Source organism: Bombus vancouverensis, chromosome 4 (genome assembly GCF_051014615.1).
Source record: "Bombus vancouverensis nearcticus chromosome 4, iyBomVanc1_principal, whole genome shotgun sequence".
Classification (NCBI taxonomy): Eukaryota; Metazoa; Arthropoda; class Insecta; order Hymenoptera; family Apidae; genus Bombus; species Bombus vancouverensis.
In genome coordinates this window covers 16428218-16550591 of record NC_134914.1, presented here as the reverse complement: position 1 = coordinate 16550591, position 122374 = coordinate 16428218, and the positions used below count along the sequence as shown (strand labels likewise).

General features: G+C 31.9%; 14 protein-coding genes and 2 long non-coding RNA genes across 28 annotated transcripts; 9 read left to right on the top strand and 7 right to left on the bottom strand.

The window, feature by feature from the left end:
- Positions 1 to 813: 813 nt before the first annotated feature.
- On the top strand, positions 814 to 6727 carry LOC117166555 (uncharacterized). Its single transcript, XM_033350602.2, has 2 exons — positions 814 to 963; positions 2513 to 6727. The coding sequence occupies exons 1-2, from the start codon at positions 952 to 954 to the stop codon at positions 2921 to 2923; spliced, it is 423 nt and encodes a 140-aa protein (XP_033206493.1). The 5' UTR covers positions 814 to 951; the 3' UTR covers positions 2924 to 6727.
- A 257-nt stretch (positions 6728 to 6984) lies between these two features.
- On the bottom strand, positions 6985 to 28751 carry kar (monocarboxylate transporter 10-like protein kar). Of its 8 annotated transcripts, XR_004466258.2 has the most exons (10): positions 24748 to 24879; positions 19076 to 19564; positions 15025 to 15176; positions 14176 to 14449; positions 13649 to 13784; positions 13084 to 13249; positions 12281 to 12527; positions 11810 to 11950; positions 11622 to 11703; positions 9472 to 9612 (listed from the first exon to the last, which is right to left on the bottom strand). XR_004466258.2 is itself a non-coding variant. In XM_076618031.1 (9 exons), the coding sequence occupies exons 2-9, from the start codon at positions 19518 to 19520 to the stop codon at positions 9341 to 9343; spliced, it is 1833 nt and encodes a 610-aa protein (XP_076474146.1). In that variant the 5' UTR covers positions 19521 to 19564; positions 28685 to 28751; the 3' UTR covers positions 6985 to 9340. The 8 variants fall into 8 exon arrangements, 7 of the variants coding, with proteins under 7 accessions (XP_076474146.1, XP_033206461.2, XP_033206463.2 ...); XM_076618031.1 differs by lacking the exons at positions 11622 to 11703; positions 24748 to 24879 and adding an exon at positions 28685 to 28751 and having other exon boundaries at positions 6985 to 9612; XM_033350570.2 differs by lacking the exons at positions 11622 to 11703; positions 24748 to 24879 and adding an exon at positions 28378 to 28581 and having other exon boundaries at positions 6985 to 9612.
- Positions 28752 to 28978: 227 nt separating this feature from the next.
- Positions 28979 to 32018, top strand: Ufl1 (UFM1 specific ligase 1). The gene is made up of 5 exons (XM_033350567.2): positions 28979 to 29122; positions 29387 to 29964; positions 30050 to 30196; positions 30284 to 31642; positions 31736 to 32018. The coding sequence occupies exons 1-5, from the start codon at positions 29043 to 29045 to the stop codon at positions 31876 to 31878; spliced, it is 2307 nt and encodes a 768-aa protein (XP_033206458.2). The 5' UTR covers positions 28979 to 29042; the 3' UTR covers positions 31879 to 32018.
- A 34-nt stretch (positions 32019 to 32052) lies between these two features.
- On the bottom strand, positions 32053 to 33542 carry LOC117166545 (transmembrane protein 170A). Of its 2 annotated transcripts, none has more exons than XM_033350576.2 (4): positions 33330 to 33542; positions 32908 to 33091; positions 32708 to 32813; positions 32053 to 32506 (listed from the first exon to the last, which is right to left on the bottom strand). In XM_033350576.2, the coding sequence occupies exons 2-4, from the start codon at positions 33005 to 33007 to the stop codon at positions 32311 to 32313; spliced, it is 402 nt and encodes a 133-aa protein (XP_033206467.1). In that variant the 5' UTR covers positions 33008 to 33091; positions 33330 to 33542; the 3' UTR covers positions 32053 to 32310. The 2 variants fall into 2 exon arrangements, with proteins under 2 accessions (XP_033206467.1, XP_033206466.1); XM_033350575.2 differs by having other exon boundaries at positions 32908 to 33012.
- A 298-nt stretch (positions 33543 to 33840) lies between these two features.
- Positions 33841 to 34453, top strand: LOC143302603 (uncharacterized). Its single transcript, XR_013058228.1, has 2 exons — positions 33841 to 34069; positions 34271 to 34453. It is a non-coding gene; the product is annotated as an uncharacterized LOC143302603 (long non-coding RNA).
- A 1834-nt stretch (positions 34454 to 36287) lies between these two features.
- ImpL2 (Ecdysone-inducible gene L2) lies at positions 36288 to 42200 on the top strand. Of its 3 annotated transcripts, none has more exons than XM_033350501.2 (7): positions 36288 to 36377; positions 39657 to 39857; positions 40121 to 40182; positions 40251 to 40335; positions 40433 to 40622; positions 41032 to 41345; positions 41466 to 42200. In XM_033350501.2, exons 1-7 carry the CDS (start codon positions 36375 to 36377, stop codon positions 41496 to 41498), a joined length of 888 nt encoding a protein of 295 aa, XP_033206392.1. In that variant the 5' UTR covers positions 36288 to 36374; the 3' UTR covers positions 41499 to 42200. The 3 variants fall into 3 exon arrangements, with proteins under 3 accessions (XP_033206392.1, XP_033206393.1, XP_076474152.1); XM_033350502.2 differs by lacking the exon at positions 36288 to 36377 and adding an exon at positions 37155 to 37316; XM_076618037.1 differs by lacking the exon at positions 36288 to 36377 and adding an exon at positions 38786 to 38870.
- A 134-nt stretch (positions 42201 to 42334) lies between these two features.
- Rpe (ribulose-phosphate 3-epimerase) lies at positions 42335 to 43386 on the top strand. Its single transcript, XM_033350503.2, has 4 exons — positions 42335 to 42646; positions 42761 to 42868; positions 42949 to 43170; positions 43248 to 43386. Exons 1-4 carry the CDS (start codon positions 42410 to 42412, stop codon positions 43362 to 43364), a joined length of 684 nt encoding a protein of 227 aa, XP_033206394.1. The 5' UTR covers positions 42335 to 42409; the 3' UTR covers positions 43365 to 43386.
- Positions 43158 to 44666, bottom strand: LOC117166506 (28S rRNA (uridine-N(3))-methyltransferase). The gene has a single exon (XM_033350498.2). It carries the CDS (start codon positions 44664 to 44666, stop codon positions 43530 to 43532), a length of 1137 nt encoding a protein of 378 aa, XP_033206389.1. The 3' UTR covers positions 43158 to 43529.
- On the bottom strand, positions 44595 to 48338 carry Ppox (protoporphyrinogen oxidase). Of its 2 annotated transcripts, XM_076618035.1 has the most exons (3): positions 47208 to 48338; positions 46746 to 47030; positions 44595 to 45552 (listed from the first exon to the last, which is right to left on the bottom strand). In XM_076618035.1, the coding sequence occupies exons 1-3, from the start codon at positions 48336 to 48338 to the stop codon at positions 45541 to 45543; spliced, it is 1428 nt and encodes a 475-aa protein (XP_076474150.1). In that variant the 3' UTR covers positions 44595 to 45540. The 2 variants fall into 2 exon arrangements, with proteins under 2 accessions (XP_076474150.1, XP_033206385.1); XM_033350494.2 differs by having other exon boundaries at positions 44595 to 47030.
- Positions 44758 to 46292, top strand: Taf13 (TATA-box binding protein associated factor 13). Its single transcript, XM_033350505.2, has 3 exons — positions 44758 to 44898; positions 45109 to 45346; positions 45451 to 46292. The coding sequence occupies exons 1-3, from the start codon at positions 44872 to 44874 to the stop codon at positions 45567 to 45569; spliced, it is 384 nt and encodes a 127-aa protein (XP_033206396.1). The 5' UTR covers positions 44758 to 44871; the 3' UTR covers positions 45570 to 46292.
- Positions 48339 to 48677: 339 nt separating the features above from the next.
- On the top strand, positions 48678 to 51665 carry Ipp (inositol polyphosphate 1-phosphatase). Its single transcript, XM_033350499.2, has 6 exons — positions 48678 to 48769; positions 49198 to 49251; positions 49349 to 49594; positions 49766 to 50036; positions 50431 to 50599; positions 50672 to 51665. Exons 1-6 carry the CDS (start codon positions 48728 to 48730, stop codon positions 51114 to 51116), a joined length of 1227 nt encoding a protein of 408 aa, XP_033206390.2. The 5' UTR covers positions 48678 to 48727; the 3' UTR covers positions 51117 to 51665.
- A 118-nt stretch (positions 51666 to 51783) lies between these two features.
- On the top strand, positions 51784 to 53643 carry LOC117166512 (uncharacterized). Its single transcript, XR_013058229.1, has 3 exons — positions 51784 to 52236; positions 52643 to 52786; positions 53077 to 53643. It is a non-coding gene; the product is annotated as an uncharacterized LOC117166512 (long non-coding RNA).
- Positions 53644 to 53964: 321 nt separating this feature from the next.
- Positions 53965 to 101614, bottom strand: LOC117166505 (RYamide receptor). Of its 2 annotated transcripts, none has more exons than XM_033350495.2 (7): positions 100776 to 101614; positions 74899 to 75302; positions 70315 to 70565; positions 69151 to 69310; positions 56006 to 56074; positions 55224 to 55467; positions 53965 to 54731 (listed from the first exon to the last, which is right to left on the bottom strand). In XM_033350495.2, the coding sequence occupies exons 2-7, from the start codon at positions 75271 to 75273 to the stop codon at positions 54532 to 54534; spliced, it is 1299 nt and encodes a 432-aa protein (XP_033206386.1). In that variant the 5' UTR covers positions 75274 to 75302; positions 100776 to 101614; the 3' UTR covers positions 53965 to 54531. The 2 variants fall into 2 exon arrangements, with proteins under 2 accessions (XP_033206386.1, XP_076474151.1); XM_076618036.1 differs by lacking the exon at positions 100776 to 101614 and adding an exon at positions 90625 to 90735.
- LOC117166508 (pancreatic triacylglycerol lipase-like) lies at positions 60209 to 63626 on the top strand. The gene is made up of 8 exons (XM_033350500.2): positions 60209 to 60362; positions 60894 to 60981; positions 61243 to 61288; positions 61446 to 61594; positions 61677 to 61919; positions 61996 to 62196; positions 62908 to 63040; positions 63392 to 63626. Exons 2-8 carry the CDS (start codon positions 60927 to 60929, stop codon positions 63456 to 63458), a joined length of 894 nt encoding a protein of 297 aa, XP_033206391.1. The 5' UTR covers positions 60209 to 60362; positions 60894 to 60926; the 3' UTR covers positions 63459 to 63626.
- An 8406-nt stretch (positions 101615 to 110020) lies between the features above and the next one.
- Positions 110021 to 112943, bottom strand: LOC117166730 (uncharacterized). The gene is made up of 2 exons (XM_033350968.2): positions 111474 to 112943; positions 110021 to 111158 (listed from the first exon to the last, which is right to left on the bottom strand). The coding sequence occupies exons 1-2, from the start codon at positions 112927 to 112929 to the stop codon at positions 110311 to 110313; spliced, it is 2304 nt and encodes a 767-aa protein (XP_033206859.2). The 5' UTR covers positions 112930 to 112943; the 3' UTR covers positions 110021 to 110310.
- A 2173-nt stretch (positions 112944 to 115116) lies between these two features.
- Positions 115117 to 118035, bottom strand: LOC117166681 (protein spaetzle-like). Its single transcript, XM_033350882.2, has 5 exons — positions 117979 to 118035; positions 116391 to 116552; positions 116098 to 116163; positions 115937 to 116040; positions 115117 to 115558 (listed from the first exon to the last, which is right to left on the bottom strand). Exons 1-5 carry the CDS (start codon positions 118033 to 118035, stop codon positions 115327 to 115329), a joined length of 621 nt encoding a protein of 206 aa, XP_033206773.1. The 3' UTR covers positions 115117 to 115326.
- Positions 118036 to 122374: the final 4339 nt, after the last annotated feature.

Here is a 122374-nt window from a genome sequence, read left to right as displayed (position 1 = left end):
CGCTGAGATACTCACGCTTCGTACCGAAACTTCGTACAGAATAGCGATAACCGTTTTACAAATAACAGTGTGTTCTGTGAATATAATAGTTCTATGATGGGAGAGGAACGTTGGTTTCCAAAGATTTACACAGTGTCCCGTGAGAATATTTGAACGCTTTCCACAGAATGTTTTTGAGTATGACTAAAAGAAGTATTTGCATACTATTATTTATCATGACGCTTGCATACTAATTAGTTAGGTTCAAGTATATTAAATTTCATATCATTTAGTAGTACTTTCATATTACTTCATTATATTGTAATAGATTTGAAACTCCGCTCTATAAGTATGCTTACAACGTTATCATTAAAACTATGCATACGAGGATTAATTTTAATCTATTTGATTTACTTTGCATTTTTTCTTTTTTTTTTTTATTAACTCTGCATTTTGAGTTTAAACGCGTAGAGATAGTAAAATACCTTCTTTTTTCTTTTAGTTTGTGTACAGAGTAAAAATAAAATGAAACGGAATATAAAGGAATAAGATAAAAATTAGGGGAGATTTAAGTAGAATTAAAGAGATTCTAATCTATTTTCCAAGAATATTCCAGAATCATAACTTTCTAATAACATGTTAATATCGTCATTGTTTAAAACACATATCTGTCACCCATCGTCGACTAAGTAAATTCGTTGAAATCTACAAGAAATTGGCAAAAAGCATCGCAAGAAAGTCATGTAGCCATCGTGATACTTCTTACGAATGAATGACCATTCATGACACGTAATATAGGTCTGGCGTATAGTTACGAAACGGTGAGCAATAACCAATGAAATCGTTTCGTATTCACGGTGCTTGGACGCCATCTCATAAACGTGTGGTCGCATATAAAGACGGATGAAAGACACGGGCAAAAGCCAGTCAAAATTTTCCAAGTGGAGTTAACAGTGTTTTTGGCCAGCAATAATGTGGAGAACGGTAACGAGACAATGGATTTATTATGCACGCGAGGAACGATTAACCATTAATCGTACTTTGATCTCATTGAACGTTCGAGCCGATCGCGTATTTACACTTCGCGTCATTAATCCTTTACAACAACGCGGTGACTTGACATTTGCATATCGATTAACCATATACGTATTTTTGAAGTTCTTTTTTATAATTTATAGCTTTGTCATTGTGCCATCTATTCGTCGACAGTGATTAATAATTTCGGAATTATTACTTTTATTGGGATGGAAAAGCGTAGGAAATCGTAATCTGTTGTCATGTGAATACAGAAACAATCAAGTTGTAAAGGAAATTAATTGAACGAAGCGATTTTTATGAGGTGGTAAAGTAACACTTTTGTAATATTTTTTATAATTCAGCTAAATATTTCTCTTTTCTTTTGAAAGAATAAAATCAATATAACAGTGGGTTTATTTCGATCCAAAGAAATAGAAGAGTACGATCGTTTAGGTTTTCCCTGACGAATTTTCTAATTCGATTATATTGATCGAAATCGAGTATAAATAATATAAAAAAATTAATAAATTTTATACTTTCGATAGAACGTACGTAATTCTGATAAGAAGAGAGTAATCTTCTGAATATTTTTATAATTCTCAGAACACACCGGTTTTTACGCTGTAACATTAAATCTCTGCCTTAACAGCAATACAAAAGTTTTTACGGACAAGATGATCTTTATTTATGAGCAAACTGAAATATGCTGTTTTATATACGCATACATAAATCAATAGTACTCTTCGATTCGAAAACTGAATGTATGAATACATAAATTTATAAAACCTATAAATTGAAATATAAAATATGAACTCGGTGGAACTCGATAAAAACGTCTTATTAAGATCATTCAGAAAAGAGGACCTAATTAATTTACATTACACTGTTCGTTAAAAAAATAATAGTTTAAAACTTTAACGAGTCGTAACGATTATTGAAAGGAATGGAAAGTGCAAAGTAAAACTAAAATTAATTTTTTCAATAAGCAACGAATATCTATTATACTAATATAAAAAAATATCACAATAAATCACACACTTCCATTCTCGCTTTTATAGTTACGAACAAACTAATCGAAACCGTTGAATCGAATAATAAATTCGTGTCACATTTTATATTCGCTAAACAAATCCAGATACATATACCTTAACATTTCACAAAAAAAAGCTCTAACATTCTGCAAAATGTTATGAAAATACATACATCAGCGAAAGAAGGACAAACTTATTGCTCGATGCAATATTTTCGTAAACATTAAAACACCCGCGCAGGCCAGGAAAAACTATCTACCGACTCTGCAACCTTTTATTTCTCCTAATCATGGAACACTGGAGGCACCCCAATCAATTTAGACAATCACGATCGAACGAAACCATCGTTCCAAACTCGTTTGGTGATAACAATGGCCGTCTGCCAGTAACGTTTCCTTCGTTCCGTATTTCAGAACGCGGCCACCGAAAGGACAGCAGGAAAAGCACGCGACAGCTAAGCCATTAATTGCTTTTCCATTTTCCAGCTGACCCTCGTGCTTCTCTGTATCGGACTAGCAACGTCAGATTTATCGCCATATAAACCAAGGGGATGGCGTCCTAATGGTCAACGCTTTAATCCCACCAACAATCGATTGCATGCGTATTACGGGCCCCCTGGATTACCAGCCTATGAACCTCCGTACTCGACAAGCCACCCCCCAATTTTCACCACCACCACCACCACTACCACCACCGTACCGCCGACAACAACCACGACGACGATGAAAACCACAACGACCCCGCGAACCAGAGAGCCAACGACGCCCTCTACCATTCCGGAGGAAGATTTCGATACGAATCCAGCTCTGGCCATCGCTAATTCCTTCGCCTTTAATCGACCTGTTTACATCTACAATACATTCCCCTTCTTACCTGGGCACGTATTGGTCAAATGAATGATTACGTAGCATCGTTTGTAACTTATCAGTAGATTGTTCTACGATAACGAGAATGACGAATGTACGAGTTGTTGATTCGCTGTATAGTACAATAGAGTAACACTGTTGAGAAGCGTACATTTGTCCGGCAATAGATTTGAAATGGAAAATTATTGTTAATAATTAGTTACTCGATCATTCAACAATGAAAGTATTCGTTTTCCACCATTTAAAGAGGCAACGAACAATTTTTCGGAACTCTGACGTTGTTATTAAAAATAGCGTGACTTTGTAGTTTTTTATTGGACGATTATGACGCTACTGTCCTAATAAGTGGCTCACTTTTAAAATCGATTTCTGCGGATATCTCAATTTGCAATTTGACTCCTCTGACGAACCGATCGCAAGATCACAACAAGAACACATTCGAGGAATTATTATCTTATATGTATACATTAATATTCCGCTTGCTTTTTTCATATCAAATGATTAGATAGTTGTGAAACATCGTAGGTAATAATAAAATTAAAACAAGGTGTAGATCGTAGACTATGGGAAGTGTTGTTCCTAATGGTTAGAGATAAGAATATTGTTTTGGGCGATCGTAGTAGTAAACGTAGGTTGGTGCATATAAACTATTATTCCTTTTTTATACTGGATTTTAAGTTAAATGGGATGTAAGCTTTTTTTATTCGGTAAAGTAAACCGTGTTTTTAATTAAAGTGATTTATTATATTTTGTTTTAATCAACCGACAATTACATCGTTTCCTTATCCTTCTTCATAGACTCTGTTCATTTAGGAACAGTTTGCGTAAGATAATAAAAAAAAAAATACCAAAATGTTAACTACACAAGGTACGGATGACTGGAATATTAAATTTTGATTTTCATAATTCTTCTGACATCTATAATGTCTATCGCAATGCAACAAGATTAATTTCTACTTATTTACTATGCGAGTTGTTCAGTCTGACGCAAACGTCTACTAGAGAGAATTAATCAGAATATAGTTCTACTTTCGCTAATCAATTCTATATACACATCCTTGAATGATTGTAAAACTAAGCACGTATTAAAAATCCTTGAATAATCTCTAATAAAAAAAAAAACGAAATGTAAGGTGAAACAAGGACAAAAGAAAGCTACAAAAAATGAATATCTCTTTCCTGAAGCTACTACGCTCATAATCAAACAATTTTTGTTCTAATGGAACTTCCAGACTATCACTAACGTGTATTATTCAAACTAAGCTATTATGCTTCACGTTTTTATGCTTTCTCTGGCGAAGATAGAAAAGAAAACAGAGTGAAGTAAAAAGGAATAAAAAGAATTGTAGAATATCAAAGGGAATAAATAGTAAAGAGAAGAACGACAGAGATTAACATGAATAAATTATGAAGATCTTTGATCCCTACTTAGTAAATGCATGATTAAGGCTATCTATAATACAGATTTTACCTTAAACACGGTATATTTGGTATCGAGATCGATGGCAAAATGAGAATTTGAGCGATAGAATCGTGAAATATTACTTTAGTTTTGAACTTTAATTTTTAGTTCAAAGAAGGAACACAAGATGCGTCTTTCGTCTACTAATATCGTTAAAATATTGGATTTGTTTCTTTCATCCTATTATCATAATTATCCAATAATACAGAATTGATGATAGTAGTAAAATAATAAATAAATAACAAGTTGCCAATATATTTACATCTAAAAAAATGTTGTTTTATTCGTTCGTCTTATCATTAACGATTAGGTATTGGTTCCTAAATTTCAGATTAAATTACAAAATTGTAACCAATTACAATACCTTTTTTTTATAAATTGACGAAGTTCTGGCTACGGAGGATTAAATGAACTTTTGGAAACTCGATCCTTTCTTTTTTCATACCATCTTTCTTATCTTTTTTTATATGCACCAACTTAAAGTTTTCTTTTCCTGAGTTTTGTATAGTCATCAACCATAAACAATAGACACATAACGTATAACTTGTATGATACTTTGAAATCACAATGAATCCAAAGAAGATCGTGGAATTGAATATTCTTAATTCTCTAAACTCTCCGATATTCATATAACTAAAGAGAAAAAAATGATAAGCTCACAATAATGGTCGATTTAAATAAAACCATTAATATGTCACCACAATGTACATCACTTTCTGATTCAGGTCGAAATTGTATCTAGCGTACAATGCGAGCGGATTTAGAGCGTGCTGATTTATCGTTGTTCCAAATATACCTCGAAAGCGCCAGTGTTCTGAATTGTGGTTTATCCGAAGAAATAGTCGCGCGTGTAATTTCGAATTTAATGTATCTGGCTGACGGCGTGTCTGAAAAAGATCGATACAAATAGAAATTAGCTAGGAAGAAAAGGGAATAAACTGTATGTCGATATCCTATGCAGAAAACCCTGTCCCTTTCGCACTTGCTCTATACAAAAGGAAATTGAAAGGTATGAACGCGAGATAAAAGGATCAACAGCGATTAAACTGTAGTTGCAGTAAACTTTCACTTCGCCTAATGCGTCACGCTCCCTGTAAATTTAGCCAATTAAATTGGGAATTTAGACGACTCGAATCCGTGGCACGAATAACGATTCGTTTCACGTTGCATCGACGATAACAGCAACGCCGAATAAAAACAGCAACGATGCGTTGAAAACAGAGAGAATCGACGTCGTGTCGTTTAAACAGAACGTAGGAAGCTTTGAATGCAAATTAAATGGCATCGCGGTACAGATTTTAATTTCAATACTAATTCCCCCGGAGATTTTCATTGGGAAAATATTTCTGTTTTATTTTGTGGCATCCAACAGTACAAAGAGTAGGTAAAGTTAATTGATTATATCTGATTAATATATAATTAAAGTGTTTTTACCTTCAGTATCTTTGATATCGTATTATTATTTTTTTTTCTTTTTTACCTAATACCATGGACTATATTTATCGATTATTTTGAAATTGGAAGCAATAAAAATTGTTTTCTCTATTGGAAAAATTCTCGAGTATGCATAATAGGCAATAATAAGCAAAAATAACGAAGGAAGCTTCGAAAGGATCAGAAACATCGAGAGAGAGGGCCGGGATGAATAAAAAGAAAGTGAATGGAAATGAGAGGTCGTGAAATCTGGGAAAGATTAAGAAAAGATGAAAAAAATGAAGGAAAGTAAGGGAATCAAGGTAAAAATAGACCAAAAGACACGAAAGAGTATCTGTAAAAGGTAAAAAGGATTAAAGAAAGTTAAGAAACGTATATAGAAAATTGCGGAATATTAAAAGAAACTGAGGGAACTTAAATATAAGCAAAAAATACTACGGAGGATTTGAAACGGCTGAAGGAAAGAAGATAGCAGGAGACTAAATAAGATTGTAAAAACCTGATAAAACTGTACGAAGCTAAAAGAGGTATTGGAAAGAACAACAAATACCAAAGAGAAACAAAACATGGGAAAATGTGATACTCTTTATGTGACAGAAATAAAATTTGTTTTATTGCAACGGAAATCTTTGCCAATAATTTTAGACAGATTTTTTTCAAATTCGAACAAATATATTATTACTATATACTAGATACTACTCGAATAGTATACTATTGTTATCCGAAACTACATGATTTAATCGAAATATAAGTAATTTAACTCAAAGTTAAAAGGATTAAAAAAGTCAACACGAAATTGAAAAATGTTAACGAAGACTTTACTTTGACGTTCATTTTAAGAGCTAGTCTGTAAAAATGAAACACCTAATCGATAATTCGTGGAACGTTTCAATTCATCGTTCTTAATTAATAAATTAAATATCACTTATTAAAAAATATATCAATATCTTTTATTTCAAATCTCCTACAAAATGTTTCATAAATGAATTTTCCTTGGAATTCTTTTAAAAAATACGACAGAACGAAAAAACAGAAAAATCGTATAAAAACATTAAAAAAAAATTAAATAAGTTTGAATTGATTAACAAAAATTAAGCAATAAGAATGATTAAAGTCTTTGATATATCTTTCACCCGTTTTTCGTTAAATCTTTATCAGTCTGACATAGAACCACGTCACACCTAAAAATCGAAAATGCATCCTGAAGGAGTAACCACCTAATACATTTCCAGGAAAACAGACCGGCATGCGGCAGTTACATTTATTCTTACGCGAAAGAATACAATGATCTGACAGTTTTCTGAAAAGACGGAAATAGCACATCGTATATCCTCCTAGCAAGGAGTATATATAAAATGTAGCAGAATCGACGTACTGTACACTATTCTCTTCCTACACGCTATAACATTTTGCTGTATATTTGAAGAAACAACATCCTTCGTGAAAACGAAATCTCTTCATGGTAAGAAAAGAAAAAGAATTGTAGATAAACGTAAAAGATACAGCAAATTAACTCGTTAATCGTGGAACACGAGTTAACGCTTCAGATTGTCCATTTCTTTAAATATTAATCTCTTAATAATTTCTTTATTTAGACATCTCCCACTTTTTTACCTATCGATCTGTGTTTATCAAAAATAAATTACGTCATATTGAAATTTACGATTCTCTAATTGTTATTAATCTTAACGATTATGGAATTTTCCTATCGTTAAAAATAATTACGATTAAGTAAATCAATCGTTGGAAATTAAGCAATAATCCGCTTAATAAATTAAATGATATTTCACAGAGGTTCGATTATTCCAAACTAGTATCTTTATAACATTCTTATTTCTTTATTTCTGTCATTTATTCTTGCGCGATTTCACAATATTCTAACTATTTTATGTACAACATTTCGAGAAAAATAACATTCTTGCTCTGTCAACACTAGGAAAATAGAGTATTCTGTATCGTTAATTATGTTATGGCCGGCAAACTACTACGTATCAAAAGGAAATCTACAAACTAAATGGAACCTTTCAGATTACATTTAGTTGTAATTGTTGAACAGAGGGAGAATGAGCCTATTTTTCAAGTATACGCCAAGAATAACTATTAGATTACAAAACATGTAAGATTCTCTAACATTGACCGATTCATTAATTGCCTAAGTCATTAATCATAATCATAAAGTCATGTTTCATAAGGAAAAATTTACTACGCACGGTATTAAAATCTTTTCTCGGATACGATACAAAGAAATGGCAAAATTTTCAATTGATATAAAATCGTAATCGTGGTAACATTTAAAAACACCTTTACTTAGAGACTATTAAAACTGTCGTCTTTTCGTGTAACAATGATATTTCTATACTTTTCATAACAACATTTGTCACCGACACTTATTAACGACAAATAAAACGAAATTTCTTTTCAAGGAAATCTATTCGTCTTACGACGAAAAAGGAAAATATTAAGAACTGTAGATGAAGCAAAGATAGTATCATGCGAAGAAACATGATACACAGTAGTTTTATCGATCGTTAATAAAGTCAAATTTTAAAATAAAAAGAAATTGCCAAATTCCTAGTGTAGAATAAGATAATGATCATTAACTTGAAACGTCAGCATATCGTAATTGGCAGGTAAAAGTAAACGTTGAACGTTTTGATTCTTTCTAGATCAATCGATCCTAAAAACATTTCTATCGATAGACCAGTTTAAACTTCTATCTCTGTGTCTTTTGTGTAGGTCTATTTGCATGAGCCACGTAACATAGGAATAAAAAAAGAAACAGAATCTAATAAATTTACGCAGCACACGCGATCTGATTTCGAATACGTGATAGAGTACGTTGATCTAAAAATACCGAGGCAACTATCTTATTTCGTTCGATTCGATTCAAAAACGCGATTCTTATTTCTTCTTACTCTGTCGTCCGAAAAATATTGACTTGATCGGTATTGCTTGTTGAGCAGAGATTACAAACTCCACAGAGAACGAGTTAAAAAAAAAATAAACCTCGTCTCTAGTTGAATTTCCTGTTCTATTCGACGTGAATATGCTAAAAATTCTAACTCCTATGATTCTTCAATCGCTACAAAAACTAGAAACATTCGTTGCTCGTATTCACCGAGAAACACCGATGATATGACATTTAAACGTTAACAAAGCGTCAAAGATTATTATTCACAATGATTTTCGTATCTATCGATCGTCGCTGCTTCGCGAATATACTCAACCCTTTATTTTCTTTATTGTCTGTGTTATAAAGTGCAAATTTTATATTCCAAATAATCTTGATCAAGAAAAGACGTAACATCAAGTTTAGCTGTATCTTAGAAAATGTAAGATTATTTGAAGCAAGTTATGCACATGAAATCTCGCAATTTATTTTTTCATCTCAATATTAAAACTACGAATCGTTAACCGTCGAATAATTATTAAAAGAACTATGAAAAGACAATTTATCGAAAGAAAACGATAATGATAAAAGAATCGTAATGCGAGAATATCACGATGAAATCGACGCGAAGAATCTCGAAACAGCGACGTTTATCTGCAAGCTAACACGTTATAAGAATCGACGATTGCAGCATCCTTTGGAAGCGACCGGAAGCTGGCCGATTCTCACGGTGGAGCAATGGCATACTCTCTGAGCGTTCGTAACGACCGAGATATCCGATCTCGTGATCCTGGCACACTGTGTCCTCGTGAAATCCGTAACACTCCGACGAACGATGGCTGTGGACGCCTGAACGCGTCATCTTCCAGCTTGACTGCTCGTGTTTGAGAGTTGTCACGAGATACGGGGATAGAAAGCGGATGCCCGAGCTGCCTGTGGATCGTAAGTGAGAAATTGTTGCAAACATAAAAGAAATTAACGGTTGAATGCGATCGACAATTCGGAGCAAGTTTGCGGAAGTATTTACAAAAGAAAGAATGCTAATTGAAGTATGGCGAAGTGAGGAGTTGCGGGTGTGCAAGATGTTAATTGATAATAAAGGTAAGTACGTTCACTTTGATGCTAATTAAAAAATGCGAATGATTTTTTAACGAAGACTTAAGGGACATTCATAGAAGGCATGGCAGAACGCATGGTACAAATAATGGAAGGAAGTTCGGTTTCTTTCATTTGGAACCTCATTTTCAAGCAAATGATACTTCTCGAATCGATGTACTCCACAAAGCGGCAACTTTTAAACGAAAAAATTGTATTTTGTATTTTTTACTTATTTTTAATCGTAGAATGTACACTGTGTACTCGTACCACGTATCCTGCCATATTTTTATACAGTAATAACGAAAAATAGAAGTAAGCGGAGAAATGCTTGTTTGAAGAATCGATTCTATTCGTCGGAACAATGAAAATAGATTGGCGCGTAAAAAAATTTTGTTTTTTCATTGCCAATAGCTCTTCCTTTTTAAATTTATAAAATGTACAAAATATAGAAGGGAAAATGAGAACAGAGAAAATTTGGTGAGATTGAAGAGCTAGGATATAGAAAATAAAACCACAAATAAAAGGATCTATTTCCGATGTTTAAATCATCATTCAAGGATAATACTTATTTGTTAGTTATACGAGATACAGCGAAAAAAATATAACAATAAATTCTATAGACGCCGGAAATTTGTGAGCGATAAATAAATATGAAGTAAAAATGATTGAACTATGATGTTAAATCTGTAAATAGAAGCAAATATGAAACCTTTTTCATGGTTTTGATGTATAGTATCGATTGTAAAAAAAAGAGAATATCGCTACTTTTTATTAACACGTTCCATATAGAAAGCACAACGTTCGGGTCAGTGGAACCAGTGTCTGACCCAAACTGGTTATTACTACTGCAGACGTTCTACTCATCTGTGTCAGTGTTTCTCAAACGGACGATGTTCTCGTAATATACAATTTATATAATTATCATTTTTCAACCATTATACGACAATAATATATATGATATAGCGTATTTATCATATAAACGAAAATTAAATTTTAAATGGAATTTTTATTCTCAGCTTAATACCCGAACAAAAGTTTCTTACACATAGAAGTGTGGTTTTCTTACGATAAAATTAACTACACTTCCCAAGAAGTGTAATTGACTCCAATTTCGCTTTTAATACGTGGAGATAAGATATTCGCGGAAAAGTAGAAGGATTACCTCTATGAGAAAGTAAACACTGACTATGAATAGCGCATAATGGATGACAGAGTTGTTGTCATATCGCAACGAGCCGACACGTAATTAAACTGTCAACGCAGGGTGCAATAAGTAATTAATTGTTGCAAGGCTGCATTACCATGATTAATTCGAATTACCGCATTAGCCCTCGTTACATATACGTAGATAAATAAACAAAAAGCAAGAACATGTGTTGCATAAAATGCATTCATTATCGATGCTAAAATACCAAAAGATTCCATCCACAAAAAGGAGATTAGAAATGCAGAAAAATGTTGAAGAATATTATTTGCTTTTCATATACGTTTCGCAAAGAAGATTCTGTTAAAGAAAGAATAGTTCGATAATAGCTTTTCTTCGTTTGTAGCATTTGTCAGAAACTCTTAAATCTTAGCAACAATTTCAAGCATCGTCCATTGATCGCTGTGACGCCCCAAATTTTGTTAAATCCATTGGTGCAGAAATGTGACATGCAAAAAGGATCAGTGCGATTTTATGATTTATGTATTATGTTACACAAGCATGCAATGAATTTTCGCAAAGGATGCAGTATCAGTAAATAGAGATTAAAGTAAAGAAAATGGCATGAAGTAAATAGAGAGCAACAAAGTCTGAGCAAAATGTGCAGACATAATTTCTCGAAATATTGAATTTATTTTACCAAGTGCTTTGTCCCCCTCGACAGCAGACGTGATTCGTATTTTATATTATCCGAAAAGCTTTCCGTGGAAAGTTTCAATCGTCTTGATGAAAACAGTTACAAACCGACACGCACGTGTTTCGATACCACATGGAGAAACAAACTCTGTTAGTTAGATGTGAATAATGCACAAATACCTGTTTACCGACCATTTTGACAAGTGGTTTTATCCCCTGTGTTTCCGTTAATGGTGGTCTGCTCTTCGTCTTTCACGAATTTTATCAGGAACATCGTGAGTGCCCCTACTATTGGTGGAATACCCGCTAAGAAAAAGGGTATGTCATAGCTACCTACGTAAACCAAAGAATAAAAAGCAAATTAGATATATTTTTTAGTAAATAAGTAAAAGAATTTTTTAAACATTTATATTACAAAATTTAACATCTCGACAATTATTTTGTGAAATATTTATTCTATTGTCAAGCCTTCGTTATATTTTTAAAGTCGACTTAAATTACTTTCTATACAAAAATCTCAAAAATAGAAATCAAATCGATTTCAGATTGAAATATTAATTTGGAATTTCGTTAACAAAACGAACTCTAAATCACTAGTTCGAAATTCCGACAAAGTAACAGATAGTATGAAATCTTAATTAATTATGTGACGTAATTAATTACCGGTATGATCATACAGAAGACCAGCAATGGGCGGTCCCACAGTCAAAGGTATAGAACACATGCCTAATAGGAATCCAATGGCTTGTGTCGCTTCTTCTCGACCGCATATATCAAATGCAATAGGACCCAAAAGGGATATGAAGCAGCCATCGAATAATCCCATGGCCAAAGAGATAATTAGTAAAACCATGTACGAATTCGTAACGGGGAGAAGCATCGTAAGAACACCGATACTAAGGAACGATATCTAAAATCATTCGAAACAAATGAAAAACATTAAAGTAAATAAAACGAATGAAGCTTTTTAATTCCCGAATCGATAAAAACTTCAAGTAAAACTTCTTCACATGAAAAGATACTCGATAGTTTAATATTCTGAAAAACATTAGGTGTGTATATATATATATATATATATATATATATATATATATATATATTTGTACTTGTACACATGCATTTAAAAACTGACACAACTTGAACAAATCTTTTCAAGAAAAGGGAAAAATATTTGAAACCTTACAAAGACATTATTTAGATTCTTTAGAATTACATGAAAAATCATTTAGACAGATACTAAATAATTTCCCATTTTTAGTCCTTTAAATCCCTCTTTGACTGTTTTCATGTTCTTTTAACTGAATTGTTTCAATTCCACACACCTTTATGTTCAAATACATGTGCGATATATTATACATATATGTAATAATTCATTTATGTATGTATATATATATATATTTTCATTTATAAAAATTTTTCTCCAGAAACCATTTGTTCAAGTAATTGAAAAGGAGTGAACGATTTACCTGTTGCAACAATATTCTGTTCACCTTGGGCAAATCAGCGATATATCCGAAGACAAGTCGGCCTATACCTGAAGTAATACCGATGCACATAATCGGCAGCTTTTTATCCGAGCCCTTAAACACCGTCTCGACAAATTTCCCAATGTGAACATATGGGACGAAATATCTGAAAGGAACGTTCTCATTGATCAGGCTACTCGTGTCACTTAATACTTGTCACTTTATACGCTTTCGCCGTGGTCGTTTCTTTCGACGATGGCTTGAATTACAAGCCACATGTAACTTGACTGTCGCCAGGAAACAAGTTTCCTTTCGCAAACGCGTTCGTTAACCAACTTGTCGTCGGTTTTCCGCGCCGGCTGCAATTTAACTGACAACCTCGATCGTCTCAATGTTAACGAGTGGTCGCGTATCAATAATCAAAGCTAATGGTTTAACAACGAGGAAAAGAACGAAGCCGCCGACAAAAGACACGCGAGCTAAGCCGATCAAGGATCGCTGCTTGCGTTACGGCGAAAGTGTTCGTACATATTCAAATAATTCCTCGTTGATCTAATATACTAACCCGAACAAAGCGAGAGGGATCGAAGTAGCCCATACCACGTATCGTTTTCTCTTCCAAATCGAGACGTTCACAACTTGCTTCAGACAGTTTTTGAAGCCCGATTTGGAATTTAGTTGATCCCGCGGCACCGAGGTAACTGGAAGAATCGTGATATGGAAGAGTTACGATGATCTTCGATTTTCGATTAATTTAGCTACGCCACTTTTGAAATCGAGGGAAACTGAAATTTTGTTATCATTTTCCTTGCGCCATCGTTGTTCTCCTTCGATTTAGTATATCTACTCGCTATTTCGTAATAGCCTCTATGATAAAACATTGCTTGAGAGATTGAAAGAACGCGTGGAAGAACTTCAAACATTTCAACGTATCTCAAAGAATGAAAAATTTTAGACAGGACATCTTAACTAAGAATGGCAGAATCGATAAGAAAATTTCCATTCCGAAGACGTTAAAAGTATAACGCAAGTGTAATACAAGTATGAAATACGAAGACGAAAATATAAAGAATGGCAGGAATTAAGACTTACGTGGAATCGGTTTGAAGAGAATAGCGCAAGCCATGACAATCGCAGTGAGCATAGCTAAAAATCTTAACGTCCCTTCCAAACCGAAAAGGAGAAGTATGACTTCGATTAAGTATGGCATAAGCGTGGTAAATACAGAGCTTCCAGCCGTGACGATACCATTGACCACACCCAAGTATCTTTTAAAATAATGGCCCAAGATCGCTAGACTCGGTGTATAGGCAAGACTAGCACCAAGTCCGTACATCACTCCATAAGTCAAATATAGTAATGTCACCTGAAGCACAGCGATTCTAAAAATAACTCGAGTCGATTATGACAACGAGAAGAAGAGGATGTAACACGGTGGATAACGTATCTTCGTGCAAATTGTTTTACGGTGTTATCTTTTTATTCTTATCGTGATCAGCTTTTTCAATTAAATATAGTTAATGACTCATTTCGTCTAAATGACTCGTTTAGATGAATTGTATATGCGTTGATGGAATACAAATTTCGATCATTCAGTATGGTGCAAGAAAAATCGGTTAGCTGTTTGAAACGTAAAGTTTGGTATAAATCATTCAAACGATACGTGTGATAATTTTATAAATATAACGAAAATGATGAACGTGAGTGTAATTTATAATTAACAAATAGATAATTTAGGATTGAATAATAATGACAACAAAGGAGAAGAGCAAAATGTAAGAATCGGTTGTAAACACCTGTCAAACTGAAATTTTACACTATGCGTTCTATATTGATACTGATTCTCGAAATAAAAATGAAATTAACGCGATCGATGTAGGGAAGTTATTTCGTTAAATGATTACACGGAAATGAAATGAAAAAAAGAAAGAAATAATTTACCTTGCTAGAAAATATCGAGGATAGAAGCATACCGCTGGACGCAATAGCACCGCCCAAAAATGTGGTCATCTGAATCCCAATTTTATCGGTGAGAATGCCAGAAATTGGCGATAAAAAGAACGTGGTACCAATGGTTAACGACCCTACCAAAGCTGGAACAAAGGCACGACCGCTTTCCACAATTTCTGACAATTTTTGACAATTTCGACAATTTATCTGCGACAATATGTCTAATCTACTGCGGGCATATGCGTAAAAATGTTTGAACGTCCGATGAAACTTCCATTACTCAAACTATATGATAGAAATTCCATTTCAACGCAATTTTTTAGGATAACGAATTTTTCTATTTATTTTTTAGACGTATATTTTTTAAAAACAATACAGAAACTTAGATTTCATATACTCCTTATTTTTAAATTAATACTTGTTTGAAGTTATTTTTTCTGCATGGAATAGTGTACATATGTATTACGCTATGTATTGTAATTCTGTTTGTAGAGAATAGTATGAAAAGGAAACAGAATACAAAACGTTACCAAAAAGGCGTTGTATGTATAATAGAATATTCAGATAGCAGAATGTCCCGATATTCGTAGAGTATTGGAACGATGGAAATTCTGATAACAGAAGTTCTATCACGCTATCAATATACAACGAAACGTTTACTTTGATCTTGATATCGGTTAGTAACTTCAAGCTCCAGTAACTCGCCACTAAATTCTATAAAGTACAACAGAACGTATTAAACGTTAATGAAACATTACAATTGCTAAAAGAAAATGTTTTTCTCAGATTAGGCAAATCATTTCCCAAAAATTACAAAACTTAATTCATAGTTGCCAGTGAGTCGTATATAACATGGTGATAAGCCGGCAACCATCCTAAACCGAAAGCTCAAGATTACAATAAATAAAAAATAATATAATCGATCGTGATAACAAATGATTCGTTTAAAAAGAAAATATCAAAAAGTACGTAAAGTTTGTCGAAATTTAGGATATGTCAAAGTACATATGCTTAATTAGATCGAAACGAAAATATATATATTCACAAGAATATCGACTAAATGAACGCAAATAAGTATGATATTAATAATAATAAACAAGAACGACCATTTATCCACGATCTTAGATGTCGTTTAAAGTTCGTATTGTTTAGTAAAGACCTAGTTCTACTTTAAAGAGTAACTACCCCCAGATTAATATTATTTGACCCTCGTTACTATTAATACCCATGTAATTGTCGATTAATTCAGATCCAGGTTGTCCAGTGCATTGACTCCGCGGATGATTAGCCTGATCGATCGGTTTAATTGATACGCTACCCGAATTAATTATTCCATGCTTCACTTAACGACGATTAAATCTTAGGAAGCATCAGTACTTTTGAAATGTCGGATTTAGGCCACGAACCAATTAACGGTTCAATTACGCCGTGTATCCTTCGTATTCTTATTAGAATGTTCATTGATTGTTGCTTGACTTCAATTATTTATAAATTCATGCTATAAATGCATATTAGGTTCATAAAGTAAACGAGAGGGATGTAGCGGTGCTTCTTTCGTTTTATAACCAAGGTAATTTGAGTAAACCGACAGAGATCGACGAAAGATCCAGTACTGTAAATACTCAACTAATATTTGTAGTAATAAGCATTTACATTAAATATTAAATTTTTAAGCGTGAAACCTACACCTTTGTTTTTCTTCTAATAAACAGAATTTCAATACTATAGCTTTTTATTGCTGCAAATCCTTCCATTTGTGAAAAAAAAATAAAAAGAACAGTAAAAAGTTAACAACTTGTGAAAGTTGACAAGAAAAATTCAAAATTTATTAATTCCATAAACAGTTATTGAAATAAACTTAATACTGCAGTACAGTGTAGTATAGTATAGTATGTTTATTTGTATTTCAGGCTCACAGCCTATTACAAACGAGATTATTGAAATCTACTTCATATATCGTACCTATATATGTATAAACATTTGCATACATCGACACACATTCATACATATACCAAAGATACGTATTAGGTCGTCCGAAAAGTTTCTTTCGTTTTATAAGAAAATAATGGACGCACAACGTTTTCCGTCTTATATTATTTTACCGAATTACGTATGATCCATTTTGTTCTATCAAAATAAAGATAACAACGTTCGACAGATTAGGTTTCATGTTTGTATAAAGATGCATCGTTGTAAAAGACGTGTCTGTAAAAGAAAGACACTTTTCGGGCAACCTAATACATACATACTGCGATATATTAGCTTAATTTTCATTATGATTCAACTAACATTAATTTTCCTATTTTTATGATCTCTTGCACAAAGTTGATAATAATATGCTAATAATAGATTAACCCTCGTAAAGGGTTATAACCTAATAACTGAATCAGACGCGACGCGAGTAAGATAGTTACTGAAAAATATTATTGGAAAAATATATTATCAACTTATAGTATTATGATAATCGCTTGCAGTTCACTGATCCGCGAATGAAACTATTAGAAATGGTGATATCAATATAAAAATTGGTAAATAATAAAAATGGTAAGATAACGCGCAGTTCATTGACTGCACTGAGCGAGTGATTGGGACAATGATTGACCGCAGTGGATATAAAAGAACACGATTTTCTGTTTTTTTTTTCACAACTCTAATCTTAACTTCTTTTCCTTTTATCGAATAATATAAAGTAAAAAAGAAAACGATTCACGGTACAATAACATTTACAAATGTTACAGTCTATGCTATATACTCAATTTCATTTGAATCAGTGTCTTTACACTTTATGATACTCGTTAATAAAAATAATAGTTTTCAATATGAATCAATTTACATCTTTTAATTAGTAGACTGAACATAGTCTAGTTTTTCAATAAAACATGATCTAATCATCATTTAACTAATCACTGAAGAAGTCAAAACCTGGAATATTGATCTCTGAAGGATTTCACGTTATTTATCTTATATTACAAGTGCTCAAAAATTATTACTACGTCAGTTATTTTATGTCACTGTTCGTTGCTTTGTGACTAATGCACCGAAACGAAGGAAAAATGCATTTACACGAGCATATGCAGTGCACTTATTGATAAAGATATCCCATTATTAGAAATCATCAATCACAAATAAAAAAGAGATAATTTTATCGAAAATATCTTGTACTATACTCAAGGTAAGAAGATAAAGAGATAAAAGCTTATTATCTTAACATTTTTTAAAAATTGTCTACGTTAATGATTGCTTAAACGACTTCTCATGCATATTCGTAATATATATATATATATAGAAAATGTTTACAATTTATCCATTTTTTATTTATTATAAACATCCTTATTCGCAATGTCATGCTTCCAGTAATAACCATAAAGTAAAAGCACTATCGATACTAAACTATCAATACAAAACTAAGTTTTTATTTGTAATTAATAAACGACATACGATCACTGTAAAACTAATTTTTTCTTCGAACTAATGAACGATATTGTCAGTCTTCGATCGCGTATATCAAAAAGATAACGCAAAAGGATGACGCGAACCAGAAGACACTGAATATATGAATGTCCTTATTTATGCAACCGCGTATACTCACATATTCCTATTTATCTTCTCCTCGACCACAGTCGACATATGTATGTTATACGTACACGGTATATTCTTCCCTACAGATCATGTATTCTGCTGCCTTCCACACAAATTTCAATATTCTACGTAATCTAAATCTTTAACGATAAATAGGCTGTGGATTTTTATATATCGGAAATTTAAAGATGTAAAAACACGATAGTATAGTCGTCGTAATAGAGTGCATGATCAGCGAGTGAAATAAATTTCTGTTTAAGTTCTATTTCTTTAACGATATTCATAAAAATATGTATTTGCATAAATGCTCACGGTCTAATGATAAATAATATATTAGAACTACCACAAGTTACATCGTCCCGATCATTTACATTCTATTCAACTAAATTCTCCTATCGCTTACCATATCTATCATATTCTCGCTAGTGATAAACAGTCAGTGATGAACAATCAGAGAACTTACCTGCCTTCGAAGATGCTCCTGTTTCTCCAGACTCTAACAGTCTCCTCTGTAACTCGAGGTAGATCGACGAGTACGTGTTTATGACGCTGAATAGAACACCGTTGATGATGAAACTGCCTATCATGACCATCCACGCTCGCAGACCACCATCCGGTGGAACGATCACGTTACGGTCATCAGCATCCTTCCTCGAGGCGTTCATCGACGCTCGATCATCCTCGTCCTTATCCGTCCTGTTCGATTTCGCGATCGACACGTCGATCTTCACCGATGAGTTCTTACCGTCGGTTTCCAAAAGAGGGTTGCCTTCGGTGCTCGAATTCGAGGCCTCCTCCGGTCGTTGCGAATCCTCGTTCAGAGAACTTCGTTCGAGGACCTCGTTATTGATATTAGAAACGTTCGTCGAATCCGTCCTCTTCGACTCTGTATTCTCCGCGATCGTCATTGTTCAGCTTCTTGTACGCTTCTTCCGATGGATATCGATGATTTCTAGGAAAATAAAGAAAAAGAAAGGTTAAAACTACTTTATGAAGAAGAATGAACGAACGGAGGGATTAATTCGTGGCGTTCTTAGTTAGTAAGGCGATTATAAAGTTAAATAAGAATAAGATGATGGAAAAATAATTTGACATAGATTAGAAAAAAGAATAGGGCATCGCTGTTGGTCGTGGACATCTGGAGAAATTTTTGTTACGGCATTAAAATTGTTAAAAATATAGAAGTATTTCTGGGAAAATGAATTTTCACTTCTATTAAGATAGAAGCAGGGTTGTATTCATTATTGATTCATTTTTATTATGCCAAATTAATTATAATCATCTATAGTATTATACTATAGATTGGTAGTTTTATTATTAAACATATTTCGTGCAACATAAAGAAAATATTTATTAAAATCTAAATATTTGACATTATAAAAATAATATATATACTTTTGTCTCGCAGGTTATCATAAATACAGATATCTAGATAAGTAAGATAGAGTTGTACTTAAGAAATACTTAAACAATTTGCAAATTTTTCTTTACGATGCTTCTGTGACACGGACTTTTGTAGATAATTTCAGAAAAACCATTGACAAAGGAATTCAGATAAATGCTTTTTGCAATCAATTTATGTACGAAAGTAACAACTATAAAATATTACTTTCTGCACAAATTCTTGTATACCTTGATATTTCTGTAATTCATTACAAACGTACTCTTGTTGTCGTTGAATTACCATCTCCACTACGAAAAGTCACGTCAAAAATACGTCCTGGTATAAACGAAACATGAAATTTAATTTTAAACGTTATATTTAGATCTCGCATAATTAAAAAATGTCGTTGTAACGTTGCTTACATAATTCATACACCTTTCGATTCGTATTATATAAAAACCTACAATCAAAAAATCTTCTCAGATTGAGAATGAATTCAATTTTATCGTTTATTAGAATTAACTTGAAAATTTAGTCTATTTAGTAGCAAATACTGGAAGACATAATAATCTTTTGTCTGATTGGTGAGAGTGTTTATGCAAAATATTGTATATAAATAAATATTGCTTTGTCTGATAAAAATTATTACACACGTACTTCGGTAATGCATTAGGCAATGTACATTAGGCAAAATAGAACGGATATTTTAAATTGAAGAAAATTCAGAAATCTTAAAAGAAAGTTAGCGTAATTAGATTTTCTGGGGATATATTTGACTTTAGTTTTCAGTAAAAATGATTTTCAAAAATTATTCAAACTAAATTCGTTATATTATTTATAACTTCGTCTGCGAGTAACACTAATTATTGATGGATTTACTTAAACTAAATCATCAAAATCGAAGAAAAGAATAATATGGAAAGCAAAGAAAAAATTAAAATAATTATACCTTAAAACGGTGTACACATAGTATTAAACAATTCGCACGCTTTATCACGTGTTGATAAATGTGCATCAAGCTTGAACGTATGCATACGTGTATTTAATACGACGATAACAGTCTATATATCAAAACCAATGGCGTAAGTAGCGATGGACTAAATCGCGAAATATATATTTTACGTTATTGAAACATTAAAAAATAATAAAGAATATTCTGACGAAAGGATTCAAAGTAATAACTAAACATTTAAAATAATCCATAGAAATTTCATAATTGTTTTACGTGAATCATTATGTGTTATAGGTAAAAGATTTTTATCTTACGGACTCTTCCGTCCTCAAATAATGTGCAACTTGATACCAAGAAATATATCTATCACCGATATGGAATTTCATCTACCGACAAAGTTTAAATATTACTAGTTTGATTTTGATTTAATCCTATCGTTATCAATAGTGTGATACACGTGTTAAATTATTATAAATTATAGTTTTTGACAAAGTATTCCACTTTATCGAATCTATATATTCCTTTTATTCGCGTAAATATATAAAAAAAAGTTTATAACAAGGGAGAAAGAAACGTGATAAAAAAGATATAAAAATGAGTTGTCGAGAAGAGGCGATCTACAATGTGAAGGTAGAAAGTCGCAGTTTCCATTCCGCGTTACGCCAAGGTTTAATAAAACATGATCACTCCAATCCGTGTGAATACGATTTGTCTTGATGTGCGTCTTTCTTATACAATAAAAACTGCTACCAAGTACAAGGGACAACATGTTGAAAACGTTACAAATTTCGAACGACGCACACCATACCAAGACGAGACACATGTAATCGTAGTAACAAAGTGTTAAACTACTTTCTAAGAACATTAAACGGTCGGGAGTTGCTTGGTATTTGTATTCTAATTTATAATGATCAAAAGTGGCGCGTATATGTGTGCCTGTTTAATTCTAAACGTAGAAGGCGTACACCATTATGGCCGTGTTTAAAGAGAGACGAAAATTTGTTTTGCTAAAAAAATGTTAACTTTCGAAAAGAGAAATATCGTCTGTTGCTACAATTGGAGTCACTTTTTACCAGAGACTTTTTCTTTCACGGCTAAGAACGTTCGCTGAAACTGTGGTACGAACGCTAGATAAAAGATAATCCTATAATTACTATTCCGTGAACGTTAATTAATCATCGAATTTACACTGACAAAGGATAACATTAAAATCACTTGCGATAACAAAGAGAGAGGAAAGGGTCAAACAGCACGAACCAATTAAAATTAAACGGTCGATTCTAGTTGAAGAGAAGCCTCGAAGCAACGATAATACAATAGAGTTGTTGGTCGGAAGGGAAAAGTAACGATTGCATACAAAGAAACGGGTGAACCTTCCGCCAAGTTCTTCGAAGAAGATGGCGAGTTCAGTTTGCTTAGTGTATAAAACATAATTACGAATTTCCGACACGGCATAATGCGACCTGAAGAACGAACCACGTCCTCGTTTATGCTACCAGTGCACTTTGTTACTCAAAATTAGTAAATTCGAGAAGATTACTCTACGCGTTCACTCGAACTTGAAAAATAAATCTATATAGCGGAGAAACTTCTGTGTACATTTTAGCGCATGTACAAGCGCGTGACAAGCAGCGTTTTATAAACAACAAAACATCAAATTCTTTTCGTTGTTTGTTACCGAAGCAGAAACTTTCTTCCAACGTTCGTCTCAAACTTTACTTTTTAAACTATTTAAATGCAAAAAGAAACTTACTTTACCGATTCTGTAGAATTTAATGAAAACTTTAATATATAGTTTGTATGTTTATAACAGAATAATTTTTAATATAATAAATAGAGCTTTAAGAAGAAGTGAAATTCTTTTCTTACTAAAAAATATTCGTTATATTCGTTTTGCTTCGGTGATTCTAATATGACTAAAAGATACATAAAAAAAAATATTCCCACGGATGCTTTAAATAATCAAAGTAATTTTCTTCATAATTAAGTTCATAAATTAAATTGCGTTATTCATCGTGTATATAAAAAGGATGAAATTAAAATGTCATCTTATTGAAGTAGTAAAAATTTTAATTAAAAATTTTTTTATTTTTTACCACGGGTAATATTCGCAAAAATTATAACATTAAATGTTTCGTATCATTTGTACAAATTTACATATGACAACTGCTATTTCTTAAAATGCCCAACTGTTTTATCAATAATGTACATACATGAACTCCTTGCTGAAAACCATCAAATCTGCTTCTTTTGACCTTGACGCTAATCTGCATTCGAATTGAGTGGATCAAGCATGTAAAGTATGTATATCATACTTCGACTCCCATGTCAATTATTCGCCGATTAACCTCCTCACACATTCCACACAGAACATAATTGGTAACAAATACTATTTGTATAAAAAGAATAGACCTAAACCAATGATTTTTACTAATCTGAGTAGTATATATATACATAAGAAATGAGAGTAGAAATCGCAACAGAAAGATAATGTAAAAACAAATAATTTTTGTTAAAATAGTATTAAAATAGAATTTAGAATAAGATTGGAGAAAAAATAATAGTTATAATTAAAAATGACAAACTTTTTCTACATTTGTTAGAGTTCACTTTTATGCTGACATCTACTAAACCAATTACCATAAATTGTAATAAACGAAATAAATGGAATTATCTCAATGAAATTAAAAAAACTAAGTAAAATTGATTACTAAATGAAAATTAATTACATTTTACACTACGTAGTTAGGACAGTCAATTGAGGAAAGCTGGGCGACTTGAAGCCTCCGTTAATCAACTCCATAATGAGCTCCATTTAACTATCCAAAAAATTCGTCTTAACTGAACATGTTACAAGTACCAAATTATAAATAATCACATTAATGCGCGAAGACAATCAGATATGCAAGTTGTCTAATTCGATACTCGATCAACAAAGGAAAATTCTCTCTTAAATAACTAATTACAACAAACACAAAATAACACGAATAAAAATTTACTGACGAATAAACTAACTTCCCTGCCGTCAGCTAATCTTCCTACAATATTGAATTTCGAAAAACGAGCAACTAAAACGCAAATTGTAACATCCATCAATTAAGATGACCATAAAGAACTTATTTTGCACAACATTGAAACGATGGAAAATTATTAAAATGAGAAAACGTTATTAGTATACTTGTAAAACTACTATACTACCATTTTACTAATACTATACTAGTATTTTAACGTTATCGATATGACATGTACATGCGTGGCATTCTCGATAAGCAAAAATGTGCATACACGGAAATAAAGAAAGGAAATACGAGGAAAGAAAAAGAAAGAAGAGCGACGAGTTTTCAAATTCTGAATCAACAAAGCACGACGCACGACACCGAATGTTGCACAGGATCACACACGTTGCCTCTGGTCGTCTTCCCAATCTCTTCGCTTCTAATTTCTGTCAACACTACGATTCTGATGGGTCGCATGGACTAAGACCACAACACGACGCAACCGCGATGCAATGAATCATCGCCGAAAAGTGCCTCCTCCATCGAGCTTGAATTCACGATTGACGGACGTGTGTCAGTCCCTATTTTGTTCCTCGTAAATCGGAACGTAGCACGATTGGAAAGTAACACAGAGCGAGCGACTGAGAATAGAAAAGGCCAGTGGAGGCTAGATGGTAGCCGGAAAGAACGACAAGAGAGACAAGAGAACAAACGGGCAAAAGAGCATAGGAAAGAAAAATACACGGGCCAGTTAACTAGATAGAAAACGGAGGGAATTCGAAAGCAGCGTCGATTGAGTTTACCAAATTTTTCGTTTGCTCAGTGGGCTTCCGGCGAAGATAACGCGTGAGCGCGCGTCTCGTCGCGTCGATCGTCTTCTTTGTCGACGACCACTCTCTCTCCACGATCCAACCAACGACAGAGCCGAGCATAAACTGAAGTAACCAGCGTTATTCGTCGACCGTACGAGTGGTCGAAAGTTCCGTGTTAAGAAGAGAGGACTAACGCGCTAGTAACTAGCGAGCGAACGCGAAAACGATGAACGAAGACATGTATCTCAACTGCGCGTAGACTTGATAATTTCACATGTCGATATAACGTGTATTACCAAATGATTCTATATAGTTCCCTAAACGCGTCCACCTCGATACTTCTTCCGGTCTAAACGGGATACCAGGGGAATATGTATGACTGATCGAGATCCACGGCCTCGTTCGATGCCTAGTCAATGGAATTGAATAGCTACGCGATATGGTAATAGTTTTAGGCACTACTGAGTGTTTAAGAGACAATGAATCGAACCCTAGAAATTCTAGAAATATATAATTTAATAAAATATATGAAATTGTGTTTCTGTAGGAAAGAAATCTATCTGGCTTCAATCGATCGAATGGGAAATTAAATATTTTTAAAACACGAAAAATTGTGTAGAAAGAAAATTGAAAGATCGAAACATTGTAGTTAATATTGGATATTAAGGTATCTGTAGGACGGGAAACAAGGAAAGATATTTCTAACTTGTGTTTTGTGAAAATTGTGATTCACAAAATAAGTAACGATTATTACAAGTACTATTTTAAAGATAACTATAAAATTTTGCTTATACATGATGATAAAATAAAATATATTGCGCTGAATAAATCAGGGACTATTTTCTAGAAAACTAAAAAAGATAAACTGGATTTATAAGCAGATGATGCATCCTTCTGAAAGTACAAACATTAAACTGTAAAGACTAATTGTATAATAAGGAGACACTTAAATTTTTCTTTATGCGTGCCCAAAGTTTCACATGTTTTACAATCTTTCATTTTATTTGTAACCAAATGTAAAGAAATTTTGTTACAACATTCTAAAGCAGTGAACTTTCTCATACAGCAACAACGAGACTGCGAATAGATAGAATAGATAGAACTATGTATGTATACATAAAGTCATAGCTCAACATGGTTCGATATTGCATCATAAAACTAGAACGTCTCTGTCTCTCCAATTTTGAATCAAGCAATTTATTTTATGCACCTATTATATGTATTATCTAATAATAAAATAAATCTGACTAAACAATTTGTACAATTATTTTCATAGAAATAATTGAATAAAAAAATTATTTGTTTCTGTTACTGTATCGTAAATATTTTTATCTTCGAAATAATTGCATTTTTTGCTCAGTAACTAAAAAGAAATATATGATTTAAATCTTTATAAATTCTTAAATTATCCAAAGTTATAAATATTTGGAAACCACCGAAAGACCTTTTCTGCAAATATAAAAATACTGTTATACATCAGCAAGAACTAGGGATTATTCACTTTATATGATATCATGAAGAAATATATACCAATATAAAAAGATCGTATCTCCAATCTTGCCACAACCATAGAATTTTCTGAAAGTGTTCTTTCACGTATTATGCGATTATCTCAGGAAATATTAAACTATAGTTTACAATACAAAAAATGACTAACAATAATTTACATTTTGTAACAGACACCGTAAAAACAAAATGTTTACATAAAATTCAATAATTATCCAGTTTGAAACAAAGTTTAGCTTACAACTTTTTTTAACTTCCACTATAATTCGATAAATATTCCAAATTACAAGAATCTAAACGAAAAGCAGCTGGCATAAATATGCAAGAAGCGAAATTTAAAAGCTGATTAAAAGTACGATTAGTATCTTTGAATTTTCAAAGCAAGCACAAGTAGTGATGCATCTCGTACAATTTTTAAACATAATGAGGCAAAGTTTAAAAATATGAATGGACTATGTACTTTACTTTACACCTTTAATTAATAATATATTTATTATTAAGAAGCTGTGAAACATCTTACTTTTACCTGTACCTTATTTTTATTTCTACTCTGTAGCATTTTAGCGTTTAAATTTTATTCCGGTAATTTTCGAGTCATGAAAAAATTCAATCCTACAATTTGCAAATAAAGTTCATGCAGCATTTTGATCCAATCATGCAATTTATTTCTTAAACACATAAATAATAATTTATCTAAAAATAAGAAAACTGTACTATAATTTTATGCATCATTTTTTTAATTTAACGCTTAGTAAAATATTCCTGTAGTGCTGATGTAGCTTTTTTCTTTAAAAATGCAGAATATATCTTCAAAAATGCAAAACTAATATATTTAAAAATTATTGTATACCTGATTTTCATTCATCTCATTTTCATCAGCTTCATAATTATAATTATAACATACATAACAGTTCATAATTATAACACAAAATTCACTGCAAATTTATAATACAATAATCTAATTAATAATTCTAAACAGATAATATAACATTGTTATACATATATACATTTTAGATTCCTGTAAATAACTATAACAAAAAAAACTTTAGTGGCCTCAATAAGTAAGTAAAAAGGAATTCACAATGAATACATAATGTATGATTCATAAAGGGTAAGACAATTATCAATGAAAGAAAAACCCAAGTTTAATTCATAACATGAGTTTACTGAATAGTGAAAAGTTATAATCCTACTTAGTGTATAATATCTTAAATATGAAATTTGTAATTTCATAATTTCATTAAATATTTTTACTTAATGATAATAACAACCTTATATGTGACAATATACGATAATATAAATCTATAAAAAAACACTATACTAATATCAACATGATTTAAATATGATTTTATTGTTACTTATAACTAGGATAACAAAATAAGTCTTATAAAAGTATTTATATTATTTCTACACTAATGCTTATAGAAGTCTTATGTATAACTATAAAATAACTATAATCTAACTTTAATTACTTTCACTTATATACTATTATATCAATTTAGTAGATAAAATGTATGCGTATATAAAAATTACTCATTTTGTGACATTGTTGCATTATAAAAAATATTGCAATAATACAATAATTTTTAACGCTGAGAGCTCAAGAAAAATAAGTAGTTGTGAATATATTATATGTGATTAATGACCTAAATCCTCTGTGATTTTATATTACGGTTTCTTATATTAACTTTAATTATGAAATATAATAAAATATAACATCACAAAAAGATCAATATAAAGATGATAGTTAAATCAAAGGCATAATTGATTCACTATTTTTGTTACATGTGACAAGTAATAACAAAAAAGCACATTTATTGAGGCCACACTGTTCAGTCATACATGTAATTATTTTTGAATACAATTTATTGTTTTATAATTTCACTATAACGTTATACAACAAATTACTGATAAATAAAGTTTCAAACAATTATATGAACAATTCATTCACTAACCACACACCTTCAGGAATTTTGTAATAGAAAGTTATTAATACTTCCAATTAATTTCAATGATTGCACATTATTAATCACACAATATGTTTGAGACAAGTGATATTACATGAACAAAACAGAATAGGAAATTTAATCGATAAAATGACATGCACCGTCTAACCTTATATTTCGTCACAGTTTCGTATTACTATCTCATAGTATGGTCTCTAACAAAATAGTCTTTAGAATAAATTTTTTGTTGTAAAAAATTTCATTCTATTTAACTTAAATATTTTTGAACCTGATCCGGAAGTAGCAATATATTCAAATACACGTGCATATCCAAAACTTAAAAATTGTCCTAAAGACATCCTCCACGAAAAATCCCTGATATTGTCTAGACATAAAGAGATTCTACTCTATATTTTTATTAGACAGCATTAAATGTCAAATTATTTCTTATAAATACGTTAATAAATTTTCTTTACCTTATACAAAATTTGCATTACAGAAAATACACAAGAATTTTTATTTGAATATGCTAATACACTAGTTTTACTTTCCATATTTACATTTGATACTTAATACTTTCAAATTTTTTGAATCGATTCTTCAAACACATTTTTTTTCTATTCATGATAGTAGATAGTAGCAATAATTTATAACAAAAATTTCAAATTTTTGAAATTAATTTAACTTACGCTGTACTTCTCTCAATTTACACTAGATGTCACAATAAAATATGAAATTGACATACATTAGTACTTCTATCAATTGTATGATCAACGTTAAAGGGTGTCAAGTGTTTAATTGTACAACCTGGCAATTTAATTACAAGTATTTAAAATGAGTACTGTAGACTGGGATGAAGTTAAAAGACTAGCAGCTGATTTTCAGAAAGCTCAACTAAGTTCTACGCTACAAAAGTATGATTTATTTTTATGAAACATGGATATCTCTATTTTTTCACTACTCATACATTATTAGCAATATTTACTACAGAGTAATTTTAAACAGCTGTAGGATGCAATTGAATTGAATTTCTGATATAACTCAGAAATATAGTAAACTTTCATACATCTAATTCTATCTAATCTATTTCAAGAAATTGATTAGAACTAATATATTTATTTTATCGTATTTTTTATTTTGTATATATCTCTCTATAATACTTTTAATATTCTACATAGATTATCAGAACGTAATTGTGTGGAAATTGTAACGAAGCTAATAGAGAGTAAATTATTAGAAGTAATATTCACCAACGATGGTAAAGAATATGTTACACCTCAACATCTTGGCAAAGAAATTAAAGATGAATTGTACGTTCATGGTGGAAGAATCAACATGGTTGATTTATCACAAATCCTCAATGTTAATTTGTCTCAAGTATCCAAAGTAGCAAATGATTTAGAAAAACATAACAAAGGATTAAAGATAATACTTGGGCAGCTTATTGATAAAACTTATATAAAGAAGATTGCAGAAGAAATCAATGACAGATTAATCCAACATGGGATTATCAATGTGTCAGAATTGACAATAGATTATGACTTACCAGCTGATTTCTTACAATCAGTAATTGAAAAAGAATTAGGAAGAAACATATATGGTAAGCAAGACCCCCAAGATTCTAAAGTCTTTTATACGGAAAGTTTTATAGCTAGAAATAAAGCAAAAATAAGAGGAGCCTTATGTGCAATCACAAAGCCTACACCGCTATCAGGAATCTTAGGACAGTGTTCTGTTTCAGAAAGAATATTTTTTTGTGAGTACATGTAATATAAGTGAAATATAAGTGAAATATACTAATGTATGATATAATTTAATATCTCTATATTTCTAATTTATAGCAATCCTAGATAACTTACAGGAAATGAAACAAATTCCTGGTGTAGTAGCAGGAAAACAAGGAACAAATAGTGTATATATACCAACTATATATTCTAAAAGTCAAAATGAATGGTTAAATAATTTTTATAAACAAAATGGTTATTTAGGTTTGTATTATATTTTGTTATGAAATAATGTTGATAAAATAATAGCGAGTATAAAATATAATGTTTTATACAAATATGATTTTTCAGAATATGATGCACTTACTCGTTTTGGGATATCAGATCCACCAAATTTTGTAAAGCGCCATTTTCCAAATGAAGATTTAGTCTTCTTAGATTCTGTTGCGGTAGGTGCAAATATTAGAGATCAAATAGATGCAAATATTGAAGAAGCTATTGCAACTGGATCTTTTGTTGATATAAGTCCTCTTTTACCATCTGTATTTTCTGATAAAGATATGGAAATGCTTCTTAAAATCGCGAAAAATAAAATAAATATGTATAATACGTACGTATTTGCGAAAACTGTAGTAATGTCTGATGCATTCTTACAATCTTTAAGTAAGTCTCTTGAGCCAATGGCAGATGCAAAGGCTAGAGAAGCATTAGTTAGTGGACAATGGTTCCAAACGATAGCAGAGAATAGGATTAAATCTAAATCAGCGGACTTAATATTTGAAAATAAAGGAAATAAAAAAGAAGAACGTCGGAAGAAAGCTACAACCGGCAAAGCGGGTGGTGGTATGCAAGGGCGAGAAACAAAAACAAAATCTACTAAAAGAAAGTATCTACAAGGAAAAAATCGCGATCCTGAATCCGACGATGAAAATATAGAAGTCCCATCGACTAAAACTGGACTTAAAATAGTATCTTTGGAAGATATTAAAAATGAAATTGCAAAAGATGATAATTTAGTAATAATTGATGACCTGGTAGATGAATTAGCATCATGCTTAGAACAAAAAGTAAACAATTATGCTATATCTATTGCAGAACAGTTAGCACAAAACAATAAAACTACAAATTTAAGTGAAATTGAAGAACGTTTAAATGTTCTAGTAACAAACATTAAAATATTTGACAAAGGTATTAAGCATATAGATAAAGCGGATCAAGCTGCTTTAACAAAGTACTTACTAAAATCTCTTGGTACTGATTTTGTCAACGAGATATTTAAATTAGCTGCGCAGCAAAGTATGCTCCGATTCCCTGACAATATTACCACTGAAACAAGGCAAAAACTGCTACTTGATTTGCCAGAGGATGTGAATGAACCCTTAACTAATATACACAAATCTATTGCTGGAAATTCCATAGATGATTTTTTGAATTTTATAGATGCAGCAATGGCGATTTGTTGTTTAGTGCTAAAAAAATATGATAAAAGGAAAGAAAGACCATTTATCTTGGGCCACAAAGAAGCCTTATTAGAAAAGCTTAATGCAACACAAGATCCTGCATTAGCACTACATTTAGTCACAAGTATATTATTTATTGCAGCAACACAAAGTGTATTACATATGTCTGGAAGACATGTATCAACAGTTCTTTCATTTCTTCAAAAACAATTGCAACTTTCAACGATGGAAATATTATTTAAATACCATGGTATTAAATATTCAATGACTTTTATCAATTTATCTTTAACATTTACACCATTAATGTATATTTATTTGTGCAATACTTATATTTATATTACAGATATGGTGCTGAAAAATTTAACTTCTTTAGATGAAGAAGTAAAACTTAATACTCAGAAGGAATTAGAAGCTGGGTTGGTAGAAATTAAAAATATTGCAAATAATTATAAACAACATTTAAAAAGTGATAAACTACAAGAATAGAGAATAAATACACATAATTGTATGTAAATATGAATATTATTAATTTGTATAAAAATGTATTCAAGAGTTTTATACTATGTATTGCACTGAATTGCAACAAATTGTAAAAAAAATATAAAATAATTGGAATTTTATTAAAACGATTGTTCATTTTTATATAAGTAATAAATAATATTCTTTAATATTTTACTTTGAAAATCTTATAATTATTTTAAACCTAGTTTTTAATACATCTGTACAATATTATACAATTATATATGTACAAATTTTATTACTCTATTATCTATTGCTAATACTATATAATTACTATTACTAATACTAATAGAATACTATTCATTTGTTTTCAAATCTTAAAACTCCTTATTATATGTTATCCAACATTCCTGAATAACAATGTCTTGTGCACCATTCATTTACAAACTTTGATTCACATTATAAAGTTGCTAATATCCTCGTAAATCCAACACATCCTGCTACAACAGTCTGACCAATACCCCAAAATAATGCATATAACGGTGGCAGTGGATATCGAGATGCTCTGTATACAAAAGCAACGGCAGCAGAACTAAGAACTCCTGATGTTAATGGCAATAATACACCCATTATTATAATCAGCAATGGGAAGAATCTTTAAATGAAAATTTACTAAGTTATTTTATATTCTAAATGCATTATACATATAAAAAAAATTTAACATTTTTTTATAGTTGGCACTTAGTATCTGATTTGTTAACTAATATGGTTTCTGATATAAATATCAGTATAATATATTATCCATTACATTATAAATTTCTTATTACTCGAACATAATTAATAAATGTATACCTACTTTCCATATTTATGTTGTCTTAATGTAGCAAAACAAATAGCACCAGCTATAGTGTGAACAAAAACGGAAGAAAATAGAGCCCATAAGAATATTTGATACCACATTTCTGCAAAAGTTATAAAGACCAAAAACGATATTTGAATTTAGAAGAAATTTAAAATATTTAGAAAAACTAATTATTTTTATGAATATTTACATACCAGCAAATGAAGTTAAAGGTGTATAAAAAACATTGCCAGTGTTAATATTTCTTAAATTAACTGGTGGTCGCAAAACAGAACTATCTGTTTGTGCTTCCATTGTAACTGTTTTAGAAATATTTTAAGATATACTTTTTATATCAGCATTAAGAAAAGTTATAACTTCAGTAATATGCATTTGTAACTATAATTGAACACATTTTTATGAAAGAACATTTTATACATAATGACAATCAAATCAACATCTAAGAAAAATATTCTTAAACTCCGCAATGGTGTAAAATACTCCGTATGATGTAAGTAAATTTTTTAAATTTTATTTTATACTTTTAAATACATTAAAATTCAAGATTCCTTCTTAAAAAATTGTATAATTTACTATGAAATAGAAACAAAATATCGAGAAATCTATTTTAACTTACATCTTCATCATAAATTGTTTTTGTGCATTATACGTCACATCAATACATACATTTCCATGTTGTTAAGTTACTTTTGCATTTAATAGCAAATGTTATACGCGTTTAATGTCATTTCTCGCGTAATCTATTTTAACATTTTTTTAATAATTGTCAGCATAATAACAGTTTGAACTTATTATATCTTACAAAGAAAGGCAAACACAAAGTATATAGAACTATCAGCGCACTCTTTTGAATTTATGTGAAACCAATATCATAAAATCAATATCATAGATCAACAAAAATTAAGTAAGAAATTCTAGAGATGGAACTACTTTTTATATAATATGCAAATTATGACGATTTTAAATATAACAATTAATTCGTTTCCTTGTAGAATCCTTCTCACCATAGAATCTAAAATGTTTATGATGCGTCTACACGATACATTAAACTACCATGGACATGGGAACATTCCTATTCTTATTATCATTCTTATTCCACGTTCCTATGTCCATGCAAACTACAAATGACAAATACTCCTCAGTAGGATCGCTAGGGAATTTAAAATTAATATATGTAAACAAAATTTGGCAGCGTTAGTTAAGTTAAAAAATAACAAAAGTAACAAAAGTTTCAAGTAATAATAGGATAATAAACTGAACATGACCAATAGCTCAGTATCTTCAGCATCTTTTTATGAACCTCCCTTTCAATATAAAGAAGAAGACGTTACGTTACTTTATCAAAACATAAGAATGGTTAGAGGTTATATTTATGAATAAAAATAAAATTTTGTATATAGAAATTGTTTTATCGTATTTCTTATCATACCTTTCGTAGAATAAGATAAATGTTTATTATTTAGTTTCATAGAAAATATAACTAGGAATATTTTTCTTTAAACAAACTGCAATGTGTTACAATATGGTATATAGTAATTCTTTCTTTTTAATTTGCAGGTTTTGCAAGATGTATTGAAAGGAATAAATGAAGTTGATACAAATTTGAAAAATATAGAAGAAGATATCGTTAGTACGGCTAAATTACTAAACGCAATTGAAATGGAATCAACGTCAAATGAAAAGTAATTTGTTATTCCAATGTTAAATAATGTAAAAATAAATAAATCAACATAATTACAATTTCTATGCATCTATAACACATATATGAAATATCCAAACCTATTTTTTTCTCCTAAAAATTTAATTGCAATAATTTTTTTATGAATATTTAAATATCTTATATATATGACTAATTAAAATTATTTCTCTTAAAATAGCACAACGCAATAGTTCGATGATACTATCATTTCTTTTTGGTCATCCTTGACGACAAAATATCCATTGATTGTAATTCGCGATTTCAGATTATCGCAGTAGGTAATCAAATTGATCAAACGTGAACTAATGAAAATAATGGCCGGAAATTGAAATATATATGATCAATTGAGAAAGATATGATACATATTATAAAATAAATCTTTTCCAATGCAAATTATAATCTTATTTTATTTTTTAATTTTCTGCGATTAAATTAATTATACTTTCTTCAGTAAAAGAAATTATATTTTTTTACCGTTCCTTATCTTCTATTCTTCTATTTATTTTAAGTTAAAGTAGTGCTATGCGTTTCTTTTCATATTATAAGAGGATAATATTTTCATACACATTTCATACTTAAGTTTAAATTAATACATAATTTCGTAGGATGTATAGAATATAAGAAGTATAAATATAAATACAAATAAATAAATATATATATATATATAACATTTATGATAATTTTTTATTTTTCAGCTTCAAGTAATTTATTCTATATATTTATGTATATTTACATTTTTCCTGCAATATATAATAGATAGATATAACATATTAAGAAGCAAACGAAATTCTACTAAATGTACACTTATGTAAACAAAGATTGTATACATATTTCTATACATATTTGTGTACATATTTAAATTTTTCGTAATAGCTTAATCTCAAAAATTTTCAATTCCAATCTTCTTTTAAATTGTTTAAATTACGTACTAAATTACATGTGTATATAAACATGATATAACACCACGCCATAAGAAATGTTTTAACTAACCCCCCTCCTATTCATCAGATGCCGACATGCTATCTGTTCGAAGAATTCGGTTTACGAAGAACCGAAGGATACAAAGTGATACATTTTTACCATTAGGTTTCATATAGGTAAATATATATAACACATAAAAATAAAATCACTGGTTACATACTGAAATCATATAATCTTATAAAATTAAAAATAAATTTATAAACTTATAAATGGGAAAATAAATGAGAAAATAAAGATTTTCGAAGCTAATTATTAACAAAAACAAACACATTAAATAAAAATTAACTTATTCTTTTATGTAAATAAGTAAATCCATTAGCAAAAGTTCAGAAGTCGCTTAACGACTTGGAAAAGAAGCAGATGATTTAGAGCTTACAATCCATCGCTAATAAGTCATTGGCGTGGACAATTCAATAAGATCAATTCGTTTTACGATATTCTATCAATTAATCAGAGACCCATACAATTATTCGTCATAGCTCATTCACAGTAGTTCACGTGTTTTAACATTAACTCTACATCCCGACAAATTGAAGGGTACCCGTACAAAAGTTTCGATAGTCTTTCGTACCGTTTGGATCCGACCGAGAAGAAGCTAGTTGGGGGTAATTATGAACGCCTCGTTCTTGGTACGATCAGTTTCAATAAAAGTAATTATCGCAGTGGCTGTTTCGAAGTAAAAATCGATGATGAGCATAGATGAGGGTGGAAGTAAATTGTACGACTATTACCTACGCGTGCACAAACGAGACGCGCGGGTAATGAATTCAATTGTTTGACATGTTGGTACCCTCCCTACTCTTCGCTGTCTCGTCCAATCAGGTATAAGCGAGGGCGTCCATTGCCATATTCGAAATATATAAATGTGTCAATATCTGTTCGACTACGCTCAGTCAGTATTTTTATTCGTCGCTGCCAAACTGTCGATTAAATAGTAAACCTTGAATCGTTTTCGAACTTCAAGAGAAAGTTAACGAAATAATGGTAAGTTTAACTTTTCTAACGTGGATCCTCGATTGGTTAGTTTTATAGCCACCTTTTTACCCTCTTTTACGCTGTTTCGCGCCGTTACACGAGTGATAGACTACTATAAAAGTAGAAATTATCGACTAGTTTCTTGGACCGTCAGTGAACCGTAGTTAACGTTAACACTTTTTGTCAGATTATAATAATTGATCTTCACCAGTTCCTTTGTACGTTGCTTATTCTTTTGAAAAGGAAAGAAAAATTCTTTGGTGAAATCTGATAATCATTTAGGCTTATTCTTTCATTTCTTTCGATTTTTCGTTTAAGAACATGACTTGAATGAACACGATATACCTTGAAGAGAGGACAAAAGAATGCAACAGAGTGAAAGGGAATTCTCTTTGCCTTCCGTTTCTTCTTTTTTTACTTTTTGGACAAGAATATAATATATTTTTACAAACATATAGAAAAAGAAAAAAGAAAAACGAAATGAACTAGAAGAAAAGAATTTCTTTCTTTTTCATTTGATTTTATTTTATTTTCTTTTTTTCTAAGTATGTAACATACTCTTATGCATATAATTAAAAAAAAAAGAAAAAAAGAAACAGACAGGAACAAAATAGGAGAAAAGGACGAAAGTTTTTATTCATTTCGTGATTGGTGTTTCACACTGCATATTTCCTTATCGCAGTTTACGGGCTAGCTAATATCATATCTAGATTACGATACGTTAAAGGGCTCCGCGGAAAGAGGGCGCGAGATAGGGAAGATGCGAAGATTGTATAAGAAGTTGCATCATTCGGTTCGAAACCTCCTCCCGTGATGTGCGCTCCTAGAAAGCATCTCCGGCGCGAGTATCTTTATAAAAAGTTCTATCTCATAGCAGTACCAGATTCGATATTCCTACGGACTTTATCTACCTGTGACAATTATCCGTCGTGATTCATAAGTTCCAAGGTAAGAAAAAGGAAAGAAATTTTTTAAACAGAATACACATATATATATCGATTTGAAAATTTCCGAGTTTAAACCACGTGTAAATAGATTCTATGTGAAAAAGTGAGAAGTACGAGATACATGTAGATAAACTTTATATAAATAGGACAGATAACTGTAATTCTTATAGAAAGGAAGATTTCTGATTAAAATATAGATTTTACAGTTTATATTTCTCAGTCCCTTGAAAGTAGATAACACATGGAGAACTGAATTCTATTTTTAGTTACATATATCTTAATAAGCAAATTTTCGAACAATTTTCCCAATTTTTAATAGAACAGTCTATTTTATCCTTTTTTCCGCATCAAATTATTTGACACTTTTCGATTAATTTCATCATGACGTTCTCGAGGAAATTTAAAGATGTCTAAATACTGGCTGATGATAACATCATCTACCTGTGGTCATATCAGTTTTTGATTACACTTCAACAACGTTACCTATATATATATATATATATATCGTAATTTTCGACCGCAGAATTACACTAACGCAAAGTAACTAATTGCTTTCATCATACAATCGAGTCTGAACTAAATATAAATTCAACTTACAATTTTCGATTATTATCAACTTTTTTCACAATTTCAAATTACTTTAACATACATTTAACATGTTTCAAAAACATAAAACATTGAAATGTTCAATTATTCATATTTTAAGATATATTCTTTTCTTTGCTCCAACATAATCACGTTTAATTAACGTGTATTCATTAAATATTTCGAACAACATTGTTTATATAATATTCGTAACATTTTCTGCCTAAGTAACTAATTATTGTCTAGATAAGTTAAATAGTCCTTCCCATAATCGGTTAAATATAATGTATATGGATCTGGTGCCCATTGAAACATCGAAGAAATTAAGTACCGATCCTCATTACGAAACTATAAAACCGTCGTAAACCTCGGAAGTTTTAGCCACTTTTAACTGTTCTCGGGACACGCTGCATGCAAGTGTTTCCAGTAAAAGAAGAAGGAGAAAAAATAAAATAAAAAAGAGAGACACACACGCTCACGCACACACCACGTCGCACCGTATCGTCTCCAGATTCTCCCTTATTTTTTTGCACCGCATGTGTGTTCATTAACGCTCGCGCGAATTCATTTCCAAACATCTTGTCTTGTTAACAGCCGAGTTACTTAATCTTCTTTAAACGGTACGCGTGACCTTCCTTCTTCCTCTCACAAAGACTCTCTGACTGAGTGACTGAGAGGAAGAAAAAGGGGAGAAACGCGGGACGAGAACACCAAAGATAAAATGATGCGGTAGCATCTAAATTTTGTTCGTGAACTTCGTGAGAACAACGTTCCGCCGAGGGAACGCCTGAAAGTCACGGTAAACGACGCGGCCAGCACGTACACGCCTCTAAAATCCTAACCGAACGTGTCGAAGTGGAGGAACCGTGAGAGATACAGATTTAAGTCGAAGCGAGAGATGTCATTCGGAAACCGTGCATTCCTCGTGCGACACGTTGTCAGTCTACCGTCAAAAGGATACGCGGCCAAGGTATCGAGCGTCTTGTCTTGTCTATATCACGATAATAAAATACGGTAGATAAGGAAATCTCTTTAATTTGGTGATTTCGATGCTCACATTAACAAGCAGGCCATGCGACTGATCCGAGCGAACGGTTCCTCCGGCTGTATCATAAATTTTATGTTAGTTTCAACACGAGATTGTTTCAAAATTGTCGCCACGTGATCCATCATTATCTGTAGATCGTAATTTCGTCCACTATTAGAGATATCTATTCGTACGACTACAATAGCAAGGACATCGAATGAGTTGAGAAAGAACGTTATGGAAGAGAAAGTGTGTTAAAACGATGAAGGATTAATCATAATATCATTAACTCGTTTTCAGCGAAATTATTAAACGAAACTAGCTAGTATTAATACGGTGCTATAAAGAGGAAAGCAGGAAAAAAGAAAGAATGGAATGTGTATTCTGGTTGTTATCGGAGATATTTAATTATCGTCGCGTCCTCAAGAGTTTAATTTCATTGTTGCCAATTGTGTTTATTCGTATCCTCGAAGGAAGGTCGAATGAATCGATATTATAAATCGCGCACCTAACCCGGCAATTAAATCCGCATTGTTATATTCAATCGGTCCAATTTCTGCGAAAGGAGCATGACGTTAGTGTTCATTCTGATTCAATCATTGCACAATGTCCTTTCACATTCATCAAATTAGTTTCTTTCATGTAACATCGTTAGCCGGTAACATTGCCGATCGTAATTGCCAATGATATATCGACTTTGCCTTTCACGGCCTCATTTTATGCTTTCAGATGCGATCTTGTTCAATACTGATTAATCTCGTTTGCGTTATCACCGTATCGTATACGGTTTCGGGACACCCTTTTTCATTCCTGCCGCGGCATGCCGTTGAACGAGCTGCCGAACGTAGAAGCATAAACAGGCAAATGATAGAGCACAATTCCAATTTCCTAACACCATTGTCGGAATATGGGACACGAACTGAATCGAAGGTAACGTAAACATAATTCATTAATTAAATAAACTTTCACGAATTTAGGAAATGGGCCAAACCTAGGCAAAAAAAAAAATTTGCAATAAGTACGATCACTGGACGCTGAATGTAATGAATATAAGATGGCATTTAAATCGTTGTTCTCTAAAAATTTAACTTTGAAAATATATTTGCGAAAAATGGGACTTTTTGTCCTAGGGATTAGGAAAATCTCAGTACAAATAAATTCCAAAAGATAACATTCAACGTTTCGATTTTCAGCCTGTAGAGCCATGGACTAAAATCACACAGAATCCAGTAAACGGCATCGAAACCATTGTGGGGTAAATATCACACATCGAAGAGAATAGATGCGTAAACCGATAATACTGTATTTCTTCTGTTATTACAGAAGCAAAGTGGAATTGGAATGCAAAGCTAGCGGCAGTCCTCCACCAGAAATTCTCTGGTTTACAGGAAGCGGTAGTAACGAACAAGTAAGTAGTTCAAGTAGTCGATCAAACACGATTCTTATATCATACGATCAAGAGGAAAGAAGAGAATATTAATTTCCGATATTGTCCTTTGTGATAGCTGATCGAATATGTGAAAACCAGTACGCATTCTTTGTACGATCCATCCGAAGAGTGGAAAGGAGTGGCCAGAATTAATTCGAAACTCGTGATAGAATGCGTTACTCCGGATGATGCTGGATTGATCTACTGTGCGTCGGTTTCTGCGAGAGAGGTGAAGATCTCCACTCCTACGGTGCTGCTGGTTAACAGTAAGTGGAATACAATTAACAATTAACTGTCAATCATCTGGAACTACATTAACATGAAGCTTTGACCAACTGTCACGCAAGCCTCTTATCTTTCATAATACATTCGTATATTTCACTAATGAGTGATTCATGAAACTCTTCGCTCTTTCTCTTCACTCTTTCCCATGCATTATTTCGCCAATTGAATTCGACATCAGATAGTTTATCATTTTTTATATGATTATAATAATAAAACTATTTGATTTTCGTCAAGTGCCAACATCGATTTACTCGCATCAACTAATTTTCCAGATTTCTAATTATAAATTGTGATTCTTTCATAAGAAGACTCAGCTGTAACATTCCAACACTGACGAAATCTCGAACAGTTCGAGACATAAAAATTTCTCATTCAACGATTTCTTTACAGACGAAGGTGGTGCCAGTAACTGCAGTTCTGAAAGCGACCCAGTAATTACTCTTTACTCGCCTACTCTGGTAGCCACTATTGGAGCAACAGTTGTGTTGCCTTGCAGAGCAAGTGGAAAACCAACACCACAAATCACTTGGGTGGATAACTACAACATACCTCTAACTCTGTCAACTAACTTGCGACACAGAGTATTGGACAACGGTGACCTAATAATAGAAGAACTTTTATGGGAAGACATGGGTGGCTACACTTGCCAAGCCAAGTCTAAAAATCGTCAACAAGTCATCAGCACGTTCCTCTATCCTTTGCGTGTAAGTTTCTATAATTTTACCTAAATTTGATGATTTAGTATTTGGTTCGATTGATCACATAGAAAAAGTACTCTAAATTTATTTAAAGTAATTTAAATATATTTCGACTTTATTTTTCAGCCCGAAAAGGAAGTGGCTCGAACAGTCAACTAAACAATTATTGAAAAACGAACCCAATCAATCCGATCTCCGGCTATCATTGTATTGTATGACATGCCACAGTCTTCTCGCGCTAAATTTCGGTGTTCGTTAGCGTTCAAATGGTATTGTTTTTTCAGTATAAGCACTATATATAAGATTATACATATTACGGTACTGAAGACATGACAATGCGTTTAAGAATCAACAACGCTACATTTAGTTAATATTAATTAAAATGCAGTCACTATTTTACTTAAAGTTTTATAATAGATTTTAAGGTGCCAAAGAGTTTTTGTATTTGATTATGATAATGACGTTAGCAATTTTAAAGTAGCGATCTTTTTTAAGCTATTGCAATATTTAATTATTGTTTATACTGCGACGACGTTTCGTATTTAAACGAATTATTTATTTATTATATATGTACATTGGAAGTCGAGTCAATAGGCAAGCATAACGAAAGATACTTTGGTTAAAGCGAAGATTAATTGCTAAATTCTAGAAAACTCGATGGAAAGGAAACGATGGCCGATCATTTGACATCGATTCTTATTTCGCTTACTGCATACTTATTAGTATTAATTAGTAATTTTTACTTGTTTTTATTATTTTAGTCACTTATTCGTATGAAATTATCATAATCTATTGTCTATTGTGAACTGCTATATTTTTATGTATAAATAAGTGTATTTCATTTCGTACAATGTTTATAAATTTGTGTTATATTTATTTTTCCCCACCTGACTTTCCTCGATTGAGTTAGATTTTTAAATGTATGTTCAATTCGTTACATTTCTTAACTAATACAACGAATCGGAGAAGAAAAAAATGACCTTGTATGAAAGATCATTAGTCCAGTTGATAATGCTATATTGTTATAACTGAAGACACGTGTCACTTGTTCGTAGCAATCTAATTAAAAAATGGCAAAAAACTTGACTGCAAAGATTGGACCTTCGATTCTAAACGCCGATTTGTCACAACTTTCAGAAGAATCACAAAAATTAATTAATAGTGGTGCTGATTATTTACATTTAGATGTTATGGATGGACACTTTGTACCTAACCTTAGTTTTGGTCACCCATTAGTAAAGTGTCTTCGAAATAAAGTAACAGATGCTTTTTTTGAAACGCATATGATGGTTTCTAATCCCAATCTGGTATATTTTACCTTGCTTTTTCTTTAATTTAAATTTTCAGTTGTATATCATTTCTATTTACATTTTATTTGAAGAAATGTTATCTATAAATTGAACACTTTTCCTTTACCTTAGTGGATAGAGCCAATGGCTGATGCTGGTGTCAACCAATATACATTTCATGTTGAAGCAGTAAACGATGTTCCACTAGTTTGCAGAAAAGTAAGAGAAACAGGAATGAAAGTATGTACCTCATATTTTCAATGAAATTAAACCTGCTTGGTTAAAAATTATACTAAATACGTTATTTCTTTAAATGAAAGGTTGGGGTAGCACTTAAACCACAGACTCCAGTAAATGTAGTCGAGGATTATGTTGAATTAGCAGATATGGTATTAATTATGACTGTAGAACCAGGTTTTGGTGGTCAAAAGTTTATGGAACCAATGATGAAAAAGGTATCATGGCTTAGGAAAAATTATCCTACATTGGATATAGAAGTTGATGGAGGTGTTGGACCAGAAACTATTGGTGCATGTGCAAAGGTATGTATTTAAATTTAGTAGATATATATTTTAACATATATTATAACAAAAAGAACATTATATATATTCTTTTTTAGGCTGGTGCAAACATGATCGTTTCTGGAACAGCTGTCATAGGTTCTTCTGATCAAGCCAAAGTTATCAAAACTCTAAGAGACACAGTAAATTGTGCATTGCAAAATAACTGTAAATAAGAAGGAAAGGAAAGTATCTTTTCTACATATAAGATTGATATGTTGTACTTATATGTTACAAATTTTGCAAATATAAAATTCTGTTTAGAATTTTTTACCAAAATAAGAAGGCAAATTATTATTTTCTATTTTGGTGTCATTACAGTCACTTATATTCACTGATAGTTATATATTTGTAAAACTGTCAAACTGGGGATTTGGCAACAAAGAGACTTTAGGAAATATTTTTGTTCTTAATTCTGCTAAAGTGATTAGAATAGCTTCTTCTGTCCTAATAGTTCTTGATCCTTGTTGAGGACAAGTATTTAAATATTGATCAAACACCAAAGAAGCATCATCCACATTCAAATTAGGGTCACTGTCTACTGCTGCTTCCAATCCACACAATCCTCCAAATATTATTAAAGCATGATGGTATTTGATACTTTTTGATTCCACATCATCAATAGAATTTCCTTTATCTGAAGTACCAATGGTCAAATCATATCCATTCTTATAAGGACATTGAGTTAACACCTCTGTAAGATTATTAGCTAATCTCACAGTATATCCCCAATATATTCCAGTATCTGATCTGGGAACATCAGGTGGAACAATGAAGCCTTTTATTTTTTTCGGATTTGGTTGGTCTTTGGGTATCTTCACTGTAACCCTTAATCCATCCGTTAATACTTTATCCACAGAAACATCATTTAATAATCCCACATTCACATGAGAACCTTTGCCAGGTTTAACTGGCTTATTTGTAACTACTCCTTCTCTATACAAAGATATATCTTGCTGACGTAAGTGGTGTGGAGCATCCAAAGGATTTAATACTCCAGCATACTGCAAATCTTTATGAATTGGAAAGAAATACTTCCTTAAATATTGTGGACATTCAAGATACTGCAATATTCTAGCTAATTGCAAACATCCAACTCGTCTTTCACCTAAGAATTCGTCATTTCTTATTTTCTTCTTTTCACTTTCAGTTATCTCTCCTTTATCGTCAAAAACGACGATTTCGTTTATTTTATAAATACATGCGGCACGTGCTATTTGTCCTGCCAAATATGTTCGTAATTCTGGTGACTGAGCATTATCTAAAATTGAACCAGGAACTGCGATACTCAAAGTCGAAATGTCTTTTTTTTCGAAATGACTTTCAACAAGTTTAGCTACTTCGTTCTGTAATTCTTTTTTAGTTTCTCCTTTCTTAAGCTTTTTTGCTAACCTCTCTTCCTTCCATTTCTTTCGCTGTTCTTTGTGTAAACGATTGGTTTCTTTCCAAGTTTTCGGTGTAGAAATTACTGGTGGCATAATTTTTTAATTTTTTCAAACACTTCCTTTAAACTTTAAGATATTTATCATTTACCACAATTATCTTGCAGAAAATTTCACAGATTAATAAAACCGTTGAACATTTGGTGTGAACGTGACAGGCAGTGTTTTTGTTTGTACATATCTTTTCATTGAGTAAGAGAATTCTCGAACTTTTGTTAAATTCGTACGATTACATCAAATTATGGCCACGGAAGAAAGTTTCGAACAGGTTCTTATGAAATTTGATTTTATAAAATTTTGTCTTATGATAGTTAATTTAATAAAGTGAGATATTTAATATTTCTTCTAAGGCAAAATGTCTAACCTTAATTATGTTTATTTCAAACATGTTTAAAATTAGTTTAATAAGTATGTGTCTTTGAAATTAATAAACAAGATTATTCATGAAAATTATATAAAAAAAATTGTGTTTTCACAGTTCGAAGATGAAGAGGCAGAAATTCCGATTGGCGGGACTTTACCCGGTGGTAGGAAACGATTATTTTCGAAAGAATTACGGTGTATGATGTATGGTTTTGGTGATGATCAAAATCCTTATACAGAAAGTGTAGATTTGTTAGAAGATCTTGTTATTGAATTTATTACCGAAATGACACATAGAGCTATGGAAATTGGTCGTACCGGTCGTGTGCAAGTAGAGGATATCGTATTTTTAGGTAGTAATAAGATATGTATATTGATTTCTGCATAATGTTTTATAAATTATTATCTTTCCATAAATTTTAAATTGGCTTGTTAAATTGAAAATTTTCTTTTACAGTTAGGAAAGACCCAAGGAAATATGCAAGAGTTAAAGATCTCCTAACAATGAATGAAGAATTAAAGAAAGCTAGAAAAGCATTCGATGAAGTTAAATATGCAGGTACTGTTAGTCAGTAAATTTAATTTGTCAATATCAAAGCATATAACAAAATACTTTTATTCTGCCTGAATTTATTATTTTATTAGAGAATCATATATATATATTTATATTCATATATTTTTTTTATAAAAAGCTCTTTTGTATAAACAGTTATTTTTATGATTTTGAGAAAGCTCAGATAGAGTTTGAACATAAATGATCTAAGTACTGCATTATAGTAGTTGCACAGTTTTTACAAGAACGGAATGCTACATGCTTGTGTGCTGCATTTTTATGATACTTCATGCTTGCTTATCTACATAATTGGAAGATTATAGTATACTTAAGATTGCTTAAATGTTTTTGTTACATAAAAAAAAATATGCATAAACATATATATTTGGGGGTTTATGTAAGTATTAGGTCATCCAAAAAGTTTCTTTCGCTTTATAAGGAAATAATGGATACACAACATTTTCTGTTTTGTATTATTGTATCGAATTACGTATGATCCATTTTGTTCTATCAAAATAAAGATCACAACATTTGACAGATTAGGTTTTATGTTTGTATAAAGATGCACCGTTGTAAAAGACATATCTGTAAAGGAAAGACACTTTCCGGACAACCTAATAGTAATACTTAGATCTATTATAAAATACGATAATTATCATATGAGTGCTATTTCTTTTTTTATGTAGTGTTAGTAGTATTGTATATGTAAAATAGAGTATAAAACAAAAATCTATATCTGTACTAAATGTTCTATATTTTATTTCATGCACAATATATATATATTTTACACTTTTATAATAAAAAATATTTTATACCTATGTTTTATTTTAATAGCTATAAAATCTTTTCACAGCTCTAGTATAATAAAATGCTGGTTTGGAATAATTATTTTATGTCCTATTTACTTTTTATACTTTCATTCATTCTTCAATTTTTATATTATGATATCTCTCTTAATTTTTGTATTATTTCTATTTTATTGTGTAAATTGCTCTGTTTATTTTCATTAAGCAGCATGAACAATGCATGTTTTTAGTTCAAGTTAAATTACAGTTTAGTTTTTAAAAAATTATTTTGGCTTAATTTCTTGCATGTATATATATTGTTTCATTCTTAAAACAAAGAAAATTGATTAATTAAATTTCACAAAGCTATATCATACACTGATTGATACTAGAAACAGCTTCTTTTGCTGACAGAATAACATGAGAGACTCCTACACCGTGATATGAAGAGCCACACAATGCTAAAGGTATTTTATGCGTGGAGATGTAATCGTGGATGCGAGTTAAGCGTTGTGCGTGACCTATTATATATTGTGGAATACAATCTTTCAGAATGGAAACATTACATGCCTTGGGATCTTCATTAATGCATAAAAGTTTGTTTGCATATTTAACTGCTACCGTTTTTAAATGTTCTTCAGATGAGCATCTACCAAAGTATTTTTCAAACCATGCCCCACCCATCATTACTGTCAGTACCTGGATTTGAAAACAAAAATTGTATATATTGAATAAGAAATGTTTCTAGTCCATTATATATTTGTGAAAGATTATTTAAAAGTCAAAAATCATTTTATGTCACCGCAAAGTTACTTTACAAAAACTTATTGTAAAAAGCATTAAGCTGGTGTAATAAATATTTATATTTATACATACTGTCATTTTGGAATTTTGAGGAAGGGCACATGAATCAAATATTATACCCAAAATTGGAATTTCTTCTTTTGGTGGAATGAGAACCCCAAAGGCATTTATTGGTAAAACATTTTCAGAAAACTGGAGATTAACTACAGCTATCGTTACTGTAGGTATACTATATAATTCTTTAGATAGTTCTGGGTGTTGTTTTTGAATTAAATTAGCTAAACTTTTAGCAGGTAAACTTGATATGATATGAGAATATTTTTCAACTTTTCCATTTACAATTAATTCTACACAATCTTCGTTAAATATTATTTGTTCACAGTTATGTTTCATTTTTATATTCACTCCACGTTTAGTAATATTTTCAGCCAGTGTTTGAGGCAATTGTTCAAAACCTCCTTCTAGTCCCCATGTACTCCATAATTCTCTTTTAGCTTTCTGTACTAAAAGTGAAGATATGTTATTTGATTTTACTATTTTTTGAGTCTCATTTGTGTTTTCCAATGTAACTTCTTTTTTTTCTTTTTTATTTAATATATCTGAAAATTTTTTCTGTACAAGACCCATAAATACAGAACCATATTTTTGTTCTGTTTCAAATATATTTGTCATAAAAGATTTTGCACTTAATTGATGTATGTCACCACCACAAATTCCACATAATATCGGTGCAACCATCTTTTCAGATACATCTTTGCCAAATCTCCTTTCTACGAAATTATATATGCTTTCGTCATCTTTAAGAACTTTTGCTGCTTTAAAATCATTCCACAGAAGCCTAGTTAAAGAATGATTTAACAGCGTATTTTTTGTTATAATTCCTTTTAGGGAATTAGGTAAACAATGCAATACATTGTCTGCATAAATATATCGGTTTTTAGCAGCAGGATGTTCAGCTTTAATTGGAATGACTTTAGATGATAATTTCAATTCTTCTATTAATTTCAATAAATCATGTGAGTTAGCTCTAATAACTCGTGGACCTGTTTCAAAGATTGTTCCATCAGGTTGTTTTACAGAACGTATCCAACCACCTACACGATTTGAAACTTCTAATATAACTGGTGGAGCCAGTTTTGGATTTTCAAGAGCATAATATGCAGCTGATAAACCTGATATACCACCACCTAGTATAGCTGTCATGTTCAATTACATAAATATTCAAATGTTTAATAAATATTAAATCTATTTTGGATAAAATATGTACACAAATTAATATATTCGTATTATCCTGTTTAAAATAAATTAAATAATACTTATGTTTCTCCTTTTCTGCTATTAAAATGAATTATTCTTTGTTAAATTCTATAGCAATTTTACATTATATGTACTACACTAATTCAGACTTCTTTTCATTAAGTCAATAATTTAAAAAGAAACTTTTAAAAAATCAAATAATTGAGTAATTACAAATGCACTGTCAATGTTATTGTTTCACAAGCTAATTATATTAGTGCATTTCATGCTTAGGAAAGGTTATATACATTGTTTGAATCATTGTATGTCATGTATGCACATGAAATAAAAATTCAATGTGTAAGAGTGACACTTTCTATTTGGAAATAAACACCAATGTAAACAAATTTCTTAATTTTGTATTTTTATTGAATTGTACATTATTGTTTTATATCTATTTCTTTAATTGCTCGAATGATTATAAGCAATAAGATAACCAAATATTTTAGAAATATCGATTTAACATTAGTTAAAAATTTAATCAAATAATATGGTAACAAATTTATCTATCATCATATAATAATTGTCATATAATCATTTTTATTAAACACGTTTAATTATATCTTTAACTATCTTATTTTGATGAGACTGTACTGAGTTGATTAGGATAAAAATGGAAATTTCCGCTTGCGTCATTGAAATTATAATGCATGAATGACTATTTTAATATTCAGATATTCTGAGCTTGAATTGCAAACGCATTTATATTACTTGTTACGTTTTCATGCTACATCTGCTGTATCAATAATCTGCGATTATATAATAGAATTTGCACGGGTTCCCGCCAAACGATTCTTTAACAGATTCGGTGCAAGAAAACGTATGTATTTCATGTTTTGAAAAATATTGTCTATAAATTTTTAATACTTAGTGCTTATTTAAAAATTCAACTTTTTAACAAATCATTAATTTTATAGTTATTAAAATTTGGAAAATCATTAACTGTTGCAATGAAAGACGGAAGCAGATTGTTGTCTATTCTTCTGAAAGCTTCAGAAAAAGCAGCAAATATTGCAAGAGCTTGCAGGCATAATGACGCTCTATTTAAATTACTTGTACAAGAAAAATCAGAGGAAGAAAAGAATCCACGCTTCTTCCAAGATTTCAAAACCTTAGCAGATGTTCTTATTCAAGAAACGATCAAACATGACATAGGATTAGAGGTAAATTGCTAGTATATATTTAGTTCATTGTTTTGTTCATAAACACCCACATATAAACGATGACTGAAAACATATGTATAATTGGTTCAGAACAACTATATCAATATATTATATTAGATATATCTTCCCAAAAAGAAGAATATAAAACAAAGGTTATTTATAGAAAATTAGTTTCCAGAACTGGCTAAGGTAGTGCAAGGAGAGGAAACTAATACATTCAGCAATGCCATGGGTGAATCTATAGTGGTTGAAGTATGTCCGACTGTTGAAGAAACCACTAAACTATTAGCCAAAGTGATGGGTAGTGATATTGCAACTGCTGAATTATTAGCCACTGAAGTTCATAAGGATGTCCAATTCTTAGATATTCCAATGGTAGTAGAACTACCTTTTGATTTTGATATTGATATTTATGATCTTGGTATATGGATAGATCCAATTGGTAAGAAACATAACAGTATAATTTAAATGCTCTAAAATAAAGATTTACTATATATGTAACAGATATAAAATAATATTAATACTGCTATTTTTATTAAAACGATGTCTGGGAAATTTATATGGTAAATATCTTCATTTTCATATAATTTATTCTTTATTGTTTTAAGTACTAGTATTATCCAAAGTAGCTTCAAATTTTGCATATTTTTCTGTATCTACTATATATTTCTCTTTTTATTCTATTTTTTGTTATGTATATTTTCATTCTACTTTATTATAATACATACTAATGGTATTCTGTCATGTTGTATGAGTATGTTAAATCCTCTATTTTTTTTATTTTTTTTTTAGTTTAATAAAGCATGCCCGAGGGGCAATTCATGGAACTTTTGTAGATTCAACTGCTGATTATATAAATGGGAGTGAAAAGATAGATGAAGTCACTGGCGTACATATGAGTGGTTTACGATGTGTCACTGTCTTGATTGGAGTATTCTTGAAAAGCACAGGCATACCAATTGTGGGAGTAATTAATCAGCCTTTTTATACAAATGTGGATTTACGGTAAATGGATCAAAATTTAATTTATACTTGTACAATATCAATAGTCAATGAGTTTCACACTTCATTTCATAGATGGAAAGGCAATTGCTACTGGGGATTTATGGAAAAAGATGTTGGGACATGTTCTATAGTGAAAGAAACTACCAACAAAAAAATAATTGTCCTGAGTAGAGTTGAGGATGAAAATGTGAAATCTAAACTCTTAGGCGCTGGTTTCACTTTAGTGGAAGCAGCTGGGGCTGGTTATAAAATATTAAGCGTTGCCCTTGGACAAGTCGATGCTTATATTTTATCTAAAGGATCTACATACAAGTGGGATACTTGTGGCCCACAAGCTCTTCTACGTTCTTTACATGGTGGTATTATTGAATTTCAAAGTTTTATAAGTAATCCTGATTCTGACTATATGGATGTAAAATATTTACCGATGTCTACCAATTTGTCAAATAGCAATGGTTTGATAGCGTACCGAAACTTTGAAACTTTGCAAACATTAAAGTCGATTTTATGCAAATAATGGTATTATGTTATGTACTTATTTTATTTATTGAGTGCTAATGGTACGTATTACATATATATATTTGAAAGTACTTTAGAAAGGATTTAATTCATGCTGCATTTATTAAATGCAATTTTATTTATTTAATATTAATTTTATTTTTTTAACTTTTTAATTATTCGGTAACAAATGTTTATTGTATTCGATATATATTTTATTATTAATTTAATTTAATTTAATTTTTAATAGTACTTCTACAAATCAATCATGCCTCTATGGTGTGTATGTAGGCTAACTCTAATAGAAGTTCTGTTTTTGATTTTATGCAAATATATATTTTAGTTTAAATTTAATAAATACAATTTTAAGCAAAAATTTTAGAAATTGGAATTTGCATCGAGTATATGGAATATTTTTAAATCTATCTGATTTTTTTGCATACTAAGTATTTATCGTTTTTAAATATGACTAATGTTGTTATTTAAAATCATAAATGTTAAATTATATAAAATGTTAAAGAATGTTATATAATATCACAACTAAACAATAAAAATGGTTTATGTTTCACTTACGATTTTTTATCCTGCATTCTATTACGTTGTTATATTCCAGCTTTCACATATTTCTTCAAATATAACACTAAGCACTCACGATTAAATATATGTATAACGCACTTAAAAAATTAATTCATAGTACATATTTTATACAACGTATACAATATGACAATATTCATATACTCATTCGCGTTTATCGGAAATTTCAATATTTTAAACGTTTAAACGCATTTTACTTGCTTCGATAGTTTCAGTATATATTTATCCGTAACTAACTTCACACAAATCGGTCAAAATTCGTTATGAATTTTTATAATAGGCACTGTTACGTAATTATTAATAAAAAAATTACGATCTATAGCTTGAATTTTTCAATTTCACGAGTTATTAAAGAAATACGTATTTTTTTCAATTACATTGTGTCTAATGAATCAAAATTTTTTTCAAATTTGCAATTCACACTCGAAGATTTGAAAATTTTCACGCCCTCTGCAATTTGCTACGGCGGATGCAGGAATTATATGTATCTTGTGTTTAGATGCATGACGGTCGTATGCACAGGTCTGGAAACTCCTGTGGGGAGGGTAAGATTTTTAAATTGGCCGCTGTCATAACGTCTCAATGTATTTGTTAGGATTTTGCATTTAACACCATCCTACGCTGAAAACTACTTTTTATGGGTAACTCTTACTTTTCATAATTTTGTACAATTTATTTTGAAGTAAATAGATATACGAAGATTCCCGTTTTTCATTATAATTACGATTATAATATATTCGTTTTAATTATAATTATGCTGTATTGTTGCGATATCAACGTACTACGTTGCGCTTTAAATTAAAACTTCTTTCTGTTAAAAAAAAGCATCGTTCCAAGTCGACTTCTTTTGTTCTTTCGCGGGATTCTTAGGCAAGCCGTCGCAGCCACGCTGCAGTTTACTAACCGAGCGTATATGCATGGATTTACCGACATAATCCAATAATATCGTAGGTTGCAGACACAAGATCGCGCTGCGTAATAAGTCTGGAAATTCTCATGGTACTCCGTATGAAAGCCCAGCGACTGTGGCCGTAATCTGCAACATTGCAGAATGCACAACTGCAGTGGAATAGCCTACAATTATAGAAAATCAAGGTAATCTTTTCAGTTATCCACAAATGCTTCAAAATAGCTTCAGTCTTCATGGTAGAATGCGCGGCGGTCGAATTAGCCGTAGGATTTATCAACACAGCCTTCACCAAATTATATCTGATTTATGCAGATTCGCAGAACATTTTACAGAGTCTAAAAATCTACTCCCTTAAAGCCGCGATAAATCAACACAATTTAAACATGAAAAATATATGTCTCGTCATACACAAGGATTGAAGATAACGAAATATAGAAGGCAGCGGTTGAAAGTACAAATAACCAATTTCTTCCAGTCTCTCGATCAGATTGTTGGCAAGCCTCCAAACGAATGGTAATATGGGTCGACAGAGGAAGAGCAGGCCAAGAAGAACTTGACATTCAGCCTGTTCAGACTTGATCTGATTCAGGATACAGCTTGCAAGTTTTGCAACTGCGAGCACAACTATCAAGATCTGGATCCTGTATTATGGCAATATTCCTAACACTCAAATTACTACACTCCACCAGCAAGCTGCTAAAGAGTTCAAGAATTAAAGAACTGAAGATCATTGACAACTTAATAAACAAGCCATCTCTTAAGAAACAACATAAAGGAACAGAGGTACAAATGAAAGAATGATTAGAAGTTAAGAGACTGAAATTATATACATAACTTTTGTTTTTTTTTTCTCAAATATCTCTTTTCTTTATTTTTATATAGTTTATATATATATGTATATATCCTTTTTCTTATACTACCGGTTGTATATAAGCATATATAAAAATGTACATATAATCATACCTAGAATAAGAACTAATGTTTAAGCAATGTAACAATGTGCAATATTTAAATAAAAATAGCGCATAGATAGTATACAGATTTAAAAGGCTTAAAAAAAATTCTAAGGAAGTAGAAAAGGAAAAACGAAGAAAATGTTTCACATATTTGTAATATGTTAGAAATCTCTTTTTGTTTAACAGTTTTTGTTTACAATATGGTACAACTCTGAATCTAAATTAGTGAACCTTCATCAATGTTATATTGCTATTTACACGAATAGATAGACAAAATATGTTAAATTGTATTTTAGTTTTCGAATTCTACTTAATATTTTATTCAATTTTTAATATATCACTATTTCATCAATCGAACAAACCTAATTTTGTTGCAAAAGGGACGATATATTGTAACTAAATAAAACATAAATATATATATGTATAGAACTCTCATCTACCTATATTATTTTTCTTTTACATACTTTGTATAAAAAAGCTTAGAATTATAGGTGGCAACCATCGTGACTTCTTAAGAATTGGGGAGAAAGTATTCGCCAGGTATTGGCCTGAGCAGTTTAATTGGGAAAGCACCCGTCCGGCAAGTGTTCGATCGAATTCGGGTCTAGCAACATGATTGGCCGAATATTTTTTGGTCTACGAATATTAAGTACGAAAAGGACAAAACCTATGATAGTATCTTAATTGAAAATATTCTTCTCTTAAATCCACCCAAACCCACGTTACGCTCATTTTATGATTTCTCGCAAATCGTCATTATATTTATAGTCACAAATTTCTCTGCAGAACTTATTCAATTTTTTCGTTGAAGTTCTTCCAATATTTCTTATATTCTTATACATTATTCTTATACATATTACGTACTTCTTTCCTTATAAACATTTGCATCATTTAAGTATTCTTGTATTGTACTTTCTATTTCCATATTTATTTATTTAACACGGAATCACATGTAATTTGATTAAAAAGTCCTTTTACAGTTGTTCTTCTGTGTGGGATTCAAGATAAACGAGTTGTCGTTGTAGTGGTTGATTCACTGGTCGAAACGAGTCATTCCGGATGCTGGCGCTTCGTACGGGTGCAGTGTGGTTTCCGTTTGTTTTGCGGCGGACACTGATGTAGGTTGTGCATGTGTTCATACGTCGCAAAACGGAATGGCCCGAATCATTAATACCTGCAATTCAAAAAACCATATTTTTAGTATAGTTAAATACATTGGTCTCCCTACATTAGTGGCAAAAATCGTAGAATTCGAAGTTTCGTATTTCTTAAATAAACTCGAAACCAGCAAAATGATAACTTAAACTCTCCCTAATTTTACATCGAATTCATTATATTTCACATCGAAAGGAATCTCTGGTGTCAACATTAAAAAATTGTCAATTTGATATGGAATGAACCGTGAATATTAGAAGCCTAATATTGATTACTTACACATTACATACTAAAGAGTATTTTATTCCTAACGTTTTATATTAATTAAGACAGCTAAGGAATTATTTAAAATTTTCATCGAATCTTTAAAGCGTAAACTAATTAAATGCACTTATTAAAAATGTATCTTACTTAGATAAAGTCGTTAGTTGAATGCTGCACTTCCATAAAATTTATACTATTCGAAATATTCTATCCGACCTTTTGTAAAGTTTGATATTACGATATGCACCTGTTAAGGGAATGCCCATCGTACTAGCATTATAGTTATCACGTTGTCTCTCTCTACGAAGCATTCGATGTGCACCAGGCAAATGTCCGATCGCAGTTACGAAACCAGTTCGAAATCTCGCGTTCATCCAGCAATAAATTACTGGATTGTAACAGGAGTGTGACATGGCTAGCCAATGGAGAACCATCCATACGAACGGAAGTCCAGCCCAACTTTCCAGAGTCTCGTTATTATCCATTAGTAGCTAAAAATTTGATAATACCGTTTTACTTAAATATATTTTCTTAATAGAATTTAATTATCTCGCTTAAGTATGAATCTATAGTGTATATCACGTTACTACAGTAGAAACTCCGTTTATATGAACCTGTCGGGGGATAAGTTGGTTCATATAACCAAGTCGTTCATATAACAGGAATCCACATATTTCTCTCCGCTACCTATGATTTTTCGTTCAATTAAGAGGGGTCCACGTTCATATAAGAGGAATCCACGGAACATTTTCTCTTAAGTATGTAATAATGTTGCAAATTTGTAGCCACTGCGGAGCGTGAGAGTATGTCACGTAACGCGTGCCTCTACTATTTACATCTTACTGCTAGACGTTCATATAAGTGGATCGACACTCGGTAGTAGTTTAAATAATAATAAGAGCTGAGCTAAAAAGTTCAGTTAATAAACGGAATAAATGGAATTCATATAAACGCAGTTCCAGTATATACTGCTGTAGAAAAAAATTTACCGGTTCAGTTATTAAGGTTTATTGGATCTTTGTCACTTACGTTTAATATATTGAGTGGAAGCCAACAAATAGTGAACACTATTACGACCGTTACCATCATTTTAATCATCTAAAACAAATGTAAAATATACAATTATGATTATTTTCTTATAACAGAAAATAGAAAAGTTTCTGCTCAAACGAAGAGTATGAAACGAAATAGTACTTGAGTAATATAAAATTTATTATTTTTTTCGATAGACGTTCATTTAAGAAAAATATTTTTTATAAAGATCTATGGTAAACATATCGTTTAAAAATTTCATTAAACGATAGGAACTTAGGGAACGATTAAAATAGAAGGTTTACAGAGATAGAAGTGTTAACGCACTTGTTACACAGTAGTCTTTTTTGTGAATTTTATGATATTTTTTGTGTTAATAGGCAGTGGATATATTAGTTAAATTATGAGAGAAACACGTAGCTAGCCAGAATTTAATCAGGACACACTCGTAAATCACACGCGACAATTATTTTTTCTTAGGTTAGAAGTATCGTTAATTTTTATGGTCTGTCCAGTGCTGGTTTATTTTATTTATGTGCTGTAGCCAGTAAATACAAATGGCGTTATACATTATTATAAACAACATCGTTTTCTCTATCATGATCGCAACTGTGAATTACGATTCAATTTATTTTGATTTCTTTTACAGCCCACTTATTTTGGAAATTGAAAATGGACCTTCATTTTCCAGCCTTATAGATGATTAAGAAACTTAATGAAATAAGAAATAATAAAAGAGAAAGGAAAAGACAAGAACTGAAGAGAATTTTATATCAGTAAAATATTTATAGATTTACCATTTGACAGGAAATCAAATTATTTTATAGAAAGGTTTATTATTCTAGTACATCTATATTGCAAATCGCAAAGTTATGAAAAATGTTTTTTTTTGTATGTATAGTCGTAAAATCTGAGAAGTTTATGTTGTTCTTTTTTTTAGTATCATCGAGTATATGTATGTATCATATAAAACTCAATGTCAGCTGATATATATATATATAGTTTTTATTTTCCAGCGAATTCCAATAATGTGATTCTTTCCTACGTTACAGACGTTCAAAATCGCTGTCACTATTTTTCCACCTAGAAACGGAATTATGAAACGAGATATTATGTTCTTTTCTCTTGTTCATTTCTATAGATAAAATTCTTAAGAAGCAGGCATTTTCTTCATCTCGCTGATAAGTATGTATCTTGCACTCTTACTCAATTTTGGTCGTTGTGTTTTTATAACAAATATTTATGAATTTGGCAGGTGTATATTATGGTTTCTGGATTTTCGAAAGATCCGTTCTATATTTTTACTTTTGCCTCTTTTTTTTTCGTTTTTTTTTCATTTTCATATCTACATATACCACCATAAGTATGTCCATAGGTATTTCTTTTTTCGGTACATTTAGCTTTATAAATACGAAAATAAGCGTATAAGGTAAACTGACAAGAATAACGGGGTTTCACTTCCTGATTCAAATATAATATTTATTCAATATTTTTGTTCTGTTACGTAATAAGTTACTGTTTAGACACGAGTTAAATTACGCATATAACTAAGTATATAATCTTCCCATTATAAAAGCATCATCATTTTTCGAACATCCCTGGTTACTAAGTGGTAATATCGTTATTTGAATATTCGTTGTTGGCTACTGTATTTCGTATGAATAAAAACGTAAGTGTTAATCGTATTGTAAACATACTTCAAACTAATATCAATTCTATCACTGATAATTTTATATTGTCCCCAAACAAGAAGAAATCTTATAGATTGTATTTAGTACAAATTCTATAGAAAAATATGATTCATTGAAAAATGACCCAAAACAGGGTTGAAGAACATAATAATTTGTCAAAGAATTTAGCAACAATACATACTGAAAATCTCAAATGTTTCAGTTGTCAAGCTGGGAATGTACTATTTTTCTGATTTTTCCTGCCCTTCATTTCCATCTTCGTTCTTTTTCTGTTTATCTCATTGACATTCCAATCTTTGCTGCCCGCTTTTCAGATAAGGTCTTTGCTTTTCTCGATAAATACGAGCGTTTCTGTTATCGCGTTTATTGCTGATATTTCGCGCAATCCTGCACGTCGCTTTTCATATTCTAACGTGACGATCTACAAAAAAATCTGAGTAAAGGTTACTCTTGTAAGAAGATTAGTGACGTAAGTGTATTTAGATTTACCCAACTCGTTTGCTTTTACAGATTTATCATCACAGTCCTCTGTTAAGTTGTATTGAAAATCTTCTTCCTGTTTCGCTTAATACAGGTAAAATTGTATTTTATTTCATCTAATTTAATATTGCAAGTCAGCGAATCGTATTTTCGATTCTATGTATTTGTTTTATTGAAACTTCTTGAAATGAAATGAATTTTATTGATCTTGAGGATTTTCTCAAGCAAGATAACTGAAACGTATGAAATATTCGTGTTAAGCGTATGATACAAAGCATTATGTACTCCATTTGTGAAATATCACACTTTTTACTGCACATGTTGTTTCTATAACAGCGGTGATGATTTAATAGTTATTTATAATTTGCAGTACTGTATTTTATTAAAGGTATCCAGGTTTCTACGATGGTCTGTAAAGATCTTGATAAAGTTAGAAAAAAGTGTGCTTCTACGGATGAATGGAATTCGATGGCGCAATGCTTAGACAGTTTTGATGCAAATTTCACAAGCAAATTTGACAATCGAAACAACGAGCATAATAACTAGTTGCATAAATGTTACCCTTGAAAGATATGGCATCATTCCAAGACAAAGATTTATGTTTAGAATATTTCATTGCAAATGCCGCAGCGTTTAACAAACTGGACTGTGTTACGTGTAAGCTAATGAGGTTTCTTTCAATGTGCTTTGTTATTCGATTTCACGAAGGAAACTTAGATGAACAGTTTCTTTTTCCTTTTGAGGAAAAAATCTACTCAAGGAATAATTGTTCCATATCGATCTTCGTGCGCTTGTTTCCAAACGATACCTCGAGATCCGCTACGATTTCAATAAACCGAGTTTACCGGGACTCTAAAGAACATTGCTACCGTTCCCTCAGTGAAAAGCACGATTCATGAATTTTATAGGAAGAAGTATTACGACTCTCTATGTTTGAAACACACGAAATGTATTCTCGCTATATATTAGTCGATGCTCAAGAGGCGGCTGCCATCGAAGAAAGACAATGAGAAAAAAGAAACAGAAACGGAAAATCTAAGCTGATTTAATTTTAACTCCAGAAAAGGAATTTACATTGCACGACAGAGAAAATACTGTAATTTAATTTATTTAAATAGTTCTAGAAAGATGTGACTAATTTTGCTCGGAATTTAAAAGCTTTTATTATGTAACAGTAGATATCCTACATTTTCATTTTACCACATAGTTGTCCAAACTTTCGAGCGTATTTCACATTCAATTTGATTTTTTAAGGAAAGCAAATTTTAGGTATTCGAAGAAAGATTCGAATAGTAATTTTTCCATCTTGACACTGTTACTGGTGAGATGTATAGGCTGTATAGCGTAGCAAAATTTCCATAAATTCATCCCTGTTCTTCGACTCTTAACGGTCGACCTGTAAATCGTGTGTCAACTAGGATATTTTCATTTTGCGTCGAATTTACGGGTTTTTCAAAGATGTTGTACTAAAACGACTCGCTTGTTTATTCTGCAATTTTTGATAGATAATAAAGATAGATTTCGTATTAGAAATTTTATAACGTTGTAACGCTACCATATAAGCTTTACGTCGCTTGATATGCTATTCATTTTATGCGATTCCGTGTCATAAATTTTCAACTTACATTATTTGATAGCTTGATATTTATAAGCAGACTGTGGATATTAGCGCAGTCATGCGATATTTAAAGATGAAGAAATTTTCAAAATACAAATTGTTTAATTTAAATGAAAAGTAATATGAAGTATCGAATGTAGAGTACAGGTAAGACAAATTTCTGATTTGATTTCCTATTTTTAATCATATTCATAAAAATATAAAACTATACATTTTCGTAGATTATTTATAAATTTAACAATAAATATACAATCTCTTTTCATGCGATTTTGTCGAATACTTACGACAGTATATAACTTATTTATTGTTTTCTGTTTTTTTTTGACATTTAAAATTTTAATTATTTGCTCAACCATAATTTTTGTTAATTATATGCGTAACTACAATTGTTGTTAATTATAGGTGTGATTGCAAGTATCGTTGGTTATGTTAAGAGCAACATTTTTCAACTATCAACAGTGGAAACAAAACTAATGAATTTAGATAACGTGTAGGTATATAGAGAGGAAAATTGTTGAAGTCGCCATAGTTTGTTTCTGAAGCGGAGGAATTATCGACGTTTCTGGTAAGCGAGGGGAACCATTCAAACTGTCAAACCATAATTCTGTGTGATAGACATATCTTCTTGATTTTATCATAGATACGAAAAAATATTAATAAAATCGATATATTTGATATCGAAAGAAGTTAGCATCATTTTAATATCATATAAATTCTGTTATAGCCTTAAGTTTTGTCTTAAGCCGCTTCCACTGCATTAAGGGTTTTCTTAATCCCTTAACCTACGATTTACGTTCGAGAATTTTGGGCCGAAAACGTAAACAAGCTATTATATATTATATTATATATTATATTTGGCCCGATCATCGTACTACGGGCTATGCCTGAAGTTGTAGGTTAAGGGGTTAACACTCAAACTATCTAGTATATAGCATAAAACTATATAGTATATAAGAGCAAGATTAAAAAATTGTTAGATTTCATTTTTTCATGTTTTGTACAAGTGATCATATAGAATATAACTCATGATCGTACATGGTATGACTTACTAACAAAATAATTTCAATTTTTTCAAATTAATTTTCAACTTCATAAGCGGCCAAAAACATCCGGGGATTCGTTCTACACGATGACGAAACTTTCTTCTTACATTTTCTTCGTTTTACTCAACATTTTGATAGCAGGCGAGTATTATAAGGATTTTAATTTAAGTCAGAAATGGAGAGGCAATATTCAGAATAAGGAGAGAATTTTTCGTTGCATTATTAACTTTAAGAATATTATCTCCAATCGTTGAAAACATTTCTCATCTTATTATTAAGAGTACATACGTGAATATCTTCATATTTTCTTTTTTAAATGAGAACAGCTGTAGAATAAATTATAAATTCGTTATTCATAAAAGTAGCAATACACATTTGTGACTGTTTGTTGTTTTTTCACAGGTGCTGATGACAATATTAGTACAATTTTCATACGTTTATTCAAAAGGTAATCATTTATGTGCATGCAAAATCAATTAATTCCGACTTGTGTATTTTATAATTATAATTTATTATTTAAATATAATACCGTTTCTTTATTTACCGTAATTTGCCCGTTTGTTTATTTTTCTTGACTTTCAATTCAAAAGATTTTTTTATTTCAGGGATGGCTCTTATCTTGATGCAAATATATTAAATAGAACTGAATTGGTAACAATGGGAAAGCATCTACGAAGAAATAAGAACACGGTATTCTTCATACATGGCTTTACAGAGAGTATAAATAGCAACGATGTGGTTATTGTAACGAATAGTATGTTAGGATTTGAAATTTCGCAATACCGTAAAAGATAAATTTCAATGGAAAATTAATTTCCCTTTGCAAATTATTGCAGCGTATTTACAGGCCACGAATGATAATGTCCTTGCAGTCGATTATCAACAAATTGCTGGACTCCCGTACGTAACTGGTGTGACAATGATCGAGGCAGTCGCAAAAGTTGTTGGCGGAGCTTTGAATATTTTAGCGAGTTCTGGTATGAATTCGAAAACGTTACATGTAATTGGACATTCACTGGGTGCTCAGATAGCAGGAGTTCTTCCAGAAAACATAAACTTTAGACTTACCAGGATAACAGGTGTCGTTTAGGAAGCTAAGGAGATTAAGTTTTGAGATTAATAGGACAGTGTAAGAAATTTGTATTTTGTTTACAGGCTTGGATCCCGCCGGTCCCTTATTCTACGTTTTAAATCATCGATTGACCTCTGAGGATGCTGACTTTGTAGATATTATCCACACTGACGCGGGCGTTTACGGAATAGCATTGAATAGTGGTCACGTGGATTTCTATCCGAACGGTGGTCACAGGCCACAACCAGGTTGCTCCTTAATCAACATACCTCTGTCGGCACCAGGTTTGGATTTTTTTATTCTGAAATATTTTATTTAAAAAATGACAATTTTGGTGACAAGTATAATACGCGAATACTCGCATACGTCCTGAGGCAAAGATACACGAAAGAGCGTGGTCTATAGTTTAATTATTAGATTCTATCCGTTGATCATCGATTGTTTACACATCAGAATTAAAAAGAGATCAGACTTACGAAGATAACAAGATTTCAGTTCGAAGTTGTTTGTAGATTAAAGGAAAAATACATTTGGAAGGATCTATGTTCAACGAATTTAAATTCAAAGTGATACAAGTTAAGAAAAAACATTATGATCAGAAAACTATGTATTGTATTACGTGCTTTTTAATACTGTACATTCGAAACATCAAACGATTAATATTCGATATTAATTTTTATACAAAATTTCTGGTTCATTCTTTCATAAAAGTAGGTTATACAACAATAGCCAAACATACGATATAATAGTTTCGTTAATATCTTTCGAGTAATTAACGATCGTTATCGGAATTTCTGTCTCAGCAAATGTTCAGGTATTCGCAGGTATTTTCGAGAAACCCACGAAGATTATACACAATATCTACATTAAGAATGCTCTCGGACGTTTATTTACCGAGAGAAAGTAGAAAATGATATTTTATATACAGATAAAAGGAAAGGTTTCTTCTTCTTTCCGTAACCAACATTCAACTCTTCCCATTCATTGCATTACAGATTTCTGCAGTCACCAGAGGTCCTACATATTCTATTCAGAATCAGTTAAAAATCATAAGGCTTTCATTGGTAAATGTCAAGGGGACTGTAACAGCGATCTCGTGCCAATGGGTTTTATTACGCCAAGTAATACGTTAGTATCATTTTCTGTAATTTATTTTTAATTCGTTACTTGATTGTTTTTTCTACTATTTTTAATCTATTAAGCTAGTGATGAAGGTTAATCGAACATTTCACTCCTAAATCTTCAAACTTCCAGACCTTTAAATTTTCTTTTATTTTGGTGTAAACATTCAACCAAACATTCAAATTTCTATGCTTTTTAAAGCCTCACATTTTCAAAATATCAGATTGTTAACTTTTAACGTGCAAATTTTTAAATTATCATTTCATCACGAAGAAGAGAAGCAAGTCTCTTTGGCTGTTCCTTCTTACATTTGTATTATTTTTTCTATTCTCTAATTAATTATTCTTCTTCTTTTAGGAGGGGTGTATATTCTTTGACAACAAATGCGGAGAGTCCTTTCGGTCTAGGTATGAAAGGAGTGTAGTTAAAAGGTTCCCATATATGAGGCGATTTAATTTAAATAAAAGTCATACGTTTTATTCGTGCGTTATGCAACCAATAAACAGTTAATTAATCTGGAAAATATATTTGGAAATATGTAAATATATAATATATATGATATCGATTTGAAAATAAATTTTTCATTATAATATTTGTCTCGTATTAACTCCTACCTAACATGAACATTATCGTATGCATGTGTTCGTGACTTTTACTCGATGCGCTACGCTTGTCACCCGCCGAATTGATATTGGCTGGCTGATTGTAGGCTGATTATAGGCTGATTATAGGCTGATTATAGGCTGATAGCCCCGAAACTATCCTAAGTAAACTATCCAAGTATCCAAACTAAATTAACTAAGTATCCAAACTAAATGGTCTATCCACAGAAAAACGTACAAAACGTGAAAAACTACGAAATGAAAACTAGAAACTACGTCGCGAAGCTTCGAAATATTCGTGGCTCGGCCGTTCGAGAAAAGAAGCAGAAACCCGAAAAGCTCGCTTCTCGAGGTGGTTCTTGAATAAAATATAAGCGTTGGTGATCAACGAATTTGATCTTCTCGGTATGAAATAAAGCGATTCTGATCTCTCTCCGGAACAATCAGAGATGCGTGTTGTTCGAAAGGGATTCTATATTCTTTGTGAAACATTCAGAGATATGTTTTGTTCGAAAGACAGAGCGATTCTGTCTTGTTGGACTCGATCGAGAGTTCGGGCAAAGTCTAGGCGGAAGGTGGAAAATGTGCATGCTGATTAGTTGGTTACCGAATGCAAAAGAATTAAAAGTAACCTTCTACTAGAATTAATCATGTTCAAGGCTTAATTAATCATGTTCGGCTATTGATAAGACGATAGGCATGAAAAATGAGAAGCATTGTTACCATTGCTGAAAAAAATTCGTCTAAATGGCAATATTTCCTTAAAAGTAGCCTCTTATCTTCGAAAATTTGCGTCATAGAATTATTTAAAAAACTTGTTATATTTTTTCCTTCGGACGGAATATGTTATGAACATAAAGAGAAAAGTTCTTTCCGAAAAATAGTTTTTGAAAATTTGTTAAATAGGCTAACTATCAGCTTGCAAGTTTTGTCGTTACGCAGTTACTTGTAATTTATACTAAGTTCAACGATTAATTCTCTGATATGAAAGAATCGATATGAAGTTCGTGTCTTCGGTACATTGATAACAATACACACTTTGCAAAGGAAATCATTTGTCACTTTAGACATACACCGTATTTTTATTATGTTTAGTCATTCTTTCATGGTCGTACGATACATGTTCGTATTAGAAATAGTTTAGAATCCCAATGATAAGTGTGCAACATCGTTCGGCGCATATTCTGCTTTTAACTCTTTACACTCGAGAGGCGACTCTCAGTCACCACGGCGTTCCGTGCTGCAACTCCAGTGGCGAGCAAGAGGCAACAGTCCCTGTTTATGTTAGATTTCAACATCTTCAATTGATGAGAGTGCATTATCAGTTCGTAAATTAATTCCTTAGTTCTTTGTGTTCTTTGTTAGGAAGTGTAAAGTGTTTGACTTTAAAATGGAGATAAAATATTTAATCTCATATCCCTTCGAAACTATGGTTCTGACAACGTCTCCAACGTTAGTTCGGATTTGACGATCGTTGCAAAAGTATTATAGTTTAGAAATCCTGAAAATATGGTTTTCGGAAGTGAAATTCGCTTAAATGAAGATGAACTTGATTTTAAGCTATTGAAAGATGAGATCAATTATATTCAAGAATGCATCCTGGTAAATGTTATGTAAATTATCATAAAAAAATACAGAAATTAATATTACAAAACCATATTTTCAAAGATGTAAATATAGATAAATTATTATAATATAATGTTTTTGTAAGTTAATTTTTATATAAAGTCGTAACATATACATATATACACTAAATCATCCGGAGTAGCTGCTACACCCGACCGAAAAAGTCCTCGAGTGTGTCACATCGGGGACACAAGAAATCACGAAATCGATAGATCGCCGGTGATCTCCCCGCGTCGCAGTTCGAACGTTTCACGAATAAGGTGAAGAAATTGAACTTTATATATGACAATAGAATTTATTATGCAAATGTAACAGAGTGACGGTTCAAAGTGTTACGAGAGATTGGGTCAAAATGTTTTAACAGACTGGGGCGAGCGTTTATTTTGGAGGGTTTTTATACTGAGGTTTTAGTCCCTCTGCAGGGGTTGTCGTCCGGTGTATTTCAGAAGCACCTATTCCGTTACTATTTGGTTATTGTTTCGATGGCTGCGGTATGCAGGATGTCTAGCCTATCCTATTACTGTTTTTGAGCGGGTGGTCTTCCTGAGCGTGTGACAAGTGCAAAGGGTTAATAGAATCTATGTGCTCTATTAGTAAGAATTGATATCTCAAACTTGAATATTAGTAAATGGTTGACGATAACAATGTAGGTAGATGTAATATTGAATGTTAATGTTATTAAAAAATATATAATATTTAAAATATGGCTTTGGAAAGGTAGTCTTCTTTAGATTATTCATTTCTTATAACATTTCTTTTTAAATAGAATCACAACGAAGGTGTGATTCAATCGTCAAATATTCATTCACAAAATGGGAGAAAGGGTAATAAACTAAGGATTTGTATTTGTATAAAAATATTAAATATTAAAGAAAAAAATATGTAGTATCATGGACAGATTGCCTAAGAAATATCGGGTGAACCATAAACAATGTTGCGAGAAAGTGCCGACAGATCCGTCAATGTGTCATCGATCTTTCAGTCGAATAATTACGCAAAAAAAAGGTCTACGTGACCATGGCCACGGACGGTTGCGGAACACGTATGTGGTGAGGCTATGAGAAAAAACAAGGGGATGTTTAACACAACACCCGTATTCGGGTGTCAGCAAAGTTTCTTAAGCAAAGTATGGGTCAGGCCGTCTAACCCATATTCGGGTGTCGCTTATTTGACTACTTGCGAAGGATCGTCGTAGGTATTTGAAAAGATATTCCATAATAATAAAACTGTTGAATTGTTATAAAATAAAAATACGAAAATGGTTTATTAAAAAAATTATTTAGAATGTAAAACTTTAACGCATTCTATACATAGCTGAGGTTGGTCGGGACAATTTGGACAGTAAGTTGTTTTCTTCAAATTCTTTTCTGCCTTTGTTCGGTCCATTCAACGTCTTTTATTTGCATAACATAGTTAGCATGCGCGTCTAATGCTTCTTCCGGAATCGTTTTTCCGAACGGCGATATTACGCTGACTCCGTCGAAGACAAGGATTTTTTGTATTTTCAGACAACCCTAATAATTTTGCAACTAATAATTGTCTAAATATTCTAATATTTATATTTTTTCTTGTTTCAATTTTGTAAACCGTCAAAGCGTTTACAACAGAAATTCCCAGAAAGGATTAAATGCCAAGTTTTCCGTACCATTTGACTCCTTTTCTAATTGTGGTGGCATAAGAAACCATTTGGTCGGAATAATCTGTACCACACTTTTCTTCTTTATATTCAACAACAGCTAATAGTTTTAATGTTGCGTACGAATGAAACGAAAGATCATTCTTGAGACCACCGCTTGAGCGACTCGCATTACTAAAATATCGATGGGAGCAGAGAACGCTTGGTACTGTTGTACGCGTGGCCTGACGGAGATTTCTTTGAAAACACGCGTGGCAGTCAATGTGTTAAGGGAGAAAGACGAATTAACGGTGAGTAGTTAGTTGATCAGTCAGAGTCGTCGTCAGAGAGTGTTGTCAGAAGAGAGCGTTGAAACCGTGGTGACAAGAGTTGTAAATTAACTATTTAGTTATCTTAGTTATAACACATTAGTGTATTTAGTTCACGTTAAATAACCATCGTTCCCTGTTTAATCCATTCTAAACAAATAAAAAAATTCTACAAATATTTTACGTATCATTGAGAGTTTAGAACAGTCTTTACTTTTGCAGAGTTTGTTTACTTGTGTCACATTATTATAAATATTTTGATCATTCGTTTGCATTACTTTTAGTGGATTATGGAACGTTATGATAATTATCGAGTATTGTTTAACTTCTATGGCATTAAACTCCGTTACTGTGACATTGTGTGATAATTGCAGCGGTATAAACATCTCTATCTCTAATATACTTATTTTTAAATGAAATTGTATGCTTTCAAATTGCTTTGTTTTCCTCGTAATATCGTTTCACTTGAACAATTAAAGGAACTTATGCAATAGAACGGTTATAACTCATATAATCAACAGTTATTAACCAAGCTATTGACAAACATAGATTATTTTAGTGATATATCGTTAATCGTCCAGCATTAATTGCAGAGACGCAGATTAATATACGAACGCACTTCGCTACAAGTAGAGAGTTGAGCTGTTTTAATAAAATTTTAGTTATTAGTTTCGTAATAATAGAGAATAATTAATTAATTATTACTATTAATTAACCCTTTGGATTTCTTTGTCGAGTGTGAGTCGATATCAATTTTGTTTACAGCTACGGCTATGTCAAGTTACATTCGATATTTTTTAATTTCCAATTTAAATATGTATTATATTTCACAACGTTTGTTTTAACTTAGATAAACAATGTATATGTTCGTGATCCTTTCTTATAACTCGAAATATCAAAGTCTGGATACGTTCAAGTAAGTACATACATATAAAAAATCCAAAATACACTGTTGTTCTACGCAGATCATACGATGCTGTTTAGATGTATTTTTTTGTTTGTTAGCAGTCGTTTGACACAGTCGTTTGATGCAGAGTGATTTTGCTAGCACTTCATTGCCTTTACGCAATCAATGTTAATTAAAACTGTCTCATCATATAGACGATAAATTGCACGTGTTGTACTTTGGCTGATTTTGTTAGAGCGAGCAACCTTCTCACAAATATAATTAGCAAATATAATTAGCCTCGCTTTGTTTCATGACTCGATTAAAATCGAGTTCGATAAAACTACCTTGTGCTATCGAAATTGTTCAAACGAATCTCGTTATACTTGACCAATCTTTATTTGCTACTTCGACGAATGATTTCTATAATGAGAATATATATAGTTTTCATATATCAAGTCATATCATACGTATAAGGAAAAATAAATTTGAATAAAAGAAAGAAGGTTCTTTTGCAAAGCAAGAGACACGATCGAAATATAGAAAATTGTTAGTATTCTTTAGATATAAAAGAATAACAATAAATATCTACTCTTCAGACGTTTTAACCGAAGAGGACAGAAATATTTTTCTGACGCATTTATAAAATTTAATAATAATTTATTTAATAGCAAATAATTTAACAAAAATAATCTACTCAATGGAAAAAGAAAAAAACAACCATTTTTTCTTTCGTCTAGAACACGTGCTACCTAATATCTCTTGTTTGTTTTGGCAATTATTATTTATCCTGAAGCTTTGAAACGTTTGCACGAGCCAAGTATAGAAGCACAATATCACGGAGAGGTCAGAATACGTGGATTAGTCTACGTGTTCCCCCTGCGTGCTTCTTTTTATGTCTAAGTAGACAATCAAACATTCTGAGAGGAGATTCTAAAGGAAGAAAGAAAAAGGGAAGAAAAAAGGTATGTTAATTGAAAGCGTCGTAAGCAATAACCTCCCTGTTATATCACAGAGAAATTTGTCTAATGCGATGCGATGCTTTTTTAATACTTTACCTTCCTTTTTGATCGTGCCATTCTCTGGTCTCTGACATTTTCGGCTTCTCCTGGAGGTCTCTTTCCCCATACCATAACAGCGATGCTGGTGTATGTAAACACCAGAACTGTTATCGGTATCACGTACTGAAGAACCAATAACGCTATTGAGTAATAATACCTGTAGCACACAAACACGGGCTTGAATAAAAAGCCGATTCAACAATGTTATTAGAAGCCATTATGCTTCCATAAATTCGACTGGTTAGACATTAATGGTTCTCTGAGGAGATTTTAAAAGCAACTGAAGCAGCTACTCTTGTTTCCGGCTCCCCACTTTTTTCCGTGTTGTGAAACTTTCGATGAAAGTTTATCCGATTAAAGGGGAAAAATATGGAATTCTAAAGAAAAAATTAACACGAAGGGATGTATTTAAAAGAGAGTCTAGGTATTTCATTTCTTCAAATTCAACACATTTCGTGCTACGTGAATTATCGATAGATTAAGGATATTTATTTAAATTTATATTTCTTATTATTAAGAGATAAATATTTGAAAAATATTATATCCAACTACGCAGAAAAATAAAGAAGGCAAAACGTATATGTTTCGCTCAGAAATACGAGGTACATGTTCAGATATCTTTAAGTAACCGATATAATTCTCGAATTTACAAACAAACAGTACTTAAAATGTCACCCACATCGATAAAGAATTGTTACAATGACGATTAAAGTGAAACACATATATCTCGCTTCTTTTATCTTTTTAGTTTTCTCTTTTATTCTTTCGTTGAGTAAATAAAGACACTCTTATTTCTAAATTAAAACTTTCACTTATTCTTTGTCAATAGTTAAATGCCTCGAGATAATTTACTGCTCCAATTTTGAAGTTCTGGTGGATACTTTAACCTTGACTGTTATGTAAATATATTTTTCATAACTCGTAGTAAACCTGAGTTATTTATGTTCAAGCTTAATTTTGTCCTAGCAATAGTCAAACTACTCAACTTTATTTTTCTAATAAATATTTAACTTTGTCATTGACGTAGATACGTAATTAGTGTCTAACCTGACGTTTGTTTTTAAGGTCCAAATGATTATTAGCGTTGGAATTGATGAATTTGACTTCCATATAGTTCAAGTATATAGGTAAATAGATATGGATGAATATGGGGATAATTACTTGTTCTCCATCGACGGCCAAACTTCCGCGCAAATGTATTGATTGCATCTTTCATATTTCTTCGACGGTTGAGATAGCTTTGAAACAATAGCGATAGGAAGAGATATTATCATAGCAAGCATCCAAACAGTTAGAATCAGAAATTGAGCTTGACGTTTGCTCAATCTGGGTTTCAGAGGCCACATAATGGCAATATAGCGATCTATACTAATCGCAACAAGTGTGTATGCGCTCACCAATACTGATACCGCCTGAAAATAAATATTTCTGTATTAACGAATCATCTCTTTGCCATTACTACTTCGGAATTTAAACTTTAGGTAAGACATTCTTTAGGTAAAATATTCACATAATATTTACATAATTTCTAAATTGTGCAAGAAGAAGACAGTTAATCCTCACTTGAGAATTTTCACATTCTTTCTCGAGATTAATCGAAAATATCTTTTTTCTGTCGTTTTATTTGTATTTCACATCTTGGATCTACAGTTTAACGCTAGAACCACCGACGATTAAAGTATAAAATTTATATTGATAGAAGATACAATTTATATTATTATTTACCTTAATAGAAGCTATAAGAAAGGTATATAAATTAAAAAAAAAAACAAGTTTTTGTCTATACATCATCAAACATTTTTTGTTAGCTCCAAAGCTCAATCCTTCGTCATACGGTTGTAACATACAGTTATAAAATTATTCATTTACTTAAAACCTACGAATTTGTCATTTTGGCCACTGGTATTTTCAGTGTGAAAAGAAGGATTTCTGTCGAGGACCGTTCCACGTTCCACGTTACTTTCATAAGTTACTAATTAATTAAACAATAAATAATGTTCTCCTTTCAGTAAGATCAATCTCAAATTTCAATGTATCGTATCATCTTTACGAAACCGTCCGAGAAAATGAATATTCCCATCGCACGTGATCAATAAAAAGCAGCTTTTATCAAAACAAAATGAAATTCTATACGTGGATGGAGTTGCGATGCTACAGATCTCAGTACATCTCGAATTTGATTTTCGAAAGCGCGTGAAAGGACAGGTCTATCAGAAGGTAACAACTTGTTACTAACGAGCTATCCCTTTGTCATTTAGTGGCAGCTTTGTCTGCGAAGCGATGTTACGATCCGCTGATTCGCGAAATCAATGGTTATAGACAAGTTTCGAGGCTCTATTTTCAGCAAAGGAAATTTCTGTCAGTGTTACCTGAATGTAGTTACACGAATATTCTCGAGTATGTTGAGTATAAGGTTACACACTGTTCACTAGTCGCCCGCGACCACCGAATTCATTGGGTTATATGAGCCCATTCGCACTTGGACGCCGAGTTTAGTCATGGTTTTTGGTTGACCTGGCGACCTGGTCCTAATGATCCTAATATTCCAAGGGAACTGGAATTACGGATGAGATTTTATGCGTATTATAGCTGAATACGAAATGATACGCGTAATCGAATACGATCGAGTTGATTGAAACCAACAAACGTACGTTGGTCGATTACATATACATAGCTTTTCATGAAACTGGTTTAATCTTTAATTAAACTTTATTTATGGTTTATCGAGTCTCTTAATTTATGAATTTCTTGGGAACTCATTATTGGAATTATGGAAATAATTTTCACGGAGGTTTAGTATTGTCGTATAATGAGGTGAAATTTCATAAAAGTTTCAAGAGGGTAAGAATACACATAGGAAATATTACATCGTTAGGATAATTTGTGATGAGAGTTGAGAAAAATTTAATGCCGATGTATTATGCATTCACAATTTTGCCGGAGAAGCTATTTTCGGAAAGTTTTCTTTGGTAATGTATCTTTTAAAAATTCTTTAGTAACGAATTCCTTTGAGGGATTTTTAGGGTTCCCTATAATACTCAATTTATTGTTTAAATTAAATCGTTTAAATTTTAATTAAACTGTTTTGTAAGGATTACGATAAACAATTATGTAAACACCAAGTGACTGAGGTAAATAAAATTTCATTTCGATCAAAGTCCGAAATTTTTGTCTAAAGATTGTATGTGTTTTCGACCAATCGCGGGGAGACGCAACCGCGAGGAAACACGTCAACGGGAGTCGTAAATTCTCGTTACTATTATAATAATCGACGCCGCGAATAAATCGATCCCCTGATTTCCGTTGAGATAATAGGTGTGGTTGAAGTGGTATAACGCTGCGATTAACAGGGTTATAAACCATATAATTTCAACAAATTGATACAATGAACTTACGCCGTTGCGTATGATATATGTCGTAGACGATGATTTGGCGTATGAAGATGCGATAGAGCAAGGCCCTTACAGTTGAGTTTCTTGTTGTAGTTGAACTAGCAATAGAGGAGACTGATGTTCCGCTCTTATATAATTACAGAGGAAAGCTCGGTGTGGGTGTGTTTTCTTGAACGAAGAAAGCGGATTCGTTGCTCAAATTTTTCGTTAGTAAGGTGAGGGTAACGATATGTGATGCCTATTGGTTCTAGTCATGTTAATGAGTGGTGAGAGGGGAAGGAAACCTCCTACCAACCTTGCCAGGGGGTGTCATTGTTTACAGGAAAAATCGGATTTTCCGTTAGATAAATATCCACTTTTTCCGTTAGGTCACTACCCGCTGTCTCCGTAATTTTTAAGAACGTCTAATAAACCTAAGGACAATGAAGGACGTCGCACGGATCATCTTGCGCGACGTAACATTGTACCCAATCGATTTGTAAGAACAATATCTGTACGAACTTAAGGCACAGAAATTTATAATAAAAATCCTACGAACATACAACAAAATTTATTCTCTCTCGTCGAATGTCTTCTTCCAGATTGGTTTTTACGGTGTTACCGAGCTCCTAGAATATTTAAGTAAACTCTACTCAAACAAGTGATAGATACGAGCAACAGGCGATCGTTAGCCTCCCTAGATCAATATTTTCAAGTGACCTTTTGACAAACAAAGTGGACTCTGACAATAAAATGGCTATACACCCCCGTTTGTAAATATCAGACAACGATATTTTTAAGGAAATTTAGAGAAGTTTGGTTTGAATCAAGTTCATGAAGTCATTCATGAGAAATGCATGGAACAAAAGAACAACGAAACGTTTATTTATCGATCCTGAAGAAAGAAGAATATTCATTGTATTATTTGTAACTGATGAAACATACGTGTTCTTCGTATTTCGAGATTCTAAATGGAATAATAACTCTAGAGTTTTGTATAAATTCCTAGCGATTTTTTCTCTTTTTTCCTCGGTTTCTGTAAGTGTTCCACTACTTGTGCACGGAGCTGGTATATATTTAGTAACCTGTCTGAATAATAGAACGTTCGCGCAAGAGTATATTCGAACAGTGGAACAGTTTCAAGAGGAAAAAGAATGAAAATGGGAAAAATATAGTAAATTGGTTAATAGTCTACCAGTTCTCTCGATCGAAAGAATTTTTTCATACGAGCAGTTTATTAAAATCGGCGCGGAATTCGCGTGTGATTAATGAGAAATCGATATTAAACGGTTAGGTCGGCACTGATATGCGAACAGGTCCGGTCATTTCTCCATAGTTACACGAAGCTTGTCGACTAATAAATTGTTCCTCTCGATGGTTGAACATCGCGTCTCCGAATGGTGAATAACGACACTTGTTAATGTCGACATCGTAACTGGAACTGGATTTCCATGTCCACGCGTGTGGCTACTCTGACTTGGACAACCGAATAAATGCTTTTGCTTAATTCGATCAAAATCAACGGATCGTTTCGCTGTTCGTCGATTTCGATTTTTCACGTAAAAGCATCAGTTAATTTGATGTAACGGTGAAAATAACGTGGTTAATATGATAGATATATTATCAATTCGCGAGGATCATTGAATATAGAAGAATCAGATTTAGGGATTGTGCCATTATTAGGGATATTCATTTCGTTAACAGTTGACTGAAGGTTTATTATTCGCTGATTGAACTGGAGAATATTGTTTCTCTACTATAATAAGCTTGAAATGTCTTTCAATATCATTGTATTTTTAAAACAGTAGTAAATAATAACAATAATAAATGTAAATTATTATGCAAAGTTTGTTGACCAGTGTTATTAGAGGACAATTGCAATGGAATCACTGATTTGTATTTATCGATGATTAACTGAAAATTCGAGGAACCTTTCACAATGTGGATTACTTAGTTTTACGTCAGCAAAGCAATATTCCTTTAAAAATGTTATAAGAAATATCTCAATGTCTTACATTCGCTTTTCACTAAAGATTCATTCTCTCGGTGTGAAGATTTATTTCGAATAGAACACGAAGTGGAAGGTTCATCGGCGAAGCTTTTGCACATCTTCCATAGTTTTCAAGATGATATCGAAAAGCTAGAACTTCGAAATAAAGTTTTTCTTAAGCTTCAGCAACCGAAAGGAATATGACACTTCTATTTTTATTTTATTCTTGAAAATTCGGGCACGTTATATCATTAAAGATCTGTTGGATCTTTTTTTCTACTTTAGTACCACCGTCCGCAATAATCCATCCTGCAGGACGATTTTACGATCTTTTCTCACCGATTCATACCTTAGGTACAAAAACAGAAAGACTATCAAGCGCACCTGCAAGTAAATTACGGTGAGACAAACTTCTGGGCCGAATGGCCAATATTGTAGTATCAGGGTACTGATGGAGCTAGTTGGTACACAGAAGAGTGCCATCAGAATATCCCCGAAAGCAAGGTTCACGATGAAGAAGTTCGTAACAGTTTTCATTCGGGGACTGCTGTGTACTACGTAGCAGACCAGACCGTTTCCAGTTAACGCGACCACAAAAACGGTGCTATACAGGAAGCAGATAATGCTACGAAACCATTTTGTTGAAAATATGCTCTGCGATTCGGAGAAATAGTTGCAATCCTCCGGATTCGTTACGTTCCACGCCTCGAAGTCTTGAAGTCTCTCTAGCGAACGATTTACTTGTAAGTCCGTATTCATCGTGACCCGTTTATGTGGAACATTCCGACCTGGAAAAAGATTATTCGGCAAGTTAGGTAACGATTTCGGCACAGGGTAGATTTAAATAAATGATTTCATTCGATTGTCTGTTCGTTGATGCGAAAATTTTCGAATTGCGTATCTACAATGTTGGAAATAAACAACGCTGATGTGTTTATCGTTAACGAGTGGACTGTGAATATTCATGGAAATTCACGTTTTTATAAATATAATTGAGAAAAGGGAAAAAAGGTAAAGGATTTTTTCATCTATCAAATATTACCACAGATACTAGGAATGTGTTATATATTTTTATACAGAGTGGTTGATAACTGGTGATACAAGCAGAAAGGGGGTGATTCTACGCGAAAAAAGAAGTCGAAAATATAGAATAAAAATCTACAGTGAGATTCGTTCTAACGAGACGTGATAAAATGCACGCGTACCGAGCAAAAATTCAAAGTCGATTTTCTCGAAAACAAAGCCTCGAACGAAAAATTTTTATTCTATATTTTCCACTTCTTTTTTCGCTTAGAATCACCTCCTTTCCGCTTGTACCACCAGTTACCAACCACCCTGTATATTACACGTTCATGCATTTTGTACCTTGAAATTTCCCATAAGTGTATATAAATATCCGCAGTTTAGTTACATATGGTTATCAAATATTGTAGCCAATCGTTACAGTGTTCTTTAATCCTTTGCATCATTTTCGACACAATTTAGATATTTGTCCGAGTTAAATATTCGAAAATTAAATTGAATTGTGCCTAGTAAACTTGTATCTATATCGTATGACATCTGTTGCTTTCGCACAAATTACAAATTCTCTCGATTACGATGCCTTTATTTCATCGCGTTCGTTGTTTATAATCGTCTCTACGTTTAATCATTCCAAAATATATAAATCGACCAAGAGTTGACAATTAATTCAAGAATAAACGTTGGAAAATTATTCAGATATTACGAATGAATTAACTGACTACTTTTCCAACAATTTACTCGATAAAACCAATATCGATAGGGAGGAAACTGTGCAACCAGTTAAAACTTGCCACACGACATGAATTTCTAGCTGCGTCGCATTTCGAAATTTAAATGGCGTAACTCAAGGTATTGAGGTTGTTGCAGTCGATATACCACAAAACCAATGTGAATGTGGTTGATGGGATTTCTAGTTTACGAGGCATATTATAGAAACGTTAACTAATGGCACAGTTTCTACCGAATATCTTTCGCGGAAAACTATTTGGTTAATTTGTCTAGTTTCTACTAGCCTATTCCACGAAATATCAGAAACTTCACCGTTGCAGATTAATTAAAGTTAACTTCCGAACAAGCCAGAGCAACGTGGAAATTATTTCGTTCGTTTGTTTGCTTCTATAGAAGCTGACACAGATCATTATTCTTGCTATTTGGTAGATAATGTAGCAAAAAATTTAAGGGATGTTTTCACGAGTCGAAACAAAATGAAAATTTATCCATCATTCTCTGGAAAGAAGGAATATTCTTACTCTTTCTCGATTTAACCCTGTTATATATGGGCAATCGATGGATTAAGAAAAAGAAAACGAATTCATCGAATACTCTTCTGAATTTATCTATTATCGGAGAAAAAATTCGATATATCTGAAAAAATCGCCATTTTTACTGAAAAAATTACGTTCATTTATAAACTATTTTATTGCCAAATATATATATGTTACAGTTTGCATAATTATTATGTTAAATACAATATAACAATATAAAGACTTATATCATGCATTCAGCAATTGCATTAACATCTGGCATTAAAAATTTTATTAATACCACAACGAATGGTAACTAAACTAGAAACAAAATGAGAAATGAACAAACAAAACTCCGATAACGCTACATGTTGTAGGTACTTTCATAGCTTTGACATCAAAGGGTTTGACATATCAAAGGACAGAAGTTTAAATGTTAGTTAAATTGGGCCGCAGAGTACCTTTATTTTCTGTTTCTCCATGACGAACAGAACAACCTACACGCTCTTCCGTGATTGTAAATGGAACACGACTATTTTCTATTATTTTACTACTTTTTCTAGTCAAAGCCAATCGGCTTTTCTTTTTAGGTATTTGTTGCGTGAACACCAGAAAGCTTATCTCTTTCACGCCTGCTTACCTTTTTATCGAAACGTGAAAAATTCAATGCAGCATTCTACTCGATGAAGAAGACTTTATCGGTGGAAAATCTCATTTACCAGTGAATTAGGTATTCAATTATATTGCAGAAAAAAATGGTCAGATTCTGTTTCTGTTTAACCGAGGTTTTAGTTAATTGAGCGAAACTCGAGCCAACGCTCGTTTTGTGGACGAGTAATTCATTGTAATAATTAAAATACGAAATATCAGGAATTAACGAATCCGATTCGAATGTGATTTCATCTTTTTCGTTAATACCGGAATTTCATTCGCGTGTAACGTGTAGATTTAACCATCTGTTCCATGTCTCCGGTCCCGTTTCGTTCGTCAAATAAAATTCTGCAAAGAAATGCAACTGTTTGTTAGTCAAACATGTAATTCCGTGTATTTTGAATTAATCAAGCAGAAAGAGAGAGAGAGAAGAAGAAGAAGAAGAAGAAGAAGAGAGAGAGAGGGAGAGAGAGAAACAAAGGCTTGGATATCACATTGAACCGAAAACGCCATCGAAGATTGAAAAAATATTTACTTTATAAAACGTACATAATTGTTCGAAAATAGAAAGTACCCGCATTTTTTATTATTTTTAAAAAAGTATTGAGAGAGATTTAAAAACCACCACGAATATTACAGATTTGCATTTTGAAAAGGTTAAAAATGCAACAATAGCGAAGTCATCGTGTGAATTGTTTTCTGTGTGGATATATTTTAATTTGCACAAAATTTATAAGGGAGGGTCAAAAGACAACCGATAATCAAAATATTATTGAATGTATTATCCGCAAAAAAAGTTAAAAACTAGAGAGTAATTAAAATATCAAATGCATCGTTTATTGTTTGAAAATAACACGCGTAAAGTTATAGTAATTATTAGATTATTTCATTATGGATGTTGCTTCAGGATAAACATTATTAATAATATTCGAATTTATTTTGAAATGAAAATTTTTAATTAAATTAAGTTATAATTAAATTTATTAATAAATTATAATTAAAGTAATTACTTGATAATTATTATTAAATACGTAATTTATCAAAAATTTGTAGCTATATAAATTTATGGAGAACTCATGTTTTTGCTACTTCTGTACAGTTTAGTCAACTTTCAATCAGCGAAAGCAATTCTTTTCATCGTGTTCTTAATAATAAAAAAGAAAGTATTCGTATTTATGATAAATGAAGATGTTTAAAGAATACATAAGCTAGATGGGTCAAGTAATTTCTCATGAACTGTGATTTGCAATCGAAACATTACGAATAAAAGCAACCGTAATTGAAGTGATTTTCATACTTTCTTCCTATTCCCATTCTTATTGGGTAAAAAACACTCATTTGTCAAGTTGTCAGCTCTCGACACGCATTTTGTGCCGAATAAAAATGTGAAGAATCATCTATTTACAAATATGACAGGTGCTAAAAGCTAAAATGAGAAGGAAAAGTGAAAACTTTATGCGTGAAGGCGTAAGCCGAAAGCCATTACGAAGTTAAAAAAATCAATTGATGGAAGAGTGAAAAATAAAGGATTACCAGTATTACGAATGTTGGAGTTCTATAGTTTGATCCGTAAGATTTATTTTCCTTCGTTAGATGCGACTATCGCTGGAAACTGGATTTTCAGATATTAAAAAAATGAAAACAATAAAAAATTACGGTTTTAAAGTACATGCACCCGTCGCATTGAAGGATTAAGATTTAATATTTTGTAGAGAAATATTTTTGGTTAAAAACAGAGACCTCCTAGTTTAGAAGTATTTAATCATGTATTCAAATATAAATATATTTTTTTCGCATTTTCTGAAATAAAGATGTCTAAATAATCTATTGTATATCAAGACTACAAGGGGAAAATAAATTACATTTTCTATTTTCTTACAGGACAATAGTTTGAAAATTCAGTACATTGTCAATTAATCTCGTTACAAAAAATATGCTTTTATTTAATTTTGAGGCAAAACATGTATTTTTCCACTCTCTTCTAATTTAAAAAATATTGCTTGTCATGATATTAAAATTAAAATAGCGAAACTCGTTAAAATATTGAAGATATTAAAATATTGTTTACTTTATGCTTTTTTCCGTTTTTAGTTATTTTAGAGTAGAATATTCATTTTTGGTCTGAATATTAAAATATTCCTTTTGATAAAACGACATTAAAATAAAAAATCAACAAGGATGTACTGATATCTTCTTTTAGGATTTTCATATCAAAATAGATTTAGAGTAAGAATTTTTTCATATTTTGCTAAGACGTGTACTTATCAAGTTCTTCCTTTTTGGATTAAAAAACCAATCCATTTATCATGATTGTATCTTGTCTCTAAAAATGTCGAGTTGATATAGTATTCCCTGACACCCTCTGTATACTATACGAAGTTGAATAATCACATTTGTATGCAAATTTGTCGTAAACGCGATAAATATTACAAAATCGTCGCCGTATGTGTCATACTATCTCATATCGTTTTACATGTTATATACGTACAATTTAACAAAATGTTATTTCTAAATAACATGTTTTCAGTCCTATCGTAGATTACGTTTCCACATTATACACCTTCGGTTCGTAATAATACCAGGCATGTACTTTTTCCTCGTTTTCTAAACCTTCTACAAGTTACATTCGTGTTTATTCAGGTGTACATTCTTTTTGCATATTCGGTGAAAAACGATATCTTTTGGTAAGAAGTTCTGTCGTTCCAGAAATTTTAGCATAATCGATCGCATACGCGCACTGTGTATCAATTTATAACCAGTTAACATCACTTACGATTTCTAAAATTACTCTTAAAATTATATTAAGACGAACGATATAACACACGACAGTAATTTGTCAAAATATTTACAGAAGAATGTAACGTGATCGATATATCAACTATGGCAGCTGAAGGTTAATTTTATCGAATAAATGTTATCTTGTTTCGGATTATTCACCTGATGCATTTCGCCACTCTATAAATTCTACCGGGCTCTGTGCGAAGAGATAATACCAGTTAATCTTGCGTTTGATGTGCAAATTTTCGTTTCATTGGTGTTGGGTCAGTATGTATCTTTCATAAGCCAGTAATCTATGAGTCGAAACACAGATAGAAATACGATCAATCGTATCAACATTTATCCAAAATCTAAATTTCCATCTTTGGTTAACCATTTATCTTGTAATATCGAGTCAAGTTTCGAATATTTCTACCTTGAATTAAGTCAAGGTTTGAATATTTTAAAAAAGATACGCTGTTACAGATTGCAATAATCAATTGTTTACTCGAGCACTTCTTAAAAAGAAGGTAAGGCAAGGTGTTGAAGGTGCTTCACGTAAAATCGAAATTTCCATTTCTCGTTAAAGGGGCTAAGTTTGAAGGAATAGCTATGAAAAATTAACGAAGCAAAAATTAGTCAATGCCCTGGATAGTTGGATCAAACTCGTCGATGGCTATATTCGATAGGTCAGAGGATTTTTTCCTGAGAGATCCGGAAATGGAAACGATGACACATTTTCATGCGATATTTACGTTTTTGTGCTGTACCACCTACCGAAGGTATTTTCAGGGACTGCTTGATTTGTTTTACACCAGAATGATTGAATATGGTAAATCGCCACCTAAAAATGTAAAAGTATAAAAGTATAGTACATTCTTTATGTTGACACTCGATTTATTCGAAATTCTACATATATACGATTTTTATTTTTCCCATAGACTCGTTCATTATTTATTACTCTCTTATTCGTTTGTCTTCCTACTTATTCTTCGCAGTTCTACGTCTTTTATATCGTCACACATATCTGTTTCTTGTTATCTTATTTTACCATTATATTTCATCTTGGGATTAATGCATTATATTCGAAAACATTGAAATATAATTAATACAAATGGTGCAATAAATTATTTACTTACTTGCTTACTCACTTTTTCTCTTGGGATTATAGAATTCATGATACAACTATCACGATATCAATTGTCAATTAAATTTAAAGCGAAATTTATTTATATCGAAATGAAATTTTTTATCAAATGAGAATTAAATTTAGTCCAACGTTTAACTTCTTAAACATCCGTAGTGCAGTGATAATTGTTGCAATGAGCAACCTGTATATGACAGAATGTAAAACTACCCCTGAATTTCATGAGCTTGTTACGAATGAATCGATGAACGTTACGTGTTCACCGTCGCAATTTTAGGATAAAATATCGCTCCATAAACATGGTAGATAACGATGAACGTGCTAAATGCATGTATCTCAAGGCGTCAAGGATCAAAGGTCAAACGTTCTACGTACATACACCGAAGATATACGATACTAGGAGGTAGGGCCGTTTCAATTTCAATCTGTCTTGTTGACGGTATACTTTTTATTAAAATGTATGTAGTTTGCAAATATTGAGCATTTGTTGATTCTTAAGCTTGTACGCATACTTACGCTATGTTCAGATAAATTGACTGGGGAGTCAATTACAACTTTCTCCTGAGAATTTTTCTTCTATCGTTTTATCACACGAGGGCACCATCTAACGATCTACACGGTGACTTACATTCAAGTTAAAACCGGTAAGAATAATCGCTTTCTTTCATAACATTCTGAAATATTCTGAACGTTACAATCCCGAATCAGTGTAATATCGTGGATGAAACGCTTTAAAGTCAGCATTACGAATTCGTTCGATCAAATTAATTTTTGACATTAGATTATTATGGCTTTTTGCTTTATTCTAGGATTTTTCAATATTTTTACACGTCAATCGAATTTATTATAACCGCGCCACTAGCGCTGGTGTTTTTATTCCTACGTGAAAGTTCATTCTCCGTGAAAACCGACAAAATTTGGCTTGCAAAATAACTTTTAAATTTTTTACTCTATTTTTCCATCCCGTGCGTAATATAAATTTACATCTTAAACGAGCAATTTTTACTTCTAACTCTATATATTTTCAAGTATCGTTTCGTAACAATAAATAAAGAAATGATATTATCTGATAAACAATATTATATAAAAATATTACACCTGTATATTCTCTTTGATATTAATTTCGATTTTATCGGACTTAATTCGGAGTATAAAATGAGCGTACCACTTACTTGCGTGCATATTATTTTGTAAATTTCATTATGACACTCACTTTAACTACTGCGAATTTTTGCATATATTAGGTTGCCTGGAAAGTTCGTTCCGATTTTTAAGGAATTTGGTCGACACGAAAGATCGTATTGAAAAGTTTTTTGTTAAAAATCCTTCCGAAGGAAAAGGTTCTGGAGGAATGGAATATTTAAGTTGCGCGAAGGATGGAGAGTGGTTGCGGAACAAAGTGGTACATATATAATTCAGTAAATGTATATCGAATCGAAATGTAAATCGGAACGAACTTTTCGGGCGAACCAATACTATTTCCGATATATGTATCAGCAATTTTCTGAATTTTTGACTTGTCCATTTCTATGCTTATGGTTAAGATTGAAAATATTCTATTCGATAGCTTAATATCAGTATCAAGCATCCTTTTTCTAACGTGTGCAAATTTTATGAATCTAAATAAAGTAGTTGTATTTTTATCATAAATTATTAATTCTCCAATGAAATGAAATCAGTAAAAATTCAATTATATTTTATATTTATTATTGCAAACTTCTTTTTATTATTAATGTTACTCATTTATTATTATCATCTATATGTACATACTTATATACGGAAATATTTGATATCTTCTCGAAAAATTTATTGCATTTTCTTATACCTAGATTAAAAATCAATTATCGTTTATCAATCGCTATAGTTACGTAACGTATGTTCCTTGTATGTAAAAAATACTTTTTGTTACTTGTATGTACACAATAAATCACTAAATATCAACATTTGACCCGAATGATTTAATTGGAAAATCCAGCAGACATTTCTGATCTCGATACGCGCAATATATCGTTTATCATCGAAACACGGGTATTAGCGTGTAAAAAGATCGAATTTTTCCTTATATCGTAAGAAATATCACAGCGTGGAAAAGACAGATCTGTGAACAAATCTTGAATCGACCTCCTTCGAATCCATCACTGTCTAAGCTTAAAACTTGCCTATAACGACAAGCAGATAAGACGAAAGCAACATTTCACTAAATCTTCTTTTTGTAGCAATGCCAAATTTTTCCCTCTGACTTTTTTCACGTGATCTTCAAAACGATCATAGATTTTTCTTCATTGTATTCTCATCGTGGAAAAATATTCGTTTAAACTTCTCCAGTTAGTCAATTTACCTTCTGCTTGATATAATTTCATGCAGTCGATTTTGATTTCGTCGGGACGAGGCAGGTTCGATTAGCATTCATGGAAACTTATTTAGCAAATATTTGTACAACCGATGAGTTGGAAAGTATCATCATTCGTACTGTACCGGCGAACAAATTCCATCGAGAATCGACTAATGGGACCATCCTTTATCGCTTTAACTGCATTTGCGCTGAATTTGTATCATACAATTGCGTCAGTTTAAATTATATGAATTTCTTTTTACTTCCCATTTATATGGTATTTTTGGAGCGATATTTCTACTGTAATAGATATGTAATAGATTCTACTTAGTCTTTTTATGAAGTCTGAAAAGTTGATTTTTTTTTAATTTTTTTTTTATTTATTTAATTATATAGAGCATAAGATTAGTTTAAATATAATATAAAGAGTATTCTATAGTATAATGTAATCTCTGCAGTATGAAGAATATTCTCGATAGGTTTCATCAGAAAATTCCGAAAACTAATGAAGTTATAATTAAAATTGCAAGTGTACATGCAAAGTTTCTTGATAAAGTGAATGAAATCTTTGAAATGAAAGCTAAATCTGCAAACTTTAAACGCATTCCTCTCGAAACTTTCTTTTCCATTTTCAGGATTTTCGATAATCTGCAAGTTTTTAATATTGTTTTACGAAATTCAGTAAAAAGATTTCTCTTTCTTTTCGCGAGAAGAAAATTTCGAAATGGTAAGTTTTTAAGAGAATTATTTTTATACCAGCCATAAATTTTCAATAATAATAAGCCAGAATTTAAATATAGATAACGCTTCGTTTCCAAATGCAGTGGATAAATTAAATATATCGAATCTTTTTATTTCCACGCTAAAAATGAATAGAAATTTAAACGTCTCTATATTCAGTATTCTTTTCATTCTGTCAGAAAGAAGGGCAAACGAGAGTCTGAAACAATACTTATTTCGTCAAAAATAAACCATGCGAGAACATCATATAAGATATTTTATCGTAGATACATACATAGTTCAACGGTAAAATACACTTTGATAAATCAATGGAAAGAGTTCCAGTGATACACATCTACAGTATGTCGAACGCGAAAGTACATTTCGATGGAGCAGTCATATCGATTTCCTGATAGACGTTTGAACATGCTTTTAGAATCATCTGTTTGCGTTTAGACATTTCAATAATAGTTCTGCGTCAAAGATTTTCAGCCGAATAACGTGAATGACAAGCTAAAGGTTCATTCAGCGATATTCGCCGTAATAATTGGCATAATTGTAAATGTCCAATAATAGGAACATCTTTCTATCATTTTATCATTATTATCCAAAATATTTGGTAACAACATGGCAACAATGGATACTTTTCCCTCGTTGTCTTATAATATAAACGATTTCTTATTAATTTATTGTGTTCGTATTAATTTAATTAGTTTATTGTGTGCAGTATTAATTTATGAATAAATACTACTTCCTTAATTAATTTAAGAATTTTGTTATTTAATCCTATGTAAATCCTGCGAAACTTTGAAAGCAACGAAATCCAGGCAGTGGTTGTCTGACATAGTTACATGTAAGCTCATTATCCTTCGATGATAGAAATTTTGTAGGAAAAAGTTGTTAAGGGGGAAAAAGAATTCGTAAGCTGTTGCTAAACTCGTGGAGAAGCGAAATTTCTACTTCGCATTACGTATAATATTCCAATAAAACGTATGCTTTCTTGGTAAAGTTTGCCTCTTATATTCCCTTGTTAATCGTACGGATGTGTAACGTAAGGTGTACAAAAGAAAAGTTTTGCACTACTCGTTATTTTTTATTTCTCATGAATACTCGTCAATTATAACTTTTGATATTACGGAAAGACAAAAAAGGATACAACTACTTAACGCATTCATAATTTTCTAGAATATAAAGATAAATATAATCAACTAAAGCGATATATCTTTCATTTTATATAGGAAATATCAAGTGAATGTAATTTCCTAAGGTGAAAGAAAGATCGTATTTGTACGAAGAAAGAGAAGTTTCCGCCGTCAAGAAATATCCTCGCAAACTTTATTAATCCCTCTTCGAAAATGATAGAACGTTTCAATGGGATTTATTATAGGCCGATATGGATACCGCAAATTCGAACTTGCTCGCTATCGGATCAAAATTACAATTTCATCGTCCACCGGAAATAATGTTAAGTGAGAGTTTAATTCCAATTTCGACTGATCTAACTCAACGTATTCGTAGTTACGGGAATACTTTTGTAACTTTTCCACTACGGATATAGAACGATCTCTTTTTCCCTGGTATTTGAAACGCAAATTCTCGAGGATTACATGTTCGCAATTTGAAAACCGATCTCGTTCAAAGAAACTACCTCGCCAATTTCCTACTGCGTTATAAAAGTGTACACTTAACTCAACTATAAGGTTGATTGTTTCACTTAGATGTTATCAAGTTTCACTTTTCCATGACATGTATGAAAATGCGAGGGGAATCTTTTCACGTTTAAGTATAATTTCTTTACAATTTAATTACGCTTTTGGAAAATTTACAAACGATTATTATCAGCTCATTTTTATCAGTTACTAATTTTTTATATTAAATAATTATTGCGTAATTATTTTACCAGACAACGTCTGAGAATTATATAAGAATAATTCCAATGACTTTTATTAATATAAAAGGCAAGAAATAGTATTAATTTTTATAAGTATGTGAATAATTATACTATTTTAGATAAGAGAAACTAATCTCCACTGTGTCTATAACGTTGTTCCAATTTTAGACAAAGTCGTTCTAGTTACCACAAGTGATTCAAATTCTTTCTCAGATTGTGCTCAAGTAGATTTATTCTATTGTTTCAAAGGAATTATCTGTCGTCTGACATGACATTCCATTAAATGGAACTAAAAATGAGATGAAGTGGGACAAAAGTTCTTTCTACCTGCAACGTCTTCTAGTCAAATGACGTTTTAAAATTAATGCAGAGAAACCGTACGATTAAAGTACTTTCTTACTGAAATTATATTTTTGCGTTTCTATTAGATACATTCTTGTTCGTCCTTTGCTCTTTTTCTTGTTCCTTTTTAAATATTGTAAACTTTTCAATATTTCGATATCTGCTCAATTACGTAATTACTTTAACAAGCACATTATCATAACTATTCATTTTTGGAACAAGTGGGTTTGTATAATTTTTTTACTGAACCATATCATTTCGTTTCTTTCTTAAAAATTATTATTACCTTTAAACTTATTTCAATGGATATAAGAATTAGGTTACACGTTCGTAAATCAAATATCAATTATTCTTCGTAAAATTGATCGTGTCAGTAAAGAATTTTTAACATTTTTATACACAATGCTTTTCCCTTTTGTTCATGTATATCGATCCGGGGTAGCGTGTTATTGAATTCCAGAGGAAACGATCGGTTAAGATGACTCGAGGTGCGCGAATTACATTCGTTGCGGTGGAACTTTCCACATAAATTCAATTTTCATTCGGAACTAGCGCCTATTAGTCCGGTCGAGAAAATGGTACGTACACCGGTGTGGTCGTATTAAATCGTTGAGTGGATTTACATCTACTTATTGTATTTTACCAGTTCACCGTTCTTGAATTTCTGAAATTCCAATGAAATGTAATTTTCCGACCTGTTTACCGCGAGAAACATGAAATTAGTGAGAAAAGAGAGACATCAAATTGTTAGAAAATTTTCAGTTTCTAATTATCTAAAAATTTTCTTTTCTATCTAAAAATTATTCTTCTAGGAACGAATTGTAAATTTTTGACAGGAAAGTATTATTTTATTAATTATTAATAATGAAAGTAGATTCTGTTCAGATGTTTTCGAGAAACAAAGGCATAATAAATTAGATTTTAGGTCCAGCTGTACCGAAAATAAATATATTTATCGTTTAGCTGTTATTATCGACTTAATTCTAATTAGAAGTAACGTTGCTGCCGTAATTATTTTATTCCGGAATTTATGCGTTTCGATAAAAAGGTCAGAGAGTAGAGAAACAAAACGGTAATCGGAATGTCGCAAAAAATTTCTATGTAAAACAAAGATCTTTCTGGTAAGAGATTAAAATGTCTATAATAAATATAGATGATAAAATATTACGATGTCACAAAAATAACGACAAAGGGTGTTTCTGTTATATTGGCAATTAATAAAATGTAAAGGATAGCGATACAATAGTAGAGAATGTATTAATCATTTTTTAAGGTACACGTATCATCAAATGGAATAAAAGAGATAATACTTTGAAATACATATCGTGTTTTCTATTCATGTAAAGCATTGTACAATGAAGTAGCTAAAGAAAAGCTGAATTCAAATAACGGTACACGTATAACTGGGCGACAGTGACAGCTCTGCTAACCACCCTCGACGCTTTAATCCCACGTGCTACGAAATTCGGATATTTTTGTGCCGTTTCTATAGAACGATACTGAAATCCATGGTAGTTTAAACAGCCGACAGATCTACATAGTTAATGAGACGCAGGCAGGGGCTGTTCTTCCTAACACTTTTGTCCTTTTCATTCCCCACATGTCGGACGAAATATCGCCTCACATAATTCCCACAGTTTTCCTGTATTTCCAGCCAGAAAGAAGGGATTCGTCATTTTCGACACGTGTAAAGTTTTCTTTCCATGCTGGCTCTTTCTATTGATTTCTAGTACATTAGTAAGTTTGGTAACATTAGTAACATTAGTAACATTGGTTCGTTTAGTTATTTTGATAAACATTACTATTATTGGTGAATTAGGATAGATGGTTTTATTTAAGAAATTGCGAAGAAGTATATAAAGGAAAAACAAATAGATTTACACAAAAATGTTTCATGGCCTTTCTTTATACATTGTGCTTTTGTATTCGACGTTAGCTAATGATTGAATAGATATTATAATCCTGAGATTATTAAAAGTTTACAGTATGTTATTAAATTTTTTGTGTTTATTCATTAAAGACAAGTCGAAAAGATATTAAAACTCTATTTAACCAAACTACCACTAACTAATGATATTTTATTTTTGTATATCTGAAATCATATTTTATATTACAATTTATGTAGTATAACATTATAGCATTATGTATTAAATTAATAAAATAAATTAAAAACTGGGAAATTGATAGGAACTTATTTCTAAATATTTACTTGTTTTCTTGTAACTTCAATGATAAAACATTCATTTGAAATACTGAACTTTAATCTGTAAACCGTACACGAGTGCTCAACAAGCTGCATTCTACTTGAACAACGTTAGCACGAATGAACAGGCATTATAAATTTATCAAGAAAATGTAAGCTTTAACTTAACCTCTCTTCCTTTTTATTTTATGGAACGCCAGCAACAAACTGTTACAATATATTTAATCTTCAAATTCTTGGCCGAAGCTCTGGCACGAGAACGAAGACGATTTATCTTCGCGTTAAACGTGAATTTTTCAGCATATTGTACTCGACATTATTTTAGACTCGATTTTTTTTTTTTTTAGTAACGATCGCTAAAATATCCTTCCAGAAAACAAAAGCTTCGCGGACGAGTCCATGACTCGCTGACACGATCTTGAAAAATTTCCGCATTCTCCACGTTGAAGCGTATTTCTTGCTCGTCGTGTTTATACATTCTCTTCGAAACTCGGGCGAACTGGTAACTTTCCGATACTTTTGGCAGCTATGGACCAACATTCGCGAGAAGTCGACCAGATACTTTGTTTCTATATCTTTGGCTCGGAACAAGAATGCTTTGTGCATTAAGCGCCGTGCTTTTACCATTCAACGAGACGTAGTTCAAAGGATTCCTGAACTAGAGAAATCAGCAACTATGCATGTATCGGTTTCATTAGTATATTGGTCAGAATGGAATGTTTATTAGCTTGCACATTATCACAAGTTTTACAAGCAGCTGGAATATATTACGATAAGTGGTAGAATTAACTATGAAGCGAAACAAACGGAATAATGCTAGACATTATAGCAAATTATATATCAGTGACTAGAAAATTGCAAATTTAACTTATTATTATACTTATTATTATTTTCGGTTTGTTTTAAATATTCAAGGAACTTAAAAATTACAATGAATGCTAAATTTATGTATCGTTTTATTTCCAAGAATAAAATAACAGTTTGACTGGAAATATCTATAATGCGATTCGAAAAAATAGTTTTGCATAAATTGTTTCTCTTATCGTAAATTCAGCAATCGTATGATAACTCCGTCGATTTTGTAACTGCGATTCGAGTAATTTCACATTTTTGATTTACGTTTTCGTCTTTTTTCCCAAGAGCGTATAATCGTACCAGTTACAGGTAAAGATCCATCGATCGTTAATGTGTCGTACTCATGTCGGCTGCCTCACCACGATGATAATTCGCACGATCCTTCAGAAGAATCGAAGAGGTGACGAGAAGGATGCGGTTAGCTATATCGTTCCGAGGAATTCGATGCGAGCCTGACGCGAACACGCTGGAAACGATCTCGATAGGAGCACTAGTTCAAGAATCCGCCAGGGGAAATACGGTGCATAGACGGGAAGTTACAATCGATGTGGTACGGAAGTCGAAACGCCTTCCGTCTGCTTGCTGTGTACGCGCCTTGAACCGAGGAGTCACAAGCACAAACCGTGGCACTGTCAAGACCAGATCTTCACATGCGCCGTGCGAATATCTATGGCGCACAGTGAACGGTATAGTATAATAGTTCAAGTTAAAATTAAAGCGGAGAACTGTTCAAAATCTTAGACAAGACACGATGCGATATTAGTGAACGATATTCTTGTAGCTTCTTTGCTCGAGGTAGCTACCATATCAGTTTTTGTATAATTTCGGTCTATTGTAGCGTAAAATTTCGTTATATAACAGTTTCGCCTAACGTTAGAAGTTTAAAATTAAGTTGCGGTTATTTTAGTAGAACACCGTTGATCGTAAATTGCGTTTGGATTTTACCGAGTGGTTCCGGCATCTGGGATACTGTTCCGCACAAGCGACGTGATACCACTGGCTTCTCCGTAATCATTTTGTGAGAGGAACTCAGACAGCCGTTCGTTCCATCCTCTGGTCACGTACTGAAGGGTGTGAATTGCCTCTTACTGTCTTCTCTATCCTTAATATATGTGTGAAGTAGAATGTTACAGAATCGTCCAGCATCTGATGTCTCGTCCCATATATATAGCAGGTTATTATCGGTTGGTCTGTAACGATTTTACGACACGAATACGTAGTCGACCGTTCATACTTTCTGGCCACGTCCTGGAGCATATAAATTTTATCGGAAAAAGTATCAGCATTTGTTGCTTGATTTTCAGAAAAACGGTACGAGCTCGTAACTTAACGTTTGCGATGAAACCGAACACTGTTGAGATCTAACATTCGATACAGGGGCAAGTTCTCGGTCTAAACCCTCGCCATAAACTCTTAGGTGTTGCGATGGATCAAGACGTTGTGTGTGTTTTCGTTCGGATTGATTTCGGCGGGGTCGAACGTCGAATCACCGTATTATTTTATTTATCAGGTGCTATTCCTAGCTCGTGCCTATACTTATTGCAACTTCCACCTTAAATACGAGTAGGAAGATGTAGGGTTATCGTAGATCACTATAAAGCGTGGGTATGACACAAGATCGCTATAGTTGTAGGATAGCGTAATTATTGTATCGTCAGGACAAGCGTAAGAATTAATATTTTGTTTCGGAACGATTGTAAAACGTGCGTGATTATTTGTACCATCACGAAACTAGAACACATTGAAAATACATTGTCATATAAATGTGCTCCATATAAATTTCACATTGTCATATAAAGTTGCTTCAACTGTCTTCGTCTGCCGATTAGAGGCTTCCCTCTATTCAGTGCTTGGAAGTTTCCAAAGTCTCGTCTTGGTCAGTCTACTTTAGTGAGTGATTTTCACTTGTACTTCTCGCACTTACCGCCTCTACCAAAATCTAAGGTAAATCCGACTCCGAACTACAACTTCTGAATTCCGAAGTAGAATAAAGAAAAAATAATGGTTACTAGCGTACATATATTATCTGTCTAAGCGTATGTAGTAGTTAGAAATGGCAAGATATTTTTCAACAAGAGCTTTGCTTCAACTCGTATTGAAATTCGCAGTTAGAGATGGAAAGGTTATTTTTAACAATGTTAACAATTTCACTTTATTCAGTTAAAATTTGCAATCAGAGGAAAGTAGACAAGTTTTGACAAAATTTTCATTTCACTTAGTCACACGATTTTATTCTAACATAATCTTTATTCGTTTGCAGAAATTTATACATAGAGACGACAAAGTATTTTTAATAAGAATTTTGGTTAATTTACTTGCAACGAAATTTATAATTAGAAATGGCAAGGGAAGTTTCGAAATAATTTTACTTCGTTTACTGAACTGAAATTTTGCGACTGGATGATATGTAACTATCAGCAATAGCTTTGTCCGACGTTTCAAAGCCGACGTGTTATGATATGTGATAGTGTGACATTTTCGATGAGTAATTTCACAACAACAGTTAATGACAGATAGACTGCAGAATTTCCAGAATTTTGTTACGAAATTAAACAAACCTTTAATTTTCTTCTGTTGTAAAAAGGTATAAAATAATGTAATATTTTTCAAATAATTCTTAATACAAGTGAATTAAAAGACTAAAATCTCCCAGAACAGAGAACACTTGTCTAACTAGTTTATTAACGAATGGCTAGATCTACTTAAACATACTGCAACGTAGACCAGAATTTACAGAAGCTATTTACCTACATAACTTTGTACGAATTTAATCTACGATGAAAGTTGCAAGTATCCTTAACGATGGGAATTATTAATAATGAAAAGCAAGATGTAATCCTCTTTTGGTATACATACAAGGAAAGTTCTATGGATGTAATATGTTTTAGCGTCATTACGTCATACATTACGTAGATACATTTTAAAAACTGATAACATGATACATTACATGCCACATACATATACTTACACATAATATTTTGTATATTATTTGCATCAAATAATAAATGCAAAATATTTCAGTAATTACCATTTTTTTTTTATAAAAGTGTACAATCGCCTGTGTATTTCACATTTAATTCATAAAATACAATTTTTCATTCTATTTCATTTAAAAATCATTAGATTATAAAATGTACTGAGTTTCTAGCGAGATCGATTACTCGTCTGTACAGTATCTGAGATAGAATTTTTAGGTTTTAAACGTCTCACAATATATCGACGAGCTGAAACGGGAGATTAATGCACTTTTCAAACGCTGGACATAATGTTTTACACTTTATAACACTGATAACTAAATTTTATCGTGGATGAAAAATAACTGTATGCTGATTTTGCATCACGAAGTGTCATTTGTCACATCACCTTTGCGTCACACCTAAGTTCTACATTCTTTCCCTAGTTTTTCTAAATTTTCACCGATCATTATACTTTGCATAAAAAACAGTATCTTTAACAATGATCGACAGAAAGTAAAGAAGTAGTCTTTAATAGATACACTTCGTGCAGCCACGCTACTTCCATATAGACACTTTCAAATCTAAGAAAGAACGCAGCTTCTTTCATACTAGCGGCGGCACCTCAGAGCTTTTCATTCTATTACGGCAAGTCTCTTCATCCTACGTTCGTTCATTTACATTCCATGTTCATATAATAAAAAATTTCAATACAAGCTACGATGCCGTTCTTTGCCTCACTTTCCGTTAGGATTTTACTCAGAATCATTGCGTGAGACGAAATTATCCTCGTCATACTTATAGTAGGTGGAAACGATATAGCATGATCATAAATTAAAGCATTAAGAAAAGACATGCATTGATGTAACTTTATCCAACACTTGACATGATTCGTAGAGACAATTTACAAATTAATATTCTGTTTATAACCGTCAATTAAATTTATATAATATTAAGTCTCTTTTTGTTTAATAACTATTGATTTTTATGAAAAATATAGGTCAGAGAATCATAGCATATGTAATACGTAAGACAGTCTAGCATTATAATTCATGAAACAGTGTTCTGTGTTTATCGTTATAAAAATTTATTTTTTGAAGTTAAGGAAACGTATCGCGGTAAAGAATAAAGCTAGCACTTAATTAATTATGAAACTGAAGGGATGATACTTATGAGGTCTGAAGTACGTGACTAAATTCAAATTTTCCGAATTTCCCGTCTTACACCACTATGATTTTCATAGTGATAGTTCGAGTGACTTCTTGCTGCTTTTAGTTAATGGAAATTTAGTTAATGCAAATTAATGGAACCCGCCCTAAGTTCAGGGACAATGCTGAACGCAACACGTGATCGATTCCACGCGTGTTCAGGTAGTTCGTGAATTTTACACGCCGCATTATCCGTGCACCTACTGCATAAACCTCGGCAACGTGACAGGCATTAACGCGTAACCATAACACTCGAGATATCGCGTGCCGCTAAATTACACCGGGGATGGCTAACCAGGATAAACGATCGATATTTGCTAATGCTTCTCATAGTGTAACATTATTCTTGACGCAATCTGAGCTACCCTGGTGATAGTAGATATTTTCGAAGAGCGTGTAAACTGCTCGAAGATCACGGGGAACCGTCTTATCTAAATGAATATGCAACATCCTCGATCTATCACGCGTGTTCTGACTAGTAAGTATACTACTTTGGTAACATGCACGTTTCTTTGCCAATAGATGTGCGTGTGTACGTGTATGTGTGTATGAAACGTGTTTGCTGCCAATTAAGTTTCAATACCTAGGTTTTCTTGCATAATAATTTATTAATTAATAAAGTAAGTGAATTGACGAGTGGTAAATTGATATAAAAAAAGGTCTGTGGCTTACAGTTTACCATTCGTCAATTCACTTACTTTATTAATTAGTAAATTATTGTGCAAGAAAACCTAGATGTATGTATAAATAAATATATGGATGATAAATAGATGAATATGCGTGAAACTCGATTGCTGTGGATCCAAGTTTCATTACATATCTAGGTCCTTTTGCGCTGTAATTTATAATTATAATATTATTATATTATAATTTATAATATTCGTGAATCTATAAGTGGCAAGTCGTAAAATTCACTTGTAACATTTTCTTCGTTTCATTATGAAATTTTTACAGAAGAAAGGCATTTCAAACGCTGATAATAAAAACAAGTTTTATTTATGTTCTTTTCCAAGAAAACAAAAGAACACCCTGGCATCTTTAATTTCAGCAAAATATTCATCGTGTCATAGATCTGTTGCGAGCATATCTGTAATTATATCGCAAAAATATCGCACTTAATTAAGTCGTGAAATTGTGGACTTCATGATAACCGACTTCATGATAACTTTCTGTTATCAGCATCTGAATTGATATTAATAATTTGTAGTTTGTAAATTGTACTTCACTAACGATATTAATTCAGTCGTGCAAGAGGACTCTAAAATATTGTGTAATATCAAATACTCTCGAATACTTGAATACAAACTTTGTTTGAAACATGCGAGAAAAGGAGCAAAATTTCACTCATCAATACGGAGAAAAAGTAAAGAAAAATCAGTAAATTATCACTATATATACTAGCTATAGCAGCGCACGTTTGTATTTCTTTGAGGATTCTGACTCGGATTCGTGACGTGCGTAATGAGTGTGTTGAACTTTATGAGGTATGAGAGTAGCGTGGTATATAATAGGATGTAATGGAGAGACTATGATGGAGAGAATTGATCTTTTTCAGAATTTGAGGGATGGATCTTAAGGTATATAGATTACTTGTCTGACCATATATAGAATTCTATATACGACCACATATAACAGCGTGTGGTTTGAGGAGAATGGCGTGTTGATGAGGATAGAGGATGATAGAGAGCGTTAATTCCTTTTTTTCAGAGCTCGAGAGATGGAGCTTGAGAAATATAAATTGGAAGATGTGTCGCATGTGCTGGAGTTGATTTAAAGGGTTTCGAGGAAAGATATTTTCCTAATAAATCTACGATTCATTTTTTATGCTTTTTCTCGGTTTTATAGTACATTCCTCTAGTGGATTTTTATCTTTTTTGCATGTGAATTACCTTGTTAAATGTAGTATAGGAAAGTTGAGTGTGCAGAAGTTGAGTACAAGTATCCTTCAGATATGCATGTGTCGTAACTTAAATACTGAAGATATTATTTTAATTATATAATTATACCTCCTACGTTGACAGAGAAATGTTCCATATGTGTATTTTGAAACCTCGCATAGAATTCAGTGAACTGAATTCACGTAATTTCTCCGTCCTCATACCTTTAAATTCTAAACTAAAATTCTTTACACACAAGCTGTATTATTTTTATTACATACATCTAAAAAAGGATCAATTGCATGATTTAATATTCTTATGAAACCATTTTAATTATTTACAAAATTTTTAATTATTTTCTTTTCGATACTAATTCATTAATCAATGATTGTAACAATTAAAAATATTCAAAATTCCACGTTGAAAACGTATTATTTTTTAGGAACATTGTTGATTACTTGGTATATGGCGAAGATGCGCGTGTCCGTACGCCACTTATCAAAGCAAGTCCAAAATAAACACACGCGATTTAAATCAATCGATCAGAACCGGTGTACATTCGTTATATACGTATGTACAAAGCAATCACCGTAGATATTTCATGTCCTAGCACGCGATATACCGTGCAGGAATTTTAACACAGTTACAATGAAAATAACTGTTTAAGCTACATTTGTCGAAATACGCGATTTTAGTATTTTGTCCTTTCAAGTGTTTAATAAATGTATCGATTCTGATTTCTGAAATATTTCAGGATTTCAAAAAGGACAATGACTTTTTTAAGCGAATAAATATTTTATTTACTAAAGATTTTTTGATATTTTATTTAAGAACGAAAACATTAAAATTATATATATTTTGCATACCTGTATATGTAGAATTTTGAATCTTCCTTTTCCTCTTATATTAATTAAAAAAATAATTTTAATCGTACTTTTTGTTGTCAGCAAGGAGAACGTAATTTGGAACGTAATATATGAAGACGTAATTAAAAGAAATAAAATGAAATTCTTTAAAAAAAATTCGTCTATCACGACACAAGCACGGAAAAAATTTGTTTACAAAAGTAGAACATCCTTAGAAAATGTCAGCTAAAATGGAATTTTACAAAACTTTTATTCTTAATTCTCTTGCAAAATTTTCGCATAAAATTCGCGTGCTTTTTTGTCACAACACACACGTGTGCGTGTAGCTTGACTTTTCGAAATTAGTTAGCCAAAAATAAATTTTCATTATTTTTTGCAAATTTTTCCCCATTCACATTTAAAACTGAGATATTCAACCTCGCAGACATTTTTTTCTTCCATTTTAACACTCATCGTCTTCGCGTATAATTTCTAGGAAAAATTTCTCTTTAGAAATAGTCCACAAATATTCCACTAAATTTTAGCGTTCATCTCATTCATGTCTTCTACAAGAACCTACAATTTTACAGAATTCATTTCCGCCTCATAAAATAAACCCATTTAAGACACTTTTATTGCGTAATTTGTTACGATCAATAATTAATGAGCAATCTTGCGGAAAAATTATTATTTGTTTTTACATTATCAGAATCGTACATCTAATTCTTTGTTTTATCACGGCTAATCGCTTACGCATTCACGATCGAAAAAACCGGATATCTCGGCAATACGTGAACACAAAGAACCACGAAATTACTTCGGTGCTTTCTAAAGATTGACTGATTTTATAATGAAGAAAAAAGAGAAAGTGAGAGAGAGAGAGAGGGAGAGAGAGAACAGTCTATAGAAAGATTAATGTACAATTTTATTTTATTTTGAGACTTATAGCTGCGTGTCGTTTACAGCTACGAACACAGGATCTGGCTAAAAATTATTTCAGATAAGATTAAGATTTGCTAATCATATACGTGATTTATTATCTATCGTGATAGTAACGTTTCTTTCTTCTCAATAAAAGAGAATTATTAGGTTGTCTAAAAGTTCCCTTCGTTTCAATGATGATAACAGATGAACAACAATTTCTGTTTTAGATTATTTTATTGAATTAGGTATGATTCATTGCGTTCTATTTCTATTATTATGTTCGTGCATAATTCAATAAACTAATATAAAACAAAGAACATTGTGCGTCTATTATTTGCTTATAAAACGAAAGAAACTTTTCGGACAACCTAATACAAAATATTTGTCTCCATCTTTAAAATATTAAAAAGTAAATTTGTACTATAGATATATATAACTGTTAAATGCCACGTATTATCTCGAGGGCGCTTTTATAATAATAGAATAAGTCTTATCTTCGTTTCAGAAGCATTTATCTCAAGTAATCCGTAAGGTTGGATTTAATGGCAAAAGAGATTTAACTTCTGTTGAATGTTTCATTGCGGATGAAATATAAAAATGACGTGAATAGGATTAAACTGGACGTGTCGTTCGTTTTTTTGGTTGTTGTTTTATATAAATAAGGAATTTTATTCGATCATCTTCTTCCTCTTCCTCTTTTTCTTTCTGAGTATTATGACAGTTCAACATTGCGTTTGTGCAACGCTATTTGCAACTTTTTTCGCTTGGCTTATGTAACTGTTTTGTTTTATGTTACAACATTTTGTTTATCATATTAAATTATTACGAAAGGGAATTTTAAGGAATAGCTTAGTGTTCGTAACTACATTTTCCATCTAGATATTACAATCTTAGTTATGCTAAACTATTTCTTTGGAACCATACAAATTTTGTTTATGTCTATGATACGCGTAGTTGGCTGGTATCCTGACAAAACAATATTTTAAATCTTAAATTTTAATTTAACTTATCTTAAAGCTTATCTATCTATCTATCTCTAAACTTAATCTTAATTCTTTATCTTAAATCTTAATAACTCTATCTTAATTCCTATGTATATGTATGTCTTGTTTACGTTTTGTTTATCACAATGATGTATTTATGTCAGATTTAATCCATTTTCATCTTCTACAAGATTCCTTAAGCCAAATATCTTTACATAGAAATCAAATTATAATGTTACGAAATTTATCATTTTCAAACTTACTTTTATCAACCATTAGAAAGTCAATCAAATGTAAGGACGAAAATGTAAAAAATGAAATTCAAATTATAATGAAATCGATTCCATAAGTGAAAAATCAAAAGTATACAGTTCTCCTTGAAGGTTGATTTAGTTATATATTTAACTTCTATAAGCATGAACTTGAGTATCCAAGAATAAATCGTGATCTATGTTGCAACGCGATAAGAAAACATTTAAAGCGTAAAATTTCCTCTAGTATTCGTATAAAATCTATCCAGTGGTCATTCAATTCACAGGCAGAAAAAAATAATCCGGTTTTACGAATATCATAAAGAAAATGATTTCAACGATAATGCTAAGAATCCTACAGTCCCGATATCGTTAACAGATCTTCCGAGCTGAAACAACGATCTCGCGAATTGTTCGTTAAATGCACGCCAATAAAACAGTTACGAGCTTCCCTTTTGTGCCATTTTCAGTACGGAAAATTTTTAGAATACGATCACTGCGATTGTGTACGTTAAAGGACGATAAAAGAATGGAGAAAAGTATGAAAAAGGAGAATTAGCTGTCGTCACTTTTGTAGATTTCTCTCGTATAATCCTACTTTTCGTTCTTTAGGCGTACCTTCATTTTTTCCATTTAGCTACTTTCATGTTCGATTTATAAAGCGACTGGTTCTGGAATGAGTAATCGGTAATGAAGTGGACTTTTCAGATGATCCGGTCCGAGTTCGGAAAATGACGAAGCCAGATCCCTTTTGAGGATGAAGATTATATGAATTTGAAGATAAAAAAGTTAAGTGAATTAGTACGAAACATTTTTATATAAAATAATTATTTCGACTTAAATGTATCTCTGTTGGAATAGGAAGGAATATTTCGTTATTCGTGGCACGTGAAAAATATTTTTACGTCTTCTGTAATAAGCGAAACTTCTCTTGGAAAATATTTCTCGGCATTCCATTATAATTTTTATACGAATGTTGTATCATTTAATTCTTTTCAGAACAAATTTTATATTTCTTTTTCTCCAATTGAAGAGATTCCAGAAGTTTATAATTAATAATAACGGCCCTTTCGTCACGTATTTTGAATTCCGAATTTCCTGTTCCGAACTTTATAAAGTTCCAACGTAATTTACATTTACATATCCATAAATTGGATTTCTATGTAGCTTTAATATTTGAATTTCTCGTAATATTAAATATTTCGTTAAATATAAAATACCTGATTTCATTATTTGATACAATTATTTTCATAAAACTGTAATATAAAGAATACGTTGATGTATCGAAATTGAGATTTATTCCTAAGGTATTTTGCATACATGCAGATTAAAAAAAAATGTAGATATGGTTCACGAGATTGTTGAATTTTCTTGAGGGCATGAATGCGTGCTCGATGTATTTAAATGAGCACGACTGCGACAGCGTGGTTCTATCTTATGTGCGGTAATTATGACACTGTGCCTTCACTTAATTCAATTTTAATATAAAATTGCACCATGGTTCGCAGCACTTCTTCGAGTAATACAATTTAATCTTGATTACGTTCATTTAATGGAAGAACTGACAAATACGAGATAAATACCGACGATGAATTTATACGAAATGATGTTAGAAAATCCATTTTGTTATCAGAATTATCAGCACTTGATAATTTAACGCAGGATGTTTTTATTTTGTTAGAAAGAATAGAATTTTCGTAAATTTGAATATTTCTTAGTATGTTCTTCTGTACTTGCGGCTTAATTATCATTATATTGCGAATAAATTGAAGATTGTAAATAAATCAAATTAATATTAAAAAAAAGAAATATCATGTTTTTATATATACATATATAATTTGATATTTTTTTATTGAATTGAATTGAATTGAAAATAATGAAAATGTAATATCTCGTATGATTATTCTTTGAAGTTGGTGAATTTATTACCAGATGGTTTGATTCAGTGTTACTCGAGCAAAATTTTGTACACCTCTGTGCATCTCAACGCAAAGGACAGTAAAAGTTTGCAGGAGAGATGACGAGATGGGGAAAAAGTTGTCGAGTTATCCTACCTTGCTACGACGATGAACTTACACGACCCCCGTCCACAAGCATATCATTTCCTAATCGATCTGTCGCTTGTCATTTCCTCATCTTCCGGTTAAAGTTTCATAGTGTCACGTAAAAACTCTTCAAAAAACTTTCGATCGATTTCCACCATGCATCAGTTCCTCATTCTTCCATATAAGTTTTCGTTTTTATCACCATTTCTTTTTATCTTTGTACGTAAGACAACGTATAGCACTATTTTACGAAACTTTTGAAATCGTCGTTTTAAAGTCCATTTTTCGGACTAGTATCGAAGAATTTCAATAATCTTCCATTTATTAGAGCTTCTATTTTATATTATTCTCATTTACACAAACAACTTGAGCGGTCAGTTTTTATTTTATTTTATTACTCAATTTTATTACTCAACAAATATTCATTCGTCACAATTACTTGCAAATCACAGTCTAAACGTTTCGGATACATTTCCTTCGTTAACACCATCCATTTAAGCGTCATCGAGGTACGATCATCACCTCCCCTTAACTGTTTCATATTAATAAGAAATCAACGATTTGCAATTAGAATTCACCCACGCATTGTTCGAGACAATTTTCCATTTATATTTTGCGTAACGGTTGTCATCGATCCTCGATCATCGCGCCAGTCCTGTCCGTTCCATCTTACATCACTGATTAATTTCACGCCGACATCTACCAACTACATGAGAAAAGGAAAAAAGGAAGAGAAGATAGAAAAGAAAAATATATTGACAGCTTGTTGGACCACCGAAGAATAATATCCGAAATACGTGGAGAAAATTGTTTTTTCTAAGGTAAGGGTGATGCGAAATAAAGTTTCATCAAGCGCGGCCGCAGGCAGACTGCGAACTTTGCACAAAGGACCAGACGGCGGCTAGAAAACGCGCACCCTTACTGCGCACCCCTATCGTAAACACGATATTCCATATACATTTTCTCGCGATAATATTTATTCGACCTATTGTAACATGTTGAGAATAGTTAATTTTCAAATGCATGTAATTTGGATTTCTCTATAAAATTGTATAGATTGGTACGGATCGGTTAAAATTTCACTGCTATCTTATATATTTTATTCAGTTCTCTGGTTTTCGTACAAATCAAATATTACATTTTGCAACGCTTTTCGTTAGTTAATTATTTTTTCTTTTTAAGATCGCTTATTGTTTAACTATTTTAGTTATTATTAAACGGCGGATTTTTATGTATTGATGGAAAACTCGAAGGTACAAAACTGCACACAATGCGTACAATATGCAAAAATATATAAATATTCAAAGCAGAATACACTTGGTAATTCTTTTCACACGGTACCTTTCTACGCAATTCATTTTTATATGGTCATTTTGTTACACGGTTTATTCGCGTTTTAAACGCGCGTTATTAATTGCTACACGGTTTATTTAACATGTTTTAGTTACGATTATGCGTTTTTTCAAAAACACGTTTTACCATTTTACTGTAAATGGTACCGATCTCGGACGCTCTACACGATTTCAAGGGGAACTTGTATGATTTGTTACAAAGTATTAAAAGAAATGACAAAAGATACGTCATTTCAACTGATACAAAACGATCAGACGAAGGGTGTTTCGTACGACGAGAACAATTTTTTTCCAGTAATAAGAAAACGTATTCGTTGTAATATAATAAAGTTTGACGATGAATAAACTGTCGACTTAAAAAACAAATATTCTTCTGGTTTTCTTTAACTATTTACTCAACAAAATATTGTTATCAAACACAGTTCTATATTTTAAATTGCTTTTCATAGAAAATATTTATATAATATTGGTAGATTAGTAGTATTTGATAGATGACAAATTTGTATTTAGGATCTATATCTCTAGTTATGTTCATATAAATATAAAAATATATAAAAATCCGCAATATACTTATTATATTATGCCATAACTGGTAGCTGTTTATGAATTATCCCGGATTTCTTCTAAGAAAATGATTTTACGTGAAAAAATAAGTACAAGTAATAAATAGTAAGTAGAATAGATAAGCGTTAAACGATGTCAGTCTTGCGTGACGTCCTATGACATTTTCGTGGTCAGACAACCGGCTGAACATACTGTATATCGTGTGCCAACGTCAAGCCATTATTATGAGCGAGATATTGATGAATATTGAGCGAAACACTGAATAGCTTATGAACACGACTCTGGCTACAGATTTGATCACGCGAGATTCCACTTTCGAAAAGACTCGGGCAGAAGATCAGTGCGATCGTTATTCTTAGGATGACCGTTCTAGAGATGTTACGGTCAGGGTTAACATCCAAATGGAATAAACTAGACACTGGATTTCTGCTTGTTTCCTACATGCGATTTCTCATTTGTTCGATCCGGAAAGGAAAAAGGAACCCTGAATGGTTCGAATAAGACAATTAGTCTTGTCGAGGAATTTCAGGGGAGCCGTTCCATTTGTTAGCGAACAAAAAGAATACAAAGAAATGTTATCAGTGTACAGAAAATTAAATCTGATCATTTTTTCGATTGTCATTATTTTACCCTTTTGATAATTTGACAAATTTCTCGATAAGGTTTTCGGATCTTTCGGTGACTATAAGTTGATAGATCGAAATTTCAAATATGATTTTAAATTAGTTGATGTTATTTCTCATGTTTGACTTTAAAAAGTTTGAAAATCAACTGTTAAAAATCATAATTAACCTAACGATGATAAATTCGTATTTATAAGTAAGAAACGAAAAGAGTAAAATTAATATAAAGATTTGTTCTTTAATAAAAGTGAAATTAATGGAGTAACTCTTAGTTATTATCGAATGACATCATTTACGAATATCTACGAAGCATTACTTATTCATAATACATATCTACATCGACATAAAAAGGCATGTCATATAAGAAAATGATCTTCATTCCACCCCATACTGATAATCAAACATCTCACGTAGAATATTATACTCCTCGGCTAAAAAATTTTATCACGTTCGCTGTAATATTTTTCAGGTTCATCATCGAGCTGCTTTTATGTTGGAATTTGAATAATTTTTTAAGACGTCCCAAACACCTATCGACGAAAATGTATTAAAACTCACAGTGCCTTACGTCACAATGTAAAGAATTCTATAAACATGCAGAAGCTGATGCAGAAGCTTTGTATACTTCGTTGGCAAAAGCTCCTTTGTTCAAACACAAAACGGTTTGATTGACAAAGTTGTTTGTTATAAGAAAGAACCAGTTTAATTTGGTTCAAATGATAGAGATAGCGTTCTGATGAGCCACGTGAACGAATCTACGAGCTTCTGTACGATCTATTAGGAACGTCGAATAATGCTAATGGTTTACACGGCATGCATGAGGACTATCATTTGCCACGTGTACAGACCTGGACGTTATATTTAGAGGTTCACTTCGAAGGTGATAGATGCTTGGTGGTGTTACTGATAAAGTTTTTATATTTTCTCGATGTTTTCACCCTTTCAAGAATATTATTCATGTTTAATACCCGAATGCTTATTCACCCAGTGTATTGGAATATTGCGTTTGGTGCCGTCTAATCTTGCCGAAGGTCCACCCATTAGCACGAGAAAGAATGATTGGAACTGATTTATATGGATACTGTTTTATAGTATTTGTTAGATTAAAAGAGAGAAAGAAAGAGAGAGAGAGAGAGACTGTCCTGAACTTGACTTAACAATCACAATATATCTGGTATAAGATATATATGTCAAAATATAGCACTTGTATCTTGATTGATCTGACTAATTGTTAAACTGTACCTGATTTGTTGTTAATGCTAAACTCTAAGCGTTGATGAGTGACTGACTTGACTGACAATGAGTTAAGCTAAATTATAATTAAACTGTGAATGGAAGTGAAGAAGTTGGTCGCTGGTGGACGAAGATTTGGTAAGAAGATAGAAAATTCCGTCAGACAAGCAATTAGCAATTCGAAGTACTAAGAATTGTTTTGCGCGATATCGAGAATGGAGGAATACTTTGTTTTGAATTTGCCACGTCACAGTTTGGTATTTCTGTATCAAATTGGTCTCATTGAATTCATTTAAGTTCTATTAATTTCGATTTCCTGTTTTACGAGATCTTTCGCAGTACCAATTAATGAACAGTTATTAAACGAGATAAAATATAGAATAATATTGAAACTGGTAGGAAAAATTTAAATCTCTAAAATCCTCCTAATACGCGAAATTCTCAAAGAATCGATGCATCAAGTATATAATTGTTAAATACACCATATGTCGCTGTTATTTAAGTTTTGTAGTTCTCTAATTATTATATTAAAATTGCTTCTTAATTAGCCATACATATTTCATGCTTCATTCACGTTGAAGCTACACTTGAAGCTCCTTTTAAAGATCAAAGGAGAGTTTTACTAAATGGCCAATTTATGTAATAACTTTGTACATGTTAAAATCTAATAATTTAATTCAAAAGTCTCGAGAGACCAGATTTCATTACTTGAATTTCTTTGAAGCTTTAAAGTATAAATTAAAATGTTACACCTTTTGTAGACAAAATGTGGACACAAAGATGTGGACGTAGATTTTGTAAAAGGCTACAATTTGCATTTAAAACATTACACAGAATACTGACTGCCCCTTCAATCTACTTTTACATTACTGGAATTTTTGCTTTAAGAACCTGCTTCGGTTTTTGCATAAATTCATTTACGTGTAAATTGTGTTCCAAGCGGGCGATTATAAGGAGCAGACACGTGATATTAATGTGGATTGACTTTGATAAATAATGTTCCTTTATCATCTTTCAGATTTCTGTCTATTTACGATTAATCGATTATTTCTAATAAAACTGTAAATTTTATGTAAAATTTTGTTGTTCAGTAGCTTTTTCAATTGCCATTGATATATTTTGAAATAAATTTTAAGAAATATTTTGAGAAAATGGTAATATCGATTATTGGAATCCTCGATAAAAGCAATATTTGATATTTTTAACTGATGACTTATTATAGTAATTGCAACTGTAAAAAGTCAAATAAAAAGAATATTTCTTAAATGATGATATAAGACAATTACATGTAATTTAAGTATGGATGTAGAAAAAAACTGCTATTTATATAACAGAATTTCAATCTGGACGAGTACTACTCTTAATATTTGACATGAACAACTCAAATACAACGATGAAAAAGAAACATTCAAAATTTATCAATAAAAGATACGTTTTGCAACAAGACAATGTTAGTTTTACGTATCACTGAAGTCCATTTTGGTTCACCTATCCTATCCATCTGTACTAATACAGTTCAATTATCGTTTACTTCAATCTTTACGAAACTTCGCAAAATTTTACGAAAGAACATTATCGCTTGATCTTTATAAAATGAAAGAAAACAAGGAATTGAGTTCATTAAAGTCTTGCGAAAGTTAAAAAATTTGAGATATTGATTATTCATTACCATAAAAAGATAGAAAACTTTCGTCTATAAATTGTCATAATAGTAGTAGTTTTGTATAACATAATAATAGTTTTATATGAAGGTATTGTCTGTTAAATTTTTCAAACGTACGAAACGGTATAAAAATTTATATAATATGAAATTTCATAATCATACGCAGGAAAATGATAATAGTATAATACAACGTCAACTCGACAAAGCAAGAGCTAAAATGGATACTAATCAGCTTCAGACATAGACGGAGCAACATTAGAAAATTGACGTTTGTCTCTTTAATGGTATCCTATTGAAAATTATTCATCCTAGAACAGAACCCAAAGATCTGGTTAGGAGTATCATAATGTTCGTGATATCAGTCAAAATTGTCAGAGGTATCAATGCTTTGATGAATAAAGCGTCGCCAAAGAGAATACCAGAATCGATGACAAAGGTGGTAAACTGGCAAGCTTTACCGTTGGTACATTGAACCTCTATATTCAAGTATTAAGATTGATTCCGGTGTGATTTGTAGCTGTATGGAGGTAATGTTACATATGTTATAAAACGATGGTTTATCCAGTAGAATATTACGTTTAGAAAACGTTTATATGTAAACTAATAATAATTTTGTAATATACTAGAAAATGATATGGAATTTAAATATGATAAATAATTTTCTACTTGTATGGAATTAGATGCTAATTAGCACATTGTTAGTAATATATTAAGATTGTATTTAATAAAAGATATTTTTTCGAGATTTTCTGTTGTTTTCTGTGCATTCTAGTAATGTTTGTGATTTAAAATAAGACTTAATAAAGTATATAATGTAATTTTTAATTTAAATTAATATATTCAGAGTATATTCCTTTAAATTAATTTAACTTAATTTCAATTATTGGCAAAGAGCGAAAGGTTAAGAAAGGCTGAGTAAAAGATGTAGCACGTTGAAATTCGAAGCTTTATCCGTGCAAAATCATTTGATCCTTCGAGAGAATGGCACGCGATGAAGACAAACGTTTGGCTTTCTCGTGGAATACATTATCTATGAAATTCTTGGCCCTGAGCGAATATTCTGAGATCTATGCCTTCCAAGATTTACCACTTCAAATCTGACGTCGTGTCGGTTTGAAGGTGATACGGCTAACACTCTTACAAGTATTCGCGTCAATGGAAGCAGAAACGAAGACGTATCCACGGCGTTAATAATTCAAAATTGTTTTCAGCCTCGACTCGCTCCTTTCACTGATGTTCTGGATTAAATTAGCCACGTTCTCTGGAGTATAACCTAGTTTCTAAGTCACGAGACTTATGATGGGTAGAATTTTAATTGATTCTCTCGAGTCACTTTTGTATGATAGAAACAATATAAAACTAAGTTACTTATTGCATATTTTCTGCTACGAGAAATATAGGAAAATAGGTGAAGTAGAGACAAAGAGTTAACAAAAGCTGCGTGAAAAGTAAGATTACGTAAACGAATTAATAAAATAAAATTTGACGAACGTGATTAATTAATGACATTAAACTTAATATTTGTCTTCAGTACATAATAATCTAATCTTCAGTATATAACAGAAAGGCATTTCCAGCTTCCTTTTCTCACAGAATATTTGTCTATTGTTTTATTTATTTCTTCTTTAACTAATTATACAGGGTGGTTGGTAACTGGTGGTACAGCGGAAAGGGGGCGATTCTACGCGAAAAAAGAAGTCTCAAAAAATACAAAATTACTGTATCAAAGGATCGATTAAATTTCTTAGAATTCGATATGACTCTATAGACTTCACTTCAATATAGGTACGAGATCGTCAAGTCACAGAGCGGGATATCGACGTCTGATATATCCTTTCAACAAAACAATCATATTCTTGGGAAGATTCCAATGTGAGTATATATTTTCTGCAAAAAATTACAAATTTGACTCTATAATGATTATTAAAGTCCATGTAACAATTTTCGTTTCTTCAAATTATGTAAATAGTTTTTGAAAATGCATTAACATAATGGTTGAAAGGGAGCTGAATAATTAAAGTCTCGTTTCACGCTAATGAGAATTACGAACTAGACGCAAGGCGTAGAGGACTTTATAGAAACTGTTTTTGAAAACTTCAAAATGATATAAGTAAGGAATTTCACGCGAACAAATCACGATAATGAAGCAAACATATTTTGTTAGGTATGTTCTAAAGACGTGTTCTGAAACCTCTCTAAATAATACTATGTCGCTTCGTATTAGTTTGAAACATTTTAATTACCGTGAATGACATGTGTCGTTAATATCGTTAAATATGAAGGCAAGTTAAAAGAGAATTTCCATTGCAAATTTTAAGAGTGAAATTATTCAGTGAGTTCAACAATGTTCAACGTGATTATAGCGAAACAATAATCTGTTCATTTCAAGTTATATTCTCCAAGTATCTCTAAATTAATAGGATATGTGTAAAATCAACAAATATAGAGGTCGAACATTGACATGACAAAAATTTCGATAGAATTTATCAATTGTTATTAATCGCTAAAAAATTCAATTTACGTAATATTGATGGAAAGCATGCCGGAAATTTGGAACACCAATCTCTTTTATCGATCTGTAAAATTAGTAACAAGGTTGAATATTTTTCAAAACAGTAGCAGATGCGGATACACTTTATTTGAAACAAAAATATTCAGATAATTTATTACTTTGATTTTTCAAGATAATTTTAGAACAGTAACTTTGTCTTATGTAATAACACGAAGGTCACGTTCTTGCAAACTAATCGTTTATACTGGCGAAGTAATAAAATAATTTAAAGAAGTATTATTTTCTCATTTAAATGCATTAATGCATAATTATTTCAGAATAATTGCGAGCCAAATAAGATACCATGTTATGTAATCGTTCTTAAGATGAGTATTTGCAAAAATTAGCATCGAGCACCCATTATATGTGCAGATAAAAGTTGTAAAAATTGATGACCTGGACAACGTATTTCAGGGGCATCGAAATCGTCGAGGATGTAGGAGGTATTCGACAGATTGATTATTTTTTATTTAAATAATATCCAAACCTGAACCACATCTAAAATGTAAGTGTTTCAAAAATTAAGACTCGTGCGTAACAAATTTACTTATATACACATATTCAACTTATTTACATACATAAATACAGTCTTTTGGAAAACTCATTCGAGCATTCCCTTATCTTTTGTTTGCTTGCTGAACCATTGTTTACCTTTAAAAATGCATCGCGAGGTTTGAATGTGGCCTCCGTTTTGAGTTGTCTCTAAATTTCCCTCAAATTTATATTATAGAAATATCACGTATTTTTTAAAGAAACTGATCCATCAATCAAACACTCGTTAATTTTATAATTATTTATCGCAAAGTTTTACCGGTAGTTTTCAATGCAAATGACGAACATATCATAATAGTACTGTGTAATGCACGCTATAAATGAATTTGAAAATAAAGTTCAGGTTTTTTAATTAAACTATTCGCCCACAAAGAAGAAAAAGTGCATTTTAGCAGAGTATTGAAATAGAAAAATTGATGAAAACTGAATTCGTATCGTTTCTGAGCTTAAAAAAATTATCCAAAAATAAAAAGTATTCGTCGAATTGAAATTTTCGTCAAATTAATACTATAATCTTCGACTTCGTCATATTGTAGTAACTAGATCTAAATTCATTAATCGATCCCCTGTATGCATCTGTGAATACTTACCTTTACTTTTTGCCCTTACTACGTAGCATCAAAATTACGTGATGAATGTATAATGTACTTAGTATCGTGGAAATATTATAGAGGCATGGGGATGTTATTATATAGAAATAAATATACTACTGATGCTTAATTCTTCTGTATTATATTAGAACTTTCTTTGAACAAGTACAAGTTCCGTGTTTACAATATATCGATAAATTATAAATTCAACTTGTTATTAGAGAAATTTCTTCCCAACACATTACATATAAATTAAAACTTATTATTTATATATTTGAACCTTATTTCTCATATATTTCTCCATTTTATTTAATATTTTAGGCTAAATTATAATAATCAGAAATAATTGTTTTATGGACTATTCAACTTCCAAAAAAAATATTCCGAGAGTATATCTGCCTTTATCGGTTTATCTCTTAAAGTTTCGGTAAAGAAATTAATCCTCCGACCTTTCCTGCACCTAACACACTAGCGCCACCTTTCAAGTTCAACAAGCCATTTAGGTTCAACGCACCACCTGAACTTAGTTTTCCAACCACGCCGAGAGCTCCTTGAACAGCCTGCAAGTCCAAAGCACTAATGCCAAGTTTCTTTGCACCTTTCGCACTCAAAAGGCTCTGAACATCTACGCCTCCTTTCATGGATTGAAGGAGCACTGGAACCGTTTTCGTGACGCGTTCTATGTCTATAGCACTTACGCTAGTGGCGGACCACTTGTTTAAAGTACTAAGGTTAACGCCTGATTTTTGCAATTCAAGGATTAAAGGAATTACTGCTTGAAGCGGTTTTATGTCCGAGACAGTTTTGCTTTTTAGTAAACCGGAAAGAGCTTCAGATACTTTGGTTATCTTTTCTGACTTTGCGAGAACCTCTTCTATGGCGCTTTGCAATTCTAGAATTACTTTGCCACTCGCTTCTAAATCTAAAAGACCACTAGTGTCTTTTCCTTCATTCACTAACTTAACGATCAAAAGGATCTTTTCTTTGATTTTTTCCAACGACGCAATATCCTTGCTACCCTCTTTCAAATCTAATAGGCTGCTAGTATCTTTGCCTTCTTCAATCCATTTCAGTAATACACGGATTTTCTCCTTGATTTCCTCCAAACTTGAAATTTTCTTTTCTCCTTTCTTTATTTTCAATACAGCCTTGAGGTTACCACCCTCTTCTAAGGATGTAGCAATGTTGCTAACCTGCTCTTTGATATCTGCCCAGTTTATACTAATGCTGCCTTCCACCACTACTTTACCATCTTTCCACTTTTCTGTAAAATAAATTTATTGGTTTATGGATTAAAGGAATCTTTTTGTTTTATGGTTTCTAGTATTTACAGATCTATATTCGTATACGGGATAATTCTACGTGAAAAAAAAAGAAAAAAATTTACTATAACATTTTTCCATCTGAGGCTCCGTTTTCAAGAAAATCGACTTTAAAGATTTGACAAGTGTACTTTAACCTGACTACTTCCGTACTGAACAAGAGTAAATAATTCATAGGGGTTTAATTTCGCTAAATTCTCTAAATTTTATAGTGTAGTAAATTTCTGTATATCCGTTTGATAATTTATTAATCCTACCTGATTCTCCACTGCTCTTCCAGCTGCCATCGTTCTTCGAGCTTTCGTTGCTCTTCCAACTTTCGCTGTTTTTCGAGCTTTCGTCTTTCTTTCCGCTTTCACTGTTTTTCCAGCCCTCGTTGCTCTCCGAGCTTCCGCCGTTCTTCCAATTTTTGCCGCTTTCCGAGTTTCCACCGTTCTTCCAATTTTTGCCGCTTTCCGAGCTTCCATCGTTCTTCCAATTTTCGCCGCTTTCCGAACTTCCACCGTTCTTCCAATTTTTGTCGCTTTCCGAGCTTCCGTCGTTCTTCCAATTTTTGCCGCTTTCGGAGCTTCCACCGTTCTTCGAATTTTCGCCGCTGCCCGAGTTTCCACCTTTATTCCATTTTCCGCCGCTTTCCGAGTTCCCACCGTTCTTCCAATTTTTGCCGCTTTCCGAGTTTCCACCGTTCTTCCAATTTTTGCCGCTTTCCGAGCTTCCATCGTTCTTCCAATTTTTGCCGCTTTCCGAGCTTCCATCGTTCTTCCAATTTTTGCCGCTTTCCGAGCTTCCATCGTTCTTCCAATTTTCGCCGCTTTCCGAACTTCCACCGTTCTTCCAATCTTTGCCGCTTTCGGAGCTTCCGTCGTTCTTCCAATTTTTGCCACTTTCGGAATTTCCACCGTTATTCCATTTTTTGCCGTTTTCCGAGCTTCCATTGTTCTTCCATTTTTCTCCGCTTTCCGAACTTCCACCGTTCTTCCAATCTTTGCCGCTTTCGGAGCTTCCACCGTTATTCCACTTTGCGCCGTTTTCCGAATTTCCGCCGTTCTCCGAATTTCCGCCGTTATTCCATTTTTCGCCGCTTTCCGAGCTTGCACCGTTATTCCATTTTCCGCCGTTTTCCGAGCTTTCACTGTTTTTCCATTTCTCACCGCTTCCCGAGCTTCCACCGTTCTTCCAATTTTTGCCACTTTCGGAGCTTTCACCGTTCTTCCAATTTTTGTCGCTTTCCGAGCTTCCGCCGTTCTTCCAATTTTTGCCGCTTTCTGAGCTTCCACCGTTCTTCCATTTTTCTCCGTTTTCCGAGCTTGCACCGTTATTCCACTTTGCGCCGTTTTCCGAATTTCCGCCGTTATTCCATTTTTCGCCGCTTTCCGAGTTTGCACCGTTATTCCATTTGCCGCCGTTTTCCGAGCTTTCACCGTTTTTCCATTTCTCGCCGCTTCCCGAGCTTCCACCGTTTTTCCAATTTCCGCCGCTTTCTACGCCTCCGCTGATTTCTATGCCTCCGCCGCTTTTCGAGCTTTCTTTTTCATTTGACGATTTAGAAGCCGAGGAGCTTTGCGATGCTTCTTCCTTTTTCTCCGCTTGGGAACTCTTCGATCCGGAGCTTTCTGCAGACGCATCCGCTTCCTTTCTGGCTTCTATATTCACGCCTGCGATCGCTAACTGCACGCAGACGAATACTGCCAACAACAACAACGTGATCTTCATGGTTAGCTGTTTCCTTTTCGGACTGCTGCAGTACGGTGACGAAGTCGTTGCTTTTATACTTGAATGAAAATTAAACATCGACATCTGCAACGGCGAATATTTCTTTCCGCAGACATATTTTTATTTCCGTTTATTTTCTTTGCGCGATATGATGGTCGTCAATTTCCAATGTGGCCATAGGTATTGACATTCGTTCGCGGAAGCTCTTGTAATTAGTGTGTCCTGCTGTGTTTTTACAACTTGTCAAAAGTTTTGTGCTTTATTCAAGTTGATGTTATTTCGAATTTTAAAATATCCCAATTATACTTGCATTGTTATTCTGCGCAAACGATATTTTAATACTTAAATGTTTCGTATTTACATATAACGAAACGCAAAGTAGACGAGTTACGTGTAATAACAAATTGTGTTTGTTCGTTTCGCATTTAGCTAGAACGTTAATCGTATTGTATTTTTGGATATTTATGGTTATTTTCACATAATTATTCATTAATGTTATTGTTATAATATTTTTATAACAAGATACGAGAGTTTCGTCTTATTATTCTATCATTTTCGAACGTTACAGTCAGTTAAGAAACATCGAGATATCAGAGCAACATGGTAATAAATAAAAAGAAGATATCGAATATAAAAGTCCTTATGTAAATTATGCAAGTTATTTTTATTATAAGTGACGGAGTTATACTAATATCATTAATGTCACCTGTTTAAATATTGTTACTATTGCGCGCAAGTAACTTGTTCTGAGAAAATGTATTAAAGACATATTAAGAAGACACATGTATGACTTTAGATATACATAATTAACGACAATTTATTGTAAATTTTATTTATTTGTTTCAAACAGTATTAAATAAAATATCAGCTTAGAAATGAAAGGACAAATATTGTGCTTTGACAAGTGGAAGCAATGTTGGTTACATCTTGAGAAAAATAAATAAATGGAAATTTTTATTGTTCCGCAGAACAGAAGTTCAATTTTTTAATTCGTTTTTTATTAATTATTCGTGCTTTTCCGTTCCTTACTTATTCTAAAACCAACTGATATCTTAAGAAAATTTGTTAACAATTTATTAATCTAAATACTTTTTTGTATTCAGAGTGTTATATATAAAGAATTGCCTTCAAATTATAGAAATTCTAATGTACAATCCAAAGAAATATAATTAAAACAAATTGATTTTATAAAAAGGAAGATGATCTTTAATTTGGTAATAAATGTAAAACTTTTTGAGAGGATTAAAACGTTGCAAGCAAGATTATTGAACAAGAAATATACAATTGGAACAAATCCCATTGAAGGTAATAAAATATAAATAAATTTTATTGTAAAATAACGTTGAAAATATTATCGAAATATGTTGCCAAGAAATCAAAAAATTCCAATTTTTTTCGTTCTGTATGTAGCTTTGTCTCCCATATTATTTTCCAGATATCATATTTATCAGTTTAACAGGTGTTACGATATGATGACGTATTATTGAATCACAATATGTTCAGCTGTTGAAAATAACGACCGAAACGTGAAATAAAATAAATATATCAAGAAAAATTTTTTTATTTCGTTGCTACTATGCTACTGTATTTTATTAGTTACCATTTTTAATATACAGATTGCGTTGCCACCAAATTATCTCTTTATAGCTAACAATTATTAATTCTTAAATTTTGCATCAAAATAAAAACTGCAGTTAATTACAATCTTTTCTTACGTAAGCGAAAGAAGTCGGATTTTAGAAGATTAACTATATTTTTATTTTTATTTAACAAAATTTAATGGGAAATAAAATGGAAGTCTAATGCTTGGAAATATTCCGTCATTCATACAATTTCTGATGAAATGAAAAAATTGAAGACATATTTTTGCAGAGTTATTGCTTTTATTTATTTCACTGCACTTTACATATGTAACACTTTATTACTTCGTCCTGTCGTGATATTCAAATTTTATTATATTTATATCTATATACTTTGTCACTTTTCTTATTCGAAGAATATGTACTTACATGCATAAATGAAATATAATAAATGTCTGATCATTAAACGATAAACATTAAACACGAAACAATAGGATAAAAACATAAAAGAACACAATTCGTTCCTTTAAAAATTCATCTATATTAACAAAGATAAAAAAGATTAAAATATAATTGTTCAGTTATTTATTACCTAATATCGCCCTGCAAAAATTTCTTACAGCAATAAACACTTCTCTTTATCCTTTTATGAAGCTTTATATGCACAATTTTATATCTGACATAGCGACTATATCGCGTATAGATAATCAATAACAATGTTATGAAAAAAGAAAAATCACAGAGTAATGGAATTTCCTCTTAAGTACTCCATTCTTCTATATAATATAGATATCCGTTTTAGATGAATTCAATAAGGTCAATTGATATCGCTTGATTTGTTTTGGAAGTCTGCTACTTCGACGAGCCGTATGTCAGGGCCGACGTATTCAATGTAACAGTAGCAATTGGATGGGAATCGGAATTGCTGATAGGTATACGAGCCACCCTTCTGAAGTCCTAGGAGTTGATTATGAACGTACCTTTGTTTACATACGGTTATGTAACCTCTTGCGAGCCCATTTATCGAGCTACAACGTTTGCCTTCGTTGCTATAAAAAAATAATGATTCTAAGATTGTTTTAATAAAATAAAACATATACATATATAGACTATATATATATGGAAAGATGACACAAACATTTAACAAATTTTATAAAATTATGAAAATTTTAATAAGAAATCCTGACATACTCTTGTAAGTCTTTATCTTTACAATTAGGAATACGCGAACTTTAGGTTGAGGACCACTGATCTAGGATATTTAACGATAAAAGTGACAACGATAATATATTAGTTATTGCTTCTTCCTATGTATATAGGTAGCAGTAAAATAATTTTAAAAAGCTGCTGGTATTTTATGACGCGAAACAAACAGAGACGATAGGGATTAATTTCTTTTATATAGACAATGTATGTATTTTACATACACGCATTTCTCTATGTGTACTCCCTGTACCACATCATCAGTGTTAAGGACGTACGACCACTCGTTATTCATATTTTCCGCCGTTTTTGGAAAGATAATTTTCTCCTGAAATTATTTTGAAAGATATAGATAGAAATCAAGTACTAAATTATACGTACTTACGATTGACTGACAGAGTTTCGTTCCATATTCTGAGTGCATCGGTAGAGTGGGTTTAAGTGGTTCTACCTAAAAGTAAAATCAACAAAATTTGAAAAATAAAATGCAACATATCTATCATTTACAGATATTATATATAAATATGTCATAGAAAAGTAAAAGAATGAAGTAATCTATAAATTGATTAATAAAAATAAGAAATTAGAGAAAAAAGGTTGAATATCAAGAGAAGAACATGATAAGTCGCATTTCTTTCATTAGGAAATGAAAATACTTTTATAAAAATGAATACTAACCATATCGAGATTACTATAATTTTTAAGAAGTGAATGTTTGCTAATTATTTTCTTCACCGCATCAAAGGGATAATTCGCAACATTCTCGCAGAAAGTTTGTCCTTTACAAGAAGGTATTGTTTCATTTTGCCATTGAGAATCACTGTGGACGTTGTTGAAGACCTTTCAAAAGATACGATTCGTTAAGATCCTAATGTTTCTGATACTTTGAATCAAAAATGGAAAAATATATTTAATTGTGTGTCTTAAAATATTGAGATACTCCTTACAAATTTTCATTCTTTTTAATATTATGAAACCTTTGGTTGATTCGGAATTAATCATTGGGATGTATACCTTGAAATTTATTAAAATTTCTACGTACCAATCTTCGACAAATAATTTCTTGTATACTTATTTTTATATATCAGCTTTCTAATATACTCAACTTCGTTCAAAAAAGCTACCGTTCCTTTCATAATACCAAAAGATATAGAGGAGATGTCCTGGAAAATCCTTTTCAAATACAGCTGACAGATTGTCTTCTTTGTTGTTGGTAGATTGCGTTAATACATATTTTCAACTTTCAACGCGAGGGATTCTAATAAGATACACGAGAAATAAAGAAAACGAACGTAAAATAATTATTATTTTTAATTCAAATGGCATCTAATCTCGCCGAGACTCAGAGTATCGAACTACTCTGTAATCAAAAGCTGACTGTCCCTTTGAGACTTCTGACAAGTCTGTGGACCACGATCAGTCAACTGCAAAGACGGTCGTTGGTTTAAGTTCTACGAGTAGTTTATCGTTTCAGCGTATTGTTTCAAACAACGGCCTTGTAATCAAACTATCCGATAAATGAATTTCGTTTAATCTTCATTTGGGTTAACGCGATTATTCGGCTTCAAGCTTGAAAATGGTTAAATGGTTAACTCAAAGATTACTGTATTATCTTTGCTACAGTCCTTGAATTATGGTATTCTACTATTCTACATTCTACATTCTTGTTTTATCAAGCAAAAAGACTTAGAAATATATGTTATGTATTTTACTTGTATTTTATTTATGTACGAACTATCATTTCGTAGATTTTAAAAAAAACATTAACAAAAAATTGGAACAAAAATTTATGCATGTCAATAACGATTCATTCGTATTTTCTTCAAACTTAAGACAGTTGTTTAGTAACTGAGAAACACTATTTAGTCGAAACTACCATGAATATTATTACTGCAATTAAATCCAAACTATCAGACCTGATAGTATCAGATTTACAACTGATAAAATTCAGAACCTAATATTTTTAGTCTTTGAGAAAAATTGTTTTTTATTAATTATTAATGCTAGAAACACACTTTTTTCGGGTGGTTTTGTAAAGAAGAGACAATGCACTAAAATTTGAGAATGGTTTTATCGAGAACAAATATAATAATTAATTACTTTCAGCGTGAAAGGCTTATCATTCAGAGCCGAATAAATATTATTTCTTAAATTATTGGATTTCTTAAACTCATTGGATGCTTTTGTAAAAAAGATATCAAGAGTCCAATGCTAAGTTAAATAGTAACTTATTAAAATATAATTAAGACTTTTTCATATTACTTACCAGTAACAAACCGATTGCAACATTGAATACAGAAATTATGCTTTGAGATTCCTTCATCGTGTTTCGGTGATCAGTGTTCCACACTACGATAACAGCTTGTTCCTTTTTCCTAAATGATTTCTTTTCTTCCTTTTTCGCTAGAACACGATATTTTAATTTCAATGACTGTTTCACTAACTTCAACTGTGTATGTTTGCAGGTTCATGTTTGCAATTAATTTTGGCTAACTTATTCACGAGAGAGAGTAGTGGATGTTCGAGCGATGATTGTCAACTCCACTAATGTAAGGGGTGTTTTTCTCCGAACGATGACAAGGTTTCGAAAGTTTCTAATTTCCGGCTATTGAGATAAGGTTCACGAATACGTATAGCACTCGCACGAGAACGGTCTTGACTCTTGACTCGATCTTGACTTGATCGAGCGTTTAACAAGGCCAAAGGTCCATCAGCATGCTTGTTCGTTTATTCATGCACTTCCGTGCGCGTGAATCGCGGCAGACGCTTAATGAGAAAAGGATGAGCGATACCTGGACGAACGTGAAGCTTCGAATCAATTAGGCAAAGATCGCGGAAATTCTTTTAGACGGTCCTCGACCGATACGAGTGGCTAATGATCTTTCGGAAGTAACAGACGTTTATAATACGCTCGGTTACTGAGAACACGATGAACGTGTAAAATGAAAGCATCGCCACTATCGCTGAAAGAAAGCCATTGTAAATGTTAGTGTTTCGACTGAAAAATATTCTTCTGAAAAGTAGTGGAAATAGTACGTCATAAAATTACTCACGAAAATCCTCACGTTTTTTGTTCTTTCGGATGAAACATTCGACTTGCGCACCACTCAACAAGGTGTGTTTTTAGTCTAGTCACTAGACTCTGGCGTAAACAACGTCTGGTGATCGTCAGTGTCAAGAAACTAGTACCTCGAACGACTTCTTAATGACTGATTCCGAGGTTTTATACGATCATATCGTGAAAAAATATTTCTCGTTCCCAATTCGAGCATTCTCTCACATTTTTAATGAAGAACTTTCCAGGTCGATAGCGATATTTCTGTGTCAAACTGTACATATGATAATTAGTCCCATACATACCTAAATTATAGGAAATAAATTTCGATCAATATTTTACTTTGAAAAACAAGTTACGCACAACTACAAAAATTCGTCGTGTATAAGCACTCTGGATAGTTTCGTCATGCCGTTCGTATTTATATGACAATTCCGATTTTTTCCATCAAGTTATATCGATAAATTTTATTGATCGCGATATCAGCGATATATGGGCGTTTCATTGCCGATGAAATATCGGCAATACTTACTGCTGGCAAATTGAATTTAACGAAATCGTCTTACAAGGCACGCCTAACGAAAGATTGATTGAGTTTCAGCGGATCTAATTATTCGACCGCGAGAAAGCCTCGATAATCCTTCCTGAACTATCGTTTCCTGTCAAAAATGGATAGCGAGGATTGAACGCGGTGTTTGTTTTCTGTTTTACTTCAATATCACGTATTTTTGAAAGGAAGTATTCTATTAATTTGACACTTTTTAATTTTGTAGTTATTTATCACAAAATTGTACAAATAATTTTCAATACGATATTATAATATTACTGTATAGTACACGCTATAAATGTATTTGAAAATAAAATTTAGATTTTTGAGTGAAACGATGTGTCCGCAAATAAAAGAGATCGCATTTCCAATATCGAACATTGAAATAGAGAAATTGATGGAAATTGAATTCGTATCGTTTCTGAGCTTAAAAACAATTATCCAAAAATAAAAGGTATTCTTCGATTTTACATTCTCGTAAAATTAATACTATTGGGTTGGCAACTAAGTGATTGCGGATTTTGTCATTAGATGGTATTGACAAAATTCGCAATTATTTAGTTGCCAACCCAATATATTCCCCAATTTTCTCATTTGTAGTAACTAGATCTAAATTCAGTAATAGACTTCTTGTATGGCCATGCGAATACTTAATGCGATACCTTTACTATGTAGCATCAAAATGATCTCTGATGAATGTACAATGTACGTAATATCGTAGGAATATTATAGGAGTGTAGGGGTACTATTAAATAGAGATAAATGTGCCAATGACGCTTCTTAATTCTTCTTCGTCGTATTAGAACTTTCTTTAAATAAGTATAAATTCCACGTTTACAATACATCGATAAATTATAAATTCGATTTAATATTAGGGGAATTTCTTTCCAATGCAAAAAGAATAGATTACGTTAGTGTCAGACTTGTTATTTGTACAATGTTATTTCATAAAATCTTTTTTGATTCCACTAAAAAATAAAACGGTCGACGAAACGATCTGGCCAAAGGTAAACTTTTGACGAAGATACTCCATTGTCAGTCCGAGTATTTACGAACCACTGTGAACTTCCGGTTAGAGATCTGCGGCCAGTGCGGTTGCTACCAAAAAATTAATCAAACTGATTGCTTAACGAATTAATAGCGATGGTGCCATTGCAAATTCCGTCATTAATCGATTGAAATTGCTATCTGTTTAAAATGAATTTTCTAATTAAATTTATTAATATACTCTTTTACATATATATACATATATACAAATTTTACAACTTGTTAGCATTACGTGCTACATCTTACTGCTATTTTACTTTATGCTTTTTCGTTATTCTTTTTTGGTGCTTCTGATAAATACATATTATGTACAGTGGCACATGAAAGTATCTGAAAACTTATAGAAACTTGCTCTCAACATATTATGTCGATACTCAAATATTTTTGTGAGTCACTGTATGTATTTTATCGAGAATGAAGTATTGTAGTTAAAAAAATGGTAATTCTTCACTTCTTCCCTAACAGCAGATTTTTTTATCGTGAAATTTATGTATCTTTCTTGCTGATTTTTTGCGTCAGGATTTATCTGTACCTGGGATATTGGTCGTTTGCATTTGGAATATACTCTTTCAAGGATGATTCAAAGCTATTTTCTTTATCGTAATCTTTCTCGGGATTTTCGATACTGCCCTCCTCGTTCTCAAGAATAACATAGTAGCAAGTCGTTGCCTCGAGTGGTCGTTCTCCGACGTTTTCCACATCTTGCTCGCCTTCCTTCAATTCCGAAAACTCGCGTTCTGGATACTCTAACATCCAGATTTTAGTACCACCTACGTGATAAGCGGTTAAAGCTTCCGTTGGCCATTCCGGACCAGGTGTCTGTCTCGATTTTTCTTTACCTGAAAATCAGAGTGAATAATGTTTGAATAAGATAAATGTGCACAAACTCGTACTAGCCTTATTATAAATAATAATGGAAATATAACGATAAGTATATCAGTAAGTAAATGTTTTGCGTTTTCTTGGCATGTAAAACGAAAATTTGGAGAGGGATATTTAGAAAAATTCTTCTTTTCCTAAATACATATATTTGTTATGTGACTTAATTTGAAAATATTCCGTTTAATTTAATGAAATATATTAAAACTGCTTAGTCTATTACATTTTTGGTCTGCTAAATTATCTCACCTTTACCGTCTTTTTCTTTATCTTTATCTTTGTACTTTCTTTCACTTGGTTTTTCCTTAATACGTTGGCTTTCAGTTACTTCCTCCACTTCATCTTCCTTACTATACGTTTCCTTCTCCGGAACAGATTCTGTTTTTCTATCTGCATCATTCTTGAACGAATTATCTTCGCTCGATTCAATCTCGGATTTTACAGTCTCCTCCTCGATTTCATCATCTGTACTTTCCGTTGTACCTGGGGAAGTGCTTTCGTCTTGTCTCGGATTTCTTTCGACTTGATCCTCGTAATAACAACTTTCAACACCTGTTTCATCTCTTTTCACAATTATTTCATCGTCTTCCTCATTCTCTTTATCTTCAACTTCAATAATTTGCAACATAGATCTAACCTTATATCTGTTACTACTAATTTTCCAATAACTCTTCTCAGTAGTCTTTGACGCTTCAGTGATCATGAAAATATTCGCAAGCCGAAAGCTACGATTTCCATATTTGGAAAATGGCTGCTCAATCTGCGTCTTTATATCTTCATTTTCATTAGTAAATTGATTAATCAGGAATTCAGGACAAACATTCTCTCTCTGAGGAATGTTTCGTTTAAATCGATTCTCCTGCTTCTCCAATTCTGTCTGCGATTCTTCATGACCCTTCGTAAATGCACTTTCAGTCCATTCGTGTTCTTTAAGGTGCAGTCCACTGATCTTTGTTCTCTGCTCTTTATCTGGACTGAACGGTAAGCAAAGTTTTCCTGTCACTAAACCTTCAGCTTGTTCTTCCAAAGGTTTTGACTTTAAAACATTCAAACACATCTTCGTCGTGTCTTTTACTTTCACCCGTTCTTCGCGTTCTTCTTCTTCCTCTTCTTCCTCCTGAGACTGTGTGATGA

Excerpts from the sequence above, each read along its gene's own strand:
- Ipp (XM_033350499.2), top strand. The coding sequence starts at position 48,728 with ATGTGTAAGAGTGACACTTTCTATTTGGAAATAAACACCAAT. Across the intron at positions 49,252-49,348 it reads CAGATTCGGTGCAAGAAAAC|TTATTAAAATTTGGAAAATC; the intron begins GTATGTATTTCA and ends TTAATTTTATAG. Across the intron at positions 50,037-50,430 it reads TATATGGATAGATCCAATTG|ATTCAACTGCTGATTATATA; the intron begins GTAAGAAACATA and ends GAACTTTTGTAG.
- LOC117166681 (XM_033350882.2), bottom strand. The coding sequence starts at position 118,035 with ATGAAGGAATCTCAAAGCATAATTTCTGTATTCAATGTTGCAATCGGT. Across the intron at positions 116,553-117,978 it reads TTGCAATCGGTTTGTTACTG|GTCTTCAACAACGTCCACAG; the intron begins GTAAGTAATATG and ends ATCTTTTGAAAG. Across the intron at positions 116,041-116,097 it reads CGAAACTCTGTCAGTCAATC|GAGAAAATTATCTTTCCAAA; the intron begins GTAAGTACGTAT and ends AAATAATTTCAG.
- LOC117166508 (XM_033350500.2), top strand. The coding sequence starts at position 60,927 with ATGACGAAACTTTCTTCTTACATTTTCTTCGTTTTACTCAACATTTTG. Across the intron at positions 60,982-61,242 it reads ACTCAACATTTTGATAGCAG|GTGCTGATGACAATATTAGT; the intron begins GCGAGTATTATA and ends GTTTTTTCACAG. Across the intron at positions 61,289-61,445 it reads TTCATACGTTTATTCAAAAG|GGATGGCTCTTATCTTGATG; the intron begins GTAATCATTTAT and ends TTTTTATTTCAG.
- Ppox (XM_033350494.2), bottom strand. The coding sequence starts at position 48,338 with ATGACAGCTATACTAGGTGGTGGTATATCAGGTTTATCAGCTGCATAT. Across the intron at positions 47,031-47,207 it reads CTCAAAATTCCAAAATGACA|GTACTGACAGTAATGATGGG; the intron begins GTATGTATAAAT and ends TTTCAAATCCAG.
- ImpL2 (XM_076618037.1), top strand. The coding sequence starts at position 38,799 with ATGTCATTCGGAAACCGTGCATTCCTCGTGCGACACGTTGTCAGTCTA. Across the intron at positions 39,858-40,120 it reads GGACACGAACTGAATCGAAG|CCTGTAGAGCCATGGACTAA; the intron begins GTAACGTAAACA and ends TTCGATTTTCAG. Across the intron at positions 40,183-40,250 it reads GGCATCGAAACCATTGTGGG|AAGCAAAGTGGAATTGGAAT; the intron begins GTAAATATCACA and ends CTGTTATTACAG.
- LOC117166505 (XM_076618036.1), bottom strand. The coding sequence starts at position 90,694 with ATGATTACGGAGAAGCCAGTGGTATCACGTCGCTTGTGCGGAACAGTA. Across the intron at positions 55,468-56,005 it reads TTCCACTCAATATATTAAAC|CTACTAATGGATAATAACGA; the intron begins GTAAGTGACAAA and ends TCAAATTTTTAG. Across the intron at positions 54,732-55,223 it reads GATGGGCATTCCCTTAACAG|GTATTAATGATTCGGGCCAT; the intron begins GTGCATATCGTA and ends TTTGAATTGCAG.
- Ufl1 (XM_033350567.2), top strand. The coding sequence starts at position 29,043 with ATGAGTACTGTAGACTGGGATGAAGTTAAAAGACTAGCAGCTGATTTT. Across the intron at positions 29,123-29,386 it reads CTAAGTTCTACGCTACAAAA|ATTATCAGAACGTAATTGTG; the intron begins GTATGATTTATT and ends TATTCTACATAG. Across the intron at positions 31,643-31,735 it reads AATATTATTTAAATACCATG|ATATGGTGCTGAAAAATTTA; the intron begins GTATTAAATATT and ends TTTATATTACAG.
- kar (XM_076618031.1), bottom strand. The coding sequence starts at position 19,520 with ATGACGATCGCGGAGAATACAGAGTCGAAGAGGACGGATTCGACGAAC. Across the intron at positions 14,450-15,024 it reads CCTCGATATTTTCTAGCAAG|GTGACATTACTATATTTGAC; the intron begins GTAAATTATTTC and ends GCTGTGCTTCAG. Across the intron at positions 9,613-11,809 it reads TAAAACCACTTGTCAAAATG|GCAGCTCGGGCATCCGCTTT; the intron begins GTCGGTAAACAG and ends TACGATCCACAG.
- LOC117166506 (XM_033350498.2), bottom strand. The coding sequence starts at position 44,666 with ATGCCACCAGTAATTTCTACACCGAAAACTTGGAAAGAAACCAATCGT.
- LOC117166730 (XM_033350968.2), bottom strand. The coding sequence starts at position 112,929 with ATGAAGATCACGTTGTTGTTGTTGGCAGTATTCGTCTGCGTGCAGTTA. Across the intron at positions 111,159-111,473 it reads GAAGAGCAGTGGAGAATCAG|AAAAGTGGAAAGATGGTAAA; the intron begins GTAGGATTAATA and ends TTTATTTTACAG.
- Taf13 (XM_033350505.2), top strand. The coding sequence starts at position 44,872 with ATGGCCACGGAAGAAAGTTTCGAACAG. Across the intron at positions 44,899-45,108 it reads CGGAAGAAAGTTTCGAACAG|TTCGAAGATGAAGAGGCAGA; the intron begins GTTCTTATGAAA and ends GTGTTTTCACAG. Across the intron at positions 45,347-45,450 it reads AGAGGATATCGTATTTTTAG|TTAGGAAAGACCCAAGGAAA; the intron begins GTAGTAATAAGA and ends TTTCTTTTACAG.
- Rpe (XM_033350503.2), top strand. The coding sequence starts at position 42,410 with ATGGCAAAAAACTTGACTGCAAAGATTGGACCTTCGATTCTAAACGCC. Across the intron at positions 42,869-42,948 it reads TAAGAGAAACAGGAATGAAA|GTTGGGGTAGCACTTAAACC; the intron begins GTATGTACCTCA and ends TTTAAATGAAAG. Across the intron at positions 43,171-43,247 it reads CTATTGGTGCATGTGCAAAG|GCTGGTGCAAACATGATCGT; the intron begins GTATGTATTTAA and ends ATTCTTTTTTAG.
- LOC117166545 (XM_033350576.2), bottom strand. The coding sequence starts at position 33,007 with ATGGAAGCACAAACAGATAGTTCTGTTTTGCGACCACCAGTTAATTTA. Across the intron at positions 32,814-32,907 it reads ACCTTTAACTTCATTTGCTG|AAATGTGGTATCAAATATTC; the intron begins GTATGTAAATAT and ends TAACTTTTGCAG. Across the intron at positions 32,507-32,707 it reads AGACAACATAAATATGGAAA|ATTCTTCCCATTGCTGATTA; the intron begins GTAGGTATACAT and ends TTTCATTTAAAG.